This window comes from Limanda limanda, chromosome 6 (assembly GCF_963576545.1).
Source record: "Limanda limanda chromosome 6, fLimLim1.1, whole genome shotgun sequence".
In the NCBI taxonomy this organism is placed as follows: domain Eukaryota; kingdom Metazoa; phylum Chordata; class Actinopteri; order Pleuronectiformes; family Pleuronectidae; genus Limanda; species Limanda limanda.
In genome coordinates, this window is record NC_083641.1 from 8,680,710 (window position 1) to 8,803,111 (window position 122,402).

The 122,402-nt window shown below is 41.0% G+C and overlaps 2 protein-coding genes across 2 annotated transcripts; one reads left to right on the forward strand and one right to left on the reverse strand.

The window, feature by feature from the left end:
- The first annotated feature begins 13,092 nt into the window (after positions 1 to 13,092).
- LOC133003128 (alpha-2-macroglobulin) lies at positions 13,093 to 44,651 on the forward strand. The gene is made up of 36 exons (XM_061072739.1): positions 13,093 to 13,287; positions 14,832 to 15,012; positions 15,812 to 15,968; positions 16,444 to 16,496; positions 17,236 to 17,256; positions 17,622 to 17,790; positions 17,876 to 17,960; positions 18,274 to 18,394; positions 18,527 to 18,641; positions 18,725 to 18,834; positions 21,544 to 21,699; positions 21,921 to 22,157; positions 22,848 to 22,911; positions 24,619 to 24,764; positions 24,919 to 25,068; positions 25,291 to 25,452; positions 26,268 to 26,346; positions 26,641 to 26,794; positions 28,600 to 28,825; positions 29,044 to 29,170; positions 32,919 to 33,040; positions 33,212 to 33,263; positions 33,754 to 33,837; positions 33,960 to 34,136; positions 35,224 to 35,305; positions 37,115 to 37,271; positions 38,424 to 38,498; positions 39,451 to 39,616; positions 40,170 to 40,366; positions 40,456 to 40,671; positions 41,801 to 41,919; positions 42,399 to 42,489; positions 42,624 to 42,692; positions 43,013 to 43,118; positions 43,614 to 43,655; positions 44,167 to 44,651. The coding sequence occupies exons 1-36, from the start codon at positions 13,205 to 13,207 to the stop codon at positions 44,187 to 44,189; spliced, it is 4,374 nt and encodes a 1,457-aa protein (XP_060928722.1). The 5' UTR covers positions 13,093 to 13,204; the 3' UTR covers positions 44,190 to 44,651.
- phldb1b (pleckstrin homology-like domain, family B, member 1b) lies at positions 44,483 to 114,926 on the reverse strand. The gene is made up of 18 exons (XM_061072740.1): positions 114,882 to 114,926; positions 97,427 to 97,552; positions 89,693 to 91,185; positions 72,712 to 73,029; positions 71,240 to 71,377; positions 70,864 to 71,001; positions 68,979 to 69,107; positions 66,341 to 66,496; positions 66,003 to 66,113; positions 65,334 to 65,423; positions 58,543 to 58,659; positions 58,304 to 58,406; positions 55,441 to 55,783; positions 53,369 to 53,459; positions 52,210 to 52,356; positions 51,565 to 51,784; positions 48,973 to 49,058; positions 44,483 to 47,782 (listed from the first exon to the last, which is right to left on the reverse strand). Exons 2-18 carry the CDS (start codon positions 97,545 to 97,547, stop codon positions 47,642 to 47,644), a joined length of 3,942 nt encoding a protein of 1,313 aa, XP_060928723.1. The 5' UTR covers positions 97,548 to 97,552; positions 114,882 to 114,926; the 3' UTR covers positions 44,483 to 47,641.
- Between the last annotated feature and the right edge of the window lie 7,476 nt (positions 114,927 to 122,402).

Genomic DNA, 122,402 nt, shown 5'->3' on the forward strand with positions numbered 1-122,402 from the left:
TGTGTTTCAGTCTTGTTAATTATTATTTATGTGTTATGTATATGCATTTCATTTTTGTATTATTTTTGGTTATAATGTTAACAGAAAGGACTTTAACAAGAGAATGAAACCGAATGGAGATGAATGATGTGTGAAGATCTATAAGTTGTGATATTTCATATTAAATGAGTTCGGTCTGAGCAGGACGCTAAACATAGTCTCCTCCCTCCTTAAATCCACAGAGACTTTATCCATGTATCTATTGGTTACCCAGCGCTCCCTAGCCTGTGTTACCCTTGCTGCCGGTCCAGATTTCCCCTAGGTCTGTATAATAACAATAATAAATAAAAATACATTAAAATAATAAATTTCTTTAGTTCCACCTGTGACACTGTTGAAACTGTCATCACTGTCACAGCAACATCATTATCATTTAACAGGCCTCTAATTACAACATCTTAATTTGATTGTGGGATTGTGAACCATTATTTTAACTACAGTCACAGCACAAAACATAAAAAGAGTTGGAGAAGATGTCAGGTTTAATAAGACAACTTTTCTCTGGTGGCAGCAATACAGTAACGTGTGTGTGTGTGTGTGTGTGTGTGTGTGTGTGTGTGTGATAAACCATCAGCAAACACAGTGTCTGTTTGAAATCCTCCTGTATTGTGGTAATGAGGCGGTTTTATACCACAGCAGGTAACGATTACAGTTTTTCTGCAGTCAGATAAGATGTGTTTATTCTCTCTCACCAGGCTGTCGCTCTGTTTGTGTTTCTTGTAGCCGACCCCCCCTGGGGCTGCTCCTGTGGCGTGACAGGTAGGGTGACAGGTAGGACGTGTGGAGGTCGGCCAGGCTGGCTGACACCCAGCTCGTCCCTCTGCCCTCATTAGTAAAACCAGGATGGCTCTGCTGGCTAGAGCTCCTCTGCCTATCCACGGCCCACCCAACAAACCAAAAGCTGATTGAAGCAGCCAGGTCTTCCTGTTGCTATAGTAATAGGCAACACTGGCCTCGCCCCTCTCAAAAAACGTGTTTTTGACATTGCAGTTGTTGCTTTTACGGCCTCCCCCTCAGAGCTCAGACTCCCCCATTGTTTACAATAATCGTCTCGCTATTTTTGCAGGCATTGCAGTTTTTTATCATGCGTGATACACCTCTTTAGTTGCGCATCAATTTGTGAGAGTCCTGGCCTGCGGAGATCAGGACAAAGTTCTGGTGATATCTGCAAATGCCCCTGCCAGAATTTGATATTAAATCCCCTCTAACAAATCACTCATCAAAATCATTTATTGAACACAACAATAACAGCTTTTCCTCTTACAGCTCTCACCTAAAAAAGTAACATTCCTTAAAACATTATTGACTCAATCAAATTTTAAGTTAACTATTAATGTGTGTTTTTTTTTTTTTACTAAATGTTCAACTGTCACATTACATTTATTATTATTGTTGCAAATGTATAGACATAAAATATTGATATTTGCATTTTTAAAAAGTGAAACCTCCGTGATCTTGGCCTACAAATGAAATATTCTGTTTGATATTAATCCCCACTTCAGCTACTGTATATATTTACAGTCCACAGATTTCAGCCTTGTGTGCAACAGTGAATTTACAATGAATTCCTTAACTTGCAGGCGTTTTCTATATTGCGGCAAAACGATTGCTTGCTTTTTGTGCAGTATTGCCCTCCATCTGTCCTTTTGTACTGTACAACCATACAGGAGCCCTTTCCAGCAGAGCATCGTGGGATGGGAAGAGCCTCCTTCAAAGACGCAGGCGGCCATGCACTCCTCTACTATGGCACATTGGTATCAGTTACACCATAATTTCATCACCAGCAGCTCTCTGTGAATCCTGCTTACATTAACTTTTTACAGGGATTGGCAGCAAAGAGGCAGAGATGCATGTCAGTGCCAGCACTTGAACCCATTTAGAGTTAGCCTCCAATTGAATAGTTTTTCTCAACATATTGTTATTTGTTGATGAAGTGCTGTATTTGAATGAACAAATGGACTGAATTGTGAATAATCCCTGCAGTTACAGTGGGATTACATTGAGAGAATAGGGGAGGGGGATTTAAAAAAACAAGAGGACGGGGAGACTTCAAAGTGGCAAAGTGTGCAGGGCTCTGTTTGAATGATGGCTCGCGTATTGTTTTGATAAGTGTTCCCCGAGGAGGACATGTGAGGCGACGTGTCACTTTCTCCTCTCATCTCTGCGATACAGCGAGCCGAGCACCGATGGGATGTCAGAAAGCAGCCGTAATTACAGCGTTCATACAACAATGCTGCAGAGCGGTTGGCTCGCACTCGCACAGCAGCACAAACGAAACATGCAAATGAATTAATTTGCTCTAAATGTGAAATTAAATTAACATGTTAGACCCTGAGACGGTAATAACAACACCGGTGCACTGGGAGCAAGAAAGAATATAAAAGAATATAAAATGTAGACAATGTAAATCAGTCCCCATGATACATACATCTGCTTTCATCATTGTGAGATTATCAGTTACTCTAAGTGCTTGTTATGAGACAAAACACGATGTCAGATACACAGTGAATTTCCATATTTGTTTAATGTTTGTCTGAGACTGTAATTAATGCTGCATTGTTTCGGCTTACAAATTCAAATTACAAACGCAGCATGAATAAACATGAGTTAATTAACCCATTACTTTGGCCATGAACATCTTTTAGAAGATGAAATGATGATTATGGGAGGTCGCATTATTAAATCTCTTTATGATGACACTTTGACTTGTTTCATAGATTTGTAGATTTAAATATTGCCGGCACACATACATTACCACCTGGAAAACACACAAATGCGTAGACCTTGTCCTTTTTCATTAAACTAATCTCCCTTATATGTTTTTGAAAAATTGAATGGCACAAAATTTTGTCTAGGCGAGCATCTTCCCAAAAAATTTTAATAATCATTCAAATTAACAGTGATGCCCAAATAATAATAAAAAGTCACTTATTTTTTCCCTTACTTTTTTCCCCTGAATTACTGCATTGTTTCGGCTGCTATGTTCCCCAAAAAATTATATTCTCAGACACACACTGCAAAGAGAGTTATAATGTTGCTTTACATTGAGAGGGAGTCACACACAAAAGCCAAGAATATTTCATCTACAAGGCCCCAAATCACAAACTTGCATTTAGGGCTTTGTAATCTGTACAGCATAGTGTTTTTTATCTGGACATGGGAACAGACTAATTAGTGGGAAGAAAATAAGGAAGAGAAGGAAGAACAAATAATTCCAGGATGACAGACAAAAAAGATTTGGAAACTCTGATCTACATGTGTGTGTGTGTGTGTGTGTGTGTGTGTGTGTGTGTGTGTGTGTGTGTGTGTGTGTGTGTGTGTGTGTGTGTGTGTGTGTGTGTGTGTGTGTGTGTGTGTGTGTGTGTGTGTGTGTCTGTGTGTCTGTGGACAGAAAAACAGACATAAAAGGGACCTAATATATTTTTGATTAATTTGAATTTAATTGGGCTACATGTGAAAGAACGTTTTACTGAGATTGAAAAGAAAAGTGGATTAAAAATCATCAAATCTACTAATAATCTGATGTTGGCAGGTTAACAGACATATAGGTCTGATTTGGGTCAAGGGCCTCCGTTGCATATCATCTCTGTGCCATCATTTCCTGTCTGCTTCTCTACTGCTGCTATCTAAGTAAAGGCAAAATGTCAACCAAATATAATAATCTTTAAATCTCTAAAATGTCTAAAATAAATAACGACGACAGGTCAACAAGCAGTGTCGCAGTTTTGAGAGATAAACGGTGTCATGGACACATGTTATTGCATGCACAAGAGTTAGATTTGAGGAGTGTGTGTTATTTCATCGTAAAGCCAGATAAAACGATTAAATCTTTACTTTGGTTTTCTAGCAGGATCTCAAAGCTGAGCAGAGGAGTTTACACCCAGAGAAACCCACATTACTAGATTACTGTTGTGTTTCTCAGGGTGTTCCACTGCAGTCTCTCGTAACGATGTTGTGGTTGGGGGAGAGTGTGCCGAGCCATCCCAGCTATTTCAAGTCTTCGTGGTCTCATTACACCAGGCTGTTGGTAATCCTCCGTCTTTGATCCGCGAGCTAAAGGGAGCTGCGTTTTGCTGCAGTTCAAACATTGTTCTCTGTGCTCCCTCAGCACCTCCACCAGGAGCCCTGTGGTGGCTGAGGAGCCACAGCCTGGCACACGAGGGGACGGAAGTTGGGGGGTTGGTTTGTTTTTCAGCTGAATGCAGGTGAGACTGAGCGACAGATGGAGGTTTGCTGGTAGTGTGTTAAAGTCAATCTGAGGTTAACCACAAGGAGATCCACGCTCCGACAATGGGGTCAGACGGAACGTGCTTTCCATGCGAGTCAATTCCGAATATTTTATTCATGCCTTAAGGGATGATTCAAAGCAGGCGAGCGCACAAACAATGAGAGACTGGAGCACAGAATATAATTCATACACAAAAACCCACAAAGAACAAAATTAATCAACAACTTTATCATCATACAAATGTCTGGTCACAGAAAAGATCCTTTAGAGACATGGTCATTTTTTTACAGAGCTTGTAGACTCATAATAAAACCAAGCCCACATTTTGGTTTCATGTAGCATCACAGTAGTTGTATACAAAAGACTCATTGTGTACGTTACACTAAGTGGAGTTGAAAACAGACATGTTTTTTAGGGACTACTATGGAATAGAATTTAGCGGGAGGATTGCAGAGATGGATGTAAACAAACAAATGAATAATACGGTTGGAATATATTTTATTAAAAAAATGTCATGCAACACAGTCAAAATCCTGATGTCAGCTTGTCTGAATAAAGTCACATGATGCCACTTTCACTCTCAGATTGTAAAACACTTAAGCACTGTCAAAACAAAACCAAAAAAGACAATCCTAAAGGAGTTTGCTATTTACCACTGTCTTCTACCCCAAACTGTCATTAAGATGTGATCTGTGTAAGAACGTGAATGCAGATGGATACGAATGCTAACGTGCACCAGCCCGAAACAAACATCTGCACATGAAGTGCACTAAAGACTCGTGCTGCGCTCAAATCATCTGTGTTCCAGTAAAATTACTTTGAAGTATCAAAACATAAACCTTGTTAAGAGCTGTGTGATTTCCTTTAATTATAAGGAAAGGAGCCTCAAGGATTCCTATCTTTTCTTCTTCAGCATAGGAAACACCTGACCCTCCTTTCTGAATAGAAAGGAGAAAAGGCCTTCCCACAATTCATTGCAGCAGCAGCATTTAAAGCCATGTAAATATAGAAGAAACAGAACAGCTGTTTTATTCTCTCAATACCCGATTGTAGACAACACAAAAAAAAACAATAGAATTCTCTCCACTTAACAAATATACAAAAGTCTTAATATCATGCCAAGAAACACTACATACTGGCTCTTAGCAAATTTATTCTACTTTTCGTTCAATTCTTATTTTAATGGCTCAACTTAATCTTCTTGTGCATTCTTTCAGTCCAGTTTATTTATATTTTCAATGATATCTACTTTCCCCTCCATATAATCTGAAAACATATTTTCTCAGTAGTTGTGAGTCTGTACTGGACAGGTTTTTCACTTCCATTGTAAGTTAAGTGTGTTTTAGAAAAATCTATGTTTCTTTTCCTAACTAACTTACAGCTTCTCCTTGAAATCTTTTCTTGACATTTTTCATGGCAGTTTTTGATTAGTGGTTGGGAAAAGAGGTTATTTTTGACTTTTTCATATATGTTGGGCAGCACCTCTAAAACACACAAGTGAAACATGTTAAAGGTTCAGTGTGTAAGGTTTAGTTGAAAGGGATCTATTGGCAGAAATGTTATATCAAATAATCCTAGTGATGTTTTCACTAGTGTGTTTCATCTAAATTGTACGAACTGTTGTATTCTATACATTAGAATGGGCTCTTTATATTTAAATACTTTATATCGTGTTTTCAGTCAAGAAAGAAAACAAAAAAAGATAACAAATTATTTTTTTCATTTTTTGTATGGATGAAAAAATATATCATTATTTATACAACATGTTACATTTAGAGGTGCTGGGAGGCATTGGCTATTTCCACTTATTCCCAGTCTTTCTGCTAAGCTAACAGGCTGGTGACTGAAGCTTTTGTTTGATATGTTTTGAAGATAAATTACATGACTTCTCCCCAAAAGTGAATCCAATCAATCTTGATTGCCCCCTGGTGGCCGCCAGCTGTAATATAGGATTTGCCTCCCTTATAGCCGTTCCGACATGAGCTACGAAAAATGTCCGGACAATTGCGTTTGCCTTTCACACATGAACAACACGGCAGGACATTTTGCGCTCAGACACGTTCACAACAACATAGCAATCTCTGGAGTGTTCAGGTGAGGGTAATTCTCCTTGGACTTGTTAGTACAAAAAGCACTTTTCACATGTGACTGGGCATGTGACCCATCGTTCACATAAAAACATTGATAATAGCTGAGCCTGGGTCTTAAATATGTAGTAGTTTAAACATGTGTTTTGGTTCAAAACATATTCCTTGGTGCACTGAGAGATCTCTGGAGCATATACTGTTTACAACACTGCTTCACTGCAGGCTTTAATGGATGTTTATGTCATCAGCTCAGACAAACCCACCAATGAGGAACAAGCAGTTGCAACAATAAACAAGAATTGCAATGATAATCTTAATAATTTCTTTCTTTAAGTAAACAAAACAAATGTAGTACATTTTTCTTCAATGAATACATCTCAGGTACATACCCCCACCTCTGACTTATGGTAAGTTTACACTCCTTTATTCAAAGCTGGCAAAAAGAAAGAGAAATGTAATGTATTAGCACAGCCGACATGTCCCTGCCTTTTTCTGCAAAAACCTATTCAAGATCAATTTAAATGAATTTTCAAAACATTTTCAAATTCACACTTGAACAGTAATAAAGCTAATTCAGTTTTATTTTATGAAAAATATTGACTATAAAATCCTCATTTCAGATAAACCAATTAGGATGAACACAAAGTTTTCTAACTTCACTCTGCACCATAGACTGTATAAAAAGCTCTGAACACAAGGTCCAGCACACAAACAGATTGAGAACAGACACTGCAGTAGTTAAGTGTAAACTGAATAAAGTTGCTGCAAACAATAATTATTTTAGTGGCCACAATATAAACACAAATTACTTGTCAAAAAACAAGTGAAATGTCATAAAATGATATCTCACAGAGAGCGTCTGAAGAGGACTCTAGCTTTAAATCTTAAGTTGTTAAGTGCAAGCACAATACAGCTCAAAGTGTCCGGGTGTCTGTGCACCCGTGGGACTGTGGAATCAAACCAAGGCAATAAACCCCTGGAAACTACACAGCCAATAGAACTGAAGAGACCAAAGCTAGCCAGCTCTCTGCTATATCCACCACCTGAAGCTCTGCATATCCCTGCCCAAGCACTGTGGAAACAGACACACACACACACACACACACACACACACACACATGGATTTTCTTATACCAATATGGGAATCATACAGTGTGATATGGCCTCACTGACAAAAATTCTCTGGGATTGTGCTCATCGCTGGCTCATGTACCAGTGCTGTGGGCTTCTGTTTGTCCCTGATCTTCAACATTTTGGTAGAAGTGTGGATTCCAATAAAGGCTTGTTAAACAACAGATTTCATTCTCCGACTCAAGAGGGCCCTACATGGCCCAGAGGCGTAAGCTGCTCCTTTGAACATCCAAATCCCCATGCAAGCAACTGACTTCCCTTTGTTATTCACTGGTGGATGCTCCTCCACTGTTTTGCCGTATGTGCTATCACTCTGGAAAGGCTCCAGTGTAGAGGGAGCTTTTAGCTGTAAAAGATCATCTCATTGAGATCATCAAGCCCCAGCTAATTGAACTTTTATATGATATCCTTGTAGGAGCATAGGGTGAACATATTGTTTTAATAAAGAATTCATCAGCCAGAGATGGGGAGCCAGATTTAATGAGCCCTACCCTGTAATGGGGATGAGAGACATGGAGCAAACACTCTGCTCTCAGCTGTGATGTCTGCTGCCCTCCCCTGTCTGCTGCTGTGAAAACACACACACACACACACACACACACACACACACACACACACACACACACACACACATTCTGATACAATTGGTATGTTGAAGCCAATGAAGTGTTTTAACAACAAAGCACTTATTGTTCAGCATTTAACCAAATATTAATTACCCATACCCACTGACAGTATGATTGTGAAATCCAATAATTTTCCTGGTATGTCAGTTGGTTTCTGTATTTTTTTTTAATGTTGACATAATATCAACTAACATTTCGACCTTGTTTTCCTTGTCTTGCAGCTTTGTGTGAAAATCTGGTTTAATTAATTTATAAATTGATGTGATGCATTGTTTTGGTCATGTTTAATCAAACAGTAACAATTGACATTACTGAGACTTTGAAAAGCTGGGGTCAGGTAATATTTTTACAACATGAGTTTTGATTGGTGAAATAATTCTGTGAGCTGATTACATGCAATATCAAGTGCATCAATATCAATATCAGCACCCGATTAGGTCAACAGCAACGTGAATGTGAATCTCGTTTGAAGGTTTCACGTTGCTCTCAATGTTTATATATGTGTATACCTAAGTATATAAATACACATATCCATTTTTTGCCCATGTATTTTCCAATAAATTCTGCAAAACGTAAAAGACTACAACAGACATTCCCTCCTCTAAGTATTATTTGATAAACTGGAGTCAAAATATATAATTAATTTTTGAATGTCCTAATGACCTAACTCTAATGACATCCTTTCCCCAGTATTCACTCAAATGTGCAAAAGGTGGTTTCCTTATTCATAATTTTTTAATAAACACTTTTTTTATTTGATTGCATTATGTATGTTTTGGGGTTTTAATTACAAAAATTACTAACATGTTGATTGTTTTGCTCTAAGTAAAGTTGATGCACATTGAGCAATGTGTTCAATTAAAGATTAATTAGGAAAGAAAAGAAAATTCTCTTTTCATATCAAAGCTAAAACTGCTTTACAGGATACCTGGCTAAAAGTAAACAAGCAAAATGTACTCAAGTATTAAAAGTAAAGTGTTTGTTTTCACTGTGCTTAGAAACCATGGACACTGGTTGTACAAATGACAGCCATGACACCTTGGTGGACCGAAAATTGTCCCTCTTCTGCATTATGATTTTTTAAAGCACACAAACATTGTAAACACAGCTGTCACATGCCGCCATGGTTATATTAAACCAGAAATACGTACTACTTACTACAGAAATACTGTCTACTAAATATGCTAGCCATGCTAGAGTTCATTTATTGACTGAAGGCATCTTGTATAGATAACCTTCAATTAAAAATGTGTTTGTTAGTTAGTAGTAGTTGAAGTGAACTAAAGCCAAAATAGAATCAATGTGATGAGTCAATAACGTTTTTTATACGCCTCTGTGTCGGTGACAGCAAGTGGCCAGAGGCATTATCTTTTTTGGTTGTCCAACCGTCTGTATGTCCTTACGCCTGTATGTGTGTCCAACCGTCCTGTTCTTGTGAATGCGAGATCTAAAGAACAGCTTTTGGGAATTTCTTCCTCTCAAAACTCATGTTTTACCTTGTGAATGTAATATCTCAGGATCACCTCATGAGAATTCTTTCAAATTTGGCACATTTGTTCACTTGGACAACCTGATTACCTGACCTGATTTTGGTGGTCAAAGGGCAAAGATACGGCTTCATAAAACCATTCTTTGGCCTCTTGAATGTGATATCACAAGGCAGCCTTGAGGACATTTCTTCTACTTTTGTTATAGATTAACTGATTCAATTTCAGTGGTTAAAAGTAAAGTTCACTGTAACTTCATGTGTCTTGAAAAAACATTAAAGGGCCCATACTGTGTAAAATACATTTTATGGGCTTTCACTATCCGTGATTACCCTCAAAGTATGGTAACAGTCACTCCGCGGACTTTTTCACTCAGTCCATTCCAAGAAACATGCTATCTAAATATCTAATTTCGTAATTCCTCCCCCATATGATGTCATTCGGGATCGCACTCGTCTCTCAGCCCCACCCAGCCGGTACCAGTCGGGCCTCGGAACCCACCACCCCTCCACACCAAACTCGACAATAAGCAGACATGTTGCTGAGCTAGCAGCCTGTGAGCTACCACAGGCTAACCACAACAAACAACACTGAAGAAACACGGAGGGATGGCCTGTTTGAGACCAGCGGTTATGCTTTATCTCTTCTAACGTGCCATGTCGCTGTGCTCAGTACGGAGTAACGTCTAACAACGTGTCTTTCAGCCGTGTTTATCAGAGTGAATGCGCCAGAATGAGGTGCAGTCAGCCAATCAGAGGAGGGGCTCAAGAGGCCGTTGAAAACAGCCTGTTCTGTCTGCAGCTCCAGAGAGAGGCATAAGAGAGATGGAAATACACATTGCATCAGTTTTTTTTCGACTTTAAACCACTGATATGTCATCTTAGGGGTACCAATGCCTCAAGTGAAATCCCAGAGAGGTGTCAAATATGGGCCCTTTAATGTAGACAGAAACTGCCGTGGTCAGCAGCGGCAGACAACCACAGTGCAGTATTTCTGGTTTTTCAGTATTTATTTTTGCTATACAGGCTAAACATTAAAAGCTTAACACATATGGAACACACATATGTTCTATAGAAAACTTGATTTCAGTACATGACAAATAATCTTGGATATTGAATGCAGTCTTGCTCCCAGACTCTTGATTTGTGCAAAATATCATTCACTGACCGGAGGAATGATTTTGACTGCAGGGACAGACTCATTGTTAGACTAAAGTAGAAGTCTAACAATGTAGGTAAAGCTGACACATTTAAGATGGATTCAAATAGGTCTGCACACTGTCTGACTGAAGTACAGTACATTGTTATCATTTCTCTGCCATTCATTCCCGTATTTGATAGATTTTTTTCAGCAGCAGTGATCAAAGGCAGGAGGAGACAAAAGATTAAAGAAGATAAAAGAAGAGTCAGAGATAACACATTCTAAAAACTGTCACCATGTCACCTCCAGTCCTGGTTAACAGGCAACCCAGCAGACCATGACATATTGCTCTTCATATTTTTATGCAAATGTATTTTACTTTAAATTTGCAAACTGGGAAGCTCAGACCATACTCTGTCTTTGCTGTGGAAGTAACCAATCATCTCCTCTGTGCTTCCTGTCCTCAGACAAGAATGAGCAGAGGGAGTGTGGCATGTCTGAGAGAATAGTTCTAATATCCAGAGAGGAATACTCCCCATGTTTCTTCTCTCCTCACAGGATGACTGGCCTCCTCCCTCTTGATACACAATGTCATGTTCCCTCTGTTGTGTTTCACTAACCTCCATCAAGTTACTGGTTGAACTCATAAACTGTATACTAAGATTGAGGACATGACAGCTTCCAAAAGGAAAGCCAAAGCTCATAAACCTTGCCTCTTCCATGTCAGTTAATTGGACATGGACTGAATCAAAAATTCAGAGTAGAAGTAAAATAGATGGTTTCTGGCTTTTTTATGTATTTTTAATCACGATGATGTATGTTCAAGTGTATTTGTTAGTTATTTGATGCCATGAAAATCAGTCGAAGTGTTATGACCGACAGCTGAGACCGAGTCAGGATTGGTCGAGCATGTATGTTGACAGGACCTCCCCATCGTGGGTCCATCTCCTGTGCAGAGTGTACAAAATGGCAGCATTCCTATCTGGGATATTTTGGCCTCATTTCTGGAAGTCAAGAAGCACCATCCATCTATATTTATAGGCCATGAAATGCACATGCACAAGCACTACCAAACACACAATATTGTCACACTCACTGATCTACAGGTGCTAATGTACTACCATCCAGCAATTGTGTGCTCTTTTTTTCTTTGCTTTTCACACCTGCAACAGCCTGGGTCTGAGGCACTTTGTTTTAGGGCTGTCCGTCTGCCTGTTGTTAACACGATATCTCAAGAATTTGATAATTTCGATTGGACTGATTAGATTAGATAGACCTTAAAAAACATTTGTTTGCCTTTTGAACAGAATATCTCAAAAACACCTGAAGGGGATTGTTGCTAATTTGGTACAAGCATTCACTTGGGCTCACAAATAAACTGATTACAATTTAGTGATCTAGGGTCAAAGGTCAAGATCACTGTGACCTCACAAAACTCTTTTTGTGGATGTGTTATCCTAATAAAACCTTAAAAGAATCCTTTCCAATTCTGCACGGACGTTTAATTATAAGACTCACAGATCATCTGATTAGATTAAGACGGTCAAAGGTTAAGGTCACATGACCTAATGCAACATTTTTGGGCCTCTTCAACCTTATCTGTCAATTCTGCCTTTAGTGACATTAGTCAAATGTTGACCTGTTTTCACTTGGACTTAAAGATGAACTGAATCGATTTTAGTGGTCAAAGGTCACGTGGCTTCATATGAGTCTGGAATGTAAGCAGGCTCAATCAGCACTGGTTGGTGGAGGCATACAACCAGTTTGGTATTTCTATCTCTTACAGCTGAAATAGAGAACAGATTATAGTAATAGATATAGCTACAAACTGTTTGCTGACATAAGTCATTCTTATACCTACACTTATTGGAAGAAAGGACCACAGGGGGCCTTCATAAAGTTACTCAGGGCCCCCACAGACCTGTAATCTGGGCAACGTCACTCTGTAAAATGTTTTACAGTGCAGTTTGTAGGGGGCATGTTGTTTTAGACTATTTGGAAAGTCCAGTTGGAGAAACAGATTTATATACACATCCAAACGCTGCCAGGAGAAGTCTCAGCCTTTTGAGAAGTTTTCTGTTTTCCTCAGAACATGAACTCCCTGTTGTTGCTCAACCGTGCTGAAACTGCACGCTGACCTGTTGTGTATTTCACAAGGCACTCCCCAAAACTCCCAGTTCTGCAGAAAGTGGTTAGTGGAGGATACTGGAAGGACTGTGAGATCTCACTTTTTAGGAATGGGGAGGTGGCTGCAAGGTTCCAACCAACTTGGGGGAGTGACTCCGATGGAGCGGGGGTGGGGGGGTGTGGAGGTGCTTTGGGGACTATAAACAGCAAACCACCGCCCCCTGCGTCTGGTCAACTTTGTGCACATCCCTCTCTCCCTGTGGTTGAGTCCGGGCAGGAAGTTCGTCCTTCTCCTCCTCCGCCTCAGTCCGCTCGCTGTCCGTCGTGTGGTCTGCAGACATGACACCTGTGCTCCAGCTCTGCGCTGTCATCCTCACGTCGGTGCTCCTGCACAATGCGACGTCTGCGCATCTCAATGGAACGTGAGTCCCTTTGCTGCGCTGCAAAAGTTTGGCATGTGCGTCACGCCAGCGTGCACACGCATGGTTCCAGGGTTTGTTGAAATGCATGCGTGCTCGGGTTAGCAAGAAGTTACTCAAAAAGTCAAGTTGTGTCGAGGTCTGTTTTCGCGTGTTTGTTATTCTCAATAGCCTGGTCCCAATTAAAGTCCAGCGGTCGGCCTCAGGACACCGTTACGCAATGACGAGTACAGATGTAGTGTGCGTGCGTGTGTGTGCATGCGTGTGGTGTGTTTGTATCTTATTGTGTGTGTCAAAAGTCCCTCCACCGTCCCATCAACAATCTGCTTGTATCTGCCAGTTATCTGGACAACAAGGAGAGAATGTGCTGTCATAACTAAAGTGGTGAGCACACATCGCTTTGACGAGCTCACTGATTTTTGTTGTTCGGGATGACTCCTGACCACTGTCTCTGGATATTGATTTCCATTCCGATCTCTGTTTGCTGTTGTGTGTCTGTTTCTCTCTGTGTGTGTGTAGGTGGAGGTGTGTGGGCGTTCTGATCTGGGTCCATCATGACTCTGAAGGCTTTTATAGATCAGTATTCGAGTCAGATGCTCAATAAGATAAAACTTTATTAATCACACACTGGAAAGAAATCATTGGTTAGAGCAGCAGATAGTCAGAATGAGGTCCATGAAAGTATAAAATAGGCATAAAGTATTAAAATATATGCACTTATTACTAAAGAAGATGGAAAGTATTTGTAGAGAAATGTACTTGTGTGAAGTGCAGTGGCACAGGAGGATTGCACAAGAAAGTTGACTATATATGAATGAGTATAAATGTGATAAATAATGGCTATACATTGACCTTAGTAGCGTATACTATATAGCAGTTAAAGAAAAGAGCTACACACATGGAATAATACATTTAAGTCATGCAACAGGACAGTAATGTGCAAAATGACAACACACAATGCTTAATTAAATGTGTCTTTATTTCTACTTGGCATCAGCAGCGTCCTGTGTGTCGAGCAGAGACTAACTGATCCATCTAATTGTTGGAAGAAGTAATACTTGTTTTGGCAACACGACATCACCACATTCCATTCCACTGCATTCATATTATAAGCATCAATCTGCACCTCTAAATCAAAAGCTCATGAGTTCTGTGGCAGATATATTGCAAGTACAGTTAAGTAAATGGTATTTCTCTCTCAAAAGTAGCAGATTAGAAGGAAAAAGTAGGACATCTGAAGTGTGCTTGTACCCGCTGGTCACTTTTGTGCTTTTAAATCAGCAGCAACTGATTTTATCTGTTCAAGTCGATGTGGCAAACTTTTGAGCATACAGTTGTCTGTTTACACATCCAACAGACATGTGGCAACATTGTTTGCATTGAGTCAGGTTTCTAGGTACTTGATTAATGTTGAGTCCAATATTCACTCTCCTTTTTAGCTGTGTTTTCCTTTCCACCAGTTCCAGAGAAAATAGATAGGTCAGGGTCTTGAACAGCGAAGAATATCCTCCTGTATGTTCACCAGCTAATCCTTTCTCTACCTCCAGTATTTTCGCAGTGACCGTGAGCTCCCGCCTCACAGCAGGTGAACAAGAGACCCTGTGTGCCCAGATCCACGGCCCCACAGAGCCCGTCTCTCTGACTGTCTCCCTCGAAATGGGTTCTGGTCAAACTGTCCTCCTGGAGGAAGCTGTCAAACAGGACTTTTACCGCTGCTTGAACTTCCAGGTCTGACTCAGCACATGCACACACAGTTTACTTGTTCGCAAATGTTAACTCAAATATTTTCCAAGCACAATGCTGTTTCCTTATCCCCTAGCCCTCCATTAAAACAAATTGCTCAAATCCTGTGGTCAATATGTACCTAATTATCCAGCCGGCGCCATGACTGAGGCTGTCCACTTCATTGGTGCTCTGTAAATTACTGCTCTGGTCTCTCGCTGCTCGTTGTTATGCAACTTACGGGCCTTGCTACATATTGATGCGAAACGATCCACCAACCCCAATTAGCTCTTTGACAATAACACTTAGTTTCACTTCATTCCCCTTTGTTTGGGCCTGGAGCAGGACTGGTCTGGAATCTAAACAAAGGCTGCAAAGGCTAGTTATGTACCTGCATTCTTCTGGGAAATATCCTCTGACCCCCTACTCTCAGTCTCCCCACACACCCACACACACACACACACACACACACACACACACACACACACACAAATCACCCCTGACAGTGGTTGCAGTCCCTGTTATGTAACGGCAGCTCCATTATTAAGTGAAAACATATGCTGCGCACGTACAACAGCACTTCCTAATTAACCTTTTTTAGTGGAAAGGATATGGTATTGCTCAATATCACAGGAGCTCAGATGGATTTGCTACCAAGTACTCATTCTGTAACATTATAGATGACTTCACAGCAAACCCACTCCAAAGAAGGAAAATGAGGAAAAGTTCAATTCAGTAGAGAACAAATTGTGCTTTTGCATGAGACGGCATTTAAAACTGCACATTGCTCTCTTTGATCCCATAGGTCCCAACAGTGCCCATCAAAACTGTGGCAAACCTCAATGTGACTGTTGCGGGCGAGGGCGCCTCCATGAGCAAGACGACTAAAGTTCTCATTGAGCCTCCTGCCTTCATCCATATTATCCAGACTGATAAACCCATCTACAAACCTGGACAGACTGGTAGGTGTCTCATGTTATGAATCATGACTCATCAGAATATGATGTGTGGTAGAATTTGTGATACTCTGCTGCGGTTGGACTGTTCATTATGCCCCCATTCTCTAGACTGCTTACAAATTCAGCTGTACTTGCAATTTTGGGGGTTTTTAGTTCATGAAATCTGCATAATGCTGAGGTACGACCTGACAACTTTAGGAAAAATGGCTTTTCGTCTTGAGTTCTTTGGGAAGTTGTTTATAATCCACATCTTTAGCATTAAAAAAATACAATGCAGGTTTTAAGCGGGGGTTTCCCCCTAATTTTGTATTTGTGTGATTGTTTTTGGAGCACAATTGTCTGTTTGAACAGAAACACACGTCTCTCTCTGACAGAGCAGCTAGCACTCAAAGGAAAGTGTTATATTCTGTTCAATTTATTTCTGTCCATTAGCTTCATTTTGATTGATGGTTATCGTTTGTTTCCCTTTTCTTTAAAGTCAAGTTCCGAATCGTGTCCATGGATACAAATTTCATCCCTGTAGCTCGGGTGGTAAGTTTTATTTACTCTCTTCTGACTCATGTGATACTGTGTGATGTGTGCAATCATTCCAAACAGGGAACTTGGTGTGTTTTCCACCAAGCAGTCAGTGAATCTTCAAGTGAGGTCTATTTTGGTTCAGGAGAGTGGGAGGTGAAAGGAGGACTGTTTGTTGATCTTGAAGACAGCGTGGGTGTGTAGCGCTGTGTGGAGTAGTGTGATAAACATGCTGTCAGAGTTCATTTGGCGCACACTGCATTTGACCCAAACATCTGAGTCAATATGGGCTCCAGGCCTTTTCCGTTGGCGATGAGAGGCTGGAAACATAACGGTGTGCAGTGACTGTGAAATCCATTCAAATATATCGCATCATAAGGGTGGCGTGCTCGTAGTACATCCCATCAGTTAAAAAGGATACTTCAAATGATCTGAACATTAAAGCTGAAATGTGTATAATCTAAGTGTTTTTACACACTGCACCACAGCATCAAACACTAGGTTTCTACTTATTTGGAAACGTCATCTAATACAATATTTATATGTTTTTAGAGGAGCAAAAGTCCCTTAACATTTTCACATTTCCCCCAAAAATTTGGTGTAACACACAGCCTGCCAGATGGATAAGTTTTATCTCTGTAAACTAACTGACTCTGTGAACTTAATGTATATCGAAACTACTATTATATCACGTTATAACAGTGTAAAAAATACACTATTTTTCGTTAAAGTTGTTGTTTCTTTTTTCTCTTAGTACAAAGTGGTGGAGATCCAGGTGAGGAAAACTAATTGACTCCTGCCAACTGTATAATTCATGTCAAGGCATAATTATTATTATATACATTATTGTAAAATAGTTATTTGTACTGTGCTCTTATGAGGTCCCCTTTTTAAGCCCCTATGTGTTTGACTATAACCTCCAGTTGTACCAATAATAGCCAGCTTGACCCTGATATCAACCAATGAAATCCCACTGAGGTGAATTAGCCGAAAGCTATTTCAAGACTTCACCTATGTAATTTTTCTAAAAACAAAACTGCGTTATTTTACATAATAATCACATGACAATACTAAACCTAGGGGCTTCAATATAATGCAGCTTGGAGCAGCCTTGAGTAAATGTCCCTTTACTGTTTGCAGGATCCCAATTCAAATCGCATTGCCCAGTGGTTGGATAAGCCCATTGACGGTGGAATCCTTGATCTTTCCCACACCATGATTCCTGAAGCAGTACAGGGAATTTACAAGATCACTGCCTCAACGGACAAAGGGGAGCAAAAATCCCACCAATTTGACATCAAGGAATACGGTCTGCTGCAGTTAAATCCTAACAAATATCTCACATTTAGTGAAAAGTCTTTTTTATATGTAACATTTTGTTTCCTCTGCTTTAGTTTTGCCAAAGTATGAGGTAAAGGTTGACCTGCCGAGTGTCATAAGCATGCTGGATCAAGAGGCACTGCTTAGGATTTGTGGAAAGTGAGTGTCCCACTTGAATACAACAGATAGAGATTCGCTCTGCACACATTTATTAAGTTAGTATAATTTCGGATTAAGAATATTAACCCCTACATTTGATTTATTTCATGAGTACAAAAGTTAGAAAAGTAATTGTTAAATTAAGCCATTTAGACCTTGTATCCATCTTTCATGATGAATATCATGCCGTTTAGTTTTTAGCTTTCTCGTTCCATTTTACACTTGCTAGGGTCACACAGCTTTAAATGGTTTACTTTAAGTAAACTGCTTTTTTTGAATGTGTTATATCAATTGTTTGTGCTGTTTCCTGCAGATACACTTATGGGAAACCAGTTGTCGGTTCAGTCAAGGCAGTGCTTTGTAGAAAAGCTACCCGTTCTTACTGGTATTATAGAACCCAAGAGAAGGACATCTGCAAGACTTATGAGCTAACTGTGAGTATAGCAGATGAAAATGGATTGACTCTCTGTAATCACTGTGATTTATTTTTGAAAATTGACTTTCAGAATATTTTAATGCCATCTTATTTTTTTGGTGCTTGTTTTTTTATTTTTTATATCTTCTAGACAGATAAAAATGGATGTGCCACACAAGTTGTAAATGTGGCAGACTTTTCCCCCTACAAGCCCAATTACGAGGATGTTTTCGAGGTAAATGCTGAAATGGAAGAGTATGGCACAGGTAGGTTGACCGGATGCTCACTGTTCATTAAGGTGTGAGCAGCAGTTCCTAATGAGCTATGACCTCTGTTTATCACCATCCAGGGGTCACCCTTACAGGCAGTGGGCAGACCAGTTTCAGCTCTCAAATCCGAACTGTCACCTTTGAGGATGTACCTGAATCATACAAACCTGGCATTCCATTTGATGGAAAGGTAATCTGTCTGGAGTGACATGCATTTCTTTTTATCACTGCTTTTGGCATGGTTATTATAGGGCTGATGATGTCAGACGACCAAATACTTCAGTCCAGACTGAAACATCTAAACAAATACTGGACTGATTCCCATAAGGATGAATCATGTTGATGATCTTCTTGCTTTGCCAACAAAGCAGACAGACGTTTTAAAGTTGACCACGATTTTTGGTGGTTGAATGTTCCTGACTGAAATGCTCCTTGGGATTCTTAGTTGTCTCACTTCCAAAGGTATTTGTTCCTACTCAGAAAAACAAGGAACCAAATATCCCAGAATGCAGTTACTCAACATTTGGACTATTTGAAGTCCAGTGTTTTTAAACCTGGACCCTATGTTAACAAATGTTGTAGTGTAATTGAATGGTACTTACAACAACTTTTGGAATTAGCCCAGGAGATTGCCGCCATCAGCACCCGAGACATGGCTGCAGTGGCTACAATAGCGACAATCCACGGAATGTCGCTCACTAAGAAGTCTCACTCTCAACCATGCAGCAGCTGGATGTTCATTCTCGACCTGTTGCCTATCACTCACTACGTTTACATGATGGCATAAGCCCGATGTCGGCTGAAGCCCGGTTTCTCTATCCATGGGGGGTTAACTGCTCTATCTCAGGGTACATGGCACTGAGAAATCCGACTCTTGTCCGAAAGCATTTCATACCCCGCTACGATAGGTGGCGCTGTTTTCATTACAGCTAGTGGTGATACAGCCATTTCCACTTGACCTCGTCACCACTACCAACAAAAAACAACAACAGCCTTCAACTCAGCATGCGAGAAAGATGACGAACGGAGAGCAAGGTGAAGCTACGTCCCTCTACATGATGTTGTGCATGTTTACTCTAGGAGTACTGCGAATGCGAACGGCGCATTTGAGGGAGGGAGGGGGGAGGGAGGGGGGAGGGCAGGATCTCAAGCATGCGCAAAGACGTCATCTCCAGTTGTTTGTCTAGCTTCCAGAGTTACATGCGCGCGTTGTTCGATATACAGCCAAATCCGATCTACTTATCTGGGGGTGGTTATCCGACACAAGAAATCTAGATTTGTGCTGTTACATGAAATGGATCTTCGATTGAAACCCGACAACGCCAGAAATAGGGTTTCAATCGGACACATGTAACCGCAGTTATTGTTCTTCTCATGTTCTCTGACTATTGGCAACTATGCCAAAATAAAAATTTGAACCTGTAGTGGAAATTTCACAGATTCCTGATTCACCATCCACCCTGATGGGTATGAAATAATGAAAAGGGTTAGAGTCCCCAGTCAGTGAATACTTGTTTTTGTGGACCCCTCACACTAACTCAAATGCCACCAGCACATCAAACTCTATATTTAACCTCATACCAAGGCAGCTTAACAACTATTAGACAGGTAACGATGCAATAGGCTGTAAATCCTCCCGGTCCCCAGAGTTTTGATAACTCTAACCCAGACATGGGCTAAGTACGGCCCACGGGCCGTATATGGCCCGTTGGGCTTTTTAATCCGGCCCGCCAAACTTGTCCAAATAATAATTTAAAAAAAAAATGTAAATAATTTTTTTTTTTTTTTAAACTAACAATTTTGTAGCACTTAAATGGCACGTACTCATAGCACTCTGTAGTTTTGCTTTATTTTTGAAGAAATCCTACTTTCTTGATTCTTGTTGTTCTGGATTTGAACCCTCGGGTTGAATGCACTTAGCGTCAGTTAAATTAAATTTGCCCGGGGGTGTGGTGTATAGGGCTCGAAAGGGCACATGATCTCCCTTCACTTTTTCCCTTTGCCCTGTGAGCACTTCTGTAAAATGAGAGGATCAAGGAAACGAAAAGTGGACAATGAGTGCCGAGTGTTTAACACGGAGTCGACAACAAAATACTTTTTCACTGATGTCCAATCGAAGGCTGTATGCCTGATATGCCGAGTCGCAGTTTTCATGGAGTACAACATCAGCCGTCACTTTGCTACGAAGCATGCTAACTACGCTAGCAAGCAGTCAATGTAAGAACGGGTGGCTGGGGCTCAGAGGTTGGCGACTAATTTACAGACTCAGCAAAATTTTTTTGCACAGACAAACTGCGATTAAAGAGTCATCTACCAAGGCATGTTTTTCGGGGGGCATTCGAAGTAGCAAAGGCTAGCAAGCCTTTCTCTGAAGGCGGGTTTTTGTTAAATGGCCTTGCAAATAAGTGCTTTGCTACTTGGTAACGGCTAAATCCTTTCATGTAATGATTTTTCCATGTCATTTATATTGGTTCACAAAAACACTCCATCCATCTGTTCCTGGCCCGGCCCCTCTGTCAAATTTTAGAAACCCTTGTGGCCCGCGAGTCAAAAAGTTTGCCCACCCCTGCTCTAACCTGTTCACTTGTCAGCAGTCAATATGAAATCAAATTGTGCATTGAAATCAGTATTCATTATATGCAGTAAAGACTATCTCAGTTAATACTGATCACTTTGATGCCTACCAGATGAAGAACTATTTACATTTCAGACACTCTATTCACGTTACTCTTTTGCCACCTACACTATTCTAGCACCAGTCCTTATAAACCTGCAGTGTAATAGTCTGATTGCTAATACTATTTCTGAGCACATTCAAGCTCCAAGAAGTTACAAATCAAATGACCACTTCAATGACATCACTGCATTGTTAGTATTTTTATTCTTGTCTTGTTTGCAGGTCAAACTGACTGGTCCAGACAATAAACCTGTCGCCAACGAGCTGGTGTACCTGCTTGCCACCCTCTTACAAAACGTCACACTCACTACAGACAAGAAAGGCATGGCTTCATTTTCTCTGGACACATCCCTCTGGAAGGACACATTGGCTCTGATGGTTGGTTACTGCTCTTCAGGATTTATTCACCCGCTTCTTTTAGTTTCCACCAAATTTACAAACAACATTTACCTATAGCAACTGTCATTCCATCCATTATGTTGAAGGTGGCCCACTAAGTTTTATATTCTAATCAGTCATGTTGATTTTGTGTTGGAGATATTGTTGTTGATAGTTGCATGTGAATTTGACCTTTGACCTGTCACTATTCATATCAACAGGCAATGCCCCAAAACTACGACCACAATGAACCATATTCGCAAGGGGTGCGTAGTCCAGATTACAGGCAGGCCCACCACCAAGTCACAATGTTTTACTCTAAGAGCAGTAGCTTTTTGAAGCTCATGCAGGTCGGAGAGAAGATCCCTTGTAACAAAGATGCGACTGTGCGTGCTCAGTACATCATCCAGGGGCAGGAGCTAAACAGTGGACAGGAAGTCCTTGAATTTTTTTACCTGGTAAGTGTCACAGGCTTTAAGCTACTCAGAATTATAACATCCATCTTTCCTTGTGTTATTTTGTACTAACACAGTCTATAAAAATAACATCATGGGACACTTGTGATTCACTGGAAGTAATGTCTGTGGCATCCATCATATTGTGAGAACACTTGGATAAATTTATACAGTGGAAACTGGATATTGTGATCAACCATTTATATGGATCAAAAAGCTTGGGACAGAATCCGTCCTAAACATATCAAGTAATGCGCTTACAGTGTTCATTTTGGGTCTTTTTTTGTGTGAGTGAGCGTATCGGTATGAGTGTTTGTGTCAGCGCGAGAGAAAGAGATTTTACTTGTTATTATATATATTATTATTGTGTGATGATGAGTTGATATTGTGTTGTCAGTTTAAATAAATTCATGTCTAAGCTGAGAGAGGGCAGAGAGAGATAATTTTGACCTGGGACAAACATGATCACTATAAGCTTTTTCCACTGTATTAGATTATGGTAATATTTGGTTGACCAATAATTAAACCCAATCCTCATGGCTACATTCCAATGGCTCAGTGTCTACTCAAAGTTTTGCAGAGAAGAAGCAGATGTAATTCTTTTAATTCAATTTCAAAGAGGGGTTTTAATGTGAAAAAACCCACATCTGTGCCTGTCTGTCTTTCATTTCTTTCTTTCCTCTTTCTTTGTAGGTGATGTCCAGAGGACAAATTGTGCAGCATGGCCGTATCCCAGTGGCTGTTAAAGCAGGAACTGGTACAGAATATTTTGTTATTTGAACAAAGAAAACTTGGTGATATTCTGCATTCAACAAAGCTCATGAAAAGACCACAAGCTAATGTGAAGTATTTTAGAAAGGCTGCACCCACATACCTACATTTTATTTTTAGAACACAACTCTGCTTAAAGATATGCCTGGTGTCCACAATACTGCATAGTTTTAGAGCTGCTAAAAAAGAGAACGGCTGGTTTAGTCATTGCATTTCAATAAGATTACAGCTTCAAACGATTATGAATTATGAGGATTATGAAAACCGACATGAAACCATTTTTATCCCATTTTTCGTTTTGCATTAAAGCTCCATCGTTCACACAGGCAGCGTTTCTGCTGCGTGTCGTCGAATAAAAGTCAGGCTCAGGACACGACAGCGAACTTTCAGGATCAGGACGGACACATTTGATGGTCCGGTATCTTTGATGGTGCTGTATCACACTGCCGCAAGTCCTCCCTTCTCACTCTCCTGCTGATCTGCACTCACTTTACACGTTAACAATACACACCAACACTTATCAGAAATTATTAGGACTTATTCAGTACTTGAAATTTACTTTGTGTTTGTTTGATTGGCGCTAGAGTTTATGTGACTCATATTTAAAGTCATGGAAAAAAATTAATACATTTTGGCAACTTTGTTCAGATACCACACACACACACACACAGGAGGAGACTAGACGTGATGCACACAACCAGGACATCAGGGTTAAAGCATCTGGAACAGATTCACAATCTGACAACATTTATTGATAACTAAACAAATGTGATTATGAGTTTGTGTGAAGAGTAACGGAGATGAGCAGACACACACACAAGCGCTCCTGCAGACAGAAGAGAAGTTCTGCCAGCAGATTATGACACAACTCTGTGTGTTAACTTCATTGTTGCATAAGGAGCAATGCCTTGTTTTATCCACAAAAGTATCAAAATATGAATTCAGCAGGTTTAAATGAAGATAATTTCTATTTGTGGGTGAAGTTTGGTAAAGAACAGAGGAGCAGAGTCACAATGTCACGCCGTGCCGGACACTCGCTGCCCATTTACACTGTGCACACACTAATCTATTACCATTGCGCCGAAATGATGTACTTTTCTTTAAAGTAAAATTAATATATGATGTTTACAAAGTCCATGAGTAATCATGTTAAATAATTGGGATTACAATATTGATCGAAAATAATAATGAAGCAGATTTTTGCCATAATCAAGCAGCCCTAAATAGAAGTTCAGAAACGCTGCTGGTTCTATTTTATATTGAAAACTCTGTAATTTAGTCTGGACGTGCAGAACCTGAAATGTTGAACATGAATAGTGGCTGTAAAGAGTCACATGATAGGTGATTTCAGGCTTGTTGGTCTGGACGCAAGTTATAACTGATATGGAGCCAAAACACTTGTGGACCTTTGGTCTGAAAATGCTGTTTTCATAATGAAAATATGGATGGAACCTAAAATTTAAGTCTAAGCAAGTCTGATTATCTTTTATTCCTTTTACCATGGACCATGGTTGAGGTTAACCACTAGTATGTTTTTTTTGCTTCAGGCCAACGTAGCAACTTATTCGTTGCTCATGTGCATAAAACAATATTATTTCATACGGCAAACAAGAAATATATAATTTCTGTTCATTTATGTATTTTGACAAGTGTGTCACGTTTCGTTGTCCCTTTTTTTTGTTTCATACCTCAGTCAACAAAGGGGAGTTGTCCATATCACTCCAGCAGGTGACAAACCTGGCACCATTTGCCCAGGTAGTAGTCTACACTGTGATGCCCAGTGGAGAAGCTGTGGCCGACAGCCAGGACTTCCCCATTCAGCTCTGCCTCAACAACAAGGTGGATTATTAAATGAAAACAAGACTCTTGATGTATAAAACGATGTATTGATTTTTTTTACTCATTAATTTGAGGCTTGACAAGAGGATAGACATAAATGTCATCTTATCTGCTCGGAAACTAAAGCAACTGCCCCTCGTTGTCTGCTGTGCAGGTGGTTCTGAAGTTCTCCTCCATCCAGAGTCTTCCAGCGGAGAAGACCACACTTAGTCTCCAGGCTCACCCAGGCTCCATGTGTTCTGTGAGGGCCATCGACCAGAGTGTCCTCCTGCTGAAGCGACAGCAGGAACTCTCTATCAACTATGTACGACATTGACCCTCATTGCTTATTTTGCCATGTTAACAACTAATCCGTTGCCAAAATGTTACAATTACATGAAGCCTTGATTTTAGGGATAAGTGGAAGTAGCGATTTATCCACAAAACCCAATGTCTCAGTGTTTTCAGCATTTACATCATCACTGTGTGCACCTCCCATCATTCTGTGTGCTGACATACCCCTATTAACCCTGATGTTTTTGTGCAGGTGTACAAACAGCTGCCTTTACAGAAGATGTCAGGTTATACGTATGAGGTTGATGACCAAGAGCCATATCCCTGCATGATTGTACTCAGCGCACCTCGTCGAGCGTCGCGCTCAATCTACTATGAACCTGATCAAAAGAACGACGTCTACAGCATCTTTAAAGTAAAATTTGGGATCATTTGTTTGGAAGGGGATAAAACATATCTATCAGATATGTGGGCTATTGTATATTTATAAGATCTATTGATCTCTGTGGATTGCTTTTTTTAAGTACAGAATTTTTTCTTTACACTTTTTATTCTATTTCTAGATCTAGTTCTGACTGTAACTCTATTTCTCTCAGTCTCTACCTCTTACCTCTCTTTCCTTTTCTCTTCTGTCTTTATGCATCATTGTATCTTCTGTAGTTGTTAATCTCTTTTGATTTTGTCCTCTAGATGCCTTGATCTAGCTTAATTTAGAGGGGACATATTATGAAAATTTCCCTTTTGTAGTGCTTCTTCACGTTAATTTGGGTATCTGGCATGTCTACCGACCCAAAAACTGTGGAAAAAAACTACTTCCGCGATTTGTTATGGTTCCTCTACGTCAGAAATGTCATGCTTGAGTGACTGAGAATGAGCTTCTGTATCAGTCTCTCGTCACAATGAAATGGGAGTCTCTCTTACATGCTGGCTCATTAGCTTTTAAAGGAACAGGCACTCTAAACAGGTCTCTCTGAGGAGGGCTATTTTAGACAGGGTAAAAAGGGCGCTGTTTTAAATTAGCCTTGTACTATTTTGACCAAAATATGTTAGACATTTCATTAAGACCCCAAGGAACCATATCAACTTGTGGTGAAATGGCCATAATATGGCCCCTTTAACAGTTTACATGAGGTTTAGCATCTGGGTTCACCACTAGCGATAAAATTCTATACAGTTTATGACCTGACAGTTTCTCCTTTGGTTTTATCATCACTCTGTCTCTTCTTCTAGGAAGTTGGAATCAAAATTGTGACCAACTCCGATGTGAAAAAACCTATTGACTGTAACGGCTGGGATGAGTTACATTTAGGTGATTTATGTTTTACAAAATGCAACTTGTATTGTCCACTGACTGCTCACTCAACTGTCTATTGATACTGGTCCAATAATAAGACACTTGTCATTTTACTGTGAAGTATATTTAAAAGAGATGTTAACCACCCTTCTGGGACCTGAAGTTCACCTAGAAGGAACTGGAAAGACAAAGTAGACTATTATAACATACTTTCCTGAGACCTGCATCTGGGAGCTGTTTTTTTGTTGTGTAAGTTGTGTAATTACTGTTTTTTGTGTTTTTTTTTTTTTTTTATTGATTTGTTCCAAGAATCATCCAGTGACCAAGACTCTCCTTTCCCCATGGCCTTCAACATGATGCCGGAGGATTCAGGTGTCGGGCGGAGAGATAAAGTTGAACAAAAGAAGGAAACCGTCAGGACATTCTTCCCTGAAACCTGGATCTGGGACCTAGTTACTGTGGGGTAATAATCATATGAACCCATCAAGTGATTGTTAAAGAAATGGAAAACAATACACACATCTTTCTTTGTGCAGTAGCCAAAACAGACATGCTAGGGCTGTACCCCATCACTCACAGTAGGATAAGTAAGCTAATTGGCTAAATGAGTTTCTAAGGACTTTAAATATTTGTTTTACCACTGTTGACATTTTAATAACATCATGTGCCATGAGGTACTCTGTTTTTAGCCACTGTAGCAATGTGGTTTAAGGGTTTGGCAATTTGTAAAAGTTCAAAATGTCATCCATCCAGAAGGGTTTTGGTTTTACCAAAATATCGTGACAACGGTTGAATGAACTGCTATTAAAAAGCTTTTCCATACAAATATTCATGGATTGTAGCAGACTCCGCATGATTTTTATGATTGTCTAAGGTTTTCGCTAATGCCACCAATTGGTTCAACTTATTCTGTGAAATAGAATCTACTGAATAGATCAACACATAATTATTGGTTGATAGTAGTCATTGTGGATTGTGATCATGGTAGCAGCTGGTGGTGGATCGTGATAGCTGTGGTGGATTGTGATGGTGGTGGTGGCTGGAGACTCTTGCTTATAGGCTTGTTTAACAAAATGTCTTCAGAATTCTAGGATGGATTTGCATAAAATGTTGTACTGACGCTGACGTTGCTTTGTTACCAGACAAAGCAACCAAATTACTTTAGTGATCTGCAGACTTTTCCCTTAGCACCACAGTAAGGTTTACCTGGTCTCTCAGGTGATTTGCAGTAAATCACTAAAGTTATTATTCCAGTGACAAGCTAAACAATTGTCTGGAGCATGGTATACACGCTTGTTGGTTGCCTTAAGTATTATTCTTGTTATGAGGTACAACATAAAGCCTCAGCTTCTAACATGACTGCAGAGTCATAGATATTTGTGGGTGCCCTGGTTGTGCAGGGGTGAAATTCCTGTCCACAATCTCGGACACAGTTTGATCTGGCTCTCTGATTAACATGATTTCAATCAGGAGAACTCATAGAGAAACAAATGGCAATGAGTCCATTAGAATGAAATGAAATTTATTTACTGGATGAAAAGAGAGAATGAGCTGGTGGAGTCTAGAGATAGCAGGACATGTTTATGTGTTCATTGTGATTGCATTTATGAGGAGGGAGGCATCTAGGTCATTGGCAAAGTCCAGTTCGTCAATTTGGGAAAAGAGTTTCCTGAATGCCTCTGGGTTTATCAGCTGTTTCCTTCTGTGAGATCCAGTAGATAGAGACCAGAAAGAGGAGTGGATAAATTATAGATTCCTGTCATACACCAGGCTCGCGTAACTACTATTACTACTGCTACCCCTGCTACCACTAATAATACTACTAATAATAACTTTATTTGTATTGCACCTTTCAAAAGAATGTTACAAAGCACCTCACAAAGGAAGTGCAGTGCCAAGTTTGGTGTGATTATGGACATGCAATATGTGAAATGTACAATTGGAATAAACAGGAAAGCAGTGCCTTATAATCGGTCAGGGCAATGCTTAACAGGCAGTCTGTGGACGGAGTTCAACATGTCTTCCTCTGTTTTTAGATAAATTAGAGCAGTGGCCGTCAACTGGCAACCCGGGGGTTACAACTGGTCCCCCACAAATGATATCTGTCCCGCCAGATCGTTTCGATAATTTTATATATCCCACCACATTTTACTGCATATTGCCATGAAATTTGTTCAACATATTCATGTATACAGTTATCAGACTTTTTGGGAAAGACCATGCCACTAGAAGTTGTTGATTTGTTAATATACTTGTCTGTTTGGGCAGTGAGAGTGGTTCAGTGAATGTGGAGAAGACCGTCCCTGACACCATCACTAAATGGGCAGCCGGAGCATTCTGCGTCTCCTCTGTGGGCTTGGGCGTGGCGCCCAACATCGGACTGACTGCCTTCCAGCCATTCTTTGTCAGTCTCACCTTGCCCTACTCTGTCATCAGAGGGGAGGTCTTTACACTCAAAGCCACTGTCTTCAACTATCTCTCCAAATGCATTATGGTAAATATTTGAATGACAATGATGGATGGCATGACTTTCAGTTAGTTCCAAGTATGTTAAGATTGTCCGTGGGTAAGATTTATTCAAACTGTAATGGCTGTGAGCTCGTCAGGGATTACAGACATGGGATAAATAAAAGATTTTTCTAAATATTTAATGAACCTTGTGCCTTATACTTAACATATTTGAGCTCTGATGTATTTCTTGCCTGTCTGCAGGTGAATGTAACACTGGCTGAATCAGACCAGTACACTCTTAGAAACTGTGATGGCTGCCAGTACACTGTGTGTCTCTGTGGAGATGAGAGCAGGACCTTCTCATGGATCGTTACTCCAACCGCCCTTGGTATGGATCTTTTTTTTATATTTGTCGTGTTATTACAAATAATGTATGCTATATATTTATTCACGCCACACAATGAGCTTGCACTGTTAGAAGATCACTTTTTTTTTAACTGGACAACTCAACATGAATATTCCGTAAATAATAATTATTGACAGTTAGATTGAATTTATTACAATTCATATACATACAATAATCATGCTGAATTTTCATTCTGGTATCAAAATCAAAGTTTTAGAGACTTATTATAGTTCATTACATTAACCTTGATAATACGGCTGAGTGCAGTTTAACTTTAAAAACCATCAGTGTTGGAAAATACATTTACTCAATTACTGTTCTGATTCTGAAGTACTTCTACTGCAACTCTTTAATACTTGCTCCTGAGACAAAAATAGATTACCTTATACTCGGCCATACCTATATAATGGTGATAGTTGTTACTCACTTGACATATTGAATATTTTACTCAGAATATTTCATGAGTAAATGAAAAATGCAATGTCATAGATAAAACTACAGCATAAAGACATTAAATTATTTGAACTACTGGAAGTTACCTCAGCTTTATGCCCATGAAGAGCTTTGTGTACAAGGAGGAGGAAATGAAGAAACTGTATCAATGTGTTTAGAGCAGTTTTGAACGAGCTGAAGTATCTGTTTTTGGGGAGGCCAGTAAAAAGTGTTTCATATAAATCGGGTCAGTTAAAAATAAAGTAGTATTTCGACCAAAAGCCTAGTTGGACCTTGTTTTGATGATAGTTAGAGGATGTGATCAGACGATTGGCAGAGAATTGGTAAATTAAACCTTCATCCTCAGAGCAACTAAAGAAACCCGTCTAAATGTCCTTTTAGAATTAATTGAACATTGTCTCAATCTGTTTCAGTCAAAGCTCTCACAACTCTTATTACAGAGAAATTATCCAATTGTCTGTCGTCATTATCACCAGTAACACCATGTGCTTTGCATATCTTTAAGATGAAGACTGATGTTGTTCGTTAGGTCCAATTCAATGCTAGATACACTGCTGCAAAAAATTAAGGGTACACTTAATCTTCACAGTATGACTAGGGTTGCAAAGGGTTGGAAAGTGTCCGGTAAATTTCCGGAAACTTTCCGGAAACTTTCCACCGGAATATTAAGCACGGGAATTTTGGGAATTTTGAAAAAAAAAACAACTATGCAAATTAAACCCTAAGCAATAAAAACATCATTCAAAACTCTATTTTAAAGATGTATGGAATGCAGCACACGCTGCACGTTGAGTTTCAACCCTCCACTGTGCATTCTTCCATCACATGCACAGATAACTCCCAGCATCCTGCACGCTACAGCAGGGCTATTGAGGCCTGCTGTAGAGTGCAGGACTAGTCAGGTAAGTTTCGATGATATTACTGGGGAAAATATATGAGCATGCTGATTGAGGATTGTTCATCTGTTCATCTAGCCTATTTCCATTATAATTTATCCATCAATTGTAAAATATTTTTTCAGACTATTCCAATTGTTTGGCTAACTATTTATATCTCTGGCATTGCATGAGTGTTTTTTTACAAACTTTTTTCTCATCTTATTCTACAGAACAATGCCACGTGCACTATCTCATGTGTGGAGACATTTCACCCCATCCAATGTAGAAGGAAAGGCTGTGTACATTTGCAAATACTGTGCAAAGACCTATGTTAAGAATGACACAACGATGCAGAAGCATATAGTCAAGTGCCCAAAGTTTCCTCAGGGCTCAAATCAGCCTGTGACACAACAAAATGTTTATATTTATGTCTGTATATGACAAGGTAAATACAGTTAGTATAAATTACCCACAACATTTCCAGTTTATTCCCATTAATTCCCGTTAATTCCCGTATATTCCCGTATATTCCCATGGAAAGTTTCCAACTTTGAAAATTCCCGGAATTTTGCAACCCTAAGTATGACACCAAGTCAGTTCATCTTCAGGGATATCAATCTGTCCATTTAGAAAGCACAAGTGGTTGTGAATCAATTTCACCTGCTTTGGTGCAAATGAAAGTGACAACAAGTGCAATGGAGAGGCAGAGGCAAGACAACCCCCTAAAAGGAAATGGTTTTACATGTGGTGGCTACAGACAGTGGTTCTCTCCTTCTCTCTCCTGACTGATTCTTCTCTAGTTTCGTGTTCTGCTGGATACTTTGTCACTACTGGTAGCATGAGGCGGTAGCTGCAGCCCAGTCAGATTGCACAGGTTGTCCAGCTCCTCCAGGATGGAACATCTATCCATACATGCGGTCACAAGAAGTGTTGCTGTGTCTCCCAGCACAGTCTCAAGAGCATGGAGGAGACACCAGGAGACCGACAGTTACACAAGGAGAGCTGGACAGGGCAGTAGAAGGTCATCCACCCAGCAACAGGGCCGGTATCTGCTCCTTTGTGCAAAGAGGAACAGGAGGAGCACTGCCAGAGTCCTACAAAATGACCTCCAGCATGCTACTGGTGTGCATGTTTCAGACTCCATGACGACATGGCATGAGGGCCCGACGTCCTCTAGTTGGACCTGTGCTCTGCTGTTGGGTAAAATCCTCAGTGATTGTCAGACCTAACACTGGTGCAGTGGGCCCCTGGTTCCTCCTGGTGCAGGACAATGCCCGGCCTCATGTGGCCAGAGTGTGTTGGCAGCTCCTGGATGATGAAGGCATTGATGCCATTGACTGGCCCTCACTGTCCCCTGCCCTAAATCCAATAGAGCTATGAGACGTTAGGCATCGTCATGTTATGTATCATCTGACGCCGCCAAGTACCGCCACAGGAGTCCATGAGCTCACTGATGCCCTGATTCCCCCAGGACACCATCCCTGTCTCATCAGGAGCTGCAGGCACGTGCAGGCCACACACACTACTGAGTCACATTAAGAGTAGCCATGATGATGCAAGTTGGACCAGCCTGTGATTTAAATGTTTTACTATGCTTTTCAGTGTGGTTTTGAATCCAGCCCTGACTGGGTTGATGATTTAGTTTTTTTATTGACCGTTGTTGCGTCATTTTGTTCTCAACAAAATTATACAACGTGCATCAGTAAAGATTTTCAACATGAATAATTCGTTCATCAAGATCTGATGCCTGATTTAAGTGTTCCCCTAATTTTTTGGAGCAGTGTACTTTCAGTGATGAAGATAAAACAGAACAAGCTAATTAATCCCTGTTAAAGGCGCTGACAGCTGTTGTGTCTGCACTGCTGGAAGCAAAGACAGCCGTCTGTCGTCGTTACGCTGCCTGGGCTGAAGGCAGAGCGTTTCCATCAGCCTCCATCAGCCAGGATGGAGATGAAGCTCTTGTGAATGCCAAATTGCACTCTAACTCCCCCTTAGAGGAATGCTGACAATCACTTGTACTAACAAGTCAGGTAGTATCTCTGACGAAACACTCAGAAACCTCTCCCTCGGGGGCTGATCTGTACTTGTCCTCTGTGTGAAGGATTGTGGGCTGTGAGGGGAAGAAGGGAGGGGTGTGGGAGATGGAGCCGTATGGGAGAGAGGCGGCATAATAAGGCAACAAATGGGGATTAATGAGGGCAAATAAGACAGGAAGCAGGGGGAGGAAGTACAACACAAGAGAGGAGGGATGGAGGAAGAGTGTGGATAATGAGCTGGATTGAAAGCAGATGGGAAGTCATATTTGCCTCCGTGTGCAAAATGTGACTGTGACAGGGCAAGGGAGCTGTAACCAATCCTAGGCTTTCAGAATAAGGGCATGTTTGTTTGTGTGCACACAGGTGAGGTGAAACTGAAGGTGAGCGCCGAGGCCCTGAAGACTGACACACTGTGTGGCAACGAGGTGGCCACCGTCCCCGACGTGGGCGGAATCGACACGGTGGTCCGCACCCTGCTGGTGGAGGTCAGTGCCCGTCACCACATGACACTTGAGGCAGTTTGTCACAAGATTAGAGTTACCAATCCAACCACGGTTCTCTGAGTTTGATAAAGACAATCAGAAACACAGAGTTAAGCGGAATTCCATGTGCACGAATCAATTAAAATCAATGTTGATTTCTTGTGTCTCCGATAGGCTGAAGGAACACCACAGATGGTCAGTCACAACGCTCTCCTCTGCCCTGCAGGTGAGCGCTCACAGACAAGCAGCTATCAGAAAGACTCCAGGCAGGCGGCCATGTTGATCCTCTCGTTCAGAGAGCTCAAAAGATGCATGTTTAAACGCCATTCTGTTCTGGAGACCTACGTTCGTCTGGGTCAGAGGTTAAAGTTCTCAGAGATGTTTGTTTGGCATATCTTTACACTGATGCATTGACATTTAGCTCGTGATTTGTACCATGAGTGGTGATTTATTTTTTGCCTGACTGCAAATAATTTAATATTAAGATGAATTAATAGATATAATTAAATGTAAATGTACTGGTTGCCTAACTTTGAAATTGTTGGTTTGCTCAGACTAAACCTGTGCAAAGTAAAGGACGACAGACATATCCAAGAGACACCAGTGTTGAATCCTACATTAGAAATGTAATATCATGTTGTATGGACGTGATAAAGAAAACTCATTCCTCTTTCACCTCCAGTTTGTTTCATGTGTTGTGTTTTCTCTGTTGCCAGAAGGACCAGTGGAGAAGAAAATCTCTCTCCTGCTGCCTGAGATGTTTGTGGTTGGTTCAGCCAGGGCCTCCGTCTCTGTACTGGGTCAGTACCATCAAGATTCTTCCTCTCTGCTATCATGACCTCGTAGAGCCTACCTCTACCCTGTCACATAGAAAATGTGTACAGGATGAAATCCTCTACCTTCCTTTTTTTTGCTTCTGCAGGTGATCTGATGGGCCGGGCCATGAAGAACCTGGACAAGCTGCTGGCCATGCCGTACGGCTGTGGGGAGCAGAACATGGTGCTGTTCGCCCCCAACATCTTCATCCTCAACTACCTGCAAAGCACTGGTCAGCTGACCCAGGAGATTCGTGACAGGGCGACTCGCTTCCTGGAGAGCGGTGAGTGGTTAGGACCGCCTCTAAAGTCAGGAATGTCAGAGAAACGTATGAAATGGACTAGATTAGTGAAACTACTATTTGAAAAAAGTTGAATGCTTTATCCCATGGTTTCCTCTCTCATACCACCTTTCAAACAGCAGACCTGCGTATGACATGGCTCAACTCAACCTCTTTCCTCACTTTATTCAAGAGTCTTTCTCTCTGGAGCAGGATTTACTGATTTCATGTCTAGATTTTGTTAAATTTCCTTCTCTTCAGCTTTAGCTCTTCCTCTCTCAGCCACGCTGCGTTTGCGAGCATGTGAAATGATGCTATTGGATTTGTTTCTTCTGGGCTTGGATATTTTTTTTAATTCTCAAAAATTCCCCAACCAATAGGAGGCCAGGTGAAGTCACCAAGTAATTGTTGACCCTCACTGAACTAGAACTGTTAAGACTCTAGTCTACAGTGTGAATTACATGACTGATAAACATCTGGCCGACCACAGTCTTTCTGTGTTGAGTTTGCATGTTCTTCCCACGTCTGCATGGATTTACTCCCACAGTCCAAACGCACGCGGAGAGAGCAAATGATCTCTGTATGTCGGCCCTGTGATGTGTTCATGACCTGAACCTGCCTCTTGCCCAATGTCTGCTGGGATTGGCTCCAGCTCCCCAGCACGACCCCCAAACGATAACGGTTATAGATAACAAAATGGATGAATGGACTAAAAAACACGAGATTTACACTGAATGATATTGATACATTTATCAGGTATATTCATTGTCTTATTCCCCCAAGTGTACACTTTCTATTATTTCAGTATCATTTAATAAATTTACATTCCTGATAATAACCCCAGTTCTCCAAAGCTCCTGGTCAGCTTACGCAGGTGGACCCATACAGATGGACCCCTGACGTGGGGTTAACCCAGGTCACTGTGGCTCACTGAATACAGTTGAAATCGTCTGGTCTGGTCTGCATATTGCATCATTATCTGAGTATTTAACCCTTTTTTAAGGTGAATACCCAGTTTAATGCTAAAGGTCTTGTGGGATTGAAGGAGCCTAACAATGTTAATTTGACTTTTTGTGTTTGTGTGTCGTAGGATATCAGAGAGAGCTCACCTACAAACACGATGACGGCTCGTACAGCGCCTTCGGAAAGAGCGATGAGTCTGGAAACACCTGGTCAGTGGAAATACACACACTTGCTATTAGATGCTGCTCCGCGTGCGTGCACTACACAAAGGGATTGTTTGATTGTAATGACTTCAACAGTTAAATGTAGAGCAGCAGCTTCTCTAAGTAACAAATCAAAACTTTCCATTATTTAACTTGCACAACAATATTGAACATTTGAAACCAGTGACTAAATGTGTGTCATGACATTAACTCACACAAAATTGGATTATATATGTATTCTATATTGTTGTGATTTAGCAACACTTAAAACCGCATACATACACTCTAGAGGCTTTTAATTTCATCATACATTTTTGGATGTTTTTGAATGAGTATTTTATGATAATTTTAGTTTCTACATTGTAGTTGAGATTAAAGAATTTTAAAGAATTTAGCTAAATCAAGAGTCAAATTTAGATGAACGTTAAGGAAGCCCTTCTCTTAGACCTGACCTGTTTTTTACGTCATAAATATAACAACAAAAAATAATTAACTCATGAAAAATTTAAAAAAACCTTTATTTAGAGCTTTGCTGTTAAACAGAACGTTTCCCCTCAAATCTCACACTTCATTTGACGAGAAAATAGAAAATGACAAGTTGAAATGGTGGGAGTTAGACACGCGCGCGCACATACACACATCCACTCAGTGTCCTCTTTGGTGTTTGGCACCAGCAAGCATTCTAATAATTTTACTTTCTGAGGAAAATGCCAGAACATATTAATATTTTCATGTAATGGGCTTAAAGCACGGAGCCTGCGGGGATTCAACAAACCCTCTGCTGTTTTGAAAGGGTGCTGGGCAGTTTGGCAGTTGGTGTGTGTGGGTGTGTGTTTGTGATTAGGAGAAACTAGGGCTCTTAATTGTTCAATTACGCTAGAATTCCATCAGGATATTTGATGAAAATAGCCACATGCAGTGATTTAGAACTTTCAAACTTGTATTCGTGTGAGCAAATATATTCATGTGTATTGTTTATATACTGCTGCACTGAACTACGCAGATTCTCCGCACTTTCTCCGGAGGAGGTGCGTGTTTGAATGCAAATGCGAGAGGCTCTGGATTATCTACGGACTGTCTCTGCCTGGCCTGAAGCGTCAGACGCAATAATGAAAAAAAAAGACAAAAGGAATATCTCCTGGTGAAAAAGCAGTGATCAAGTGATCTCCGCAGCAGAATTAATTACCCTTAGTTACCCTCTGCCTGCTGCACAACCCCTCACCTGAATAATATGGAGGACTTGTGGCTGTTGTGAAAGCGTCTGTGCAGAGAAGCTCTCCCTGCGTTGGGCATGCAAACAAAAACTGCAGATAAAGTCTGCAGGTCAGGTCTAAAAGCAGCTTATGTAACATGAGGGAGTCGCTCAAATAAACAACTGCTGTTTCCCTCAATATGACTTTCTCAGGCATTGGTGGAGTAGGTGACTGAATATTGTGCTTGTTGTACATTCATCATAGCTTAAATACGAGTGTGGATCCCGCAAGAGGACAGAATGTGACAATGGTATTTCAATATTGTGTAAACAGCCTGTTGTACTGCCCCCAACTGGCCAAAAAACAATTGTAGTTTGAAATATTTGAATGATTTATCATTGTACAATTCATTGTGTAGTGCATCTTCCTTCAAAAGCCTGACTCATGAGTAGTTTTTGAAAACATTACCCAAACGTAAAGGCTGTGGATATTAAAATATCCCAGGAGATTCTCTGTCTGCTCAGAGGAAATGTGTCGTAGATGCAGCTCAGGCCAAACAACAATATGAATGATTTACTTTGTTCAAAAAATTTTTTGTGTTTATGTGCGTTTGATCTTCCAGGCTGACCTCTTTTGTGATGAAGTCCTTCGGGGGGGCGAGACCATACATTTTCGTGGATCCCAAACACATTATTGAAGCCAGGAGGTGGCTGGCATCACACCAGCAACCTGATGGATGCATCCGATCCGTCGGAAAGCTCTTCCACAACGGCATGAAGGTAATGAGCTGAGATTATATCATATATATTTTTTAACATGGTTTCATATTCCTGCTCTGGTGAATTGGTCCTGTAAAATAAAAATCACACAAGTATCTCAGTGTGAGGATTCGTTGGAATAGAGAAGAGTCTCATGGAGCTGTAAGTGTATGCAGAGACTGGAGGTTGCCCCGGGCCTGCAGGGCAACACACACACACACACACAGACGCACACACACACACGCAAGCACACACACACACAGAGCGAAGGAAATATCCCAAACAAATTATTTGTAGCCAAAAAAGCTCTGACAAGTGTGTCTGAGGAATCCACTGGGGGTTTGCCAGGGGAAGCCAGGTACCTGTCTTTTATTTTTTTATGTATGAAAATCTTTTTGTCAGCTGCGTACTGAGGATTATTAATATGTGTAAGTGTTCAAACGGTTTACAACTGTGATGAGCACGCCAGTCTAAAGCAAGTGCTAGTTGCACTACTTCTTCTTGTGTTCTAATTACATCAGAAATCCTTTTTTAATTAGTGAAACATCTTGTACCAAGACATGGTGTCCAATAAGATATGAGCGTATCTGCTCTGCTGCTACACACAAGATAAGAACTTCAAAACGAAATCCAAGTCTTTTCTGATAAATTTGGCTCAGTGGCAATAAAGACGCTGGTGACAACTTCAAATGACGTTTGGACGAGTAGAAGGACGAGTGTTTCATCATCATGTTTATTGCACAGGTTTCTGTTGAGTTTATATTCAATGCCCTGGTAGCCTGTGGGATAAAGACATCTGTCTTGAGCTGCACTGCTGTTTGAATCCAGACAGGGATCTGTGTTACATGTGCTGTAATGAAAATATACAAAGTCTAATTTTTTTATATTGACGTTGTTGTAAATATAGTAAATATTTCTAATGTGGGGAGAACTGCAGTAAAAGAGACAGTTTTTGATTTAGGAAATTTCAATGATCATTTGAATAGTGTATTATTTAGTGTTAGCTGAGGCTAGTCTTTAGTTACCTTAGAAGTTAGCATTCACCTCATTACGTTCTCTGTCTGTAGCACTGTCTGAGGCTTTTACTCTGAAACAATCAATGTTTTTCAGTTTAGCGAAAAGAAAAGCCAGGTTGGTAAGTTAGGGGACTGACGCTTCCTGTGTTTCCACAAGGGAGGAGTCAGCGATGACGTGTCCCTGACTGCTTACATCACCGCCGCCATGCTGGAGCTGAATACCAGCACCACGGTGAGTCTCATCCGACTCATCCGACTCATCCATCTCATCCGTCTCAGCTTCCCATGTTCAGGCTGGGTTGACCCCTCGCTGCTGGAGCTGTGGGTGTTCATGGGTTGACCTCATTTGAAATCTGTCTGATGAAATGTTTGTTTTAAAATCATCCTCAAAAAGTAGATTTTTAAAACTGCCTGTGCCGGGAGCCAATATTTATGTTAATTGAATTCGATATTTTTAGAATGCATAATTTTGATGATATATTTGTAGACAGGAAATTAAACTAAGGAGCATGTAAATATTCAGAAACTACCTGACATCTGTTTTATGATGTCTTCATTGATTACGACAAAAGTTGCTTTATGTTCAACTCCAGCGAGTCCAGTTTCTGGAAGCCTTCAGAGAAACTGGTTCATTCATTCTCTCTGTTATAACATGTGATGGAAATCTGGAGATACAAGAGGCTGGAAACACCAAAGTTATCTAAGTGTATTTAATAAGGGGATTTCTGCAGGAAGGATCAACACAGGGAGTCACAAAGATCTCAGAGTGAAGATGCAGGACAGTCAAATACAAGAGTCTTATATAGAAGGACTAAGGCTGTCTCTCTCAGCCAATCCAGACTGGTTCTGTAGGCACAGGGAGAGAGCTATCAGACAACACAGACAACAGATTTACATGTTTTTCCTTTGGAGATAAGCAGACATACATTCAGTTATTTGGGGAGTCTAAAGGGTCTAACAGTTTTCAGGTCATACACAGTTCAGGCCATTAAAACAGTCCAGGTCATAAACTATTTGAACAGTTTGTATATGTATGTAGAAAGGTCATAAAAGCCTTTAGACAGAGCTACAAAAAATTACTTTCCAACTACAACATAGGTTTCACACATACTTAGTTAATTTTTCCATTACAAACACATGCTCCAGTGCACTGCTTATCTCTGTCTTTGCTGGCTGTTTGACAGGATCCCATCATGCAGAAGTGTCTGAGCTGTCTGAAGGGAGCAGTGGCCGGTCAGATGAACAACCTGTACACCACAGCCCTGCTCGCGTACACCTTCTCTCTGGCTGGAGACCAGGACATGAGGAGCAAGCTCATCACATACCTGCACCAGAAGTCCAGCACAGAGGGTAACGCAGTGAAACCAGCACCACGCGCACTACTTCTTCTGTATTTCACAATTTTCCTGCCCCAATTGAGCAGCATGAACCCTGACACACGTTTTTGTCACTACAGATTTAACACAAAACACATTATGGAAATAAATGAAATCCTGAAAACGGTTGGCGTTGTAGTTGAAGTGGCTGTAAAATGTACACATATTGAAATGTTTAAAATGACAGATACAAATATGAAAAAAAGCAAATTGAATGACGCTGAAGTGACTATATAACTGAAAGGAGTTGAGGGGGCAGTTGAAGTGTTGATGGTAAACTGTCTTGTAAACAGTGGTTAGATGAATTAACCCTGAAAGCTAAGGTTATAAAAAGTGCAACAGTGGAAGCTTTGGATTTTTCAACGTAGGTTTGATCATTTGCTTCTGAAACACTTTTTTCATCTTGTTTGTTGTTGCGAGAGAGCATCTCTGTAATCCACTATAGAGTTTAGAGAACTTCTGTGGGCAGTAGACCTACATGAAGACATGAACCAGCTAACGGATGATTCTTCTGTGGGGACTGACAGCGGGCAGCCGTCACTGGGTCCGAGCCGGGGCCTCAGACAAAGGCCTGGACTCTCTGGAGGTGGAGATGACCTCCTACGTGCTGCTGGCTCTGCTCTCAGGTCCCAGCATGCCTGACTTCGGGTTGGACTACTCCTCCAGCATCGTCCGCTGGCTCGCTCAGAAGCAGAACCCATACGGCGGCTTCTCTTCCACGCAGGTATGACAGACGACACGCAACACCGGTGGTTTACGGGAAACTCTTGACCCTTAATTGACTCTAACAACACGTTGACCCTTCTTCCTCAGGACACGGTGGTGGCCCTTCAGGCACTTTCTATGTACGGAGCTGCCACCTACAGCCAGGAGGGCAGCACGGCAGTGAAAGTGACATCATTAGGGGGCCTGAGCAAAGGGTTCACGGTGAATCAGAGCAACAGGCTGCTGCTCCAGGAGGAGAAGCTGGATGACATCCCTGGAGAGTACACAGTGCAGGCCCAGGGACAGAGCTGTGTGCTGGCACAGGTACAGAAGTCAATGGTGAAGGAGAAATGAAAAAGGGAAATGATTGGGTGGTAGAGCTCGTACCACTAACGAGGCTGAGTCCTGCAGCCACCCAGGACCTTTAGTGCTTGTCATCACTTCTGCTACAGGAGCCTCTGTCTGTCCGGACAAAACAGGAGGGCTGAAGTAGCCCCAATACGTGTCTGCTTGTCCCTCCTCTTCTGCTTACCAGGGGCGTTGCCTGTCTTGGGCGTTTTTTGTTTAGCCAAAGAATTATTTGTCGACCGCCACGTTCGCCACTGAGTCACTTGGCAACTGAACATCGACCAGCAGTGAATATGCCCGGTCACACTGGCTGCGTGAGTGACGCATGTGGGACGAGGACATCTTGCTTTGCTTTTCTGTGTTGTCCTTGTTGTGATTGGGTCTGAGCAGAGACTTGCCTGCTGGTCACGTGACAAACATTTAATCTCAACTTTTTTGTACCATTTTGCTGAGGTTTCAGGTCTGAAATATTAAAATTGACCTACACCTGACACCGTCAGACGCAGTCTAGTTGACAGTAGTTAGTTTTAAAGTAAAAGTAGTTGTTTGACCGGTTATTATTTAATTTTATTAAGCTCTATGACATCATTGGATCATTTATACCAAAGCAGATGTGCAAGCAGCAAGTGAAGCTACAGTAAAATACATGAACAGTTTCATATACAGGCACGTTAGGTATATCGTGAGAGCTTGTTTCTTTCCTTGAATTGAGGAGAGATACTGGATCATTGAAGCGAAGAATGTTGGAAACCACTGGTTTAGTCTTTCACAATGTTTTTTATCAGCTATCTATTGTTTAAACTCTTAATTTTGAAGGATCTAAAGGTATCTAATAAATACAAGGGAGTATAATATACAATAATTCTCTCTGAATTGAATCGGAGTAGAAGGATGAAGTGGCTTGAAGTAGACAAACCTGTACCCAGTGCAGGGGGGGCTTCAGCAGAGCAACTCCTGACATTTCACCTCCTGCTCAGTGGGAGTTTGAATTGAAATGAACCTCAATCACGTGTTAGTGACACACACTCTGGACACTAGAGGTTTTCTTCACTGTGATATGTTGATGAGTGTGCACAGATGTTTGTGACATTCTATCTCTGCACAGATTTCCATGCATTACAACATCCCCCCTCCCCCGGACTTCTCCGCCTTCAACATCTCTAGTAGCATCATGACCAAGTGTAATGCCACCAGACCCCAGCTCATCCTCTTTGTGCGTGTCAGGTAGGTGTCGGTGTGTGTTTGATGATTATTTTGCTACAGATTTCATGTATTTAATTTTTTTTAACTAATCAGATGTCATTGGTTGATAATCTTCAATTTAGTTTTCTGCAAACTTCTTATTTTCAGTTTTTTTTATTTAAAGAATGTATCCAACTATTTATTTTGGTTTTAGATTTTTGAGCCTCTTTCTCATAATGACAAACAACTCCACCTCAGTCAACTTTGACCCACATGTGAGATCTTTAGTCCATGAGCATTTGAGACGACACACAACCAACCCAGAATGTCCAATATCGGCACTTTAAAGTTTTTTTTTCTTCCATAGTTATTGTTATCTAGACTTAGACCTGCTAAAATTAATAAATGATAACTTTCATGTTGTATTAATTTTTGTATTTCAAATTTGATCTACTGAAGCATAGAGCTAGTACAACAAGAAAAGCTATATTATATTAAGCAGTTAGTGTGTGTGTTTGCAGGTACCAGGGCAGGAGAGAGGAAACCAACATGGTGATCGTCAACATCAAGCTGTTGTCTGGCTACATCCTGGATAAGAGCTCCCTGGGCCCGGTCAGTCAGTCAACAGAGGCAGCAGTTTACACACTGAGCCGTTAGGGACACATACTGTTTGTGTTGGTGTTGTGTTGTTGATCACGTTAAAATGATTCGCTGAGTGTGTGCTGTCTGTCTCTGTGCTGCTGCAGCTGAAGAACGACCGCTCAGTGAAACGTGTGGATGTGGAGGAAGGATACATCAACATCTACCTAGATGGGGTAAGAAGCTGTGTGTGTGTCGTGTGTGTCATGTGTGTGTGATGAGAAAGGTCTGTTCTGTAATATTAGTATTAGTGAACCGGTACATTTTCATTGTCCATATTTGAGTTAAAAGTGTAAATAGTAAAACTGAATTTCATCAGCAGCCTGATTTGTGTGTGTGTGTGTGTGTGTGTGTGTGTGTGTGTGTGTGTGTGTGTGTGTGTGTGTGTGTGTGTGTGTGTGTGTGTGTGTGTGTGTGTGTGTGTGTGTGTGTGTGTGTGTGTGTGTGTGTGTGTGTGTGTGTGTGTGTGTGTGTGTGTGTGTGTGTGTGTGTGCAGCTGAAGAAGGACGACACAACGCTCCTCAGTGTGACTCTGGAGGAGGATATTCCTGTGAGGAACCTGAAGCCAGCTGTGGTCAAAGTCTATGATTACTACCAGACAAGTAAGAACCTCTTAAACATCATTTTCTCTTCGTTCCTCATGTATCCGTTTCCTTCACTTTAAAGCCGTTTTCATGTCCTCTGGAGGAACTTTCTCCAGAGGTTTAGTTTAGATTCTCCACTCAGTCCAACACAGCAACAAATCCTCCGCAGCATTCAGGTGAGGGCTAGTGCAGAGGCAGGATTTCTCATTTGTATATTCTGCTGCGGAGATCCCATGTTTTGTTTACAGCACATGGACACTTAAGTCCTCTTTTGACCATGTGGTCCGGATCTTCTACGCACGTCTCTCTGTTATTTTCATCCTGAGGTGTTTGTATTCCTTTTGTCTTTTCTTTTTTGCATCTGTTGCATCTTCAACTCGACCAGGGTGACTCTTGTGGAGGATCTCCTGCTGTTCTCTCACATACAATCCACTGGACTTTTTGCAGGCCTCTCCATTGGCTCTTTCATGTCACTCACATCGTTTTAATGATTGGTTTTGTTTGCATTTACAGGTGATGAGGCAGTTACTGACTACACATCCCCCTGCGCAGAGGGTAAGTGCAGAAAGTAGATTGCATGTCTCACAGCGAGCTTATCATTTACTTGTTCTACCTCCTTATTTTTGGTCCTGTGAACCTGATATCTCATGAACGAAGAAAATCCACAAACTGAAAGGTCCCTTTAAAGAATTTATTTGCCACAGATGTTATGAGCACGAGGCTCCATCTTCAACCTCAGACTTCTGATGAAGAACATAAACCCCCTTAAATGCCCATAATCCATTTTGAACAAATCACGTGATGTGTCAGCAATACAGAATAAATATACATATATATATATATTATTTCAGGGGGTCAAAGGTCCCTGTGGCCTCATGTGAAATAATGAACACATGGAAGGAGGAACTCAGAAACTCATTTGAACCTTAAAAATCACAAATCCTGCTTCATAGTACGGGTCCCAGGTCAAACAATGGACCGTCTGCTGTGTTCTTCTTATACTGACTTTGAAAGCAGATGTAACACATGTGTAGTTTAAATATGAATAACACAGTTTTCTCTGCAGGTGACAGCATCAACCAGCTGTAAAACATCCACCTGGAACTCTGCTGCGTCCTGACAGGACCTCTGTCAGCTAGAGGAACACTGTGTTAGAGAAAGAAACCTCTAGATGTTTATTCTCCTTTTAAACATTTCTAGCTTTTTCAATGAGTGAATCCAACTTTTTGTGTAATTTTAGGAAAACATTTTAACTTTTTTGCTTTTCCTTTTTGTTCTACTTCCTGGTATTGGCTTGTCCTCTCAGTAGTCACTGCTTCTCTCTCTCTCTCAACACTGGAACCTTTATTATAACCCACTGAATTCAAGAAAAGCAGACAACACTCTGTAACAGCTCTGTTTTTAATAGATTTGACAAAATCCATATTATTCATACCTGAAAGTGACGCATGAGACCTACAGGGTACCAAGAACACAGTATGGTCCGAGTAGTGTGTATGTGTGTGTATGAAACAGGAACTACTTTCTAGAAATAAAAGTACAGTCACGTGAGTTCTAAGTGAGTATTTCTGTGTTCTGCTGTAGCAGTAATAAAAAAAGGTAGATTGATACATCACTACCATACAATTTAAAATGTAACTGACTGACAATAAAATTTCTAAAATGACAAAAATAAGTAAAAATTGTACTTGTTTTCATACAATACTGTTTCATTTCAATAGTAAGATCATGTTTTTATGATTCAGGCATCCTCTACAGTATATTTAGATTCCTTTCTTTTCAACATATATAACAGTAATGTATATACCATCTACTATCAACAGACATGATTTAACAGCCTTGCCAGTGTTGAATAGTTTGGTTTGAACATGTTAAAAAGGCAAGGGGGACAGAATATATTAAGGTCTTCTACTTCATGTTCTAGAAGTAAACATGTCACTACCTCAGGCACCACAATCATAAATTATCATTACTGTACCGACACATGAAACACAACAAAGGTTCCACATGCTCCATAAATCACAGCGTCAGGTCTGTCCTCTGCTTCGACACAGCAGAGCACAGCATCCGGGATCTGTCCCACCACAAACCCATACACAAGGTGACGCCTGGTGGCGCCGGGCGAGCTCCATCGGGTACAGTCTGTTAAAGCTGACGATGCAAGGCTTTATTTATCCGTCCTCGTGCACACAGGCCTCCGCTCACAGTGGGGATTCAAAACAGGAAGTGACATTTTGCAGAGTTTGGTCAAGTTATTTTCTGATGGTATTTAATAATGCTGCAGTAAATTAAAGTAGATCATTTGTTGTTTTTAAGGGAAAAAAACAAAATTTACTTAAATAATATACTGTAGTAAATGCAGCTAATACAGGCAGCAGTCTTTTGCAAAAACAAATTAGGCAAAGTACATTACTTGTTAACTGCAATAATGAAAGTAAAAAAATATGAGAAATATTTGTCTAAGTTCATGGTTCTTTTCCACGTTCCAGCTGGTTTAGTCGCAGGAACAAGATATATCAGACTTTTAGTCTTTGGTTTGGGTCAAGAGAACAATATACCACATCCTTCAAATCACCACTTTGCAGCAGACTGAAGTTGATAACATGACAGATCTCATCAGGGTTATTTAACTGTTTGTTAAGACTGACCAAGACTCCTCCTGGCTGGTGAGTGACTGACAACTTAAACTGGGGAAATGCTCATTTAAAAACACATTTTGTGTATTCAGGGCTTTAAATAAATGCTGATCCCAATGTGATCAGCGCCTCTGATATCTCGGCCTGTAATAATGCTACAGGGAGAGGTTCCCATTATAAAGAAGTTAACCCCATGCATATCTGTCCACACGGCATTACAGCTCAGAAATGCATTTTGATGCATTCAAATGGTTGTATCCTTCCAGTGAGACTGTGCTGGACTCTGACACTTCAGTAACGACACGTAGTCAAGGCACAGTTCTGAATTGCATTAGTCCGTATTGGTGACCGTGTGCGGTCCTGTGTGAGAGTGGTCTCTGTAGCGCCCTCTAGGGGTTGTTGCTTTAGGCTGGCAGTGATAATGGCAGCATCCCGGCTGTGTGGTCGCATCAAGTTGGTGAAAGGCTACTTGGAAAACAGTCAAGTTTCTATTAGTGTGTTTGTGTGCACACGTGGACATGCAGTTTGCACCTGGAGGTGGTGACATGATGGCGTCATACAGACACAATGGGATATTCCTGTTCAACATATTCACAAGGACACCAAGAATGTGGCAGCTATGGTTTAACCAATATACAGTTGTTGGTGTTTTTGGGTAGTCGACCTCGGCTGATTCCTCCGCCTCGTGATTGACCACTTTTTAAAAAAATAAAATTATTTAGATTTTTAGAAAGATGGAAGATCTTGAGAATATTCCAGCTCCAATTGAGGCATGTCTCATCGTAGTTTCACATTTGGATAACACGCTCATTTTCTTTCTTTAGAATAAGATATTAATAACCCTTGTGTGTGAGTGTAGGCTAAATATGGTGCTTTTGCAAACAGGCAATTAGCTTTAGCTCAGAACAAAAAAGTAAAAGGTGGAAAAGCTTAGTCTGTCTCTGTCCAAATATTCCAATATTTCCAAATAAGGCTAATTGGTGTGTTTTAGAGCCAGACTTTATCCTACGCTAAGCTAATCGTCTTGTGCCTCCTAGAAAGCAAATGAGCGCTTCATTTATCCTTTAATGCGACAATCCACACAGGCTTCTGTCAAACTCCATATTGGAAAAACCAGAGCATGAACTCCTGAGCTGTAGTGGGTCCAAGTCTAACAAAATGGCTCAAATTACTTTGTTGTATGTGAAATAAAATAAATTGGGTGAATCTCCGGGTACCTTCATTATAGCTGAAATTGATTTTATGTCAATCTACAGGAGCAGCAGTGGGTTGAAGTGACTGCTGTGCACATGGAGGAAGCAGTGCTTTACTGTGTCACTGGACTCGGAGATCATCCCCCGCTGACTGACTGATTTCTTTCATAATTTATAGATTTTTACAACATTTTGAATACAACTCTTTCAAATATATTTTTTAAAACGCTTCCACCCCATGACGATTCTTTCAAACTCTTTCTGTCTAAACTCAGCATATTCGTGATGGAACAAACAAAACATTGGCATTATGTCATTTGGCAATTTTCTCAAAAAGTAAAAAAAAAGAAGAGTAAAACGAAACAAATAATACAAAAGGTTCAACAAACGGTAACTACAAGATCTCCATTTGGCAATATAGAAAGGCTTTTGAAACGTCTCTGACAGGTATACATTTTGGTTTATATACAATAGTGTGTGTAGGTGTGTGTGTGTCCTTCAAGGGCTCCCTTTTTAAATCCAAACAGAACGACATAGAAAATGTTGAGGTGAACATCTACATGGTAAAATCAAACTGTGAGATTAAAAATGAGTAACAAACAAGGCGCTGTGTCTGCTGTGGACTTGAAACAGGGAGGTCCTGTAGAGTCTGTCCCTGCCGAAACTATTTGCTCATCACCTGTACTCTGACCACTGTGCCACCACGTGTCCCTTAGTTCATGAACTGTGTGTATCCCTCGGCTCCTGTGACGATAACATCCATCCAGATCCTCATGGCCTCTGCTGAGGGGGCCACCATGTAGTAGAGCCGGTCGTGGGTCTTCACGCAGAAGGTCAGCGAGGTGTTGGGGCTCTGAAGGAGGAGAAAAAGAAAAATAAGATGAGAACACTGCTGCACTCCCAAAACCCACCGATTATTTTTACAAAACTATTCAGACCCCTTAGTTGTTGCTTTATTGTGATGTGGAGGTAATTTTTTAAAGACATAAATGGGGCAACTGCGACAGTTCACAAAAGGTCCATTTAATGTGCTTTGTTTTCGGCAATACATGGCTCAAAAACCCAGAATAACAATGGACATTTCGCGAACTGAAGTAGCTTCTCCATCAGGTACATTGTACCACTTATTTACACTCCAACATTTAGAAACATAGGATCCAGATTGAAAAATAATGGAATTACCATTCACATTTTGCCCATCAGTCTACACTCAATAACCCATTTAACAATGTGAAAACATGTTTAAGAAATTGTAGGAAAATCGTTTGTTTTATAACAAACAAAGAATTCGGTTAATATATTTTTTAATGTATAAAAAAAAGTGTTCCCTCTATTAAGCCGTTATGTTTGGTGTTTTTGTGCATCAGACTGATATTTTTGTCTTTGTAATGTGACACTGCAGGTGACAAGTAAATTCAAAGTTCCAGAGCGGAACACACACACACACACACACACAAATGTCAAGATGTGTCAGATTGTATAGAAGTATTGTTCTTCCCTACATGAGTCTGTTTCATACAAAAATGAACTGTTCTTAAAAACTTAGTGAGGATATTTTCCTCTGTTACAGTAAAAGAATATGAATAAGAAAGCTGCTGTTTTTGAAACCACTCCACTGGGTCACATTGGGATCACTGACAGACAGAGGGATCAAACAGGATTAGCAAGTCAAGTCACAAACACAGATGATTCAAACCAGTGCACTTTCTGCTCATTTCTTTTTCTTTTGTTTCTGGTCACCATGCGTCGTCGCCTCCCTTACTCTAATGACCACAAATGGTTTGTACACACAGGGTTCAGGGGGGTTACACCATAGACTGTCTATAAAGAGGGTAACACGGCAAAACAGAGAGCGCGGATACATACACTGGTCATATTCAAGTTGAAAAATCCCCTCTGTGACAACGGCCAACCAAAGCACAAACAGAGAGAAAATAAGAAAAACCAGAGGAGCAAACAAAAAACATGTTGAATGAAAATAATAAGAGAAAACTGTGAAATAACATAGAAAATGGTAATTTTCCGACTTGATGGAAATCCTACCTTTGTGGCACTGCGGAGGTGATCGTAGTAGACCTCTTCTATCGCCTGGAAGTAGATCACACCCTTCAGTTTGGTCTCATGTTTATCTGTGGGGAAGGAAAAAAACAGGAGTTTGGTCAAAAATATATTGCAAACGACAACAGACGTGTTTTTGCGGGAAAAGACAGAGCACATCACTTCTGAGTCACCTGAAACAGCGACAGTGACAACACACGATACGGTCTTTAAAAAATAAACAGAAAACATACTTTGATCATGACCAATCTATGGTTCATGATGATGGATGGATAAAGACAAGCACAGCACTTTTGGCTGTGCTCTCATTGTGTTTTCAGACTTGACTGCATTCTTACGCTACTCTGGTACATCATTGCAGTTTGTTTCATCAGCCACTGCAGAACTGCAGTAAGGAACCGTTAGGGAACTCAACACCCCTCTCTACCTCCAGGCACAAACACTCCACAAGCCAACTTAAGAGTAGTAGGTAGAAATGCAGCGCTTCATTTCGAGGAATAACATTTTCGTCTTAACACGCAGCTATTATCTGCTAATGACCTCTTTAGCATTCAAATAACCCTGCATTTGCATCTCATTTGAATTCCACTGCATCCAACTCACAAAAAAAATCAGCTTGTTACTGTGATTAACAGGGAATTAGCGGCGCTCATGACGAATTCTCGTCACTCCTCGCTAACTCAACTGTTCAAGGTCAAGAGACAAGGGTAAGCGATGCATCTCAATCAGCGTCCTCAGAGAGCTCTGCACTGTGCGCATGTTAACGACTGCCAGAGCAATCTCAGAACACCTCCGCGCCCTGGCTCACTTTCAACAAGGTAACGCTTTAAGAAGCTTTAAGCGGAACCTTCTGAGGACTTCAAAGACCCGACAGCAAACAAGAGTCCCAGAGCTCACGGAGCCGAGATCAATTACACCAGCGTGCGCGCCACATGCGACACCTGCTCAGGGAGCGGAGGACGCATGTTCTCAGCGTCACTCCTGCGTGCCAGCAGATTTCTGCCTCTTTACATGTTAAACCTTAGAACCATCATCTGTGACCTACCTGTTACATTTCCATATAGATGTTACATCATGTTCTGTCTGTGTGTGAAGTGGACTGCTATAACGCAAAATAACCCTTCAACAGGAAACCTGAGGGGACCTTTGATTAAAAATATAATTATGTTATGTATATTGCCTTGAGATAATATACTTGGTGCTATACAAATACAATTTAATTTTATTGAATGGATGAGCAGGGACACTTTGCAATCATCATTTGTAATGAAAATAAGTACTTCAGTGTATTTGAGGTACTTAATTTTTTTCACTTAAGTATCGTACTATTGTAACCGCACTGCATTACAGATTATAATTCTACATACTACTCCAATAATCAGATGGCCTCAATTATCACATCCACTCAACCAATTGGCTTTTACCTCCCGTCACACGAGTTTTTTCTGCACTTGGAAATCTGCCTTTTCTTATAGTTCACCTGACTCGTGGAACAAACACACTTCTAACCTTTGGTCATTTCTGAAATTTGATCTTAAACCTTCCAACTTCCTGTAGCAATTGTATTTTTATTTTGGTTCTAGTTATTTTAACTGAAACGTCACATCACTGTACTTCAGTATTCTAAGTTTGCAAAATAGTTTTTTACTCTTCTTTACAATTTGATAATGTTGATTCCTCTGATTGTTCTCAATCCAAAGTTGTTTTTAAAGCTTTCATTTGTTTAAATTCTGTACTAAAATCTAATTGTTTATTTGTGTGCAAATTGCTCTTCTTTCCCCTCTTTTGATGATTTGAGTAGAAATTAAAGGGTAACATACAAATGATAAAATATGCAATATGATGCTGTGTTGTAGATCAGAGGATATACTTGAGAGTAATTTAAAATCAGCGCCAGTGACTTGACTAACTATATCAGTAAAATGGTGTTTACACATTACAGCATTAGTATTAACAATCCAATTATATCATAAACTGTATAATGAGAATTTTTACTGCATTATGAGTACTTTCACCTTTAATAACTGAAGTGCATTTTACTTAAAATACCTTTTCAATTCAGACATTTATCAACTATTGTTATGTTGTAGGATTGTTAGCTAGTAAAGCATCGGAATACTTCCTTTACCTTTAACCATAATAAAATACAATGAATTACTGGTTATGTTGAACAGCATTATATCACATTATATACTGTATTATATATAATATTACAAGGTGATGCTGTTTTCCCTAAACACCATCTTTACCTTTACAGCAGCTGCACGTCTCTAGCCTGATGGTGTATAGAGAGTGAATCCACTTTGACCTGCCATAGTTTTTTCGCATGTTTACGTTATTTTAGTTTTTTGCGTCTGACAAAACAAATTCCTGACCAGTAAAAAATATTTTTGGGATACTTATGCCTAAGTGAACCATATTTCAAAAGGACCAAATCACCAGGGTAACTCACTCAAATTATCTCAAATAATTCCGACTGCTTCAAGAGCCAGATGGTTTGAGGAGGATGAGACCACTCGTGGCTCAGAGCACTGAAACCGAATTAGAACATGAATCTCGTGTCTTCACTCTTCTCACCAACATAGTAGGAGAGGGTTCTCTTGAGGCGGTCGAAGACGAACCAGCGTTTCTTCCAGGACTTTATCTTGCCCCCCATCTTGACCAGGTAGCCCTTGCACATCTTCTCGGTGAGGATGACGTGGTAGCAGGTGTCCACGCTGTGGCCCGACGACTCCACGTGAGAGCGCAGGTCGAACTCCTCCTTCCTGATGGGCAGGTAGCGCGTCATAGGACGGGCCTGGGATCAATCAGACAAAAATAAAGGAGAATAAACAACTTGTACAAAAAGGTGGGTGCACTGTCATAATGAGATGGGGCAGTATTGGTTCATATTTTAGCCAGTACAATCGAATAGGTGGGATATGACAAAGATTGGTTACAGGTGAAATTAAATCCCTTTCTTTCCTGTAGAGGTTTAGGTCCCAAGGTTGTTTTGCATTAGTTTTCTCTTTAAATTTTGTATACCCTAAATATTGGAATTGTAATCATGTTGAATACTGGCACATATCATTGCCATGAGCATGCCATTTACCAGTCTGAACAAATTGATATTTACCTACAGGTGCCAACATCTGTGAAGCCCTGTCATGTTTTCAGCAGAGAGCTGAAGTGATTTCACACCTTTCTACCGTGGCAGACTGAATTAAGACTCATTTCACTGACCTGAGAGAAGTTCTTGGCCCTCATCTTGACCTCCTTCTCCACAAGCTGCTGCCGGTGGAAAGTTTCATCCTGCAGCCTTTTCTCTGCATCCTCCCTCCTCCTCCTCTCCTCCTCCAGCATCTGACGGCGAACCAGGCTCTCTCGCTCCTAGAGGAGAGTGCTTCGGTTAAATAAAGGTTTTTGATCTTTGAAAGACGTTAGCAGGGCACAATATTTCAGCCAGAACTCAGCCTCACATTCATGCATTCGTTTAAAAAAAATAAAAAATACATCCAGCACATTGCTGTCCACTTTCTGAGCAGCATGCTGGTCCTCAGACATTAACGTCCTACAGTATAAATAGGAGTTTCAGGTGTTAATGAGCTTTGTGATAATTAAATAAAGTTCTAAAGCTTTTAAACATGCATAATATGATATAGCAACTTTTCCACTGGTAAAAACCCAACTAACATCCACTCTGGTTTTGGTCTTCAATGGAAATGGATTTGATCATTCACTCATTGTCATCCAGTCGTTGAATGTGAAATCTGATTGAACACGCTCATTTAACAACACAGAGAGGTGAGAGAGCGCTCAGTTTTCAGTGTTTTTGTGACGTTAAACATGAAGCTCCAGGGGAGAAAAAAATAAAGAGAGGCAAACTCCTCTACTCGTAACGGAAAGGGACTTCATCACCTTTTTTAGCAGCCTGTGTTTAAAAAAACCTGCATGTTCATTTTGGTGTAAAAGAATGTTGATGATATTGAAAAAGTGTGATGTTTACTTTGTCTCAAACCAGACCAGTCAGGCTCCCAGCAGTGGCATCCAGGTTTAAATCACCTCAACTGACTCAATCAATACAGTATAACTTGTAAAAAGGAGTGTGAAGATGGATGGATGTTCAGCAGAGTAAAAGGGAAATGTGAGAGAAATTGATTCAGAGCAGAAAATTGATTGGACCATCATTATTGACCTTTGTACATCACACTAAACTTCCTCATCAAAGCAAAAAGAGGTTTGAAACAAGGAGGCCGATAAAAATGAATGAAGGGACTGAGCTGCTGTCAGTGAAAAGAAAACTATTGACAGGAACGCTGTAAGAGCTCTCATCAGTCACTGTGAATGGATTCAGGATAATCCCAGTCTGATGCAGCAACACGCAGCCTTGAAGTTGTCTTACCCGCGATTCAATAAGTCTGGCTTTCTCCAGGTGCGCCTCCTTCAGCATTTTCTCCATCTCCTCTATCTTCAGGGTGTCCACTCCTCCAACACTGGTAACAAACACAACAACAACAAAAACGTGAATTCATGCATTCACACCTATTCTAAGGTTTCAAATGTCATAACCTAATGCAACAACCACTACATTGAACAATGTAACAAATACAAATCAAACTATATTTTTATCCACAAGAATTTTCTAGACGAAGATATTTGTGAATTTCTTCACAGATAAATTGGAGTTCTTCAGTACTTTTGCCAGACAAACATTCTTTACACTCTCACAGAACAAGAGCAAGGTCGCACTAATGATGATAATTCATTACGTTAATGAATACAGACTTTAGTGAAGGAAATTTAACCTTAGATGTCAATTAGACCTTTAAATATGAAGCTTTCCATCAAAATCCAGTGTGACCTTGTTCAGTAGTACAACATGGGTCCACTCAAACTTGGCCGAACGCTGCGCATCAGAGGCGGCTGACACTGATTGGACCAGATCTTAGGGAGACGTGTCAGTTTGTTTTTTCGACCAGTCTGATCCTGCTTTATTTTCCAGAGAGTTTGCGGAGCCGCACTGGAGGAGAGCTTCAAGCAGGTAAATGTTTTTAAAAATTGATGTTATTGTGCTGTGAGGATCTGCGAGTGAAAATATGATGAAATATAGACATCTTCAGTCCGTCTCCGCTCGCCAGCACAACAAACGTCTTGTGTATTTTCTCACTGTAACATAGTAATAACAGCTCCTCTACCTTAGAATCGTCGTAAAGATTTAGTTTTTCCTAACAGCTCCAAGTAAGTGTGCACATTATATGATGCAACTTTGTGAATAACACAGACATGAAGCTATTATTTATTTCACAGAGGGAAACGATTTAACATGTGAAAATAACCAAAGTGAATAGGGAGGGTGGAAATGTTTCTCTTTTGTTAAACGTACAATGTATACGTTTGTCAGCAGGGGGGCTTTCAATAAAAACAATCAAATATGCACGTTACGTAGAAAACAGCAATGAATAATCATGATCCATGACAATACAACAGCAGAAGGAAATGTTGTTAGCCCCTGAAGTTACAGCAGAGACAAACAAAGCCACAGGTAAAGTGGATATAATTTAATTAAAAGGCGACTAAAAGGAAATGTCCTGTTAACTTGTTCCCAATAAAATTGGGAATATATAAATATATATACATAACATTGCAGGTGGAGTTAATTAGATATATTTTAATGAGGCGTGATTACCATTTATATGAAATCATAGCAAATAAGTTACTGATATAATGCTATGAAACTGTCTTGGCCAAAACTTGGCTCTTAAACTTTGCTTTTTCTTCACCCTTTCCTCCATACTGCCTTTACTGTGCGTTCTTCATTACAAAACAAATCCCATCAAATGTATGTCCCAAAAATAAAAGTAGCACTAATAGCTTTTTGAATTGCACTCGTGAGAGCTATAAAGGAGATATGAACAGTGTGTGGTGCTGGGAGCCTGCTGTGGTGAACACTTGTGATACAGAACACAGCTTAGAGTCACAGTCACATGGACAGATGGTCTCCAAATTAAACGATCTGTGGATAAAGACTTTAAGTGGTGCAGAGCAATCTGGGAGTGTGACGGCTTGCTGTGTGTGTGGGGGGGTACTTGTACAGATATCTTTGTGAGGACCACTAAGCCTACAACCTATAGAGTGAGGACATTTTGGCCGTCACTTTCTGACACACTTTTAATGAGCTGTTTCAGGGTTAGGATTAGAATGAGGTTTAGGTTAGGGGTTAGGGTAGATGCTCTAAGTAATAGCAAATTAAACAGCCATTATTTTGTCAGATATTCAGTGGAAATGATCATTTTTATTTTCACTCTTTATTCTGTTATACAGTCTGAGTAGAACTGACTACTTCTGTGATACCTACGTATCAGTCATATTAATTCTGGTTCATGTCATCAGAGGGTGACAATGACTTGACTGATAAGGGATCAATATAAAGCCTTGATCTTGGCCATGACTCGTGTGTCTCTTCCTCAATCCTACCTCGACATGTTATCTGGCGAACAGGCCGAGTTGTTCCCCGTGGATATGCTGGTGTCCATGCTGTCCGAGCTCTCCAGGCTCAGGGTGTCGTAGGGCTGCTCTCCGGCTGACGGGGGACGGTGGTGCAGGATGGAGTGGTGAACCAGAGGTGGGAGCCCCCCAGAGCTGTGGCTCAGCGTGGGGCTGTAGGTCATGGCGGGGGAGTAGGAGGGCGACGAGGAGGACGCCGACATGAGGTGGGTCTGAGAGCCATGGAGCGCCTCCCACTGGCACTGAGCCTCCACCGCCGCCCGCTGCTTGAGCTCGGCCAGGCGCCGGCGCTGCTCCTCGATCACCTGATGACCTGAACGGAGGGACGGAGCAGATCAGTGGATTTGGATCTGATCATGTTCAATGACTGAACCGAGACCCTGCGAGCAAAACCATCAACACGCCGGCAGAGGCCAGTGTGTTTCCTACAGAAAGCGACAAGTCGCTGTGGAGGAGGTCGTCCCAAGCATTTCAAACTGAAGACGCACAAAATGAACAACCAGCACCAGCCCACAGACTACGAGACCATAAACCATGTACCACACATACAGGTATGTGCTCTCTCAGAATCACAGGCTCGAAGATAACTGTAAAACCCAAACAAAATCACCACAAAGTTGGAGCAAATGTAAAGCACAAGTTTCTGTCTCACTTGTAACGTCTCACACCCATGCTGCTGTGAGCACCTGACACCGGGCAGCTGCATCTGGAAAGAGGTGCCAAGGTCGGTGCACTCCAGCTCCAGAGGAGGAGCAGCGCACTGAACACTGAACATGCAAGATTTATTCTCCACGAGCAGGAACGTTCATCGAAGATTGATGGAACGAGAAAGAGCGTTCGATGTTACAGATAAAAGAAAAAAAAGATGAAAAGAAATCTTTTGGGGGAGAAGAGTTAATGACACACTAGAGATGGAGGGGGGGGGAGGAGAGGAGGAGGGGGAGGTGAAGACAGGGTCTGAAATTAACAGTCGCAGAGTGTTAAGTTGGGGTAAACATCACTTTTGATAGAGAAATCAAACCTGCCAGACTGGTTTTACACATGGACAAAACTTTTATGGTTATTACACAGTCTTTGTTTTTTATCTGTATTGAAGTTTAAGGGCTGCTGATTGGCTGCCTGGTGTGCTGCTCTGTGCTCTGCTGTTTGAATTGATCTGAATGATGAATTTAAACTCTGCAAAGCTGTTTTCAGACACAACCTCCAGAGGATGTCTGTAAAATTGGGTCCAGACTTTTCACATATGAGCAATGCCGCAGGAGATTCTCTGCTCAGACGCGTTCACAACAACACAGACTGCAGGTGAGGGCTTGTAAAGAAGGCAGAGGCAGGATGTAACTTATTCAATTCTCTCCAGACATAATGTTTGTTTTTTTACAGCACAAAGACACCAACAACAAAAGCTCTCTTGACACCTTTGTTGTGTGTGTGTCTTTGAATTTTATGTCACAGCTTTTTTTCGCTTGCAGTGAATCCTGAGGAGCTTGACCTCGAGATAATGTCTGAACTCGGACATTTGGGGTCTCACATTCTGCCGCTCCTGAGAATGCCAGAAAGCAGCTCAATTGATTTTACCACTTTTTAAGGGATTCAAGGGTGAACATGAGATTATTCATGGCAGAAAAACCGTTAATTTCAGACACCGCATGTGACGTATGAAGAGACAGCAGATGAAACAAAGAGAGAAAAGAGATGCAAAGTCCCGCTGAACAAAATGAAGAAAACATGAGAGCTCATCGACTCCTTGACACTGTGATCCAGCTACCTGCTGAGCTTTCCTCTACGGGGTTCTGTCTGGAGGTCTGGGGCTCTGTGGTGCAATAGCACAGGAAGAGACACATTCACAGACAAAGACAGAGACGTAAGGAAACCTCTGAACTGCAGACGAGTGTGACCAGCTCCCATTTCCAAACGCAGCACCCGTGGGTGGCAGCCAGCTGAGCTTAAGCACCAGACAGCTGCTTTGCATTGATCCATTTAGTCAAACAGCAACACTGTTCTCTAATGTCGCTCACATACATACAAAGAGCTCAATGAAAGAGGGCATGGCAACACTTCACAATAACCACTAACAAGTTAATTAGAATTTGAGTGTGCACTGCTGTAGGCGCCAACTACAGCTGAATATCTGACTGATGTTTTACTCTGTTCTCAGACAGATTTATCATTCATGTCTGCTCCTCAGTCCACACGTGCTGCTGTCATTTGTTTTCTCTTCTTTTCTATGTCAAACACTTAAAGCTGCAGTGTAAGTCAACTGATCTCTCAGGAAAAGTGAACAACTTTAACCTATGTTTAACCTTAGCCACAACCTTTTGTGCTTGTTACCCCTTAATGTCATCTATTGCACATGCGTACTTCACATACTGGTACCAACTGAGTACAAAAGGAATAGGGTATTTTTATGTTTTATTACAGGCCTGAAGAAAGAGAAAAAAAAAAATTGATTAAAGACCAACAAAAAAAAACCTGTGCTGCAAATGGTTTCTTTTATCCTCGCTTTACTATCCTGTTGTCTTACGACACCTCACATTTATCTTGCAATCCCTCGGAGGGGGTTGGTTCACGAGATGACGAGAGTTGACAGAGAAAAGCACATATTTATTTCATCTATTAATAACTCTGTCATTATATGTCAATGAATGATTTATCATGGATAAGTAAACCATGATTTTATTGTTATTGTAATAAATCTGATGCCTGTGTTATGTTCAGATAGATATATGGTCCTGATTATTGAATTATTATGATACAACCTGCTTCATGGATTTTTCAGTGCTAAGACGTGTTGATGTTTGTTGAGTGAAACTCAGGTGCAGGTCAGGTCACTCACCTTTCTGCTGCAGAGCGAGCTGTCTCTTGGTCTCTATGTCCTGCAGCGTCGCAGCCAGGTTCCTGGGCAGACTGCCGGTGCTGTTGGCCACCAGCAGGGGGCTCTGTTGGGTCAGAGGGAGAGGACAAGAATATCAGAATGTAATGTCAAACCCGGGTTTACAAGTTGTGTTTAAATATTCATCCAAACTGCAGAAGTGAGCTCGACATTCCCAAAGAAGGTTTGAGATTGAAGTGTACCCTGGAGCTGGTGTTGCGTCCCAGTGTCGCTGCTCCGTGCTGCAGGGGGGAGGCGGAGCCAGACTTGGGCTGATGGAGAGAAAGGCCTGGATCGCTGTCCAGCTTGGAGCGGAACACCTGGGTGAGAACCCACACAGGATGTAGACGTCAACATTAGGAATCACCGCCTATAGGTGCTCAAACCAACCAATGTTACCGCAGGTTGACGTGTTAGAACCGGGGTTGTAAATACAACTGAAATCCACCTTGGATGAGTTCTGAGAACCTGATGGAAACGTGTGGTTAAATGCATGATAAGCATGATGCTGAGAGGACTGATCACTGATGGAGTCACAGTAAATAGAGTGCTGGCATCCCTACATCAACAGTTTATTCCAGTGTCTACATGGAGAATCTTCAGTGACAGAACACAAATGTGAGTTAACACACACGCAGACACACAACGAACACCTGATACAGCAGCACCGCCCCTTTTCGTTAATAAGGCCACTAAAAGCTAATGCTGCATTCATGTACTTCAACAACTATGCGGACTCGTTCAAAGTAAAGACGTGATTGAAGCAGTGATTGAAGTGTCGTGTGGACTCGCGCGACAGACAGCTCCTCTCAGTTTTATTCCAACCTTAAGCACATAAATGGCTTCATGTTTTACACCAAAGGAAACAGTGAAAATAAGAGAGACGCTCACAGCACACATCTGTGACCTGCAGCGTCTCTTCAAAGTGTGTCACACCGAACTGTTGTGGTGTCTTGTGCTTTCAAGAGGCTTCAAGGGGGAAGGCTGTCACTGCAAACTTTTTATTTCTGATGTGAAGGCAGCATGATGACACAGCTGTCATGAAAAAGCTTTATTTTCTTCTCTCCCTCCTCTTGACACAACACACAGAGCCAACTACTTCTCTGGGTGTGAGTCTGCAGCAGCAGATTGAAAGTTGGCAGAGAATCACATGGGGTGGGCATTATGGTTTTGGATGGTGACGGTATAATATTACGGTATCAAATCAATATATTATTGTCAAGTTTTGGGAGACGAAGCCAGTTCTGTGTAATGATCTTTCCATCTCTTACTAGTCCGGGCAATTATGGCCTTCCAGTGGAAAACGATGCGTGAGGTGTCACTGGTGTGGTTTTGGGATGAGCTCCACCGGTGCTGTTTGTCTACACACTGGTTTTGGCCCAGGTCCCTTCCTCATATTCATGGATTCTGTTACATTGAGCTATTTACTTGATTTTTAAAATTTCTAATTATATTAACTACAAAAAAAACTAGATAGCCTTCCCTTAGGGCTATAGGCTCGGTTAGTCTTCTTTCTGGTTTGGACAGACACAGACAGGAAAATGACCCAAGCTCAATACTGTAGTTTGCTCCGTGTGGGATGATTAAAAAAACGAGTCAACAGAGTATTCACCCTTAAGGCTGCCTCTGTGTCCTAGTCTGGCTTCGACACTCCACTCATCTCTCTAAGCTAAGGTGCTCTAATAGATCAGTTGGGCTGCTCCATGTTTTTACGATGCACATTGTAAGAGACAGCGGCTGATAGAGCCTTCATGCTTTACTTTTTAATATAATTTAGCTGTTGATTTATCACGGTGCTTACGGTATTGCACAATTCCTATTATGGTGTAATATCACACCAGTGATGACTATGATACCAGTGAACATGCCCCACCTCTGGAAACACACAAACAGCAAAAGGGTGAGTGGGGAAAAAAATGAGGACAAGGAGGAAAGGAGGCCCTCTACCTGAAGCACAGGCCTGCGGCCTGAGAGAGACTTGGATGGTAGAGGGGGAGAACATAGCTGGCTGGAGTCAGTCATCAGCTCCTGGTACCACTGCTCTAAATCTAGCTTGGGCAGGTGATGCCTGCTGCCCTCAGACTGGTACTGCACAGCACACAGAGGAGCGGCACAGCAGGAGAGGAGAGAAGAGAGTGAAAAAAGAAGACAAGAAAAAGATTAGAAAGCATTCAAAGACAGTAGGAAGGAAGAGGGTAGAAACATTTGCTTTATACACTCTCAAAAGCTGTAATTAAGGTTTTTTATGCTTTGGAAATTAAATATCTGCAACGCTTTATTGTTGTCGGCTGCTTTATGCTTTATACCCTGCAGCTGCTCAATCTCGTCTTAACATGTATTTTACTTCTTCTGCATTGACCCAGTTTCTCACAAGAACATTCAAGTTTTCCTCTAATTTTCACTTCACTTCAGCTTTCCTTGGACCATAATACCCAGAGTATCTCTGGAGCTTAGGATTTACAGTATCTTAAGGAATAACATGAGAATTTGTTTTTGTTGTTATTGCTGAGGTTTTTACTTTTGTCTGTTCCATCTCAATAGTTGAGTAGACTTATTCAAGTTCAATATGAGGCTACAGAACCGGTGACTGGGGGGAAAATGCAACACAGGTGATATCTAATGTGACGGATTACATAAGTAAGACGATGAGAATGACTGCGAGCGGCTTGCAGCAGATCTTTGAAAACAATGGGCGTCTGTGACTTCAGGCAAAGCTGCTGAACAACAGACAGCAACAGCTCCAGACTGACAAATTCAGCAGCATCGCAGGGTTTAGCGTCTTCTTTGGCTTCAGTATTTTCCTGTAGTGCTTAAAGCAATATACACTGACTACATCTTTAAGTAAGTCAAAATAGATTTCCTTTTCGTGCATGAGGCTGGGAGGAGATGCACGGCAGAGCAAGGCACCGTTATACAAAGGATGGAGGCAATTAGAAGACAAGTTTCATTTAAGTGAAAAATAAACTATACTTAAAGCAGACAGTTTGCATACTAAGTGCAGTCAATGTTTGATGTACACTGTTCTCCCAGAATGCAGTGCAAAAAAGGAGAGAATGAAATGCTGACGCCTGCAAAACTTTGAATTCATTGTTGAGAGCGGTGAAACTGCTCCAGAAAGAGCAGGGGAAATGAAAAATAAGTATCATTTTTAATTCATGCGCAAAAGTCACAGTTTAATTGATCTGTATTGAAAAATAATCGTATAGCATGGATTAGGAAAGCACTGATCTCGTCTCTTGAATTTGTCTGGGAACCTTTTCATGAGGTTCAATGTCAAAGCAGGAAAAGATAAATATATATTATTAATAACATTATTGAAGGGTGCATTCCATTTATAGCTGTGTCTCAATTCAGAAGCTGCGTCCTTTGGAGGCTGCATTTGAAGACCAATTGCATCACCCGACTAAGCTGATTTCAGAGGCTCCTTTGATGGATCCTTCCCTGTCCCATCGATCCCATGATTCATTGCGATTCAGTGATGACTATGCTGCCAGGAAACGACCAGACGCCCAATTCTTCAGTGTCATACTTCAACACAACCGGAGAGTCGATGGTAAACACGTTAAAAAACAAGGGGTATTAAAACTTTCTTATTGAATCCAACTGCAGCTCTGTTGAGACACAACTTGTGTGAACCAGGTTCTGCACTTCCTGTTCCAATGGGAAAGTTTCCCACTTGATGGAACAGACACGCTATGAATGAATATTAGTGGTCGCCTGCATGTTTTTCCTGCCGGTATAAGTCAAAATATCTGCTGTTAAATAACCTCCACAACTGCACAACTACTTCAAGCCCAGTGACACAACTGCTAATCATTATGAGCCCTCAGCCTTTTAAGCAGGTTACTCAACTACTGCCTTACACCCTCAAACAAGTGCGAGCACACAGATGGTCAGCGGGAGAAGAGAAGGGAAGAACAGCACACACCTCCACAGAGAGAGACAGGGAGGAGCCATGAGGAGAGGGGAGGCAGGAGAAGGCGGGGTCTACCCCTCCAGACTGCAGGGGCTGGCGAAGCGGGGAGGTAGGGGACGACTCCACCTTTGGCATCCCATACATCTGACTTAACTGGCCCACCGTCACATACTCCTTCAACACACACACACACACACAGGTGGAGAAGGAGGAGGAGCAGAGAGAGAGAGAGAGAGAGAGAGAGAGAGAGAGAGAGAGAGAGAGAGAGAGAGAGAGAGAGAGAGAGAGAGAGAGAGAGAGAGAGAGAGAGAGAGAGAGAGAGAGAGAGAGAGAGAGAGAGAGAGAGAGAGAGAGAGAGAGAGAGAGAGAGAGAGAAAGAAGAAGAACGACATGTCAGTAGGAGAAGCAGCAGGTGGGAAACATATCGAGCAGTGACCTACTGCATCATGGAGGTGTGATGGAGGCAGGGACGTGAAACAGAGCACACACTGGATTAAAACAAACAGCAAAGGGCAACACAATACACACGAGTCAGACCAGTATATGTAACCATCACTGGCCTCATCACATCATTCACCACCAACATCCTGGGATTAGTATGATTTTGTATTTATACACTTTCTTTCTTCCCTTTCAATTTAGGGTGTGATATATATGGACCAAAATAAATCACTTCTTTATATTTTTCTTTATAGTTTTCTTGTCACGAAAAAAAAATGGTCAAAGGGTTTTGGTCTATTATGTTTTGTTAAGTTTAATAATCATCAATGCATTTAATATTTGTTTATTTTGTTAAAAAGGAGACAATGCATAAATAATACTATGATAAAACACTTTTTCTTAAGTATTTTTATATCATATATTTATATATGAGATGTCCTTGTGGCTGATTACAACCCAACTCACTCTACCCTCATTTCCTCCACCTTTATTAAATACCTTATTTTGTTTGCCAAAAAACAGCAATTATACTGACACTGGTATTCATTTATCTTAGATACTGTCTTTTCTCCTGAATGTTGTAAATATTGTTATGATGTTGATGTGCTCTCTTAGTGGTGAAATATATTGCATCTTCTCTGTTCGTCCTGAGAAAGGAGTCCCTCACTTGTGATAACCCCTGAGGTTTCTCCTGTTATAAGAATGTTTTGGGATGTTTTTTCTCGTCCTTCTCGAGGGTTAAGGACAGATGATGTCCCACCTTATTAAGTGTTAAGCCCTTTGAGGTAAACTGTAATTTGTGGATATGATGAAAAAGTTACCATTTAATACCTGCAGTTATAAATAAAAAAAAACTCTGATTGCTGCTATGATCCAGTCACACAGACCACAGTGTCTGTAAATCAACACTGCCTCATGGCTACAGACGGTGAGTACAAACAAGGCCAAGTAGAGTCAGGCTGATACACAGCAGGCCAGCAGAGGGAGCAGCATGACATGAAAACACAGGGATGGGAAGACAGAGTGAGTTAGAGGCAGAAAACAAGTCAGGGAGGAGACAGACAGGAAGTGATGGTACCTCGCAGGGGCCAGCTAATGTAGCATCTATTGCAGACACTTGGCCGTGTGAGGCGGACTTGCTGCTGCCATGGCGGCTGCCACCGCCGTACATCTTATAAACGTCCGACAGCTTCATATACTCCTGAGGCACCAGCCAACAACAGTCAGACAATATGAGAAGCCATGGAAAATGGAAATGGAAAATGCAAATGGGAAAATATAAACACAGATATAAACGCACACAAGCAGACACACAAATGCACAGAGGCCTCCCACAATGCCTTGAGCCTTTTGGTTTAGAGATTATTTGAGCCAACGACAGTGTGTTATATGGTTGTTGTTATATTAAATGAAACGTGCGCAGTGTGAGTGACATGAGAGAGAGGATGTAATATTACTATTTGTGAACAGGTACATTTCCATTGTATATCTCCATATTTTAGGTGAATTGAATTTCATCAGCAGCCGGTTGTGTGTATGTAGGTGTGTGTGTGTGTGTGTGTGTTAAAAGAGACAGGAACACACTAAGCAACGAACACAGAGCATCTTAAGCGTCAAACATGGCGGACACACAATCAGGTCACAAACAGGCACTGTTGGTGTCCACAACAGCCAATGATGTAGTGGCCGATATGAAAAATTTAAAATTGTCACCACTGGTTGATCAATGCAAATAAACAACTGTGAGAGGCAAGTGTTGAGTCTTCTGAGCATAATATGTGAGCAGAGGAGAATGTAGGTGAGTTAATCCACTACGTTTCTGGACAAAACCCACTTTCAGCCTAAAGCTGCAGTGCTTGCTCCTCTTAACTATCGTTAATGATGTTCTATTGAAAAACACATCAGCCTGAGCCCACGTAGTGCAGCACAATACATCACAGACGTAATTATAGCCACAGTGCGAGTACGACACCCACAGTGCAATGAATGACCTTTGGGGTGAGTTGCATTAAAAAGCTGTGAGGGAGTAGTGGGCTTCATGCAGGGGATCATTAGTCTGATTACCTCCGTTGGGCTGCTGGGGTACAACTGACAGGGAGGGGAGGGATGTAAGTAGGGAGAAGAGGCTTGACAGAGGGAATGCTGGGAGGAGTGGACATCCTCCGACAACAGGTCAGCCTCGCTGATTTGGAGCATTTCCTGTTTCAACAGTTGAGGAATAAGTGTTCAATGCCTGAGACACTAGAAACAAATTCATGCACGGCTCAGGCGTTCTGTCTCTTGCCTTCCCTCAGGCAGCCTTCACCAGTGACAACAGGTTAACAAGTTATACACTTAAGTGAATGGAAGTAGTGACCAATAAGAGTTAGTTCACTCTACACAATATTAATTAAGAGCTCATCATGAAAAAGCCTTTCAATTACAACATAAATCTGCAGATTAGACTGATTTCAACACATGTAGCATCCAAGAGATTACCCATGAGTCTGCAGTCCAACCAATCACAGGCAGTTAGAGAAGTGAACGTGGGGAAGGATCAGCTGTGAGTCATCAAAGCTCTGTGTAGTTTTCAAGCCTGGAGTGTGAATGAGTGTTTGTTTTCACCGAATACACACTGAGCCTCAGCCCTTCTCTCACCTCTCTCATCGCAGTGGAGGACTTGGGGAAGCTCTTTCCTCCAGTCAGGTTATGGTATCTCTTCTCCAGCGCTGACAGTCTCTCCTTCTCCTGGACCGTAAAGAAACAGATTCATCACATTATTGTCTCATCAATACATGTACTCACTCAACTCCTTCATTATTGTTATCGTCAAGCCACATGATGGATCGTGGTGGCAGCTAATCCTAGATTATGATTACAACTTGATTGCTTAGATGTGCAATATGCCCACATATACAACTATGACTGCCAATACCACTATGAAAACACTTCTCCATTTATGTTAGAAACGGTCTTTTCTCATGAATGCTTGTTATTTTGCTATTGCACTTCTGTCTGTCCTGGGGGAGGGATCCCTCACTTATGACTCTCTGAGGTTGCTGTGTTTTTTGTCCTCTGTTGAAATATTTTTCTTTCGTGTTTTTTTCTTACTCTAAAGGGAAGAGGATGTTGCACCTTCATAAAACCTGTGAGGCAAAATGGGATTTGTGAATATCGGCTATACAGGTAAACTTTGATTGATTGATAACGTGCCTGAAACATCAGTATTCTTGTACACTCCTTAATACAAAATACACAATATCTATACTTTCAAATATCTTGTTTTTAGTGGAACATTATTTAATGCACTGACAGATGAGTTTGTACCTTTTGGAGCATTTGCAGTGCGAGGCCTCTGTCTTTAGCCAAACGCTCACACTCCTGAGATGCCTGTAGGCTGAGCTGGTTGGCCTGGTTCTCTAAAGCAGACACCTTCTCCTGTGCAGAGGACAACACAAAAACAATTAGATTTCCAATGCAAGCAGCACACCAACTATTGCACAACTTTGTAAAAAATAGGGTCAGACTAAGTTGATACTGCATAGCTGAGTATATTATTTGCCCCAGGCAGCTTCATCTCTAACACAAAAAAACATATTGTCAAGAACATAATCTTGATCTACTAGTGTTCCTGTTCCTGCAGAGACGATCAGGCGTTTCCTCACCTTCCTCTTGGCCACGCTGCTGTGGTACTCCGCTCTCTCCTGGAGAAGCTGCTGGCTGATGGTTTCTCTCTCCTCCTCCAGGCTGCTCTCTCTCTCCAGCTGCTGAAACTCCAGGTCCTCAAACTTTTTGGTTCCTGCTTCCAGCACCTCTCCATCCTGATGGAGGCGCGTGCACATAATGAGCGGTTACATCATATACAGAAAAACGCACTGTTTACGTTGCTCATTTTAAAGCCATCCTCTATCACCGGACTAGCGTTACTGCTGACAGCAAAGCGAAAACATATTTGACACTTGCATGAAATAGTTTTAAAATAGTTTTCCCAGCATGGCTAAAGCTCGTGCTCAGTCAAGCAGGCAGCCGTGAAACACATGCTTCTACTGCAGCACAGCTACTGGTGTCTCGTCATTAGATTTACTGGAGAATATGGGGACTGGGATGGGAGATGACAGATTTATGGTTAAAATCTGATTTGATTCTTCCCAGTATCATTTCCAATTTGCTCTCTTGCTAGTGTAGGGAATAAACACTAACAATGTAGACAAATAAAGTGAAATTATAAGACTAATACATGAACAATAAATCATATTGCTTTACAAATGCAGCAATGTCTGGAATGAAATTAATTTTATAAAAACAATAGGTAAATACATAGTTTACTTAGAGTCCTTCCTTTTTTGGTGCTACAACACCTGTAGCTGCAGACAAGTTTAAGTTCCATGTCTCTTGTGTCAGTGGCAGCCAGATGAGTGTTTGAGTCTGGAGGCTCTTGAGTCGGCGTATAGCTCCTGTGACCCAACAGCCTGCAATGTCTGGTCACTGACATGCATGTGTGTAATGAAAATGACTTCTTCTTACAAGTGATCAAAACACAAGAACTGAGGACTCGGTTGTCAAACATCTAGACACCTTTGGAGAAAATTTGTTTCTGCTCTCCTGACTGAGCCTGAAATTCCCACTTTCCCGTCGTAACATCCTGATCTCAGACTTCATATCAACTGGTTGCTCTACTCTCTGAGTGGGATCCAAACAAATGACTCAAATTACTTCATTCCATAATAGCCTCCAACTTTACATAAAATCTTGTTCTGTCTGGTAAAAGTGCATCTTTTACCATCTTTACCATCCTGATAGGTAAAGAAAGCTAAATTCACATTTGACCCTAAATCAGACAACAGTAGTTTCCATAAGAGAAGTCAAAGGATGAGATAAAGCAGTCAGGGCTTATGTTAATTGATTAGTGAGGAGTTATACATATTATGTGAGTCATGAGAATTCACAGAGGAGATGCACATCAGATTCGGGCATGCAGAGCAGTGGGGAGGGGTTCGTATTACATGGAGCACGTAACCAAAATGCATCACTAGCAGCTGAAGTGACCAGGGGCCATTTGTGTGCTCCTGTGTGAACCCAGGGCTCCAGTAGCACGTAGGTGCTGCGAGGAGGGGGGAGAATTCCTGCAGCAGGGCACTGAGAGGGCGGCTCATGAAAACATAGAGAGCGTGTGCATGTAAACTGTGTGCTGAAGGGTTAAAGGTCAGGCCAGTAGCACTGTGTGTGTTGGCACCTGTATGTGCCGAGTGGTGACACATGCACTGACTACAAAGGCAGAGAGCTGAGGGAGTAAATAAAATAGATTTCAATTTTTCTTTTATATAAGTTTTCTGTTTGATTGGTTGCTGTATGGTTTCCCACAAACAATTTTCAGTTAATGGTGGTTAAACAACATTAAATCACATAATATACACTTGACTCAAAGGCTGAGATATTAAGCTAGCTAGAAGCTAGTTACACTTAGCAGGAGTATAGCCAAGTTTCATCATTACAGGATTTAGGTAAGAGCATCATTTTGTTATGTGGAATAACAAACCGAACATCCAAGATGTCAGTTTATCAAGTTAATACCTTTGACAGCATGGGAAAAGTATGTCATTACATTTTTCTCTTAATTTTAGATGTCTGTTTGGTTTTTACTCTAAAAATATAAACTCAGAGAAATAAAAGTTTTATGACATTGATTACCAGTTAGCAGGATTACACAGAAACGGATTTCCATGAAACTCTTGCTCTATGTTATAAATCAGGGAACAGTCCATTACATTTTGGAGCCGATTTGGTTCACATGGGAAAAACTGGATTTTTTCTTTAATATTGTGGCATTTTCCCACAGTTTTGTTGATTTCCCAGACAATAAATCTTGGATCTTGGTGAAAAAATCGGGTATATGTGTAGGTTGGAGCAGATCCAAATAAAAGTGTCATTCTAGTTTTAAGAAGTCAAATGCAGGTCTTAACTCACTTCTGACCAAACATGTAACTACTGTTTTGAATGTGTATTGTCCAGTGCAAGTACCGCCTACACACAGTGCCAACTTTACAACACACTTTGTTAAAACACCAGCTGTTATAAGTTCTTAATTTACAGTTGGGTGTTTAACATAGTTCACACTCTTTTTAAAAGACGGTAACTAGGCCGGTGCTACTATCTATGAAGGCAGGAGGGAGTTGCGTGTGGGGTGACACGCCTGGGTCACGTTTAGCAGGTTCAAACGAGGCAGGCTAATGCAACCAAGGCCGGCAGGTGAGGGGGGGGGGGGGGGGGGGTCTCTAGGTGCTTCTGCTTGACTTAAGGACCCACCCTTTTGAGCTGTTCCTGCAACTGTTCCCGCAGGGACTCGGGACAGTTATGAAGCTGGTTCTTCAGCTCAGCGTAGCCCTCCTGGAGGCTCCTCAGGGCCCGACGCTCGGCCTCAACATTAGCCCTCTCCTAGAAAGACACAACACACACCCACACATAGGATGGATGGGGTGAGGGGAGAGATAGAGAGAGATAGAGAGCCGGAGAGAGACAGAAAGAAAAACACACTGCTCAATATCCACGCCATGCAAATTTAAGATAAAACAAAAAACAGCAAGGTGTTAGCATAGACTCGTTGTTTACAGGGCTTGGCTGGGGATGACACAACTCACATTGTTGGATTATTGAACGACATACGTGTGCTCTGAATTCAACATGGACCCGTATACTAGAGAGAAATGACAATTAAATTTCACAAACTTCTTTTTTGATGACAATTCAAAGCTCTATTCTTCCGCTTCTTGACATATTTTTGTAGTACAATGTATGCGACTATCTTAACAGCAAACCTTGCACTTTATGGTTATGGGCAGTAAATAGACCAGACTAACAGTTTGCAGACTTGGCTGCAAAAAACATTTAAAAGTAATTGCTGAGTGAGCAACATTAACTTGACAGTAGTGACAGTTAAAGTACAGAAGCTTCATCTCTCCTGGGTGCTGCTCGACTTTCAAACTTGGGGATCGATCAATAACGAGTAACTTTGCTGCTACTAGTTGTGTAGGAACAAAGTTGGCTTTGGAATCCACTTTGTGTTTGATGTGAAAAACCAAAAGTCCTCTAGGACTGACAGCACAAACAGGAGTCTCACTATAAAAGACAAAGAGCCAGTTTCTTTTTTCGGTTTTTCTACAGCACAGAGCTTAAAAGAAACCGTTAGCATGAGGGCAAATTGTTTTGGTCAGCTGCAGAGCCACAGCTTAATGAAGAATGTATCCTCTAATTCCCACTAACTGGGGTTTCATTACATTCACAAATAAGCAGACTTGTGCTCTTGGTCTTTATTAGACACAAAATTCCAAGACCAAGGGCAGGTAACACTGAGACACCTGACCGTAGCTGTCACTTCTCATGGTCACCTGACACATCCCCCAATAAAATAAACATGAATGACACCTTCACTTTTTTGTTGTTAACCCTGTGATGTGCAGACAAAAACTTCCCAAGAGTTGACTATAACAACAAAGTCAAATGTGCTTTCTTTACACTTCTTTTCATTCCTGTGTGTGCTTGAATGTGTTGGATGTAGGTAAAAGGAAAAAAAAATAGGGAGCACTATATAAACCATAAAGGACATGCAGGTAGTTTCAGCTACTGGACCACCGTCACAAAATGATCTTGCAGAACTCGTGTACTACAACCAAAGACAGAGCCCAGACAGCCACTGGAGGGCAGGTGTCTCTGTGGACAGAGTCCGTCATGCACACAGGGAGGAAAAAGGTGAGCACAGTGGATCAGAGGTCCAGTGACTTGAGAGAAACATTAGAGGTTAATGGATGTCAGTTAGTTAGCGGAGTCAAGCTGAGGAGAAAACTGATTAAAAAGACAAACTACTAAGTCGAAAACATGCAAGAGAGAACAGCCAAGTTCCTTAATTAACCCTTTATGTAGCCAAATATTCTCTCAGTGCGGTAAATTGAATTCTCCATATCAGGGAAACAGACAGGACTGTAGACTTAGGACATGGACTCCAACATTACTGATCCAGTAGTAAATGTAAGACACAGGCAGTGAGTGTGTGTGTTTTGTCTCTAAGTGTCAAACAATGTGTACAGCATCAACAAAAATTTGTTTGAACCCTAACCCTAACCCTAACCCTAACCCTAAATCAATGGATTCCAATCATTTGAAAGGTGAGATGTCACCACCCCACTGGTCCCTCTACCTTGTCTTTCTCCCTCTGGATGGCGCTCTCCAGCTCATCCAGTTTGCGCTGCAGCTGAGTGACGATGTCTGTTTCAGCTTCTATCTGGTCGTGCTCCGCCTGCCTCTCGCCCTGCAGCAAAGCCCGCTCCATCTCGGCCTGGAAGAGAGCGTCAAACAAAGAGTCACACCTGCTGGCCTGAGCTCCAGCCCTCCACATAACAACATCGCAAAACCCCTACAATACTGTGACCATGAACTAATAATAACAATAATAATATCTTGCATTTATATAGCGGGACCCGAAGACCCTGTACATATGAACTGTAAATTTCTACTTCTATTCTCTAAGCTGCGTTTAGACTGAAGGGGTCTGATTTCCGCTGTTTTTACACTACCTCTTGTTTAGACTCCTGGAGTTGCTGCTCTAGCTCTGTCAGTCTGGTTTTGAGCTCATCGATCCGAGAAAGAACGCGAACCCGCTCCTCCACCAGGTAGCCCAGCTCCAGACGAGCGGTGCTGGATGAGTCCTCGTGCTGCAAGGAGGGAGAACAGAGGAGGTCAGGCTTTCAAGAAAGGAAGTGAAGCCAGTAAATACACACCTTTTAAACCATAATATATTTAATGGTATATGATTTATATTTATGTTTGTACAGTCTCTTAAATTAAGCCTTAGTTTTGACATTATTATATTTTTACATTTTCATCTGTTTACGCAGAATAACACAAAAAATTACACAACAAATTTCCATGACACTTTGTGTTAGGATTGGACATTAGCCAAGATAAAAGCCATTAAATCGAAGCAGGTCTGCACAAAGGGGTTGATCCAGGAATTTTGTATCACTTTCACATTGTTTGATTGACATTTTCAATGAATTCACAGTGAACAATTATCTTAATGATAAAAATTATATTAAGGGGTAATTACATCTATGAATGTGTGCAATTTGTCGCAGCTTGATTGAATTTAAGGGGACTGTTGGGCCTTAGTGGAGGTATGCACTCTACTGATAACCATTATATGTTTATATTATGTTTTTTAATTTGTATTTTAAAATCAGGGTTATTACTTCAGCAGTGTTTTGTTTCCCGGTGCTATTGATGATTGCTGTCTCTGGTCTAAATGTCGTTTCAGTAGATTTTCCATCTTACTGAAAAAGAACCTCTTCGAAATCGTTTGTTGAAATCAATAAAAAATTGTTGGATAATAAAACCATGCACGATCTATTATATGACAACTTAAAGAAGGATTAAGAAACTTGTCACAGAAAACAGAGACAAATGAAACAAAGGAGCCAGGACAAAGGAGTTGGTTGATAAATAAAGTTCATGCAGAAGCCACAGAGACTACCTACTAACAGCCCATGAAATCAATTTGATGGAAATGAGAAGGAGAGGGGGGTGCAGGCAGAAGCTGATTGGGTGTTTTCCTTGCAGATGTTTCGAGAAATGCAAAAATTATATACAGTAATATTCACATTTGTTCAGAGACTGAACTTTGGCCCATTGGCTCTGTACTATTATGTAACATGGATTGAGGTTTAATAATATGCATCCATGTGAAATAATATGCTACATCAAGCAGCCACCAAAAAGCCCCTGATAATATCCTGTGTGTGACAGCAAATGATAGTAGTGTACAATGCATTTGTTGTCATGAAGCTGCAGCATACAACTGCATGTAGTTATCATAATTCTAAAACTTTTTCTTTCTGCAGGATCCAGCTCAGGATCCTCTGTAGTCCCTGATCCTCACTTTAAAGAGCAACTGATACAGAAAGAGTCGAGGAAATCACTGGCACATGCTGGTTTCCACAGCGACATGCAGAGAGAGCGTCTTCAGTGGAAAACATGCTTTCCCCCTGACCTGTCTGTCTCCATTGTGCAGTGCTGATGCTGTGCTGGCAGCAGGAGATGCCCTCACCTCCTGATGAGTGCTCTCTGTACTACTACACTCCTCCTTCAGATTCTCCTCATCGCTCTCCCTCATTCTCTGTGCCAGGCGAAGTGCAGCTGAGGACGGTGTCCCTCCGAGGACATTCTCCACGGACGTTCTCTGCCCAGAGCCATCAGCCGGCCCCCCTGGGAAACCCGTCCTCCCCAGGCCTAGAGGGTCCAGACCGGTGCCCTCTCCTTTGTTGTACTCTGCACAGAGGTTCAGGATGGTCTCTAGTCTCTGTCTCTCCTGTGGCAAAAAAACAAAGACAAGCAAATGGTTACAAGTTTAAAAACAAGGAGAACAAATAATATCTCTTTGCTTTGGCTTTTTAAAATATAGCAACATTAACTCTTACACACACTCTTAAACCTGTGCCTGTGTTTGAATATAAAATCTGCTGTATTGTCAGCATCAGCTTTATTCTATACATCAGAACCAGCCCTGGTAAAGAATATATGAATGTTTTCTTAATTCCTGTGGGCAAGAAAAACAAAGTGAGCTCTATGAAAATACCAGCATTTCTGCATACATTTAAAACATGGACTGATCTTAATCTGAGTTACCCAAAAAACTAAAACTGTGTAGAAGGTGGATGATGCAGCAGAACAATGATCAATAACATCAGGTAAATCCACAAGTGGCCTGGTCAGAGTCCAGACCAGAGCCGATCACACTAGACATCCTCAGAATATGATCGAGCTGATGATTGATGGGTGTGTTCAATAGACATGAGCATATATTTTTGTTTGTCTATACTTATAACTTAACTGAAGATCAGATGACATTATATAACCAATTAACAGAATTAATGCAGTACTTAATTCCAAAGGTTTCATATAATTTTTCCTGCCACTGTTTAATAACTATGCTTATATTTTTGCACTTAAGGTTAAATATATTATATTTAAAAATATCCTTTAATTTTATCAGAAAACTCTGACCATGACTGTAGTGCAGGTCAGTCACGTCACCTTGAAGGCAAACACTGATATCATATGTATGAGGCACGACTGATGTATCTATGATTATATTACAGAACAATCACATTCAAGTGAAGTACAACATTTAAATGAACTGCAGGTGCTACTAACAAGTCGACTTTCCCTTTGACGGGTTAACTACAGTTAACTACAGTTAACCAGTCTCACATCAATAGTTAACTCAAACTGATGATCTGACTCTAGAATGAAGGTTTTCCAACCAGCCTCAGTTTCAGTAAGAGCCATCAAGACTCTTCTCATGCCTGAAACAACACAGCGTTTCACACAATGCTCTCTCTTGGGTGCTGCCTGCGACTCAGACTCAGCGACTTGGTTGCCCAGCTGTCACTACGGAGGGGTCAGCCCACCTATGGGGGCCCCGGCAGTCCAGGCCGACAGAGTAACCTCTTAACCCTAAAACGTCAGCTGCAGACAGAGCGTCTGCAGAGCCCAGCAGAACCGCATCACACATCGACTTCATAAATAACTGACTCCGGTGCTCCGTGATCTGACTACTATATGTAGATTTCATGGGCTGACAGTAAAATTTTGAAAGTCAGAAAAGTAGTAATTGCATCAGTATAAAGGTCGAACAGTGAGTAATGTAATGTTTAGGTTGAGGTATCTTGGTTCCATCCCCTTGTATCGCGATATGAGAATGTGGAAGTTTGTGACGTGGTTTCCGAATCGTTGCATCCTTAGTAGACACACGTTTAGTCAACTATGTTTTTTATGCGTTAGGATTAGGAATTTTTGTAATTTTTCAGATATAAAACAGTCAAATTTCAAAATAATACAACTGTCTACTTGTCAACTCAGACTTTAACATACTATATAAAAAATCTGGGTATTTTGTTGTGTTGGAACGCTTAACAAGCCAGGTGCATCGCCTTTTCAGCACAACGTTCCCACTGAGCTAGCCTCTGCATGGGGAAGACTGGTTTTAACCTGTAATCTGGGACCAGTCATTTTTTTAACTGAGTGGGTGGGAGTAAAATACCCCCTTTAGGCTGCAGAGCAGTATTTACTAGAAGCAGAGTCAAACTTCAAACATATTCTGGCAAGTCAATGACTACTCTCGAGTCCTCCCACTCAACATCTGCTTGAACATACACATAGATTAGACCATTTAGCGTTCTGATGCCTGTCTCTGAGAGCCAGCACCATCATTGTGTATGCCAGACAGCCTCCAGGCTAACAAACCTGTATGGTGGATGAGTAGCAGCATCACAGACACACTATAAACCATTCAGAGTGTTTGGTCTCATCATAAATCAACTTGACGCAGCATCACATTTGACGCCTGACAACTGCATGCTGACAGATTTGCATGAATCCTATATTTTTGGTTTTCTGATTTGGTTTGGTTTTTTTAAACCGTCAGAAGAATGTTTTATGATCTTGTGTTGTAAATACAGGTTATAGTAATACAAAAATCTTAGAAGTTTTAAGTCTCTAGGACTCTCTGCAGATATCATTAGCATGTTTCTCAGGGATCTCAGAGCTGCCTGGGAGAGAACAAGTTCAACAACAGGTCAGTGTGTTAATCCAAACCTTTTGGCCAGAATGCAAGCTCCCATGTCCCAGTTGGAAACATTGAGGTTGCACGATGGTTCAATAAGCCTATGCAGTTTAAGCCTAATTAATTCTGCCAGGGTAAACTGATGAGAAACATGTCCCAATAGATCGCAACTAGCCCTTTTCTTTATTTTTCTTAACTTAGCCTGTCAAAGCAAATCAAATGGAATGTGATCATGGAGGGAAAAGAATAGAGAAATTGAGAAAATTTGTCTTATACTCACTCTCATGATGGACACTGTGATAAGTAACAGCTTGAATCTTGAGATGAGGCTCTCATCCAGACTGAGCCAGCGTGGCCAAAAGGCAGAGGATCAAATACTGGCCTTTGAAAACTAAGTACCGCCCACGATTCCTGACACCAGCGTATCAACAAACCCACCCATCCTCCGGGAGGTTTGGAGGTGACAGTGACTCCACGGCAACTGTTAGTCCTCTGACCACTTCATGTAGATTTAAACTGTCTTCAAGGTCAACATATAAAAGGTGTGCAAAAGAAAAAACTGCTGTCTTCACTCATGCTGATCATCAAATGTACAACACTAGTGAAAAAAATTGTCAGCTAGCGCTTATAATTATTTGTAAAAAATATTCTGTTTGAAACACAGTGTATTGCTGTGCTTTTGGGACTGTGCATGCAGCTAATAGACACCAGTTAATTAGGTTCCGCTATTTAATTTAATTCAGTTTTATTTGTAAAACACTAAATCACAACATTAATTATCTCTCTGCACTTAACTTAGTAGAGTGGTAATATTTCCGTTTAGTATATTGAATTATGATGTTCAGTGTTAATTGTAGGCAAACACTCAGAAACGTCTCTCTCCCGCCAAAAGGTTTGGTGTTACTGGTCTGTGAGAGATGGATGAGCAGTATTCATGTGACTAGATAATCAAGTTCACATTTAAAGCTTTTATTTAGAGATGATTGTAAAATGAAATGAATCAGTTTATAAGTGATGACTTTGAGTTGTTGTTCCGACTTGAGATAGTGTTAAAGTGAAACTAGAGGAAAAATATGGTAATAATAATTATATATATATATATAAATACAATGATAATAAAAATAATTATATCATGGCAACAAACAATTACAAAATGCACGATCAACCACAACATTAAAACCTGAAGTTGAAACCTCAATGTTGTCTAGGTCTCAGATCCAGGTCTAAAAAAAAACATGTGTATATGAAATCTGTTGCGATGATAATCAGGTCAAGTGACGTGATGCAAGGAGACTGCATGACATCACCTGTGTCTACAGCTTTCCTCTTGCACACAAATCACACATTAAAGCCACACATCACACACTTTACATAACATCATAGTTAGATCAGGTGAAAAGCAACTATAACACTCACTGTAACCTGTACTTAACCCTAAGCTGCATACTAGCTCCTTCGTGGAATGTATGACAAGCTCACTATATTACACCGAGCCACACCAGCTGATCTGTGTGTGTGCAGTCCAAGCTGCTTCTGTAAACCCTGCTGTGTCATCAGGGCATACTGAAAAAACAGCAGAGTCCCAAGTGTGACACAACCAAGGATGTGATGCATACAAACACACAGCTCGGTCAAGACATGTTTCCCCAAACAGCCCGTGAAAGGCAGCGCAGTCATATATAGTGCACTCACCTCAATATCCCTCTAAGAAGGCATGCGTAAACTTTCCCTCACTGATTCATCACTACTGACTGCACGCCAACTGTAAATAGCACCATCTGCTAGATTGCTTCCTAGATATAGTGCAGAAGAAGAAATAAACAATGAACATCTAACAAATGCTATAAAATGAGAATTGTTATAAAATGTTATTCTCTTCTTTAATTACCAATTAAGACCCACAGACATTATTTAAAATAACAAAGTATTTGTTAGATGTGGTGTGCAGTCAGTATAGATCCCAGTCACGTGACTTTTTATGAACCAAACAACCATGGGGCTGTTGAGGAATGCCTGATTCCCACAGTTCACACATTCCACAGCCCCCCATGTGTCACCTAGTGGGTGGCTCTCATTATAGCTAATGAAGAGATTTCTGGGTTGCTGCTGCTGCTGCTTATGCATCTAAGAGAAGTGGCTTAGAAGAACTAAACTGATAAAAATGCACGTCGGGTGAAAATCCAATCTTCATCAACCCTATTAAACTGGTGCTATGGTGACAATGAGTTGTCAAAATAAAAGTGAGAATATTGGATTGTAAACTTCTAAGTTATATTTCTATTCAATCTATAAGATGAGCAAGTTGGCAAATAAAAGGACCAAAACCCACAAATGATAAAAGTCTACTGATTCGGTACAGTGAGTTTACTTCTTGTTTTATTTATTTAATCATTGGAGTTTTCACCTGGACAGACTGAAACACAAAATGACTGTAACACAAGATAAGATTGTGTTGTCACTCACACATGTTGTTTGTGTGTATTACTTTGCTTATATTAGGCACCATGTCCATGTCATCACACAAAGTACACTGTAGTAAAAAATCTCCAATATAACAAGGCAGCTCATTTAATCTCATTACGGAGTATTATTAAGTCAAATGCTGTTTCCTATTTTAATTGATGCAACAATGCTGTTTGTTGTACACAAAACATTTCCTACAGTTAAAGTGCAGCAATTAGGAATGAACCCAGTTCATTTACTCTGCTATGGAGTGGAGACAGTTTTATATTGTGACATCCAGCATCTGCCTCTGTCAGTTTTCCCTCATTTACTCACAACGCTCTCTTTACTCTTTGCTTATTTCCTTCCTCCCAGCAGCCAGCAACTCGTCCCTGTGTCTCCCTCTCTCCCCTGAGAGCCTCTTTGTTGTTTCTCACTCCCCCTCCTCCTCCTCCTCCTCGAGCACCCCAGGGCCGCTCCCCATCTGTGCACCTTTGATCAGAGCAGTTATTCTTTTTTTTCCTTGTCACAGGTGTAATTCTTACGTGCGCAGTATTTCAAGCGTAAACGAAGGGGGAGACTCACACTCGGCGTTTCCGAAAACAGAAACAAACCTCATTCATGATCAGACTGATCCCCAGAGGCTTCATCGTGATCCAAACAAGAAATATATTTGTATTTCATTTCCAGCTGCAGTTTTTTTTCTCTCCCTTGTTGAACACATAAGCATCAAAGCCAGGCAGGGAGAATAAGACAAGGAGGTTCTCCTGCAGCTGTAAACCTCTGTGGATAACAAGCTGGTGGTCCCCCATGTTGGCTGTCGCTGGCACTGATCTCCAGATGAAATTATGGAGTTGCTGCTCCGTGTGGGGGTGGCTGCCATTTAAAATGCTGAACCCTGGAGGCATCTCTTTCCATTCATCATGTCAAACTATTCCAGACTAGATACAGTGATTACAGGCGAGACAGGAGTATTATTTTTCAGTTTCAAAACATTGCTGGGGATAATAAACAGGCTTATGATTTGGTAAATGTTATGGGGCAGATGTAAGATCACGTTTGAGAGGTGCGCAGTCAGTTAAAAGAACTTTATTTTCTTTAATATTCTGCTGTGAACAAGCAACTGTGATATTAAATGCCAATATCCCCCCAGAGCTCAAAGTTAACAGCACGGGGTTGGTACAGTAGTGGACCATTGTGCTGAATATCCATGTGAGACTGTTTAGCCGGAGGAGATTTATAGTGAGCATACCAGCAAAAGTAAACAGCAGCAAACGGTCACCAGCTGTCAAACTGGAGGATGCACACAGCCGCCTGCAGCTCCACAGCCAGCTTTCTATTTAAAGAGTTCACTGCAAATTACAATGTAGTGTATCTTTAAAAATATATATATTTGATATAAAAAAATTCAACCCATCCAGCAGTTGTTGTCATATTTCTGTCTGGACCAAAGTGGTGGATGGGCCGACAGATCAACATTGCCATCCACAGAGCCAAGCAGCCGGTGAATATGCCAAACCGTTCCAGAATATCCTGCCTTTTTAGGTTTTACATCAGTGTCAACTGAAAGTATTGGTTGGCCAAAATAAACTGTTCAGTCATAAGTCTGTTTGGGCTCTGGCAAACTGAGGTATGAATCTTTTTACCACTCCCCAGAAATGTCAGACTTGACAAGCATGAAAAATAACACATGAATATGACAGATGATATACGAGGAGAAAACATTTTGTGTATGTTCTCAGATGATTGTAAAACATCAATATGGCATCCAGTGATGTTCCTTTGTAATTACAAAGTGCACTACGCTGCTCTCTCAAGTTTCCCTCAGCTTATGGAACCTCAGTTAGATTTTGATATAGTTCGCAGCTTTCTGAAACTCTGAAACTGAATATTTAAAGTTGGATGGAAACAACACTCTCACTTTCTCTTACCCAAAGATACAAATTGCTCTATTTTCCTATCTGTCATCATTATATCCCCTCATATTTATCACTCCTCTGCTCCATGTACATCGACTGAATCTGTAAAGTCAGTTCTACAATAACCTTAGTTTATTCTACAGAATAAATGGATTATTAATAACATATATACTACAAAAAAATTCAAGTCTTTATTTGAGTTGTATATACTGTTTATGTTGTTATATTTGTGTATTGTGTTTATCTACAGTTATTCATGACAAAGTTAATGGATGAACTGTGAAATTTCCAGCCTGAATAACATCTTAGGAAGACATTTTTTAAATGTATGTATATTGGCCAATGTATCTGAATTATTTAACTCCCTTATATAAATCGATATTTCTCATGGAGTGTCAGACAAATTTCTTCTGGGTTAAGAGGAATTATTTCAGCCTGAGAATAATTTAATACAGTTTTGGAATATTTCCTGTTGTTTTTCTTTTTCCAGACAAAAACACATGTATAATGATTGCAAGACATTGAGGAATTAGATATAGTATACTTTAACAAGTTCCACAGGATAAAATAGTAGTTAAATTCAGAATAAAACAATGGAAATAAAAATGATGTAATCAGTCCCCGCGTGATTCCCTGAGTCCCGTGTTTCCTGATGTTATTGACAGATTAGCGATAACATCAGTTGCAGCAAGTTAGTTTTCAGAGCCACATGACCCACTGCGACATGTGCACTACGCGCCTGCACGTAGAGGTTGAACAATTGACGCTGCTCCGCTCGTCTGTGGTGCCTCCTCAGCTGCTGCTAACAGGTGAGCCCACCGATTTGTTATTAGGCAGTTGCTTGATACAAAGTCGACAAACAGCCTAACCTTTGAGAATTACTTTAACATCTACTTTAACAGTGTAGGATCCAAAACACTTCCACACACTGCTGCAGGTAGTGCTGGTGTGACTATTGCGACAACCTCCATTTTTCGTAACAAAACACAGAAACATTACGGCATTATTTTACTGATAGGTCAAGAGGCTACGCAATGTGTCAAATCGACAGTGATCGCCCTCTGCTGGACCAGGTCACAAACTGCTTCAGAGCCTCAAATGCGCTTCTAGACCGTATATTTAGAATTTGAACAGGTCATTATAGGTCGATTAAAAAATAACTTTCGCCCCACCTTTGAATGAATATTGGAATAAAAACAGACAAACCGAGTGCACAGAGGGGATCTGTTAGCAAACTAGCTCAAATCAATCATCTTTGTATGCTTTTACCAAATCTCTACCCATTGTTTAAATCTGCAGTTATTTTGGAGTTGAAAAGCTCAGGAACCCATGTAAGATCTGAGATTTCCACAGACTACAGGTTGTCTAATTTCCTCAACCATAATGGAAATATATGTAACATATCATAAGCTCAACTCATAAGGTCCCACGGCCCTGAAAGCTCCCTGTGAGCTGAACGGGTAATGACTGAACCAATTGAAAGCTTGCAACCACACATAATCACATGTAGCCAACAGGCCCTGAGCAGTACACTCGTTAATCAGATCAAATCCAAAGACCCCAGCACAGGAAAATCCACTGTATATTTTAAATAGTTGTTAGTATCAGCAGCGGCATCAGTTACCTTCATGAGTTCTGCCACACTGTTGAGGAAGACTGGCTTCTCTTTAGCCAGAGCGAGCATATACAACCCATCTTGATCCCTTCTCTGACCTCGTCTAGCCGGTATAGTCCTGCTCCCCAGCACATGATACCGGTCCATGACACACACACACACACACACACACACACACACACACACACACACACACACACTCACTTTCTCTCTCTTTCTCTCACACACACACACACATACATACACAAATACACACACAGGATCCACACTCTGCAGATAGTAGGACTGGAAGATGACTCAGTCTTCAGAGCTGTGCTTCCATGCAGCTCCTGCTGTACTGTAAAGGGATTTCAGAGCCGGCTGCACTACTTTGGGACGAATGGCGAGCAACCTACCAACCCCCCCTACCTCAGCCCAACCCCTACCATAGTCTTGTGAGAGATGGTGAGGAGTCTGTGAGAACAGGGGGGCGGAGTTAGAGATTGACATTTGTAAGGACTTCCTCAAGTCAGGCTTACTGGCTGTTTCTAAGAAAAGAAAAGTGTCTTACTTTCTATACCAAGAAGAACTTTATAAAGCCTGAAGTGTCTGCTTGCTTCTGGAAATAGGCCGTCAATTTAATCTAGTGTAAATTTGTAATGTCTTCAGTTTCAAATGATAAAAATACAGAACTCCGCAGTGGAGATAACAGGGATAACTTAAAGTAGAGGCGTTGCCGTATAATTGATGTTTTAAAAATGAAATAATGGTGTGAGCTGAACACTCAATTAAAAGCTTGTACCCACAAAGCATAAGTACGTGTAAGTATGTTGTAGTATTTGAATAACTAGTGCAGATCCCATTCTAAACATGTTATGTAGCTTTCCTCCTGAGACTGAAACCCATGATCGACAGCATTTTAGGCACCAATTTTATAGTCATTGTTTTTTAAGTAATGAAAGGGAATTCGCTTTATTACTGTTCCCGTGTGTGACTTACATGTACGTTTAAATGATTTACTTGTGTTTTTATACTTAACATGTTGGCTATTTCAGATGTCACTTGATATAAAGCATTACAGCAACAAGATGAACATGTGCTTTTACTTTGAAGACTATTGCTAAACAGGGAGGGATTCTATGATTGTTGTTGCCATAATAAAGATCAGCACCCACTACAACAGAGAATGTCTGTGTCAGTTTGATATGGTGAAATAAACATAAGCAAATTATAAAATTGTCATTTAACTTGGTCCACAAACTGCCTGTTAGGGCCCCGCCCCCACTGCAAGGTGCCATTTCCTGACGTTTTATCAATATTGACACATGTCCAAATTGCACCTATTTCCGCACAGCCCTTCCCTGTGCCACTAACAACACACATGCCAAGTGTGAAGTCAATGAGTTGAATGGAGATATGTGCTCCACATGTAGACAGACCTATATTTCTGGAAATAGTTGATAGATCAACAAAGGTAATGCAATATTTTACTGATAACGACTTTCAAGACGTCACAATAATATAATCATGAATTCTGGGTTACAAAGTAATATATTGTATTTTCTCTAAGTAAATACAGGAAGAGAGACATTATATACTAGGGCTGCAATGCTCACTCAATAAATCTATTAGTTGATTGACAGAATAATTGTTCATTTAATTAGAAAACTGGAGAAATTTTCGAATAAAGACACCACCAAATATGTAACAATCTCTGCCTTGTCTCATAAGGTGTTTTAGTTTGTCGTTTATGTCAGTGTAAACTAACGTTAACTGTTGCTTGAACAGGACATCTGAAAGCCCCAGCCTGGTTTCCTCTTATTTTGTGATTATCAATTTCAGTATATTCTGACATTTTACAGACCAAATGATTCATATAAAAGAATTGATTTTAAAAATGAACTTGTAAAATACACATTTAGTATAATAAAAAAAACATTAAAATGGCTTGTATATTTGTTTGGTTTTGCAGTTAATACCCCAAATACAACACTTCAGTGTTTAAATGATTATGTAGTTTTCGAATTCTCTGAACTCTATATTCCAATGTAGCCGGAGAATATTCAGCCTGAAATTAATGAATGAATAAATAAGAAGACATTATGAAATAAATACTGACAATGATACAATCAGACAGAATATATAGATTATCACAAATAAATAGTGAAATAATTCAAAAAATCTGCAAACCTGTGATATTATTATAAAATGTTTTAATCCTACCTCTTCTTACAATAAAGAAATAAACTGCATGTCATTAATAAAATTTAAAACACATTTCTATTGCAACTTCATCACAATGTCTTCATCTATCGGCTGAGACAGCCATGGTAGAACCGGTTATTCCGCTGACTTCAAACCAAGACAATGGACTGATTGGATTTATTATTTATTTATTGGATTATTTAAATTTTTCATTGTTGAATTGTTTAATCTCCCTGTATTTATTCATGCGACTATTAATTTAATTGATCTTATTTAGTTATTTATTATTATTGAACATTTTCCCATGAACTTAATGAAAATTTAAATGAAGTGAAAGCTGGTCCATGAAGATACATGAATAAAAGAGCGGACTTCACTGTAGTCCTGAACAGTTAAATGACCCCCTCTAGTGGAGAGGGGAATAAATAGCAGGCAGCACCTAGATACCAAGATACTTGTAGTTCTATAAAAAAAAGACACATCTGAAACATCATCATTAATACTGATGACTTGTTAAATAGCACCGATATAGGAAGTATAAAGGCAACAGTGCATCAAGTGACATGATGTGTCCTGATCTGCCACTTGTCTTCGGTTGAGAAAATCCACACGTGGCTTATTTGTTGGTGCAGTCTCAAGACTGGATTAGTGCAGCTTTCCTTTGGACGGGCACAGAAACAGATGTATTGCTGCTGTCCCAGATAAAGAGCCACAGAGTCGACCCAACTGCCTTATCTGTCCGAGCTCGACTCTCTCTTCCTATTAAGTTTTCAACCAAAACATTTAAAATCACAGTAATCTGCCTCCTGACACCCAACCGACGATTTAAACACAAACATGCAGATGGTTGGGTTGATCCAATAGTCCAAACATTTATTTGCTATTTCTTCTTCTTCCTTCTAATACAAATCTCCTTAAGTCACCACTTCAGCATGACTAAAGTTACACCCTCTGGTCAGTGGGTTCTTGCAGCAGTGTATCAGTGTAGGTGCAGGATATATTTGGCTGCCTAGGTGGGAAGGTCTGGTGTCCCGGAGGAGCTGGATATATTTGTTTCTACAAGATGCTGGTAAACATGTGTGGTTGACAAGTGCGAAGGTATATTTGGTCCGTTAATCCTCACGAACAGCGGCAAAGATGCCAACAATGCAGGAGCGATTTTTCTGCGTGACAACATTTGTGACAGAAGAGAAGGTGGAGGGGACAATGGGACATAGCAGACTGGATCAGGTGGTTAGTGGTATAACGACTACACAACGACAAAAGCCAACTTCCTCTTAAATTCTCACCGAATCAAATGTTTGCCCTAGGATATATACTCAGAACTGGAGCTCCAGCCATGATGTGTCAAGTGGAGTTCCCTGAAAAAAAAATCCCTTGAATCCAGCTCCCTGTCAAACCACTAAAAGTCGAGTTGGCTTTCTTGTTTTTTTTCAGTGGAAATCAATCAGGAGGTCGTCATCCTCCGAGACGGCGATTAACAAAGCAAGTGTTCTAGCTTCTTCGTGATTTTCTGAAAGAGAAGCTTCAAGGCTTTTTAGCCACCAAAATATCCTGCAGCGCTGGTTACTTGCAACACTTTCCATGTCATTTGAAGTCATCTGAAACTCTCATTGTGCCCCCTTCAAAGTAACAGCACACACTGATCCAGTCCCTTCCAAAAAAGTTATCGCTCATTAAAACAATGGTGTCCTCTTATCTAACGTCACTGGAAAGATGAGGTCATCTTTCGTGGACAGACGAGCGGGGGCGAATGTCTGCCACCGATGAAACATGCTGCGACTTGCTTCATATGCCAAGTGTGTTTGGCAAGACAGCGTGTCAGTCGGGTGGCCGAGGGGAGAGAGGAGTGCCAGGCCAGACCGCTTGGATCAGATGGACTCAGGAAAAGGGTCTTCCCTGCAGACGGGTCATTAGAGTGGACTTAGCCCCAATGCTCCAAAGGAAAACATGAATATGAGCGGAATTAAAAGAGGCTTAAGGGAGTTTACCCTGTCGTTAAACACCCCTACTGATATTAGAGGGGGGATCTTGTTAAATGATAATGCCCACATCATCTACATCCTCTTTCTCAACAATTACATGAAATGTTTGGCCTGCCACCTGTTTCTCGTCAAAAGTCTCCTGTGAAAAAGCATAACAAATTGAGGGAGACACAGGATAATAATATATTGTGTACACTTGTGTGATATCCAGTCACAATGTCGCATGAATTTAGTTCAGCGCCACCATGAAACTGGGGGACCAATGAGAAGAGGGTTAAAAACTGACCAAACCAAAAACTAAAAATGTTCCCACACTGCTGACCTGAATGTGTCTGGGGGTTCTGCACTCTCAGGGTTACTATTCATCTGGAGCCAGTTAGAAAAAATGTGAAGGCGTGATCCTTCAACAATTATTGGACCCAAATAGTCACATTAAATTTCCAGTTGTAAGAAATTAAAGTATATGGAATGTGAAATTAAAAGAAAAATATATAGATATTTCCCTAACTTTGAATAGAATAAAAATTGTGGACTTTCGTTTTACAGATTCAGAATCAGTTTCAGAATGGCACATGCCTATTAAAGGGGACTTCCTTTAGAAGTTTGTTACATCTCCAGATTGACCCAATATATTTAACAGAAGGCAATAATGATACAATCATATCATCATGTCCCATAATGGGTAGTTTTAGAGCTAAGCATCTAAATAAATATATAAATATGAGTTTGCACTTCAAATATCATCTGGTTTGATTAACTTATTGCAAATATAGTATACTAGTATTCAGCAGCTGTGTCTGCAAACGATGAAGCACGTAAATATCCAAAATAGATTTGTGCGATTGAAAACAGTGAAATGTTGAGCTTACTAACTTCACCTTGTAAAAAATATAGGAGATCTGCATCAAGACAGGTTATTGTCACAAGTGTATGCTTTTAAAAAGACACCAACATGCTACAACCCATTCAAAGTGTAACATCAGGCTTATACATCAGTGTATGTGGGGAAGAGAGTCGCTGTAGCCTCCTGCTGCCTCTGAGCTGTGTACTCCTGTTGATTTCACAATAAGAGTCTCTTCAGTGAACAAACTTCTCTTAGAACTCATAACTTTGTTTTCTGGTAAGCAGGCTGTGTGTGAAGAGCTTTAAAAGGCAGACGCTCTGGGGCAAGAAAAATCTGTCACGACAGTGAGTCAACTGTGACTAATTACAGGCCCTGCAGCTCCACGCCTGAGTTTCTGCACTCGGAAAATACAATAACATAACAGGCTGCTGAGAAATCATGCCTTCTTCCAGGCTGCTTGTCCCTGTGAGCCTTATTTACTCCATACAAATGTATCTCTGACCTTGTAGTCTGTGGGCTATTTGCACAAATCTAAAGCAAATATTATCCTTTGTGTGGCCATTGTTGTACTAGTCCGAAGGTGGTGGTGGCTAAAGATGATGAGAACAAAGGATGTGAGGTCTGACAGACTGGCGTAAGTGACGGCTTATATGTGCAGTAAAGATGAATTGGTAAAAAAACGCCTGTGTCACATTCATTTGGAGAAAGGTGCTACATTTTCAGGATTAATCTGTTGTCCAAGAGTGGTGGAAGAGACACACCTGTGAGAACATTTTCAAAGGTTTGGACTCACCCAACATAATGCAGACCGCTGGGTGTAACATTTAGAGCCTTTCCTGAATGTTTACTGGGAGTTGGCTCCAAACTAAGTCCAACCACCAATATGACATATCATCTAAATACTGAGAGCTAACTTGTGTGTGTTAGGATGCTCCATCAACTTTGTGTTTAACGAGTGAGAATTGAGTGTAAACATGTTAGAAGTACATTTCAAAACGTCGGGTCTAATATGAATATGACTGGAGGGATTACAACCAAACTTGGTGGAAGGTGTGCATGGGTCTGGGAAAAATCCAGATGCAGATAAATTTTTCAGCACTTTCTCTAATATATTTTCATCTATTTCTCTGAGATCAAGTCATATATCTTGATATCTATGAGTGTGTGCATTTTGATACAGACCCAAATAAGATTCTGGTGAATTCATATAAATGTGAATGTGGTTTTATTAAGGGACTTTTGGCAGAGGTGGTGGAGTTTTGCGCTCTCTGACTGTCATTGTAGTTATGTTAAATGATTTAATATATGATACAATACTAAAGCTATACTAGCTTTTTTGCTTCATGCATTTCGTACTGATATTCAAAGATGAGTAAGTGGCAGAACAGTTTGAATATTTCATGATTTTAAATACGTTTGGCAACATTTTAAAACCTTCATATCTCATGAAAATGTGTGCAGCACAGCAATGTGCATATTGCACATCCTCGTAACAGTTTTCTGAACATATGCTTATTTTCAACTGTTTGTTATAGTGTCTACTGCCTATAAAATGTTTTCTACAGTTTACCCTCTTTGTTCATTCTCATACTGTAGGTCGTCTCAACAAGTCTTATTACTTATTTATGTCCAGAAACAATATGGATTAAGGTAGTTTGTCTTTCAAGCATTTTGCACTACTACAAATGTTACTGGGATTTTGGAAATACGTTTTATAACATTTTGTAACAATCAAGAAGTCCAGACATTTACACTGAATGTCTGTGAGAACGTATTATAGAAACTGCTGATGATTCCTTCAATCAGATATCGGCCAATCATGAACCAGCAGTGCGAGACATAGAATCATGCAGGAACCAATCAGGAGCTTCAGAAGATATTATCTGAGTAAATATTTTAAATCCATGTTGAGGAGCAAATCTAAATAACAAGTAACAAATAACAATAATAAGTATTAATATGTCAATGTGCCAACTGTTGCAGTCAAATGAGTGAAGTGTGTCTTGGTATGAATAACTTGAGTAGATCGCTCTCACTGGCCTTGCAGCAGAGACCTCAGCTCTCTTCACTATAAAGGGTTAAACAGGGTATTGTTAATGAATGCAGCACTGCAGAGCCTCTATAGGAGGTACCAGTACATGACCTGGTACATAGAGATAGAGGGCATGTTGTCTCAGTCTATCCAACTGAGCTGGCTTCACTCAGTCTCACACTTTGTAATTACAAGCAGGGCGGGCAGACGCCTACTCACACAAGCACAAACGCATGTAAAGGCTTTTTAAAGGGACTTTGTCTCTGCTGTTTCATTCAGACTGGCAGACAAGTTCAAGATGTCTACCACCGCTCCCCACCCCCTCTGTTGAGTTTAGGAAACAACAAACAATTGGTTGCTATGGGCTCATCTGGCGCCCTGAGACCGCATGTCAGCAGCAGTTTAGACAGACAACAGCCAAGTTGCAGACAGTTTGTTTGGAAAAGGAGTGACCAGTTCCGAAAATTATATCGATGGAGATAACTGTAGGCATTACACTCCCTTCCTCTAGGAGGTCAGACAGATAAGAGTTACGCCAGCAAAATGTAATCACAAACAGAAATTCCTCAGGTGATAATCACTCTAATTAACTTCTTCAGATGCGTTAGAGGGAGCTTGAGGGTCTTTCCAAAGCTTAGATCCTCAGTAAAATCCTCACACATCACCTTGGGGGGAAAAACTAAATTCGTAATCTTATCCAGCAATACTGTTGCAACTCACAATAATTCAACAATAATATAGTGAGAGACTTATTTCAAAAAGTCCTAAATGCTGCTCACAAGTAATCCATGTCTTATCAGTACCACTGTATTCAATCTATGGACATTCAAAATCATCAAGATATTACGGATTCTTAATTCTTTCAAACATTCTGGGAGCTTTGAGCAGATCACAGACCTGAAATATGTTCAATAAGAAGTTAAAATCTGAATTTAAGTCCAAAATAGCTACCACTCATGATGTAATTATAAATACTAAACGCCTTCAGTTGGCTGGCACACAACTTGGAATACTCCACCTAATCAAAGATTTACTGGTTTCATTTAGATTGTTGATTGAACAAAATTTGTATTTTTACATTGGGTTCCATCATGTTCAGTATAAAAAACAGTTGTCAACAGTGCCTTATCTGTCACCAAATAACTTTTATATTGTGTATTACGGTTTGGTATCAAGTAGATAACAGCCAAGATGCTGTGTGACAAACTGGTAAAACACCAGTAAAATGTCAAATTAATCCATTACAATGATTAAAAATCTTTTTAAAATCAGCTACAGAAATGAGTAGAAGTATTAAGCAAGATTACTTTAACCTGTTAAGAGATATTGAGAGTTATTCTTAAACTGAATTACAGTTTTTCACGCTGACATGTGATCCTGACTCACCAGTCTCTCCATTTCCTGCTCTCGAAGCCTCTCCTCTCTCTGTCGTCGGTGGTACTCCAACAGCTCGTCCTCGTTGTCGCTGATTTCGGTGATGCTGTTCTTCCTCTCCCTCATCCCAGGGTGGGGTCTCCCTGCAGACATCTTCCTATGGGTCCTGGGACTGGCAGCAGGGGACGAGCCAGGCAGGGAGCCCAGACTGTAAGCAGGAGACAGGGTATTCCCAACGCTGGCCTTCCGTACCCCCGCACAGCTACCAATGCCCTCCATCATCATAGAGGGGGGGGATGGACTGCGGGCTCTGACCCCCCTGCTGCACATCTGCTCCTCAGATGTAGATCCACTCTTTCGTCTGAGCCTTGGACTCTCTGGGACAAGCTTGCAAAGACCTGAGGGACTATCTGGGGTCCTCAAGGAAGGGATTGTCCCTGGAAGCGCTCCTGGGAGTACTGGGACCCCTCTCCGAGCCATGGAGGGGCTGAGAGGAGGCAGCTCTCTCATAGTGTTGCTTGCTCCGCTCCCACCATTCAGCTCCAGGTTCCTCCTGGCCATGCGAGGGCTTTCAGGGGGCTGCAGTGAACGTGGATGTTGCTGAAGCGGCGAACCTTGGATGACATGCACAATGGGGTCCAAAGGAGGCTGAAAGGCTCTGAAGGGTTGGGAAAGCTGCCTTGAAGGGCTTGAGGTGAGGGAGTGATCAGCCATAGTGGTCTGTTCTCTAAAGGGGCTGGCAGGTCTTTCATGGAGAACCGTGGTTGACTTGGTCCTGGGACTGGAGGGAGATGAGGGCGAACAAGTAGGGAATTTAGGAGTGAGTCTGGGGCTACTCGGCACAATGTGTCTACTATTGAGAGATTCACTAGAGGACAGCAGGGACATCTGTCGAGGGCTTTCAGAGCCATCTTGGCCTAGTCCTCTGCGACTTGGCTTGGGGCTCGGAGGAGCTTCTGCTAGGACCTTCCTTTGCAGCCTGGGGCTTTCCTGAACCTTCTGACCTGCCCCACCGCTGCTAAAGTTAGGCAAAATGGTCCGTGGCTGGGGTGAAGGTGGAGGCTGGGCGGTGAAATTGTAGCTAGAGGAGCGTACAGGCACTGGTGGCAGAGAATAACTCTGGTCCTGGGGTCCTCCACTAGGAGATGGGCTGGTAAAGCTCCCACTGCTGGCTGCTGAGGGTGAGGAGAGGGGGGAAAAGGGAGGGGAATTATTCTCATAGCTGGACCCCACAGACATGGCCCCCGGGCTGGTAGGAGGGGACAGCAGATACCGTCCTCCCCCATTAACCATGGGTGACAGAGGCGAGTGAGGAATCGATTGGCCTCCAGGAGGCTTTTTGGCCTCCTGAGGGTCATCCATGACTAGGGAGTCCATGATGTCCTGGAGGTCCTTCTCGATTGAGCTGACGATTGCACTGTGCTCAGACTGGTTTCTCTCTCCAGGAGCTGGGGGCGACTTGGCGGGACTGGACTGGTGATTCCCATTGACGAAGCTCTCTGTGTCTAAAGGGGGAGAAAACAGGAAAAGAATATCAAGCTTTGGGTTTAAAAACACTTGATACAACGAAGGTCTATGTGTAACAATCACACTGACATTAACTTTGTATCTGAGAGCTCTGCCAAGAAACTTTCAGTCTTCTCCACCAAGAATGTTAAACTTGGCAATGCAATGTAAAGCCATCTGGCAGAGTTCTGCATTTGTCAATCAAATGGGTTCAAGCCCATATCCCCAGGAGATTTCTCTGAAGTGTGTAACAGTGTAATTCTACTGTTTATCCAAAAATTGGCAAAACAAATGATTAACTGAGTGACACTGTCATAACTTTGCAGAGTTGGAAATTGTGTGTCACAGCATTACTATTTGGAGAGTGTTAAATATTGAGACTCATGGCTGTAACAACGCCTTTTACTGCATTTTACTTTCTCACCAGTAGGAACATCAACACAGCCAGTGTCATTGCTCTTTATTTATCAGAATAAAGACTCTGCTCACAGGTCTCTTAATGACTCACCTTAGCTTTTAGCAAAAGTACCCTCAATGACTCTTACTCTGACAGTGAATTACTGCAATATGGTTTAACTATTATAATTTCCAGGCATTTTCCGATTTTGTTCATATTTGCTGCTGTTTTTGCCCCTTATCTTTGCCATAACTAATACAAGGTGCGTTGCTTTCATTCCTGCAAAGTATTATTTTGTCCCTTGTTTGGTTAGGTTGTGTTTCTGTCCAGAAACCGCACAATTCAAATCACCGCAAAAGAATCTGACTCTTCCAGAAATTATGACAAATTTGCTTGATAATTCAGAACCTCCATGTCCAGTCATGATCTTGTGAAAACTTCATCATTAAATATCCATGCTTTCCTGGCCCAGTGTAGATTTCGGACAATCACAAGGGCAGAGAAGGGATTAGTGGTGAGGAAAGAGGGAAGGACACAGGCGAGAAGATGAACTGAGAGACAGGCCTGTGCAATGGATAGGGATCAGGAGAAAATGTGCCTGCGTAACCCAATTACAGTAAAGCCCGAAAGCAACGTAGGACACAGGCCGAATAATCTAATCTTAACCGTCTCTCTTTAATGTCAGCAGCATAGTAGATTATTACAACAGAAACACATGGCCACGTGGGAGCTTCACCAGCGTGGCCTTGGGGCAAGGATCAGAGCACAGATCAGGTTCTATTACTCCTAAATGAAATCTGCGTAAATTGACTCGTTGTCTGCTTCAATGGAAACACGAGGATAATTGCAGTGTGGAGTCATTAGTGCGAACACGGAGGTAACGCGAGACGACAGAAGAATAGAGTCGTCATGCTCAATGGTGTTGTAATAACATCAGAAATCAGACAGATGACAACGGAGTCAAAGCAGAAGGATAACACACAAAAGACAGACCAGAATAGAAACAGAAGTCAATTTGGTCTCTTAGTGGGAGATGACGTCAGAGAGCGACGTCCCATCAGCAAAAAGAATAGGCACAAATAATGCATCAGCTGTGTTCAGCAGGGATGGACGCTGCCTTCATGACACCTGCACCCATTCACACAGAGAGCGTCATCACAGGGCACCGAGGTCTGCAGGCGGTCACACACACATCTGTTGAGCTCCACGTCAATCTCAATGACAACAACACCTGATGGCTTATTACGTGCAGGGTCAAAAATAAGTGGGGGTGGGGGTGCAGAGAGGAGGGGGCGACAAAAATACATGCATCCGTTGGCTGAGGGAAAACCCATGCAATGATGTCATCGCCTGCGAGGGCACCACACGCCGAACCTCGTTGGAAAAATCGGGCAATTTATGACGTTTGGTGAAACTGCGAGTGTGACACGATACGACGCCAGAGATGTGGTTAAACACGATGACGTCTGCTATTCGGCGTCGGTGACATCACCAGTGAGGAGCTTGTTGCACTACACGAACCCCCACATCCCCCCCTCACACTGGGATTCTGCAATCCAAGACAACCTGTGTGTGTCTCTACTTGACCTGGTGTTTTATTGGAGACCCCCTGTGTCGACCCTCCGGGGACGAGCAGGCGAGCGGTGTCCGGTGGCCGGTGCCTCGTCACGTCTCTCGCCCTCACACACACCGAGCAGCGGGGTTACTCACATGAAGGAGCACAGCGGCGACCCTGGCAGTGTCAGCGGGCTTCACCTGCTCACATGACCGCCCACTGAGGCCCACTTCCTCCGAACCCCGCGGACAGAAGCACCGGGGTGTGGCGGAGCCCTGCCGCCGCCTGGCTCCACCGGTATACCGAGGGAGAGCTGGAGATTCACCGGCGAGGGGGATGCTTCAGCCGGGGCTCGGGGAGCTGAGGCGCCGCCGCTGCCCACGGTACCTCCGCTGTCAAGCTACCGGAAACAAAACACGGCGTTTCCCCACCACGGCCTTCAAAATAAAACCAGCGGTCTCGTTTAAGTACACGCGGGAACGATGACTGTAAACCTCGTGTCATCGCAGAGAACCAAACGAATAGATTCAGGGTTTATGCGATGTCCTCAGTGTGAGAGTAAGTTAATTTTCATTATGTCAAATACCAACGCTGTCACTTAAGTTATGAAAGGTAATAGTAGGCAGGCTCTACACTGTACACTGTATTTTAAGAACAACATGATACCAGAATTCTCAGTTGAATACCTTTCCTAAATAGACCGCTCCTAGCAAATGAATGATGTTGTATTTTATTTTGAAGGTAAAATCGTCCTCCTCCCGGTGTCCTGGTTGAGTTGACGTCGCGCCTTCTATTCAGGCTGCTGTGAACTTTGACAGCTCTCTACTGTGTCAGTGGTGGACTGCTCTCTGTTATTGTCCAAATTTTAGATTATACGTTTTTTGCTGAAATAATTATTTTACTATACTGGTATTTTAACGGCGTTAAAAACAATGCATCAGGAGGAATTGCTCTGCTATTGGACCACCAATGAAGGAAATTCACTGATTTTATTTTTTATATCAAGGTCTGATCCTCAGGACAGAACATGAGTTCAAACAGGAACGAAAGTCTTATTCCAACAACTTCCAATGGGAGAAAACTGTGAAGAAAACCGACGCTGAGTTCTGTCGACAACTGTTTTCTTTTTGTGGAAGTTAATTATTTCAAAAACACTGTGTGTAGTGCATCTGTTTGAAGTTGTCTACACACACACACACACACACACACAGCCGACAATAAGAACTGAAGCCATAAACGTATTTTATTTGACCATAAACTTCTTTGATTTTTTTAAGCACTGGCTTCTTTTGACACGCACCAAAACTAAGGGAGGAGGAAGTTAACAGTTTGTTTCCAGAGAAATTCCTGCAGTGTAAATACACTTTAATTATGTCAAATAAATTTAAAAGTATTATTACAAAATGGAATTGAAGTATCAAAATTAAAAGTATTAATAAAGCAACAAATAAATGGCAATGTGACTGGTATACTTGTATATGTTGTATAGGTTAATTATTATGTACTGGTAAGAACATTTTTACTGCAGTAGTTGTTTGAGATGGAACATTTTAAAAAGCTATTCAAATACTTGAGTTAATTATATCCTGCCACCATTTAAACACATGTTTATAATATAATCTGTCATATGTGCTGTCAAAAACAAAAAATGCAGATCAATTATTTAATAGGTTATACTGTATGTACCATACCTATGCTGAGCTTTTGCATATACAATTCTGAATAAAACAAAACAAATGCATCCTAAAATAGGGACCTTATTAATCCATAACCCTAAACTGATGAAATTCAACTGCGGAGCTCAACGGAATAAAAGGTACAGACTTCTCTTGTTGTCCTGTAAATAATAAAATTCTATTGTATTGTATTTAGATTATTTCTCCCATTGTTTTTATTGCGTAATAAAATCTAAAATGAATAATGAATAATAGAGTAACCACAATAACAATCAACCGCATCCCAAACAGTCAGCTCTGTCAGCAGCTCTGCTTAACACACACTTTCGAGCAGCCGGTGTCGGATACAGTCGTCACATCACAGACGGAAGGTGGACGAAGCAAACACATAGCAGGCAGGTGGGGGGGTGCAGAGGGAACTGAAGGGGAAACCCAGGGATGGAGGGAGCAGAGGTGGCAGACAGTAGAACGAACTGGAGGTATATAAATAGTTTCTGAGAAAGATACTGTAACCCCAGCCCTCGGCCTCTTTAAGCAAACAGCTCAGCGCCACAAAGCCGTCTGCTGGCCTGGCAGAGAGGCACAGGAAACGTCCAATCAGTGAAGAGGTGGGAGCTGGAAGACAGCTGGCTGGAGACAGCTGGTCAGTGGACCCGTTACTGACCTAGCAAAGCTCACCAAAACCAAACAACAGACAGGTGAACGTGACCGGCACTGCAATGCTGTGTGACACATGAACTCAGGAGGAGGACAGATGCAGAATGGAAAAGCACATTTTACGCAAATGTATCAGTCACCTTACCTTCATCTCAGCTGGTGTGTACATTTGATAAGACTGACACATGCAGGGGGTCAACGTAAACTTCTCATCAATTTCTCCTATATACAGACCCTTTGGTACAACACGTGCTAGTGATTAGCAAACCAACTTCAGCCTGGTGTCTGCACACTTCCCAACTTCACTTGCTGCTGACCTCATGGTGAATGACACCTTCCAATTCATATTCATAACCAATGTGTAATAAACCTGACCTTTACCTGATCTCCTATCTTACTGAACACATTGGCACTTAGAGTCTACATCCATATTACTAAGTCCAATAGAGAACGGCAGTTTTTTAATCTCAGCCAATACTAACACGCATTAAAACGCATTATCACGTGACAACTCACGTACACTAGGCATGTACGTGCCAAAACAAGTCCATACACAGATAACAAGTGTAATTTCAAAGTCTCTCCAAGCAGATATGACAGATATGCCTTCTTTATCATGGGAGTGGTATAAGCAGCCTTCATCTGGATGCAACTCAGGAATGCATAATTGAGGAAAATGGTAGGTTTCTAAACAACGGAAGGCTTTCATTAGCGGGGGAGGAAAGACACAGAACCCGGCGATCATGACTGCGCGCTGTAGTCGTGCCCTGGTAGCAGGCATCGCCAACGGTAGGAGGGAAATGACACAACGCCGTGGCAGATCCGTGCTAGTGGAGCTGGCCAAGAAAAGATACACTTATAGTAGTGAGCCTATGAGGAGGAATATTCAGAATCCACGCAGGCATACATACAGATAAAAACTTTGCTTGGAGAAGTAGAGGAATGAGATGCTCATAAAACAAGCTGGGCACTCTTAATGCTTCATAGTTCGAAGGGTGCTTCATTTTAAATGCAGATACCAACAATAACGCTCTTGTAGCAGAGCTGTAATTACATATTCAACATGTTTAATGTAGAAATGTTTGGACAGAAACTTTTGGGGCATTACAAATAATGAAATGTGTCCATGTCTAAAAGCAGATCTTACAGCAATAGTGGTGTAAAATCACTTAGCTGATTAATACAAAATAAAAAATTATAATAATTAAAACAAAATCTGAATAGGAAATCATTATCAAAATCAATATATTGGCAAAGTCCTGTATACAGCGACAAATTCAGGGTTGGCAGCTGGAATAGCATTGGCCCCTTGAACAGCCCCTGTCCAGTCAGTAGTCTTTAAAAAAATACTGACCAATTGTTAAACATATTTTTCTTTAAAAACACAATGTCCACAACGAACAATAAAGGAAAAAATATATAGAACTAACAGTAAACAAGGAATGACTTTAATGTCAACCTTAGTGAATCAGGAAATGTGCACGGATGTTGGACATATAATTGGCCCCTCTGCGTAAATTGTGGCCCAATTTATGGCCCCTGATTCAGAAAAAATCCTAGATCCACCACTGCCTGTTTATCAACAAGTGAATACACTTGAATAGTGTTTACAGCTGCTGCTACCTCCACTCTATCCAAGCTATAAAATAGGGTAAAATGCTCAGGGTTTACTGCAGTGCAAGTAGCCACCTATAAAAGGAACAACCCTGCTGCTCCACCTCACCACCAACCTGTTCGCCTCCGAAACAATGTCAGCCATTCATCCATATAAGGCCAAACCGAAACCAGGAATCAGGAGGAGAAAAGCTCTTTCTTATTAATTTGACAAAAACTCAGTGTCTGTTTTTTCACACCGGGCCTTGTGTTTTTTGGAGGTGGAAAAGGACGGAGCATTTGAGTGAAAACAGGCAGAAAAACACAGTTAAACACACAATTGAATGGGTGTGATCCTTTACCTGCACATATTCTGTAGTCCCCCGTGGAGACGCTTCCTCCCTGGGGCATCATGCTCTTCATTCTGAAAGCTTCTTCAGGGTGGTTGAAGCGGAAGAAGTTTGATTGGCCAAAACACAGCATGCAACCTGGAAAAGAGCACAAATGTAGTTTCTATTAATTTCTTGCACCCACACAAAAAACAGCACAGATTAAAATGTTCTACCTTTAGTTTCGGTGGAGTACACAAGTAAGTGAGGCACACAATCCCACTGGAGCTAAAAGTGCAATTTCTTTAAAGTACATAAACTGTAAAGTGCTTTGAGTCATCAAAACTAAAAAGCACTTTTTAAATACAGACCATACAGACTAATAAATAAACATATTAGTACACCTGGCAGATAAGCATGTAAGAGTAAGTCTCTTTTTTAATTCATGTGCAAAACTCTAGATGCAGCAAATAATTGTAAGGATTGTTGTTTTTTATTCGATACATCTACTATACTATACAATATCATTATAATTTTGAGAGCTAAATAACGATATAAAAAGCAAAAAGGAGCAGCAGCTTGAGTGGGGTCCCAGGATGATACATTGCCAACAAGTCAAGAAGTCCTTTTCTGAATTTTCAAATAGTGTAGTTTGGTTCATATTGTTTCCCGTTTATCAGTCTTATCTCAGATAATTGATGGACAAGCCAATGTGACAATTCAATTGAGCAGATTTAGAAAGTAGAGTTTAACTTTTTAAATCAAGTTGACAAACTATTGAGTATGGTCTATTGTGCCTGTTATTAACAAAATAGCTTTTATGCACAGCAGCCTGTACGCTGACACTGTACCTCAGATGAGAAGAGTGGATAGAAAATAAACTAAAGATCACAGTTACATAATTGAATGCACTTATATCTGTGGTGAGACTTCTGAATCTATCAAGCCATGCTATATCATTAACTCGGGACCATATCCGAACTGTTGGTGTACAGAGTAAACACAACGAGACAGCATGTTAATCAGTAAGCTTCAGAGGCCCCAGCTACCTGTCTGAATGGTAAGTTCAGCTATTCACCTGCTATATCTAGCTTTATATGACGTGTACAGATGTGTGAGCGGTACCATCCTTCTCATATGACTCTCAGATGTGAAACAAATTAGCTTATTTCCTGAAATACGAAATTATTTCTTTGAGTTTTCCAATAAAACATTAACCTAGCTTGCAACTATTTTAAGCACACAGGTTGGACAGAGACACAGAGGAATGTCGTAATAGCCAAGAGAGGTTGGCAAGGTGTGTGTGTGTCTGCTTGGGTGGGGGTGTTGAAGCAGTGCAAGTTGCTAAAACAGGAACCAACAGTATGAAAAGGCCGTGCTAACTCAGATGACATCATCAACACTGACTTATGGAAAAACAAGCACGTGCCTTTGTCACTGTGAGGTGATAAACTCAGATGAGACAAATTACTGCTTAAATTTAAAAAAGAGAACAGCAATCACAAGAATCACACCAGTTTGGGCTTTGCATCAAAATGAGAAATTCATAATTTACACAAAAAAACATTAGCATCTCATTTGCATTTCAAAGCCTCTTTTTTTTCTTTCTGGAAAGCAGCAAGTTGCATCAGGAATTTTAATTACATTTTTAATTAGTAAAATACCCCCAACGCTAAATGAGCACGTCTTCTTTCCGTAAACTAAACCCATGGGTTTAGACATTCAAACTGTCTGATGTGCCTTGCCCCAACATCCTTACAGGAAATGCATCCAATTATGGAGATAATAAGATGGAAAAATGCTGTTTTGGTAGATGTTTAATCCCAGACAAGACAAAGTGATGACAGACTGAATCTTCTGTTTAAATATCAATTTATAGGTCAAAAAAATATGTGGAATGTGTACCAAACTTTGCAAGCTGTAACTCATGAAATGTTGGCATGATTTCATATTTGCATTTGTTTCTAGAAAGTTAAAAGTTAATTTAGAAATACATGGTGCCTCAATATAGGTTTCAACACCTCAATTTAGGTTTCATGTTTAAAACGTTGGCTGTACTTATCAATATTTGTATAACAACAAAGGGAGAAAATGACTATGAGTCTCATGTGATATTAAACCAAATAACTATTTTCACCTTGTTCAGAAGTTAAACATCTACAGAATTTAAAACATTAAATACAAGTCACATTCATCAATTCACGCACACATTCAAAGACACACTCAGACACAGCACTGCTGGCACGGCTGTCGGGTATCTTTCCCAGGGACACTGGCCCACAGCCTGGAGATGCTGGGGATCAAACCACTAACCTTATGGTTAATGGACAACTCACTCTACCTCATGCTCTGCAACCACCCAAATGTGGCTAGCAAATGTGCCATATCCACTTTAGAGTATTAAGAATATTTCAGGTTTGAATTCTTCCCAAATTCTTCCTAATCATCCATTACTTGGGTGATACATATTTAGTTTTTGTTTATTCAATAATAAGGGATACAAATGTGCTGAGGATTCTTTTTCTTAATATAAAGCAGCAGAAGCACAATATTACAAACACTATAAAGTCATAAGGTGACACAGCTGATCCTCACGTTGATCAGGCCTCAGACCCTACAAACACACTCAGTCTCTATGGTGATACCAATCACGTCCACTTTCCATAAAGATTTGAAAGGTCAAAACACGTAATGCACATAAATAATTCAGCCTCTTCATGTGCCACATGGCCGATAAAAGATAAGCGGTCACATGTTAATTGCTCTCTCAATTTAGCGCCATTGTCCTGCTGAGATTACGAGGGAGAGGTCTTCCAGGCAGAGCAGAGATAAGATCCCTGCTTGTCGTCACAGGAGAACAAGAAGGTGGAAACTTCTCCATGACACAGGTGATGTACAATAAAGCCAGATGCCCTTTTATTCTGAACAAACAGACACTGACAGGCTGGGAGGAGGAACCACCTGATTAGATCACAAGCTGCGGGCACGGACACAAGTGATGCACAATGATGGAAAGTGGCTGTTTTGACAAATAGATAAATCTGCAGCCCAGAGGCAGTAGAACAGGTCAGTAAAAGCAGAGACACTTCAGGAGTCACTCAGAACAGACATTTCACACCGGTTTTGACTCGAAAAGATCACAATTCCATTTCTATTCTTAAGATGTCTTACCCAATCTTTCCACGTTCACTGGACTCCCTGACCCAACACATGAACTAACTAAATTGCTTGAAAATGCATAAACGTACAGTTGCCCCAGATGTTAAAAAATGGATTGAGATGCTGTTATAAATGTTGTTTTTTGAGTTTGATTGTATGTTTTTATATACATGAATAAATAAAAAAACTTTAATGACAAAAAAAAAGAAAATGCATAAACCTTGCTATGGATACAATTAGGCCTTTGCTGATTTATCACAATCCTATCACATAACCTGTTCCGGTAAAAGAAAACAACTGGCATTAGCCTCGGCTACCAGTGTACAACTCAACATGGATAATCAATAAGAAGCGTTGTTGACCCCTTTGTGTTTGCTAACGGCTGTTGTGCCGGTAAATTCTGTATTTTACAATGAAACAACTGCTTACATGCTTAGGAAATTAATTATTCTTTCCTAGCTATCAATCTGTGTACATCAGCATGCGCTGAGTGCATGCAAGTGGTCACATAAGCCGTTTTCCAACAAAAAAGGTAGAAGTAAGGATGTAGCCTAACAGGGCCACCAAGACAGACATTCACAAGGCAATTGAGGGTCACCAAATAAACTGTAAGTATTAACACAGTGGGGGAAAACTGGAGCAACACAAGGAATCCCTTCAAGACACTTGGAGAAAAATCAAACTCCCACACAAGATAGGACTCTTGAACACTCAAAAATGCTTTCAGTGTTCAAGTTAAAATGGTGCAGTGTATTGAGGAGTCCCAAACTGATTTCTTAAGCTACAACAAGTTCATGCAAGTCATCAGGGTTGGGATAATTACTGCCAGGATGAAAACACATTAAGCAAGAGCCCTTCCTTATATTGAACGGAGAAGCCACTTGTTGTTGTTCGGTGTTGATTTGTTGTTTTTCTTTGGTCTTTATTCACCCAAGTGTAAACAATGCTCACATTTGAACTAGCAACCTTTTGGTCACGACCACACTTGTGAATCATGGCAGCTGTTCTAAAAACATTACAATTTCCTGAACTACAAGAAATCTCTTCACAAACATTTCTGAATAACTTAGATGTACAGTTACATCAGCTGAACACTCACTAAGTGGTCGGTGGCCTTCTGTCAGGTAAATAATAAGGAAATGATTGACAAAGTTATGCAGTTAACTCTTATAAACAGTTTGGAGAAGGATTGTATTTATTTCTGAGGGAAAAGAGTATTAATCGAAAAACTAATAAGATCGCTAAACCCCTGTGTGTGATACAAAAACCACAGGGCGTTTAGCGATCATATTTGTTCATTAACCTTGTGCAATATTCAACAAAAAATTAAACAGAATGACTGCAATATTTAAGTATTAAACCTACGATGTTTTCCAATTGTTCTTATTATGAGTATTTTATTGTACATTATATTTTGTAAACACTCTATTTTATATTATTATTATTGTTGTTCTGTCTTTATTAATAATTTATCTTATTTCTTAATACTGAACTAACTCTTTCCAATCGAGCTTTCGAGCACTGTGTGACAGTATCTTGAATCTTTAGTCTCTCAGACAAAGCAAACCTTGGAAAACCTTCATGAAAGTCAACACTGTTTGTTACTGGAACAACGTGTCTCTATGTTTCTTTGCACACTGTAGTGTGTCTTCCACACAAGTTAGAATCCCAAGTTTGTAAATAATTGCTGACTAGCACAGGGGCAGTGCTAAAGAGCATTTAGCAATTCATATTTTATATGGGTACAATAAATGCCACATGTTGCGTGAGCCAACAGAGTTTTGCTTTTTTGCATTAGTGTGTCTTCTTTACCTCCAGTATCTGGATAAAGTGGTGCAGAAGCCTGTTTTTAAAGTTTCCATCAGCGTTTTCCTCAGTGGTTACAACACTATCCTCAACATAATTTTGGTTTGTATTTTCCACAGTTGGAAGGGTTTCTGTCAATAGTTGGACATTTCATCAGCAGGAAAATGAGCACACCATCAGATCGCTCATAAAAGGAAAAACAAAAATATGCTGAGTAAGGCCTTTGGATGCAGCCATTGGGATGTTAATACCGCGATCTGCAGAGCCACGTCAGCTCAGCCACCGTGTCTTCATGCTCTCCACTTCAGGCGTCATCCGACTCCTTCACCTAGCTCCTGTTTCCTCTGGATTCTGCTAGCAGCGCTCTCCTCCCGTCACCTCCCTGACTCACAACACGTACTCCTAACTCTCCTCCCGTCACCTCCCTGACTCACAACACGTACTCCTAACTCGGACTTGCTCTAACACGATTTCCCCGGTAAGGATCAATTCAGGCGCTTCATGGAAGAATGCTGAGTAAAAGAGCACGGCTTGAAAACGCATGTATCGAACGCAGTCATAACAGAGCTGGCTCTGTGGCACTCAGCAGTTGGGTAAAAACAGTGACAGGAGACGTGGGAGAACAATGATGACTTCAAGTCTGCATCTCAAACAGTGTCCTTTTATAAATTACTTGATAAAGTCATACTTTAGGGGGAAATGAAGATCCTATATCAGTGAGATATTATCTGGTTGTATAACTATTGTTAAATGAAAAACCATGAAGAAGAGGTTGTTATTTAACAGCATATATCTTATGGAAATACACTAATACCACCTCCTTTTGAATTCCAGGTCCAGTAAATTCATATCGGGCAGCAGAAAAACTTCAAATGTTCTATCAAAAGACCATTAAAATATTACACAAGAGGCATCTTTTAGCTCAAAGTACCACAGATGGCATCAAGGTGGCTTTTTTTCTATGTCTTCCTTTTCCAAAAATAATTATATCACAATCATCAGCTGTAGCCACTTCCTTTTAAATTCATATTAGATAGTTAGTTAACTTCATAGTTGTTCTTTTGCATTTAAATTAGCACACTGTCCACAAAATTAGCATAGATCTTAACAATCAGGGATTCTGAAGATATCAAATAAACAAATAAAGGAGAATGTCACTCAGTAGAGCAAATACCTCTGCCAAAGCCCAACAGCCCCATTACAGACCACATTTGAATTCACTAGATCCAGATTTTTTATTTGGCTCAGCACAATATTGCACACACTCATAAACATCAGCCCCTAAAACATCAATAAGATCCATAAATAATTCTCTGAAAAGTCAACAAACATTTTAAAAAAACGTGTAAGAAAAATTCCTGGATCCGCACCCTGATCCGGAGATGCGCCAAAATTCAATGGGACCTTCCTGTTTTGTCCACCTCACTACAAAATTTCATCGAAATTGGTTAAGTAGTTTTGGTAATTCTGATAACTGGAACACAATTTAAAAAAAAAAAAAATGGACAAATCTCCAAAAAGTTCCCATACACATCTGTTTTCTAAATGTTATGTATTTTTCCCACAACTTATTAGCTTCAGATTATGCTTTTGAAGTTACAAGAGTTAACAAAGAGTATCTATGAGTAAATCACACGTACAATTGTCCAGCGTGGGGATATCGTGTGCATGAACATACAGGCACCAGAGTGGTGCTGAGGTTTTTGCTGATGGATGAGAAAAGACACTTCTCCTCCTCTCCTCTGTTCTCTCAGCACAAATGCTGTTGGCAGCTGACACTCACTCACACACTGAAAGCTCTGCTGCCCTGAGGGAGCCGGCCCCTGTATCTGTGCACCCTCAGCGCCCTGTGTGTGGTCACTGACAGGACAGTGGCCACCAGGGATGAGTCAGCAAAATAGAGCTTATTCACACACACACACAAATACTGTCTACACACGCAACACACATGCTCTTTCAGCAGCAGTGGCTATGATGCACCAGAAGTATATATTTAAATAGCCATATCAACAAATCACAATTTGACATTATAGTTGAATAGAAAAATTGATGTTTGATTTAATTGCATTGTTTCACTATTTTACTTTATTTTCAAGCTTTTACTACATTTAGAATCAGAAGTTGGACTACAGTGTTAATGAGAAATGAATGTCATTGTGAATTACAGTAATGATTTTTTTTTTCAAATGTAACAAAACAGCAAAAATCTCATCACAATTTACCAAAACCCAAAGCATGTGTTTACATCTTGTTGTTTTGGTCCAGTAGTCCAAAAACAGTATACGATAAAATTATTGTTATGCTCAACAAAAATGTCCCCGAGTTTTAGCAGATCATAACTTGAACAAATCATTTCAACACATTTCATCCATTGACACTGTAGAACAATTAGAAAAATATAATATTAGCTTCCAGCCAAAATTAATAATTAAATAATCAACCAGCTCTAATAAAGGTTTCTCCTACATGACATTACCTAAACCAAAATGAAAAGAGCCTCTCTGTTTAGAAACACTGACTTCAGCATCTGACAACTGTCAAATAGTAGCTCCCACTTCACTAACAACATTATACAACTAACAAAATATTTGCCCATTGTATTCATTTCATGAAGGTGAAAACACTTTAAACTTGCAGCCCTCTGTCTTTTCCCACCAGGGTTTGTGACAGATAAAAACATGAAAATGTGAAATACAGGCCTGCAAATATTTCACATCAAAACTATTCCCAGCAGCTGCAAATTTGCAACAGTTGCAAAACTTGTTCAATAAAAGTCTCAAATAGACTCGCACCAGATCATTCTCTGGAAAAATATGACGTCGTCAGCATCATCCAGTGAAGATGATCTTGTCCTCGTCCTCACTAACATTTCCCATTCTACAGGGTGAAGAAAGAAAAAGGGAAAGTTCCACTGCCTCACACAGGGGCTGAAGCTCTACCGCCAGCACTTAGGGACATGTTTTAAGAATCCGGTGGGACGGCTCAAGGTCCTATCGGTCCTGCTAGGGAAGCTAGCACCAGATGTGTAGTGGCAGAGGACCAACAACCAGGAGTGTGTTGACCCAGTGTGGGCCCGTCTAAGGTAAGTTGTATCCTTAACTCCATTAGGGTAGATTGATTGGTTGATGCCTTTTTCTTATGGTCCAAACAATTTTCTTTATAAACTCCGATCCCAAATTAGTCAGCGTTTAATATTCAACATAATGGTCCCAAAATAACTCACATCTTTACTCAGTTAAAAAAAGTGAAAAGAACTATTTACGAAGCAAAGCCAATGTCAGGCAGAACACACAGCATCTTCCTTATCAATCCATTGACTTGTGGTGAAATGCTGTCTGTGAAGACCATTACTGGCAGTCTCTTGATACCAATTAGCACTCATCTAGTCGAGCATTACAACACTGCACAGCTACTTATCATGATGGATCCTCCAGCAGCGAGGAGCCACACTGCAGGGAGCGTCAGACAATAGATCTCGTCTAAGTAGCAGTAGATTTATGATCCTGTGAGACATGGAGCATTTATCCAGGTCCCTGGAATGGTTAGGAATATGGAGCTGCTCTAAACAGGCCATGTATCATCCTCATAGGGAAGAAGGTGGGGATGGTTAGGATCGTAAATCATACAGTTATCCATTAAAGAGCAACCTCGCAAGTGTTGACACAGAGAAACTGCAGTGGTTTGTTTCGCAATTACGGGAATGACAGTTTAATTTAATGGAAGCACCTGTTTAAAGTCAATGAACCGGGAATGACCGATGTATGAAGAGAGGTCTGTTGGGATAGTTCCAACTTGAACAACATTTAAAAACCAAGATTGAAGGAGCAGAAAAAAACGGAGCTGGTCAATAGCTTATGTCAACTGTAACTTTACATAACAGCAGCTGTTTCTGGTCTCAAACACCAGTCCCCAGCCAAATAAAGGGTATTTTTCTCACCTTATCTCCAGCACATACCATTCTCATATCAACCAAACCAATGGGTGGAGTTGTTGACCATCCAATTCTTTATGAGCAAAGCACTAAGATGCTTTCTTTCAAGAAAATAAATGCCCCGAGTTCCCAAAAAAGTTTTCCAGTACCGATCCAAAGTCCTCCTGTGTAGCCTGAGCTTCAATCTGTGAGGCCTCGTCTTCATAGGTCATGTTTTCCTCAGTGATCTAAGGAGCTAATCAGCTGCGGTGACAGGAAAGGAGAACCCAGGGGTGATGGAGGTCGAGCTCTCTGGGGTATTAATTTTCTCCACAGCACAGGGGTGGTCTCTTTGACATTTATTAATGAAGCTTCAACAGGTTCAGCTACTGTAGCAGTAAATGTTAGATCCAATTTGAAATGGCATCATTTCCTTCGCCATGGAGGTTAAGTTTTCTTCTGCATTTGATTGTCTGTTATTTAGCGGGATTACGTAAAAACAATTACCACAAAACCTGGTGGAAGAATGTGGTACGGGTCAGGAAAGAAGCAAATCAATTTTGGTGTAAATCCGGATCAGAAGCCAGGACATTTTTTCCCCACTTTCTTTAACATATTAAGGAAGGGGACTTTTCAACATTTTTGTCAGTGAATAATTCGTGGATCTTGATGGGAAAATCTGACATGTTTGGGGGACTGATATTAATGAATCTAGTGAATTAAGGATTTTAAAATGCCATTTCTACTGCACCTTTTGCACCAATGTAGCCTGATATCTGGACACTTCCACCTCAGATGATGAGGTGACTGTGGCAGTCCTGGTCAGGTCATCTGATTCAAACAAATGTATTTTGTTTTCATCTCGAACCCAATTCATATCTTTGGCTCCAGTTTCTATATAATATATAATAATCCTTGTGCCAACTCAGAAGCTCTTTCCCGTCTGTTTTTCAGCAGTTGGTTGCGAATATAGCTAACTGTGTGTGGCATCACTTTTTCCAAGGACAACCACTGCACCACAATCTGGTTTCAATTGTTCCAAACCATGTGGAGGTTTCTTAATAACCTTGTTCTTGCACTAAGCCTTAATTGAAAACAAAATATGAGTCATTTTCTTTGACTTGCTCTGACGTATTATGGGGGTCATATTTTCACTGTTCACATTCAACATAACAAACATCAATCACTTCTATGTACCAGTCACCAACAGTCCATTAGCAGTGATTTGGATCTCTTCTGTTATGTGCAGTATCAGCCCCACATTTGACATGACTGTGTTAGCTTCAGTTATTGAAAACACACCAGTATCTATTTTTCCCCTCCTTCACCAGAACCCCCTGACCCTGGATAGGCATGTCAAGATTCGTCCAGGAGCCAGCGGTTCACAAACATTTTAGGATTAGCTCTCTGAAAGGCTGACGTCAGTGAAATGAGCTGCAGACACTGAGATCAGTTTAATCAACGGCTGCTTTTCAGACTCTTTCCAGCAGGAAAATATGACACATTACCATTTTCTGATTTACAACACATGAAGTCATATAGAACATGAAGGGCAATGTTGGAAAGAGGGATTGAAGTCACAGAGGGGAGGACGAGTGGTGTGTGTGTTTGTGTGTGCGTACGTGTGCGTTTGCGTGTGTGTGTGTAGTGAAACCCCCTCCCCAGTTAATCAGTTAGATTGATTCTCCCATTGCTGTGTGAAAGAACAATTTCTTCTCCAACACTCCAGGAACTGTTCCTCTAATCACTGCCTTCATCACACAGAGTGCACTCTGAGCATTACTGCAAGAACAGCATCTTTCAGCCCTGCACTGTGCTGTGCTCCAGCTTGGCTCCACTTTAACAAAGAAACAACCAAATACTAATCAGGAATGTGGGTTAACGTCCAATACATGTATAAGAAAATGTGGGTTTCCATCAATTCTATTATGCTGTAAAAAAACAGAATACCTGTTTGAATTTACCACAAAGCTCATCATGTGGAGTGAGGACATACTTGGGGGAAGACCTTCCCACAAGGACACTATGACCCCATTCTCTGATAAAACTACAGGAACACATAAGTGGATTATAGAGCACATACTGTAAAAGGAAACCACTGCTACAGATTGAGTCAAGGTGGCAATCTATAAATAGTCAGCAAAAGAATAGGACACGGACATTTTCCCATAAAATAATCCTTGAGGATCCTTTTTAAGGAAATACATGTGCATTACCATTTAATACATTTTTGTGAAGTATAAAACACTATTTAAAACTATTTGCCAAAATTACAGAAACAAGATATATAACAACTGGTACATTTTCTTGTGTGTGTATAGTTAGGATATCATTTAAAAGAGAAAACAGACATGGGAGCACAGAATTTGGGGAAAGCACTTCTGTAACCAGGAGCAGCTCCTGATAGAAGAAAACTGTACTTACTCCTGTCGTTAAAGAATTACTGAATTCTAGTAGATGACTTGAACCAATCAAGACGCAGTATTTTTGCTTTGATTTAAGTCTAAGAAAATATTAAATACATAATTTACACACATAGAACATTTGACTAATCCTGAGTCAGTCTAGAAAAAATCATTAAAAAGGAACACCTACTAAATCTACTAACTTAATGCCAGAGCTGTCAGGATTACTAATTTTAGGAACCCTTCTGAGTATTTATTTGGGACAATTCATGCCAATCAGCATTAATGCCACATCATGCCTCAAGGGTACTGTGGCATGAGAGAGAGAAATGGTTGGCAGCACTGGACCTGATCTGAAAAGTGTCTGTTGTACAAATATTCCATGGGTTGTGGTGCGACCACATTAAATCTTTCCAGAGCGACGGCCTCAAGTACATTTCCCAGAAGATTAGATCAGAGGAACCAGAGGTGGTCAGAGCGAGAACTCTTCACATTCTACCAGAGTGAGTTCATGTAGAGTCAGGAGAGTTTGGTTAAAGTGCTAGACTTACACTTATGTATGTTAAAGAAATGCTATTCTGTAAACGTTACATGCTAGTAACACTGGCTCTGCTCAGTTGAGTAGCACATCACGTCTGTGGCTTCAGATCCGGCTCACGAGTGTTGTCACATTAGACTCTCTGCAGCAGCCTGTCTGTCAGAAGCTGTGAAAACACATTTTCATCTCAAGCATGTTCACAGGATCACTGTCACCCAACACCACGGCAAAAAGAACAAGCAGGAAGCGAAGAAACCTGAATACTGGTGGTTTAACACTATCTGTGGGAGTCTTTCTTCTTGGATTTTCTTTTGAGGAAGTTTCCATATGTACAGCAGCTTTTCTTCTCATGTTCAAATATGATGGCTGTTACAGGCAGATTCCGAGAGCTCTGACAATAAAAAGTGGGATCATCTGAATTATGTTGGAGAAAATAGTGCAGTAGAGAGCGGGAGGTTTAGGCAGCCTGGTTCCAGATCTCATCTCAGTTTTGCTCAGTGTTTCAAACAGTCCTGGTTCTCTACTCAGTGACAGCTGTTTGGAACATAACGGAGCTAATCAGAGCTTTGTTGGTAGGATTTAAAATATGTCATCTAAGAAACTGAACAGAAACAAAAAAAAGTTTGTACTTAATAACATAATAACTCCTAAATCGGGAGCAACAATTGGTCAACATGACAAACAGGAACTGCAGCTAATGAGAAGGCAGAAAATCTGAAAAATCTTAAAGGTGCCCATTGTTACTTTAGATAATCCCATGATGATGAGACGACTACACATATCAGCAGCAGAGGAAATCTTCACTCGTATATAAGCCTTGACTGTAATTCAGATAGCCGAAAATCTGTGTAAAACCCTGAGGCTATGGAGCTTCGCTGCACATCACTCCACTCATCCTCTCAGCCGAACTAAGTTCTCCAGGCCAGAGTACTAACAGCAACTTTGTATCCACTATTAGTTTACTGAGAGGCAAAAAAACTTGTGATTTTGTTGTCGTGCATCACAAAGCAATGCCACTAAACCTGGTCACTAAAGTAGAAGAGGAGGTTTAGACAAAGAGATGCCCGCAACTATGGCTGACAGTTGCTATGGAACGCTGATGGTTTACAGCCTCAGCAAAGGCCAGAGAGTCAAGCCCACCAGTTAATCAATGACTGCCTTTCACTGAGCCAGGGCCCATCTAACACAGATGCACATACCAGAGAAAGATATGGGACTGGTCTGAAAGGAGTATACAGGGAAGAGGAGGAGGAGGGGTCAAAGCCTGCATTCACATCAGGAAAAACCATCCGATTAAACACAAGTTCAGAAGAAATGGCTTGGAAGAAGTGATCACATGCTCAAACCAGTCTGATGCCAGTATGGAAGATTTCTCCACAAGTCGTTAGACGTCATCGGTCCTCACCCTTGGGCACGACTGATAAAACATCGTCCAAAACAGTCGCAGGTCTTGCAGACCTTCATGGTCACGGTTACAATAACAAACACACAGTGACGCTTCTGGAATGGTGACAGTTTGGTAACCTTTACGACTTTACACATAAAAACTACTTTGTTACGCTTAAGAAAAGATTGTGGTTTGGGCTAAAGTAAGTGCTCCCTCCTCCGGCCAATAGAACATTATACAACTGTTTGCACAGTCTGAGTCGTGCCCCTCCTGGAGAGTAAACTAAACTTTATGTGTAACATTAGTGGAATGCTCCTTTAAAACATTCTGCCCTCTTCACATCCCCTCTGCTCTCACAGCATCCACCTCCCACAGACCAGATGCAGTCTCTGCAGCAGTGCCGTCAGCTGCCGTCTCTAGTGGACGCTTGTCACAATTAACAGTCAAAGCTGGTTACAGCTTGTCCAAACAGATGTTACCTCCCTGCCCAGCCACCCCCGTCCACTCCCTCCCTCCCTCTCCTTTTGTCACAACTACTTGAGCCAATCCCCTGCTGTTAGAACATGCTTCCACAGGCAGATGGCTGCAGGTCTGAGGATCAATCAGTATCAAACCAAACGGTGTGAGCTGGTTTTTTAAATTCAGGTGACAACTCACATCCCAAGCTGCTGTAGCAAACTCAGTAAAATCATATGTCAACAAACTTGTCACTTATTGAACTCAGACACGTCCAGGTTTAAAATACATGAAGGGACAAGTGCAATTGTACAGGTTGTGTACCTGCATACTTATTCATAATTGTCAAGGCTTTTCACAGGTATAGTTTCTCTGTACTGACCCCTGTCACATTTGCTTTGGTTTAATTTTTGTCTGATATTAAAAACTGCTCCTGGCTGGCTTTATGAGAATAAAGTCAATCAAAATGTTACTACTTTTAGTTTGTTGGTAAAAAGCAAACAAGCTTCAAAACTCCTTCCCATTACTGCTCTCAATCATTCATTTACCCTAAAGTCAGCAATAAACTGAGATTCCAGACACTTATGAATCATGTTGTGTGGGAACTTCGAGCTGTAAATTCACACACTGTGGGATAGTTGCCAGAAAGTTGTGTGCACGTGATGGATACTGCTGTGAATGTTCCACAGGTGGACATCTACAACATGACAGAATAACACACTAATAAAATGGCAAGGGGCAAATAGAGTGCGTTAAATACAGTTGTAAATTAGGGGTTTGGGACTAAACCATCGTGTCTGCTTCTAATTCTAACTGCATCATATAAAGACAGACATGCCAGAAAAAAACTGAGTAATTCAGTTTAAATAATATTTTTGTTTTGTTAAGAACAATTATAAAGTAAAGGAAGTTTTCAGTGTAAAATAGTCAAGTGCAATTGGACTATTTTGTTATCAAATTGGACGAATTAGAATATGTAAATTCAACTGTTGAGCATAAAACCTAAGCTATATTTACAGTCATAACTGTGCAACTACACATTGGCTGTGTGGAAGAAAATCATATCTTGAAGCAAACATCACTCATCCATTGGATTGGTATCGCTGCCAATATGAGACTGACCTCCTGTAAACGTTGTTTCTGAGAACGAAGGTCCTCTAAACTGAAGGAAGCATATACTCTTAATCCAAACCATGATTTATTTTATAACCAAGAAGTTTGTGACTGAACTCTATATCAAACAATGGCCACAGCCTTAACCGCCTGCTTACTATTGTTGCCATGATGAAATCCTGTTGCTGGTAAACTCCTACAAGTTGTATTATTGTTACGATGATGACAAAGGTGCGGTATGTTGCTGCTGTTGGTACATTATTTTGGGTCGTATCTGAAATGAGATGGAATCTCCCTTATTTTTGAGTCTGTTATCTGTTAGTCTGTTATCACTTACTGTTGACTACAGTTCACTGTTAATCTCTAGCACATCTGTGTAGATGTGTCATTCTTATCTTTATACCCAACCAACTTAAGATTAAACCACTTCCACATTGCTTATGGTTATAGGTTCGGTCGCTGCACTGAGGCTTAGATCATGCTGAAATGGGCATGGCTTCATCTCAACTGAGTTGGATCAATTATGAACACGCCCAGTTCAGCAGTGGCGATAGCAACCAAGGTTGTGGCGGTGGCCCTCAGAAGATAAGACAGACAAGGTGACCGGTGGCAGCGGGAAAGTACAGTATTATGATAAGCAGTTGGTACCTCGGGCTCTGACACAAGGTGTTTCTTAGTCAAACAAAGTATTGAGATATAAAAAGTGAGTTAGGTAAAATGGGAAAGGATTAAGGAAAAGAATAGGATTATACCCAGAAGCTACTCATGTATGGATGGATCAGATTGGGGTGGCATTGGTAACTTTTCCACTAGTATTGCTCAATTTCTCCTCAATGCATCAAGCTTCACTTAATGCTGCTGCTGCTCCGAACATCTGAGGTTAACCTGTAAACGTCCACAAGATTTCCTTCACATAATCTCTTTTGAGTTGGAGGAGTTGTTGGCAAATGGCGAGTTTACGTCTAGGAAAAACAGACGACTGATATATTGAATTGGAATTAGCAGATACCCTGATTTGAGGGATCAGAATCGGTTTGGAAAAATAGACAAATGGATGAGTGCATAGGTCAGCATTGCCTAGACAATTAAGGGGAGAGTTGAAACTGAAACTGCAAGGTTCTGTTTCAGGAGTAAGGAAACCTCTTTCAAAGTCAAACTAAACTGGTTCCTTGTATCGCACATTTGTCCTATGTTATGTTCCTTTCATGAATACATAATAACCATTAAGAAAAAGAGAGAAGAAGAAGAGAGAAAAGAAGAAAAAAGAGCATATAAAGAATACTTGGGACTTCATTATATAGAGTGAGCACGACCCTGGTCTACTCAAGGCACTGGTGTATTTGTAGTATTTATCCACTGTCTCATTTGGACATATTGCCTTGACCTTAGTGTAGTCAGAGGATGTGCGGTCAAAGACAACATGCAGTAACACACACACACACACAGACACACACTAACCCAGCATGTGCACACCAGCTGCTGCCAGCCTCTTTCTTCTCTCACACATGTCTGACCTGTGCCGTGGGCCTGCTGGAGCAGCCCTATACATCACATCTGCAGCCACCTGATGAGCATTTCTCTGAGACTACTCTCTTTACAAAGGGGCCAACACAATATGTCAGAGATGACAGATGTCAAGGAGGTGAAGCAACGGAGACATGACCACATTTCCAAAGGAGTGTGAATGGAAACGGCTCAGAGAAAAGGCCCCAGGGGGTTAAAACTGTCTAATATGAGCAGAACTCAGCGACCCAGAGGCCTCTGGTGAAGCAGAATGCACAGAAGGAAAGCTCTCTTCTATTCCAGGTACCAGCCCTGATCAGGTCACACTGGCAACAAGGAATAGCTGTGTAACAGTAGACACACACATTAGGGTCTGGTTATGCCAGACTGCAGGGGGTAGGGGGTGTTCTGACAGACCTGTATATGTTTGTAGTCTATAAACAGAACTCACATGGAGGCAGGGACATAGAATGCTGGGGACTGGGTGGCAGGAGACAGCCAAGTTGGAGCAGGTGTTCATGTTGGATGTGTGGGGTGAAAGACCAAACTCCATTCAAAAAAGCTTCCAAGTTTAACTCTGATTCCATTTAGAGAACATGTTTAGACTTCAATTATGAATTAAACCACACAATCATGTCTAAGGAATGATAAAAAAATAATCGGCATAAAAAATAACACGAAGCAGGCCTTTATGTAAACATAATCGAAACTTTCATAATTTGCTTACACAGCTAACTGCCGCCCACTAGGGAGAACTTCAGTGGACGACTTAGCTGAGAAAGCACATCATTATAGTGGAATTATTAAAAACAAGGGTAAGTAATGTTCGCTGACTGTATGCCGAATCGAACAGAGCCTCATTTTAAGATATATAGAGTAAGTCTTGTTCTATTATACAAACATTTAATCGTAACAACAGAGGCATGTTGTATTTTAGAGATTTTCGAGCGGAGGTTTTGCACGTTAACTGGAAAGGAAAGTGAAGCTAAAATTTGTCAATTTCCACATCAGCAGAATAGTGTCCGACCTCTGTTAGCTAGTCACATACAGTAAGATGTAAGGATCTAGTTGTTGGTCCGTTATTTGTCCGCAGTTTTCCTTCAGTCAACCACAGGCTTCACTAGTTACACGCGTGAAGCGAACACACACACACACACACACACACACACACACACACACCGTACAACTATAACAGTAGAAGCAGGACTTACTTTAACTCCAGTGAATGAAACCTCTCTCTCCCTCCGATGTTTTCATCGCCTCGGCTCCTTTAAATAAAAGCCACGTGTTTTCCTCCCTGCCAGTTTAATGTGGAACAACGGGCGCGTTTATGAGCTTTTTGTCCCGACGCGCTTTTGTTATGATAATACTTAAATAGACTTAATATATTCTGCTCATATCTGAGCGCTCACTGAAGAGTGTGGGAGCTGCCCGGACACTTGTTAAACCGCGGCTCCATCCGCTGCTGCTGCTGGGATGGTGGTGGTATATCCCAGCTCTTTCAAACCAGTGCGGGAGTTCTACTGGCTGCAGTGGGATCCCTGCTCCATTGTCTCCTTCCTTCCCGGGGCCATTCACACGCTGAAGACGCTGTATCTCAGTCACACAGTGCGGAGGGAAGAAACAGCTGGTTCACACACACACACACAGGCAGTCACCTCAGAGCCACTGCTGTCAGAGAGAGAGTGAAGCGCAGGGAGGGAGGAGGAGCAGGAGGGATGAAAAGAAGGTGGAGACCCCGATCCTGAGTCAGAGAGAGGGAGAGGAGGGAGAGAGGGAGAGGGGGAGAGAGAGAGAGGGGAGGGAGAGGTAAAGGTTTCCAGATCCTGAGTAAGAGAGAGACGGGGGATAGAGAGAGAGAGCGAGAGAGAGAGAGAGAGAGAGAGAGAGAGAGAGAGAGAGAGAGAGAGACAGAGAGAGAGAGACAGAGAGAGAGAGAGGGGGGCGGCAGAAGAAGGTTAAGATCCTGAGTCAGAGGAGAGAGGGGGGGGGGGGGACAAGGGGTGGTAGAAGAAGGTGGAGACCCTGATCCTGAGTCAGAGGGAGAGGGGGGAGAGAGAGAGGGAGAGACAGACAGAGAGAGAGAGGGGGGGGGGTTCTACCCCTGAAAAATATACACATCAGATAGCTGATCAATTCCATATATTCCATATGATTTATATTACATTAATGTAATGTAATTTATGATAGGATTTAATCTGAGCAAGTGTGCTTGTGTGTGTGTGTGTGTGTGTGTGTGTGTGTGTGTGTGTGTGTGTGTGTGTGGCGTGTCTATAGATAGTTATAGACAAATTGGTTTTACGGGAAGGATTAGAATTAGGTTTAGGTTAGAGTTAGGCATTTCGTTGTTATGGTTAGGGTAAGGGGTTAGGAAATACATTATGTCAAAGTGTGTCTTCACAACTATAGAGAGAGACCCATGTGTGTTTGTGTGTGTGTGTCATATTCTTGTTTATAGCTTAAGAACAAAGGTGAAGGCGTAAAGTAATGCCGGACATTTCTTTGCCATAAGTCACATCATCTTAAATCTATAAAAAGCCATAAAAGTACACGTTAAATGAAAAAGTGAGGATATGAGTTCCCTTCTTGCACATTAGCCTCTGTAATAAATGTAATGATAATGAAGATGTGGATGTATTGTTAATAATACTGAAACAATACAATTTACTGTAATCAATAAGGGACATGAAATTAGCAATAGAACATGTAGAATGTGTAAAAATACTAACATTCATATTCTGGTAAATGTATCATCAGCAAACGTAAGTAAAATACCCAAAGTAGAAACCAAAGTTACTGTGGTTTTTAAAAAACATATTACATCATGGGCTATTGATACAGATGCATTCATTTGTAAACTGCATATTACTTCTGTAACTTGTCATAGTCATAGAGTGTTTTAACTGCTGCATATTTAAATCTATTGTAATGTATCCCTTTTTAAATAAGTTATAATATTGTAAATGCAAAATCTGAATCAGAAAAGTAATTATTGCTGCCAGATAAATGTAGTTAAGTAAACTGTACAGTGTTCTTTTGTCCGAGTTAATGTCCACTTCAGTGTACATTAGCATTAAAGGCCTGTGAATTAAATTTTATGACATGCAATGTATCGTTAAAGTGTCTTATATAGTAATTAAATATTGAACCTCCGTAACTTTAATTTACAAGAGACTGATTAAAAAGAACAGCCTACATATCTCATAATGCAACTCAGTAGAATATCTACCATAACTCTTGCATCACTGTTAACTGTTTTGAAATAATAATCTCCTTGTGTTTTTCCCGATAGGCTGAAACAAAGCAACCAACCGTTGCCCCTTTAAAACGCTCAGAACAAACAGGCTTAGTTTTAACATGCCCTTTCACTGCTGGGATTTCCCTCTGACAGCTCTTCTGATATATACTGTAAATCCCCGGGGATTACCACTAAACGCACGTTAAGCACATTTTCATTTTGTAACAATACCAACTTGTTTCTGCTTGATTCTCTATAAACTGCAACGCTGACGTTTCAAAGCCGTTTCCAGCTGTAAACTATTCATCTGCCAGGTGTAGAAATACAGAGAGCAGACAGCGTTACAATCCCTGTGACACATATCAGTGTCAAAACAACATTTAGTATGATGGATCATTGAAGTGTCCTCTGATATATCACTCATATAATCTACCTACTGATTCCACAAAACGTCTGTGTTTCTGTATATGGAATGCATTTCTCGATAACTTTTTATTTTATCGGATTCAAATGTGTATTGTCAATTTTGTAAAGTGTGGGGCCAAAATCAAAGCTAGATTATTTTAATAATGTGAATATTCTCATTCCACCATATCGAACTGACACAGACATTCACAGGAGTCACAGGTGCCAAAGCAATAAGAACATCCTCAGCAGTTTGTCCCCAAAGTTAAAGCACAACAATTGTTTTGTTGCTGTAATTACAGATCTTTTATTAAGTCTTAAGATGCACTGCAGATAAACCAGGTATGATGAACACAAAGATTATCAACAGTATATAAGTGACAGTATATTGTAGAACTGTTTGAGGTGGACTCACTAATGACAAGGAATAATTCTGAAGTAGCTCCGGAGCATTAGCACAGGACAAGAGAACTGATCCTCATTCAGGAAGGTTTAGAACAGGCACTGCACTAGTTAAACTAACTCATGGGAGGAACCACTACAGTCTAATCTGCTTCCTGTGTTCAGTTTTGTCTCCCTCCAGTATCACTGAAGAAAGCAACATGTAAACAACTCAGACTATGCCTTTCATGACTTCTTCAGCTCTCCCCACTGTGCAGGACCCCGACAGTGAACTCAACTTTACCCTCCACACTGATGCTTCCACCATGAGACCCACTCGGCAGCTAAAGTCGGATCTGTCTGGGGGAAGGAGGGGCAGTATAAATAGCACTGTGTCCCCTCTCAGGTTACCCTGCCAGGGCCCAGGTTGAAATACCAACAGACAGAGGGGACACATTGACAGACAGCACACACACACACACACACACACACACACACACACACACACACACACACACACACACACACACACACACACACACATTACATCACAGAGTCATGCAGGATACTGGATACTTAGTGCAGAGAGCATTTACAAAGGAATAATATTAGTCCATGTTGTGTGCATGTACTCCTTGCCCTATTAGTATTTCATTGTGAGGGAGAACACTGTTGGAGAATGAGTAATAACTCTGCAGTGTGTGATTACACATCAGCAGAGATGGAAGTTTACACTGTGAGTAATGGTGAGTCGAGTGTCTGTAACTCACTCTCATGCAGACTGGGCTTCCTCTGAGGCTCTGATGTAAACGTCTATGAATGTGACTTAACTGAAACACTTACATTGACCCCACCTACACGACTAATCACACCAAGTTCAACTTTTTTTCTGATCATTGCGTATAATGAATAATCCCCAAACTCCTACATTAGTATATTTATGAGTTATCTAATTTTAATGGAGAAGTAACATTAACTTATTTATTTATCACTTATTTTTAAAGTTCTGGCCATCACTCATGATTTTACCCAAGTAAAATGTGAAAAGATATGGCCCCTTTGCCAGTCCAAAAGAACAGGGTCTCAATTTCAATAAAATCTTTACTCCTGATCAATAATTACAATTAAATGTGAAATAATTAATATTGACAATTAATGCCAATACTGTTTACAATACTGAAAGTGTCAGGTGACGTCTCACTTTTGTTCTCCAGCGCAGACACATCACAAAGTGCTGAATCATTCAGGTTCTTCACTGCAACTCTTTAAACCTCCATACTGTAATAAGTATTGGAACAAGCGTTAACAATACATTCTGCTTTATTTCCCATTTCTTGACTATCCTTGGCATCAGAAGTCAGTTAAATTCAGATGTACCTTGCTCTACTTCCACAAGAAGCCTTAATTACTATGTGAACAACCTTTAAAAAGAAAAAACCCAGGGGATCATTTTAGTCAAGTCCTCCACAGCAATCAGTCTAAGATGCAACAAATTAAAAATCAATGCGTCTCCCCTCTGGTTTCTTCATTATATCTGCATGCCTGGGCACAGCAGAACTCACTCTGTTACCTCATTAACACAGAAACCTTGGGCCGTACTTCCGTCGATGGCTATTTAGAAGCACTCTGTACTTTTTATTGAGCAGACCTGCTGGCTCTTGTGGTGCGTTTTCATTGACCAGGCAGAGAGCTGGTGTATTGATCTCTGGCTCAGCTGGGATCATACACGTTGGCCGGCAGGTGAAATTACAATGTATAGTCATCGGTTTCCTGTAGTGTTTGTTCTACAGAGGAGAACATGGAAAACCATACACAGCAGAAGCCCTGTTATCAATGTGGCCGACAATTTGCCCACACTGCTTTTGACTGCACATCAGAAGTGCTATGAAAGATTCAAAAGCAGAAACCATCCAAGTAAATCATAGGGCCCATGTTGGAGCTGACTGTTACCTTGTGACAGGCGGACGGGCTGCATGACCTGGAGACCGTCTATGGCGCAGAGGTTCCCACAGGGGTGCAGCATGATGAGCCCTGACCTGTTCTCTATGTAGCAGTGCTGGGCAGCCACCCCGGGGCCCTGGATGTGGATGTCCATGGGACCACGACCCAGAGTGGTCTGGCCTGAGGGAGGAGGAAGAAGAGTTCAATTAAAAAAATCTGATGTGAAGCAGTAACTGTGGTTGTTTTGGGTTCAGTAACTTGCTCAAAGATAGAAACATGAGGTATTGAACCATCGAACTTATGGTAAGTGGCCGACCCGCTCTATCTCTAACCCTAACCCTAACCCTAACCCAGAGCTGGGTTAAATTTCGATCTTTGCTGATTAATGTGCATTCAGTGATTTATAATGATAAAAGTGAAACATAGTTAAGACATTTTTTCAAATGTGTACATTTTTACTATGCATGACATAATATCACTATATTACAGTTTATATTATTAAAATTTCTTCGTCTTTAAAAGCCTTTATTTAGTTCTGTTTAGAAAAATCTTTGGAAACAATTGCAACTTCCAGGTGTATTTGTATTTGGACAGTTTCTCATTCGTCTCAAGCTCTGTCAGCTGACATGTGGTAATATACCTTTATGCTTTGACACAGTTTTGTCAAAGACAACTTCAGAGACTTCCTCAGACTTCATAGCTCTGTGTCTTGTCCTGACTTGTAGTGTGAACTGTGGGGCCTTATATACACACAGGTGTTTGCTTTTCTAAACGTTGTCTAATTCACTTCAAATGGCCACAGGTGGACTCCAGTCAAGTTCTAAAAACATCTCATGGATAATGAGAGCAAAGAGGATGAACCTGACTTGACAACAATGCAACATTATAACATACACTGGTTGTGTCAAATGGTTGGACTCTATCAGGTCTAGATATAATCATGATTACAGTAGTAACAACAACGTAGGTTTGGTTATAAATATCATAGTAAATTATATTTATATATGTCAAGCGTCCCTTGGTCCTGTGAAAGGCGCTATATAAATGCAAACCATTATTATTATTATAAAAGTAAAAGCAAACAATACATTTTAATAAATATATGTTTATTGTGCTCAATAATAATAGTATAAGAAAATATTCTGTGTAAACTTCTGCTCTGCAGCCATGCTTTAAATCGTTCCCTCTATAGATGCCTTATACTTTTCAGTAAGTTACATTTACGACAAAATGTACAGCCAAGAGCACTTACCATTGTATTGTTGACTGATGCTTAGTTATATTTCTTTAATCTGCAAAACTACATTGACAATGTGCTTTTTTAGTCTGTTTGTAACGTGAAGACCTGTCACATAGCTCTGAACGCACAGAGGGAACAGACTGTTTATCAGCTAAATGGGTTTAACAACTCAACCTCAAACAACAAGATGAGATAAGACACTATTTAGGGGAAACAAGGACACAAGAGCACACCTGATCTGTCCAGATCCTCGAGATTAAAGGCCAAGAGCAAATAAAATGTCACAGGCAAGTTTTTTTTTTTTAAAACACAAACATTGAACATTCACACACAGACTCTTTGCCTGCTCCGACCATGGACTCATGACAGGGGAATTATCCGCCTGCTAGAGTACAAACACAGACAGGAAGGCCAGCACACAGACAGAAGACCTCAGGTCAAAAAGTCACCGGACAGATTTACAAGATAAAACTGTCCTCGATTGTTCAGACAAAGAGACGGACAAGGACGTCAGAGGGATATAGAGGTGATAACAGGGTCAGGTCAGCGCAGACACAAGTGTGTGTTGTTGTGGTACCTTGTAATGCAATAATCCTAAATATATGTAATTTAAAAAAAGCCATTACCACAATAAGGTAATTGTGTAATTATGAATGGGACAATGTGATAGTAATCGTACCAGTGACTCAGGACAAGCTTAGGAAGCCTGTTTCAAAAGCGTTTTTCTTAACATGAATAATTCTGTGTATTTTGTAGCACTAGCATTAGATGTTGGGTCATCGTGTCTCTGGAGCTACAGTAACTGGTGTGTTGGTGTTGCAGCAGTGGTCTCACCCTCAGGCAGGGGCAGCAGGGTGATGGCAGTGCTCAGGCGTCCACTACCCAAACTGACCAGGTGGGGGCGCTCCGCCTGAAACTTCAGCCCCTTTCCGGTCTCAATTAGGTCCAGTGGGGTGCTCTGCGGAAAAAGTCAAAGGTCAGATTATTATTATTATAGAAAGTTTTGGGTTAAGTAAGAAGTCATCACATTTTGGTGTGGATCTGAATCAGGGGCCTGATCCAGGAAACTTATTTCTCTTTATTAATAGAACTGATATCTTTGAGTGAGTGCAATTGGGTGCAGCCTGATAGTGAGAGGAGTGGAAGGCCTTGGCGCGGATATGCACTCTACTGTGTGCAATTCTTTGTTTTCTAATTATTTTCAGCGGTTTTTATACTTCAAACTCACTGATTGGATAGTCTTTCTTTTGGCAGAAAAATAAACAACACTTGTGGAACTTGTGGTGTGCCCATAACAATTCTGACTGTTCTAAATGAGGGTGCTTGTAAAATAAGACTGCACTGACTGGTTTGGTTTGATTTTATTTGCATTTTCATTCACCAATGATTGTTGGAATTACTCCTTTTGTGCCAATTTTACTTTAAACACACAGAATGTTCTATTACAAAAAAACTCAAATACTTTAGATGATCAAAACAAGTATTTAGAAAAAAAACATTCATTCACAGCTACAGGTGCAATCAAAG

Excerpts from the sequence above, each read along its gene's own strand:
- phldb1b (XM_061072740.1), bottom strand. The coding sequence starts at position 97,547 with ATGCTGTGTTTTGGCCAATCAAACTTCTTCCGCTTCAACCACCCTGAA. Across the intron at positions 71,002-71,239 it reads TCCAGGAGTCTAAACAAGAG|GCCGAGATGGAGCGGGCTTT; the intron begins GTAGTGTAAAAA and ends GCTCTCTTCCAG. Across the intron at positions 66,114-66,340 it reads GCAGCGTGGCCAAGAGGAAG|GAGAAGGTGTCTGCTTTAGA; the intron begins GTGAGGAAACGC and ends TCCTCTGCACAG.
- LOC133003128 (XM_061072739.1), top strand. The coding sequence starts at position 13,205 with ATGACACCTGTGCTCCAGCTCTGCGCTGTCATCCTCACGTCGGTGCTC. Across the intron at positions 17,961-18,273 it reads CTGCTTAGGATTTGTGGAAA|ATACACTTATGGGAAACCAG; the intron begins GTGAGTGTCCCA and ends TGTTTCCTGCAG. Across the intron at positions 37,272-38,423 it reads TCTTCCACAACGGCATGAAG|GGAGGAGTCAGCGATGACGT; the intron begins GTAATGAGCTGA and ends TGTTTCCACAAG.